The following is a 143673-nucleotide window of genomic DNA, read 5'->3' on the forward strand; positions in this document are numbered from 1 at the left end:
AGTGATGAATAAAAAATTTATTGCAAATGTTGTGGGACGAATTTTGGGCACAAATCTCATCAAAAACTCAATAGACAAAATGAAGAATGTCTGGTAAAATTTTCAGACAAAAATACCCATGGAGTAAGGCGTAGTAAGTCCCAGGCCGAGAGTGAACAAAACTGGTTTTCCGAAAAGAAAACGTCATGGCTTTTCTTCCCCGTATCTTCTTTTTGTGATTTGTTTATGGGCGTGCCTCCTTACCTGGGTGAAAACAACACATGAGGGTACTCGTCTGAATTTTTTCAGGGCAATTCGGAACCAGAATAAAATTGCAGAAAGTAGGGCGAAATTTCACAAGTTTTGGTAGAGGATAGCCTTGGTTTGCACAAAATTTCTGAAAAATTCTCCCGAAATAGTTTTTTCCTGAAATTCCACGTAAGGATCTCGACTGTATTTGGGACAAAACGCGACAAATTTCAGGTCAAACGGATGAGTATTGGCCTAGGAAAAAAACTCAAACAGTTTCGCACACAAACGAACCTTCCTTTCGGCGCTGGCAGTGATGAATAAAAAATTTATTGCAAATGTTGTGGGACGAATTTTGGGCTCAAATCTCATCCAAAACTCAATAGACAAAATGAAGAATGTCTGGTAAAAATTTCAGACCAAAATACCCATGGAGTAAGGCGTAGTAAGTCCCAGACCGAGAGTGAACAAAACTGGTTTTCCGAAAAGAAAACGTCATGGCTTTTCTTCCCCGTATCTTCTTTTTGTGATTTGTTTATGGGCGTGCCTCCATATCTTGGTGAAAACAACACATGAGGGTACTCGTGTGAATTTTTTCTGCGCAATACGGTCCCAGAATAAAATTGATGAAAGTAGGGCGAAATTTCACAAGTTTTGGTAGAGCCTTGGTTTGCACAAAATTTCTGAAAAATTCTCCCGAAATAGTTTTTTCCTGAAATTCCACGTAAGGATCTCGACTGTATTTGGGACAAAATGCGACAAATTCCAGGTCAAACGGATGAGTATTGGCCTAGGAAAAAAATCAAACAGTTTCGCACAAAAACGAACCTTCCTTTCGGCGCTGGCAGTGATGAATAAAAAATTTATTGCAAATGTTGTGGGACGAATTTTGGGCACAAATCTCATCCAAAACTCAATAGACACAATGAAGAATGTCTGGTAAAAATATCATACCAAAATACCCATGGAGTAAGGCGTAGTAAGTCCCAGGCCGAGAGTGAACAAAACTGGTTTTCCGAAAAGAAAACGTCATGGCTTTTCTTCCCCGTATCTTCTTTTTGTGATTTGTTTATGGGGGTGCCTCCTTACCTGGGTGAAAACAACACATGAGGGTACTCGTGTGAATTTTTTCAGCGCAATACGGACCCAGAATTAAATTGCAGAAAGTAGGGCGAAATTTCACAAGTTTTGGTAGAGGATAGCCTTGGATTGCACAAAATTTCTGAAAAATTCTCCCGAAATAGTTTTTTCCTGAAATTCCACGTAAGGATCTCGACTGTATTTGGGACAAAACGCGATAAATTTCAGGTCAAACGGATGAGTATTGGCCTAGGAAAAAAATCAAACAGTTTCGCACACAAACGAACCTTCCTTTCGGCGCTGGCAGTGATGAATAAAAAATTTATTGCAAATGTTGTGGGACGAATTTTGGGAACAAATCTCATCCAAAACTCAATAGAGACAATGAAGAATGTCTGGTAAAAATATCAGACCAAATTACCCATGGAGTAAGGCGTAGTAAGTCCCAGGCCGAGAGTGAACAAAACTGGTTTGCCGAAAAGAAAACGTCATGGCTTTTCTTCCCCGTATCTTCTTTTTGTGATTTGTTTATGGGGGTGCCTCCTTACCTGGGTGAAGACAACACATGAGGGTACTCGTGCGAATTTTTTCAGCGCAATACGGACCCAGAATTAAATTGCAGAAAGTAGGGCGAAATTTCACAAGTTTTGGTAGAGGATAGCCTTGGATTGCACAAAATTTCTGAAAAATTCTCCCGAAATAGTTTTTTCCTGAAATTCCACGTAAGGATCTCGACTGTATTTGGGACAAAACGCGACAAATTTCAAGTCAAACGGATGAGTATTGGCCTAGGAAAAAAATCAAACAGTTTCGCACAAAAACGAACCTTCCTTTCGGCGCTGGCAGTGATGAATAAAAAATTTATTGCAAATGTTGTGGGTCGAATTTTGGGCTTAAATCTCATCCAAAACTCAATAGACACAATGAAGAATGTCTGGTAAAAATATCAGACTAAAATACCCATGGAGTAAGGCGTAGTAAGTCCCAGGCCGAGAGTGAACAAAACTGGTTTTCCGAAAAGAAAACGTCATGGCTTTTCTTCCCCGTATCTTCTTTTTGTGATTTGTTTATGGGGGTGCCTCCTTACCTGGGTGAAAACAACACATGAGGGTACTCGTGTGAATTTTTTCAGCGCAATACGGACCCAGAATTAAATTGCAGAAAGTAGGGCGAAATTTCACAAGTTTTGGTAGAGGATAGCCTTGGATTGCACAAAATTTCTGAAAAATTCTCCCGAAATAGTTTTTTCCTGAAATTCCACGTAAGGATCTCGACTGTATTTGGGACAAAACGCGACAAATTTCAGGTCAAACGGATGAGTATTGGCCTAGGAAAAAAATCAAACAGTTTCGCACACAAACGAACCTTCCTTTCGGCGCTGGCAGTGATGAATAAAAAATTTATTGCAAATGTTGTGGGACAAATTTTGGGCTCAAATCTCAGCCAAAACTCAATAGACACAATGAAGAATGTCTGGTAAAAATTTCAGACCAAAATACCCATGGAGTAAGGCGTAATAAGTCTCAGGCCGAGAGTGAACATAACTGGTTTTCCGAAAAAAAAACATCATGACTTTTCTTCCCCGTATCTCCTCTTTGTGATATGTTTATGGACGTGCCTTCTTAGTTGAGTGCAAACAACATATGAAAGAATTGTGTTAATTTTTTCAGAATTTTTCAATGCAATATAGACCCAGAATAAAATTGCATAAGGTAGGGCGAAATTTCATAAATTTTGGTAGAGGATAGCCTTGGTTTGCAAAAAAATTCTGAAAAATTCTCCCGAAATAATTTTTCGTTGAAATTCCACGTAAAAATATCGACTGAATCTGGGACAAAACGCGGTAAATTTTAGGTCAAACAGATGAGATTTCACCTAGGAAAAAAATCAATCAGTTTGACACACAAACAAACCTTTCTTTCATCCATGGCAGTAATGAATAAAAAATTTATTACAAATCTTGTAGGACGAATTAGGGGTTCAAATGTCAACCAAGACTCTATACACAAAATAATGAATGTCTGATAAAAGTTTCAAACCAAAAGACCGAAGAAATAAGACGTAGATTAATAATTATTTAAAAAATTATTATAAAAAAAAATTATAATAACAACTTAGAATTTCAACTTCTATGGCAAAGAAGTTTGAATGATATTTAGTTTGCTGAGTTAATTGCCTAATGCTGCATACTCAAAAACCAAATTCCTTAAACGAAGTGGTTAAAATGTTGGTAAGAACTGATACAATTTAAGCACATATATTTACATGCAAGGCAAAAAAACCTATCATGCCATCTTATACTTAAAGTGAGTTCAAATCAATATTCACACAAGCATCAAATATAGAGGAGCTAGGAGAGTTTGATAATCTGGAACAATGGTGGTACACAATTACCAAGTTGGATATGCTTATTTTAAGATGATTCATGATCTTCCAAATAGTATCACAGGTGATTACCATATCTTTACACTATTTAGAGGGTGTAATTGAAAGTGAAAAAGTTTTAAAAAAAAAAGTAACAATTTTGTTTTCAAATATAATAAAAAGAAAAGTGATAAGAAAATCGGTGAAATATGACTGTATAAGCAAACTGCATGAAATATAATTGTATGGACCAACAAAAAATAGAAGACAACCTTCATAATCATAAACTAAAATTCAATAATGCTTTTATAAATGGCTTCATTATACTGAATTACTTTTTATAAAAGTTAAAAAATTCTAGAACTTCCAAATCTTTTTTTCTAAAACTTTGTTCTTATCTTCTAATGTGTTCTTACATTCCAATTTTTTTTCTAAGATTGTAGAGACAAAAAAAGAGAAAAAAGAGATATATGCATTCAACTGTTCCAATGTGTTCTTATTAAGTTGCCAATTTCGTTAGAGTGAGTTGTCCAAGGAGAACACAATATATAGACATATATCGAAACTATAAAACAAGTTATACATATAAGTGTGCGATATGGCACATGATAAAACAATTTTCTTTGGACAAAAGTTGGTAATTAATGTCAAGATGCATATAGGATAAATCATTTGACACTGAGTCTCAATATTAAAATGAAACGATAATGCAAAATCCTCAATCATAACCAAGTTTAGAAGTTGCTTCCATGTGCAAACCAAACCAAACATAACTTGTGATAAAAACTACATCACATAGAGAAGTGTCTCCATACTAAAATAGAATAATGTCTGCATAAATTTTAAGGCAAGTTCATCAGCATAATCTCATTCTCAACTCAAGAACATCCTCATCCATCCCTGCAAAATTGAATGAAAATTAACTAGTGACTTTCAATGCTTTTGAAACAAATAAATTAAACATACATACTTAAAAGGTGGTTCAATCCTCATTTAAGTAAGATATACAAAAGCATTTTTCTCTATATTAACTAGATATACAAAAGCATTTTTCTCTATATTAACGATCCGTCTATTGTCTATCCCGACACTACCAATTGAATACAACAGTAAGATCAATGACCAATCCCGTCACCCTAATAATAACTTTAAATTGAATGCATACATATACCAAGTGTTCTAGACACCAGTCAAAGAAAGAGATAGTTAAAGAACGAGAGGATAATAGTATTAGATTATTTCAAACTTACCTTAATATTCACTAGCTCGGATGGAGAGTACAAAGGCTTCTGCCCATTTCAGCCTTTCAGCTTCTGAAACAGCCACACCATCAACGTAAGGGTTCCAGAAGCCCTCACGACTAGACAGAACCCAGCTAACTTTCTCTGGTGGTGGTCCAATCAAGTTATGTACCGGAGTCTCATTCTTCTCTGAGCTGCTTTTTCCTTTCTGATTATCCACCTTCATAGGTTTCTTCTGAACACATTCAACTAGTTACATTAGATTTAGATACATTATCAATTTTTCGTTGTTATAAAGTCTGCAGTTTTGGAAACTCACCCCAGCAGATTCAGCAGGTTTGTTAGCACGATTTCGACAACTAGAACAACTTCTTGGACCACGAACTTTTTTCTCTCCTGTGTCTGATTTCACTTCCCACCACTGAATAGGAAACATAAATTAGATTTAGATGGAGACAAACCATGCAGATATATGTTGAAACCAAAAATGACTTGTGCTTGGTTTTTGCACCTTGGGTATTGCTATACTTGCTTTTTCTTCCAATTGTTGTCCTTTCCCATACTCAGAAGGATTCTGCAGAAAACATAATTTTAAACCAAAACACTAAGAGATCTTTAAGCCACAAGTTATTAGTTTTGGCAAGTTTTACCCACTTACTATGTTTTTTGCTTGATTCAAGTTTTTTATAAAGATTAAGACACTCTAAAGTATTTTTTTTATTTAAACTTACACCTCACAACTTTCTTTGCAGTTGTTTTAGGTACATTGCAGGTTGTGACATAACTAATATTTTGTTTATGTTGCATCTTCAAATGAGCAATTAAAAGTTAAAATCTTCAAAAGAAAAAATGTGAAAGAAAAGTAGTCTAAAAAGCTAACTAGAGAGATTGAGTAGAAGGTAAAGTTTAGGCATACCTTATTGGTGTTACAGGAATTTCTCCATAACAATCAAAACATTGGTTAGTGTCTTTATAAGAGGTGCAATGTGTCTAAACATGAAAATGTTCAATCATTTCAACATTTCTCCTCTCCAAGTTTTTTATGGACATTCAGAAATATTTCATTGTCTTTTCTAAATGTTACACACACTGTGCATTATACACACATACTTAAAAAGTTACACAATATGAAATTAGAACTCACAGTGTTTGTGTTTGTAGCATTTGGTATCATTCTTCCAGTAACATCATGATCTCCTGCTTCTTGTGCTAGATGTTTCCGAACAGATGATAAAGAACGAAACTTCCTTCCGGTGAAAGGTTCATAGAAATACTGAACAGATAAAATAATAATAAAAAACATTAGCAATGAAATCCTTGTCAAAAAGGGAAGAATACCTTCAAACATTAAACATGCTATAAGTGAAGAAATGAAGCACAGAATAGAAAGAAAGAAAAAAGCAAAGACCTTCCCTATCTTTTGTGTGTTAAGTGAATCTATTTAACTTTGTGTACTCAAAACAATAACTTTCCTTTGTTAACTCTAAGTAACCCTTGTAAAATTCCTCATGCTAGAGTTTCTTATCTAAGGGATTGTATTCTCCCCAACAGATTTTTTAAAACCTAAACTTGAATCCAAGTCAAGTTATTTACACAAGATGGCAATATTGAAAAGTGCAAACTTCATATTAACCCAAAAACTAATTTTTCATTATACTAATATCCATTCAAGGATCTAAACTCTTCTAACAGAATAAAATAAATCTATCTTTATAAACATGCATAAACTGATGAAACACTAAGCAAGTCCAGAATAGAAACAGTTATATCACACCATGTCAGTGTCTTGGACATGGTAACATTATATGCAGCTATAATGAGAATGCAGGTTCTTCATAGTAAAGGAAAAAAATCCAGAAATGCCTCCTAAACTGTGTCATATATTTAGCTATGGTGTTTGTGTAGATGTAAAACTCAACAGTAACCTTGAAGATGAAGATGACAGTGATACATTATGCATGCATGAATGAATGAAGAAACAGCAGTTGATGGGTGAGAAAAAGAAGATGTACCCTATCAAAATGAGCAGGGTTAGAGGGACGAGGTTTTTCCTCCACAATCCAACCATGAGGAAGCTTGAAATGTGATGAACTACCAACATGCAGCTGAGTTGAAGGGAAGGGTTTGCTTTGAACAGTGTTGACAATGTCTTTTCTCTGAACTGGAACAACTGGAAGCACCTCTTCTACATCTGAGTCTTCTCTGCTGCAAGACATAGCTACGATGTTGTTGTTTTGGGACGCCGACATCTACTTGTGTCTGTAATAGTAAGATAGAAGATAGTCACTAGGTTAAGGGTATATGAAGAGTCTAAATGAAGAAAGAGAATGCTACGTATTGATTAATTAATGTTTTTTTTATAATATTCTTGTTGTTATTGACTTTTTTTATGTTTTAGTCTTTTGGTTTAAAATTTGAAAGTGATGATGTTCTTTGTCTTTTTATGTTTACAAATTAACAATGTCATTAATTAACAAATTCTTTTTATATTCTACATTCATCATGTTTTATATTTTTAAAGATTTACCTTTTCTTTTTATAATGAAAAAAAATAATATAAAGAAAAATTTGAAAAAAAATAATAATATTCTTTGTTGTTAAATAGAAGTGTAAAAGAATGAATGCATATATTTAATTTGCTCTTCTATTGTCTTGTAAGTATCATATTCTTAATACAATATATATTTAATTTTCTCTTTTTAGATGTCATAGGTAGCTCATAAAGAGCATAAGTTATTAGGTTTAGACAAAGAAAAAAATAATAATAAAGAAACAATAAGTTTGTTCCTTTTATTTATTTTGAATTATATATTATTTTACTTTTTTTATTTTTTATATATTATTTAATTTTATCTTGTTTATTTATTTATATAATTTAATTTAATTTATCTCCTATTATTTATGGGTCATGTTTATTTATTTAATATCTAAATATGGATAGGTTTTTTTAATTATTTATACTTTTGTCATTTAATTTATTTTTAGTTATTATCTTTATTAAATTTATATTATTTAATTTATATCTAGTATGCACACATTTGTTTAATTTATAATTATGTTATTTAATTTATCTCTGATATTTTTTATTTAATTCATTATTATGTTGTTTAATTTATCTCTTCTAATACATTAGTTCTTTTTATTAATTTTTATATAGTGACTCGTATCTAACTATTTAAAATTTTTGCTTTGATTTTTATTTCATTTCATTTCATTTTATTTTGTATTATTTGAATCATAATCTTTTTATAATTTAGATAAATATATATATATATATATATTAATTACTTAAGGAGCTTGGATAAAAGAAATTTATTTATATCTATATACTCTATTATTATTTTTATACTTTTGTATCTTTTTGAATGATATGTATAGATTATTGGTTAAGATAAATATGAAGTATCTTAATAGTCATCATGTTATGTGATAATTGAAGGTGTCAAAGTGTGTGTTAGTTGAAAAAGAGTCATAAAATTCATTGCATTGAGTTGAGATCATGCTAATGTACAAGTCTCTATATTTTGTGAAGTAATAGTTTGGTGTCGTGCAGGATGAAAGACAAGTACCATGGTGAGGTTTAAAGAAGTATTTGCCTAGATGAATATCTGGATAGTTTATAACATCTTAGACTAGGATATTCATAAATCAAACTTGAAATTATCCGATACCTGTTTAACATCGTCAATGTTAGGTAGTGAGTATATATTTCTTTCTTAGACTCGTAAATGGTTGATATTCTTGAGAAAAATAATTCTAATTGTAACAATATTTTATCGAGAAATACTCAACTACTTGATTACTTTTCAAATAACTTTTGATGTTCATAATGAATCATTAGAACTAGAATAACATCAAAAGTGAAATATGAATTCATATAGTCCTTACTCATTTTTGTGTTTTTCTTTCATATGTACCTGCCATTGTGGTCTTATTTTGTTTTTATGTCACTCGGTGTCTGTTGTGTTGTTATCCTCTGAATGTTGTCAAGGGTGGGCTTCTTTAATTGTGGTGTCTTTGGGTTTAGGGATTGTTGGTAGCTTTAAAATGAAACTCCGCTCGGTTTGGAGTTGGAATCTTTATGATATATGAGTTTTGAGAGATGGATGTTTGGTGATTATGGTTATGACTCGGCCACATTTGGAAGTTGTGGTGTACTTTGTGCAGGTTCAATTTGGTTTTTTGGTTCCCTCTCGTAGGGTCAGTTTGTTGGTTTAGGCACTTGGATGTTTGTGTACTTTTGGTTACTGGCAAAGTTCTTGTTTAGTTGTTGGTTTTTGTGTCCTGATTAGAGGGTGCGTTTTTTTTGGGCGTTGTTGTTCTATGTTTGTTGGGATTTTGTATCTTGTTCTGGTTTGTTATTATGGCTATTGTGTTGTAATATCTGTTGGTTCCCTAGGTGGTTGGGTGTTAGGAACTTTATTTGAAATTTTGTATAAAGGTTAGGACACCCCTGAAGTGCCTCATTTTATTTTATTTATTATTTGTTGATAAAAAAAAAAGTCTAATAGTCTCACGTTCACAAATTCAAAAAGAGAAAAAGTGTTTGGGCACGTAATGATTTCCACTAAAGTCAACTTGGTTAGACGTGTGGTTGTAGTTGAAAGTATCTTATGCTGCTTGTGTGGGATAAAGGGAAGTCAACTAATCATTTTTTTTTTTATGTAGAATTGTCTTGTTAGTTTAAAACCTTTGTTATGTGTAGTTAGGATTGTTGTCGGTTGTTCATCACAATTTTTATTCACATTTCCTACAATTTAATATGGGTAAAGCACGTGAATCTGTCAACTTAGTTTTGAGAAGTGTGTGGATTGCAGTGGTAAGAAAGATTTAATGTCATAAGAATAAGTTCATTTTCAAAACGGAGTGGTGAATCATTCAGAATTTTTTTCTATGGCCCAACCGAAAATTTGATCTTAACTAATTCTAAACTTTGATATTTATTTATTGTTTCTTGTTGATTAAAAAAATATACTTGCAAAACATTCTTAATAAATGTTATTCGAGAAAATTTTGAAAAATCTTCTCTAATTGTTAACTCATTGATCTAAATTGTTAACTCAGAAAACTTAATTTTAATATCTTCATATATTATTAAAATATACAGATAAACCAAAGCCACAAATTTACGTGCTCTGTGCTATAGTTTGCTATCATAGTTATATTATTATATTAAGTATAAAATATAAAATAATCTAAAGTAAGTCGATAAAAAAATCTAAAGTATATCTAGAACATTTATCACAATTTATAAACTAACTTTTTTAAATATTTGACATATAAGATTATATAATAATGATAAGAAAAATAAATTAAAAATTTAATGATAAAATAACATCAACTTAAGTCATATTATACACAAATAAATATTATATAGAGATATCATTCAAAAACTGACACTCCTTAGAGTTAACTTTCAAAAATATGTCAATCAATTAACGTCTATATTTTTTAAATTTGCTACTTGTACAATACAAATCTAATAATGTTAATTAAGTATCATCAACTTTTACTTATTATAACATTGACTTTTAACCAATCTTAATTTCTATATATAATTTTTAACATATAATTTATTTAGAGATTTTATATTACTATCTTTCTATTGTTCCAATGTTTTAATTATTACGTAAAAGATAAAGAATTAACTTAAGCTATATACAAACATAAAAATTCGTACTATTTTTTAAATCCAGTCAAGATCTTTAAACCTATGAATGAATCACTAGTAACCATGATGATCACACTACCTTAAAATCAAGAATTTTAGTTCACTTCACCTTTTTATCAATAAATAAATTAAAATATTTAAGAAATATTTTAACTCTGTAAGAGAAATTACACATGAAATACAATGGTCTCCTATATTTGGTGTTTGGGGAATTTATGAGACTTTAAAAGAAAGTTCACTTCACCTTGTTCAACAAACTTAAAAAAAAATATAAAAAATTATATACATTTTTTTGTTTTTTGGATAGAAAAAACATATACACTTTAAATGTTTGTGGACTACATCTTTCAATGTAAGAATTGAATTAAATTTATGAAGGTATGAAAAGGGGTAGAATACCCATACCCTATCCTTTTCTATCCCTAGTTTCAAGGAACCTCTTGGTTTGCCTAACACTTTAAGTTCCCAAGTGAAGATGGGTTTTCATGTCCACTAATCTTTCTCCAATCTAAAAACATTGAATTTAAGTTTTATTAATGGCCCCATAATCTGTGACATCATTAATAAAAAAATGTTATGGATGCCCATAAAAACCCTAAATCTTGACCCACAAAAAAAGTAAAGGACTGTGTGCTTTGAACACCCACCCCCATGTGCTACAACTAGGTCACCCCCACAAAGTCCTATCTCAAATTTATAGTTTATCATACAAAACAAGTGATGATTGTCCACTCTCATTTAAGATGAATCATCACAAAGTTTTAGGACCATCATGAGTTCATAGATCCCATCAAATCTTATCTTTGTATAAAATTGCTTCAATGAACTTTTCTTCTTCTAAAATTTGTAAGAGAGAATTTTAAAATTAACATTTTTTATAAATTAGTTTTTACAAATCTTTTTGTGTAGTTTCTAAATTTTATAATTTTGACATAAATATATATCTATCAATAAAATAAAATAAAGATTATGAATGTTTTATTTTATTAATAAAATAATAAGTGAATGTTGTGTGAATGTAGTATATAAGCATATACATTAAATCATTTAAATTTTTATAAAGCTTTTAATTTTTAATTTTTATAATGTTATTTATTTCAAAATGGGTAGTTTAACATGATTTTAGAATAAATAAATTTCTTCTATTATAAATTAATTAAGTTGAAATGTAGAGAAGGAAATAAAAATGATAAATAGAAAATAATGAATAAATAAAATTGATAGAAAATAGTGAATAATTATAACTATTTTTCTAAGGATCTTTTGCTAAAAATAGGTTGGTAGCTGGGAGAAAAGATGTTCATAAGTGCCTAGTGCCTACCCATTCCTTCACAAACTTTCTTAGAGCCACCATTGCCTTTCCTATCAACACACTCCAGCATAAAGATAAGAATACAGATAAATACATAATTATAGAACAATTTTTTTATATATATTACTAAAAAGGAAATATATATATATATATATATATATATATCATAAAATTAAAGTTGCTAAAATAGTCTTTTTTTTTAAAATTAGTTTAATTAGTATATTTATAATATTGTTATTATAATATATTTTAAAAAAATTATTGTATATTAATATGCATAATATGTTATGTAAAATGCAAATGCTTATAAATGAATATGTAGACTAAATATATTTTTAGTCTTTAAAAAATAATCATATATTTGTTCTTGCTCTCTAAAAAGTTTGGCTTTTGGTTTCTAGTAATTTTTTGTTGTTATTATTTTTTAATTCCTGTAAAATATATTTTTAGTTTTTATAATATTTTAATTTTGAAAAATATTCATCAGACTAATATACAAAGATAAAAGCAAAATAAAAGTGAAAGTTTAGGAAATTAAAATAAAATAACAAGGACCAAAACTAATTTTTTAAAGGAACAAAAAGTCAGTAAAATCTTTATAGGTATGAAAAAAATATAACTATATCTTATCGAATCTTTTTTATTAACAAAAATAATAAATAAATGTAGTGTATTTTAGGGATATTCATTAAGATTATGATGTCAACATAATCTCTAAAAAAAAAATCCAAAACATTACATATAACTTAAACGTATTAACATAAAGTAATCGATTCATTAATAATCTTAACAAACCATCAAATAAAAATCAAACTAACAACAAATTTAAAAGAACATCTAAGTGTTAGTCTTGATGATCAAATAAAAAAAATGTAAGTGTTGATAAAAAACAACTCAAGAATTCAATCATGAAAGTAGACACACACTTTTATTAAACCACAATTAGAGAGGGTTCAAACAAGACTATCATCTTTTTTGTTCTATTAGATTTCCAAAAAAGCATCTACAATTAAAGAAAAACCAAAGACAATCTGCACAAAAATATAACTCTAGGTTCACCAACCTAGATTAATGTATTTGGATTTTAAATATTAATATATTCTTCATCCTCATTTCTATTTTTTCCTCTTCTCTTTCCTCACAAAAAAAAAATCAATTTTAATTGGTATAAAGTGTGACATGAAATGGTGCAAGTTCTAACTGTGTGCCAGTTCTATCACCTTATCCGTTAGGGCTAGGTTATATCCAGTGCCATTCAAACATTTAAAACGATTTTTTTTCCATTAGTGACCACTCTTCTTTGCCCTAGTACCTTTCTTTCTATTCATGTTTTTTTTCTTGGTAATATATAGGTTGGTGGCTTCCACAACAATGGTGGCAATTAGTTTAAGGTTGTTGGGTGGCATGGGACAGCGATAGTGGTTGTAACTTAGAAATGGAAGGGTTAAGAGTTTGAAGGAAGAGAGACATTAGTGTCAAATTTTAAGGATGCACAAGAGTTGAACTCAATTAATTATATACTCTTATTAAAACATTATAACAAACAACAATATGTCACAGTCATTCTCATCACTAAAATAACCATTATTCTATACGCTTAGCTAAACATACATTATTAAACACACTTACATTGTACCAATAAAAAACACACTTTAATTGTCTGACTTAGAACAAAAGAAATAAAAATACAGAACCCAAGTTTATCTGAGATTTTGCTGCATCAAAGAAGCTGTCTTTTGGTTATGGTAGCTTTCAAACCATTGTTCATGAGAAGAACAATGGAATGGGAGGGAGTTGCAACATGACCTTCCACCACTTTGAAACGGTAGCTGCGCAAAATAGCAGCAGCAACCATCTTCATCTGCAGAAAGGCCAAGTCTTTTCCCAAACAGATTCTTGGTCCTGCATTAAAAGCAATGAATTTGTAAGGTGGTGCATAAACTATTTCTCCTCTCTCAGAAATCCATCTCTCTGGTTTGAACTCCATGCAATCTTTTCCCCATATCTCTTCACACCTTCCCATTGCATACAATGAAAACATTATCATTGTATTGCCATTCACTCTGTGCCCACTTGGAAGCGTATCAGCTTTAACTGCTTGCTTCCGTTCGATAGGTACCGGAGGGAAAAGTCTCAGAGCTTCACACAAAGCACCATGCAGATAAACCAGCTTCTTCACCTCCTCCATGCCTATCACTTCTTTCTCATTCCTAAACTTCTCTTTTATCTCTTCAACAATCTTCCCTTCCACCAAAGGGTCGTTACCAATAAGCCAAAACAACCATGTTAGAGCTGAAGTCATGGTTTCTCTTCCCGCTACAAAGAAGTTAAACGCAGCATCCCTCAGAAACTTATCGTCATGCACTCTTCCTCTCTCTTCTGTCATCATCAAAGCACTCACCAAGTCAAATGGAGCTTCCTCCATTTCTTCTCTGCTGCACTTACTCATCTCTTCTCTCTTTGATGCTATCCGTGAATATATGAACTCGTCAAATGTTCTGCATGCTTCTGTCATCTTCTTCTCTTGACCAATCTGCAGCCATTTCTGAAACCTCCAAACACTTCTTGGCACTATGTGTCTGTAGAATATCGACTCTTCAGACTCGTTAAAAGCCCTTTCGATGGCCACTTCGGGAAAGTCAAGGGAAAGACACTGAGGATCATGCCCTACAATTGTGGAACACATGTTATCGAAGGTGAATCGGTTGAAGATATCTTGAAGATCCACCACTCTTCCTTCTTGCTCTGCATGATCCAATATTGGAAGCAGGCTTGTGTGCACCTTCTTCTGAACTGTTTGATCGACAAACACTTCGAACCTTCTTTGCCTGATCAAAGAATGGAGAACGGTTCTGAAGTACTTCCATGTTTCTGAATCGGCAGTGACAACCCCATCTCCAAAGGGTTCGAAAATCTCACGAAACGCAGGTCCCTTGATGTAGTTGTCGAAGCGCTTGCTGAGCATGTGTTGCACATTGAGGGAGTCACAAGTGAGGAAATAGTTCATTTTGGTGAACCATGGCCCTTTGAACTCCCCAGTGCCACCATTTTTCTTCAGCACATCAGTGATAAAATCATGGATCCTCCACAAGTTGAAGAGCAATGGTGGTAGCATGCCAAGGATGAAGTAATCTCTCAAAAGAGGGTGTATGCAGCTTCTTCTGCGATGAAAGAAGTACAGAGAGCAGAGGAATGATGCTAATATGGGTGCATAGAGAAGAAACATGGCCATATCCAGAATTGGAAAGTGTTGGTGCATGCAGTGATGAGAGGGTTATAAATGTGGATGCTTATTGTCCTATTTATAGAGACTCAAAGTCAGATATGTTTGTCTTTTTCTTCATCAATGCATATATGTATTTGCTTTTCTCCAAGATATATCAAGTTGGCTAAAACAGTTAGTGATTTTTAATGAATTTCAGTTCGTCAAAATTAATATGGTGAGGGCGATGTCAGAGATAAAGCATGATAAAAGTCAAAAACATGATCATAAATATTATAGGTTTATATATATATATTTGGCCGACATATAGGTTGGATGTGGTACACTTGCATAAACTCCAATTTTGAAGTTATAAATACCTAATTTCTTAGACAAGTTTACCATAAAAAAGGGGAAAAAATATCTCTAAATTCTCCCAGATAGAGAAATTCTACTGTTCAAACATAAGGAGTTTTCTAACAGTGACATTTGAAGATCAATGGGGGTGATTTGGTTTATTATATTTATCTTTGCATATTACTAATGTTACAGTTACTATTATTAAATATAAACTATTTTTTAAAGATAAAAAATAATTAATTATTATATTAATTAAATTAAATATTATTTTATAAATTAAAAAATTAGTACTTAATTAAATATTAATTTAAAAAATAATTTTTAATTTTTATTAATAAAATAAATTATTTTAAATACTAATAATTTTTTAATTTATAAGATAACATCAAATTTAATTCATATAATAATTTATTTTTTATCTTTAAAATTAATTTGTATTTAATAATTTTTTAATAGTATAAATATCAAATAATTTTAAATTCTTCATCAAAATATTTAAGGTAAATACAAGGGATGATATCATGAGGTAGGTATGACGTATTGTTTAGACCATGTCATTTTGGTTTGAATTAAAATGGTACTAGCAAAGTTTGTTATAGATTTTTTTTTTATCGACAAAAAAAAGTCAATAAATAGAGGTATTTCAGGGATATCTCAATCCTAATACAAATCAACCTCAGTTTAAACCATACGAAAAAATTCCTTGTTCAAACCAAACATGATAACAAAGAAGACAGACATAAACATGAAGCATTCCAAATACAAAAAAAAAAAACATCTAAATTTTTCTAACAGATCTCATATATACCAAAGGCTCAAGACACCAAATCAGAGTACAAAAAACTTACCCTGCGGACTTTGAAGTTTACCCATAACCAAACTTTCACTTGCACTATGTGCAAAAGAGATGAGACGTGGTTTCCTCTTCCTCCCCGCACAGACCATAAAAACTACTAGCCATACTAATTCTTCTTCTCACCAGATTCGCTTTAGTCGCTATCTTATCCTTCAGTACCTTCCAAGCAGTGAGGAGTGTTGACGAGTTCGTTATAGAAATATGGATTGAAAATCTTGATCCATCTAGTAAAAGAAGAGATGATAATTGATATATATATATATATTAAAAGTGTATTTAATTATATAAATATTTTTTAATTGATAAATTAATGTTTTTAATCAAATAAATTAAAATAATTATTAAACTATTTCATATAATTAATAGATAGAACTTAACTTATAAATTATAATAATTTAAGTTATAATATTATTTTATATTGCATGTCGTGTCACTTGTTCTTTGTTTGCAGGTTTGCTTGGCGTATCTGGTGTTTGTGCTTTGAGTGACTTGGAGTGTCATTTGTTTTTCACAAGGACCCTAAGTCAAATTTTGCACAATTCAGGATGAGTCAGGCTTTTGTTTCGGTTAACGACGTTTGGGGTTCAATTTGGGTTGGCATTGTGAGCGAAATTTGGAATGTTAGGAACTCGATCATCTTTAATAGTGGAGTGGCAGATGTGTCTGAGGTGTTCGCTTCAGTGCAAGTTAAGGTATGGTCTTAGATTCATGCGAAATCTCGTTTTTCTTATTTCTCGTATTCTAGTTGGGTTTTAAATCCTTTGACAAACATGAGTTGGTTATGTAATGTTGGGTAGAGTTGGTTTGGTAGCCCATTTGACAAACTGGTAGACAGGCGTTCTAATAAGAGTTATTGTCAGGTATTTATGTATAAGGGTTGGACCACTCCTGAAGTGGTCCCTATTTATTTATTTTATTGCTGATCAAAAAAATTTTGTATATTGCATCTTTCAAATAATATAATATAAAAAAATCCTTACATTTTAATTTTTGTGATGTTTGAGGTTATGTAAACGTTTTAATTTGGGGAGGTGTTTGGGTTGCAATCATTGGAGAGATATGGAGGCATAAGAATAAACATATTTTTCAAGGTGTGGTGATTGATCATTGTGATCTAGATCTTTTCTTTGGCTCAATTAAAGGTTTGATCTTGGCATACTTGTAATTTTGTTTCTGGTTTTTTTTTTCTGACTGGTATCTTGATCCATTGTCTTGTTTACTTATGATAAAAAATATTTGATAGTTTTTTTAGTTTGTGTAGGTTGGTTTGTTGGTATTAATTTTTAGGTGCATTAGTTGGTTGTAAGTTAGTTGGTTTTAGTGAAGTTATTGGATCTTTCTTTTGGGTGGAGTAGTTGGTTGTAAGTTAGTTGGTTTTAGTGAAGTTATTGGATCTTTCTTTTGGGTGGAGTAGTTGACATGTATACAGGTTGGATCACATCTTAAGTGATTCTTATTTATTTATTTATACTTTTTACTGATAAAATATACTTTAAATTTATTTTAATTTTTAATTTAAAAACCATTTCATTATGTCCCACTTTTGATATGCTAATTTAATAAGTTAGACAGAGCAAGTCAAAGTAGATTGAGAATATATAAAACCTAATTTTGCCAAATTTTGAGGGATTAGTACAAATCTCACTTTAGCACATCTTTCATGAGGAGATTATATACAAGTCTCTTGTCACAAAAACTTGATGAATTTATGTACGTATATAACAGGTTATTGTATTTCTAGATTTTGTGTTTATGTTATGCAAATAAAAGTAGTGATAATGTTTTATTGTTGAGAGAATAAGAGAAAAAATAGCTGTCATATTACTGGGTCAGTCCACAAAGTATGCTCCAAGTTAAAAACCAGATACGTCACTTTCAAAAAAATAAAATCATATCAACTTAAATAAAATATAACATTTTCTCCATGTGGGATTTATGAAAGTGGTCCTCAAGTATAATAAGCCATAAAAAGTCCCTTAAATTCACACATTTTATTATTAAATTTACCCCAAAACAATGATAATTTTTAAGGCTTAAATATATTTATATCACTGTATATAATGTTATTGCTCTAAAAGTTATATAGATAATATGTTTTTAGTAAAAAATATGGTGAGTGAAGATGGAGGGATGATCATTCTCAAACAAAATCTCCATATAAAATGTTAAACATCCAAAGTAATATTCAAGAGGGATTTAGATATGGTGGTGATTTTCTAAAAACCAAAACATTACCATAAGCTCAATTTTTGTCGTGTCATATAATTATAGAAAAAGAGCCTTAAAAAAGTGTAGAGATGGGAAGTTTTTTTTTTATTAATAAAATAAATAAATAATAAAAGTATTTCAGGAATACCTCAACCCTTATATAAGAGATGTATATAAAAATAAGTGAACTTTTTTATCCATAAAAATAAAGGTGTAGAGCTGGGAAAAGTAGATGATGTTAACCACTTCGATCCATCGCAATCAAAATGTAGAAAGGGCAATGGTATATGTTATTGATCAATGCTAATTATTGGTTGCCTTGGGTACTACATGAACCACAAAAGGGCTTTTTGCACCAAATGCTATTTGTGAGGAGATGCTATTTAGATTGCACTACAACATTTAGATTGCACAACACTTGTTATTGTAAAAGACCACCGCGATATATGATCAACATATACTAGTGCAACACATAGTTAGAGATTCATATAGCAATTACTCACTACAAGAAAATCATGAAATAGAAACTAATTTTAAATACAAAAATAAGTAGTTGTTATATTAACTAAATTAGATACTATTTTAGAAACTTAAAAAATTATCTGTATCTAAATTAATTTTTATTATTGATAAATAGTTTCTAAATTGATATCTAATTAAGTTATCAAGATTTTAGCTACCAACTTTAAAATCTAAATAATTAGTACGTAAAATCTTGGTAGCTGATTAGATGTCAATTTAGAAATTATTTATCAATAATAGAAACTAATTTAGATACCAATAATTTTTTTAGTGTTTAAAATAATATCTAATTTAATCAATATAACAACTAATTATGCAATATTACTCTACTACCAAGAAGGGTGTTCTTGGTGCTGGAAAGAACCATGAAGCAGACCAACATACTTTTTGCCTCCTCCATCCTTCCTGATTTCCTGCTCACTGCTATGCCAAATTCTGCATCTTTTTCCATTGTCCTCGTAGTGCTTCTTCCTTTCATGCTGATCTCACTCCATCTTATATCACTTATCTATGTGACCACCACTTGAACACATGTAATTATTGCATCTGCATCACAACCAAACCTTAAGCAACATTTGTATATGGTCGAACTATTCTAAACAACAGAAGACACAACCAAAAATCTGTTATCAACTTAAGGAATGTAAATAATTTAAAGGATAAAACACCCAATCAAAAAAGGAGAAATTAAAATTCGTTATTTTCCTTCTCATCCAATACTTAATGAAAATCATGCCCACACGACTTCAACGTTAGTTCCTCTTTACATAAAGTCGTGTATCTCATGCATAATTTTAATTTCTTCATATAAAATAATGTTAGTGAAACACAACTTACCCAAATCAAATCAGTAATAATTTTTTTTGTCTAAATCCATAATAAATTATTCAAAATACATGTGGAAAAACCATCACTACAATAAAATCATGAAATAAAAACCAATTTTAGAGACAAAAAATAATTAGTTGTTATAGTGACTAAATTAGAGACCATTTTAGAGACTAAAAATATTTTTAATTTCTAAATTAGTTTCTATTATTGTTAAATGGTTTATAAATTAGTATCTAATTAGCAACCAAGGTTTTTACTACCAAATTTAGAATCTAAATAATTGGTAGTTAAACACTTGGTAGCTAATTAGATACAAATTTAAAAATTATTTAACAATAATAGAAACCAATTTTTTTAATTTTTAGAATGCTTTAATTTAGTCACTAGCAATTAATTATTTTTTATCTTTAAAATTGATTTTTATTTTATGATTTTCTTGTAGTAGTGCGTGGTTCCTATCTCATATCCATTTTACAATGTCATCATTAATATTCATAATCCAATCTATTGTACATGAGTGGTTTTTTTTTTTTTTTTTCGACATGAGTGGTATATTGGTGTTAGAGATTAGAACAGAAGCTGCAATTGGGCTAGGTGTTTGGGGTCCAATTGTTAGCACTGGTGACAACAGCACTACACAAGGCAAAATAACTCTATAGGTTAAAACTTAAATATAAGGCTTCAACTATCCCTTAAATATTATTTTATTTTATTTTATTAATTAAAAAAAATCCCTAATTATCCATTACTATGATGTCGGCAATGATAATTAGTGTCTAAAATTGCTTTGTACTTGCCTTTGTCTGTGTAGGTCTTAAAAGGATCACAACCTTCTACGTAATTTTTTTTTTCAATAATAATAAATATATTAAATAAAAAATATTAGAGTGGTCCAATCTATATACACACCTATTCCTACTTTAGAAGAAAAAACAAACTAAAACCTATACAATAATACTTACCTGTAGATATACTGTGTCTTCGAACAGTTAAAGCACATGTATGGAAATACTGTGTGCATGATAAATTTTTGTACCCTTCATAAAAAAATTTATTTATACGAACCAGTAGAATACTCCAACCCCGTCTAAAAAAATACATAAATTATAAATATTTATAAATATTAGAACTATCTAAAGTTTGAGGTAAAACATTATTCTCTTTTTTCCTGAATTCTACAACTATACCCAAATTACAAAACTTATAAAAAATTTATTTTCCAGCTTATATATTCATAATCAAGATCTAAATTACATAGTTTGCATACTTAAGTGGTGCAAGTAAAAAAATCAGATACATCAACTTCATGAGATGTAGCATTATTAAGAAAGTGGTCTTAATTGTTGGTACATTAGAAATAAAACCATTATAGCTTCCCTGAGTAATTTGACATGTTTTAACTATTAAACTAAACCCTAGATAAAGACTATTCATCTTAATTACATGTTATAGTAGTTTTAAATATTGGTTTTGGATAAATTTGTCATTATTTATATGATGTTCATTGATTTTTAGGACTCTACAAATTAGATCGAATTTTCTATTTAATTCTTTAAATGCATGTATTACTGCATACAAGTTATCTAAAATTAGTTTGCTTTTAAACAAAATTATCTACATTTTTTGGTAAATTAATTAGCCCTTCAATAACCCTTTTTTTATCGCATTAGTTTGTAAAAAATTAATTTGTATTCAGTTAGTCCTTAAAAAATCATTTTAATTATCACTTTTCGTCTTCCATTTTACATAATTAAGAGTGATTTGGTGAAAAACATAGATATGTGAAGGATTATTTTAAGTGGAGAGAAAATGTGAACTACAAAAAATTAAAATAAGAAATAAAATAGATTCATAACTCTTACAAAAAAATAGTAAATTTTTTATAATCTAAAATTGATCACAAATATATATATATATATATATATATATATATATATATATATATATATATATTGGTGCAAACATTTTTCCCGTAAACACATGATTCGGTTCTTTTTGTTAAAACAAATAAAAACCATGGATATTTCCTTAACTAGAAGTGTATCCTATAGTACATTATTAATTTCACTTTAAAAAAAATATTCCTTCTTCACATGTATTTTCTTTTATGTAAATAAATTCTCATTTAATTGTACATTATTGAATATGTCTCCTTAAACGCATTAAATAATTAGTATGAGTAAAAATGTATGGAATCATATCATAGACAAATCAATACTATTTATTGACATTTAATATAGATTGTCGAGAGTGTATATACAGGCAATGTTACACAAAAAAGAAAACTAACTTATGCATGTGACCATGCACGTGCGGGATTACATCTTATTTTATGGTTAACACTTTCTCTGTATTTTGTTAAAACATGTTCATTAATCAAGTGAATGTGTTGGTATTGGATAAGATTATGAACAAAAGTGAAGATCCAACTCAAAGTGTTTTGTTAAATGTTTTGTTTTGAATGCATTATTGGATTTGCATTGAGTAATACTTCTCCAAGATTATCCGAATAAATGTTAGACATTGTTGTAACAATGTGAAGTTTGGATAGTAATGAAGTTAGCCATATAATAATCTTTACACGGACTCCAACTATGCCACAATATTTATGTTTATGAGAAGACGACGACACAATGTTTGAGCCATAGTATACACAATATTGTAGATATGTGATGTCTATATCATTGTCACAATCAGAATCGTTGAAGCCTATAATGTTAGAGTTGTTACTTTGTTGAACTAGTAAACCATGATGCATAGTGATGGCAGAGCCTTCAACCACACACAACCACATAATAAGGGGTGACAATGTGGGGGCGGACAATGTGTGCCGGTCTGTAGTCCGGTATCAAAAAATGCGAGACAGACTCAGTTCGCTAACCCACTTTTGTCCGCTCAACATAACCTGCAGCTCACGCGGACGGGTTGGCCGCTGGCCCGCGTAAATAAAAAAATTATTTAATTTTTTATATAAAAAAATCATACTTCATTCACTCATTATTGTAGTGTAACCTTTATTTTTTTAAAAAAAAATTAATGTACTAAAAAAAATGTTTTATTTTAAACATCTAAAGGAGTTAGTATTAAGGGTGACAATGAATTTAGTTTTAAGTATAAAAAAGAGATTTCAATAGAATAGTTAAAAAAAATAGTCATGTAAAGGAATTAGTATTAAAAGTGACAGTGAATTTAATTTTAAGTAAAGTCTTATATTTAAAATTTTGTTAATAAAAAAATAATATAAAGAACAAATTTCAATAGAATAGTTAAAAAATTAGTCATCTTCATTAAAATATTTTGTAGCAAAACGTTAATAAGATACTCTTATACATTTACATACATATATAGGAAAAAATATATGCAAATCAAAACTTTAATTATTTTTAATCCATCTTTCTAACAACCCTCATATTTGAATTTATAATTTTATCTTAATAGAATAAATTGAAACACGAATAAAATTTATATTTTTCAATAATAACAATAAATTTTTTATAATTAGTAAAATCTAATTTTACCAATCACAGCCCACATTACCACTCTACTATCATTATCATGACAACTAATAAAATTAGACTAGTAATAAAAAATCCGACCAAATAGTAGGTATAAAGTAAGTTGTCCAATGTTTTTAAATTATTCCAATTTCCTTCCGGCATAAACCGTATATATAATAGAGGTCGTAGTAATGGAATGGTTTTCATTTTGTATTTAATAATTTTTTTTTATAGTTGATTGTTAAAACCTTAATATTTAATTAAATATTAATTTAAAAATTAATTTATAATTGTTTATTAATGAGATAAATTATTTTAAATATTAATAATTTTTTAATTCACTACAAGAAAATAAGGATATAAAGTGGACCAAAAACGAACGCAATAGGCCAAAAACGAACGTTTGTGCGTCGGATTTTCGTTGGCCACAGCTGGACAAAAAAACCTTGGAAGTAATAGTGTGGGCCAAGCCCACGCAAAATGGACGACGCATATACGTCGGATTTTGCATGGGCCAAGGCCGACGCATAAAGGATGAAAAAAGAAATTTCATATGTAATGCAAATTTAATGTTAGACACAAACTAGGGTGGGCGAGACTCGAACCTAGGTCGTCTTGGTGACAAAGAAGCTACGTGAAACATGCGTGGGCCACGGCCGACGCAAGCCGACGCATATGCGTGGGCCGCGGCCAACGCAAACTGAATTTTTTTTTAAAAAGAAAATTAAATTCTGCATGGTGCTTTGTGTGAAGCTCTGAGACTTTTCCCTCCGGTACCTATCGAACGGAAGCAAGCAGTTAAAGCTGATACGCTTCCAAGTGGGCACAGAGTGAATGGCAATACAATGATAATGTTTTCATTGTATGCAATGGGAAGGTGTGAAGAGATATGGGGAAAAGATTGCATGGAGTTCAAACCAGAGAGATGGATTTCTGAGAGAGGAGAAATAGTTTATGCACCACCTTACAAATTCATTGCTTTTAATGCAGGACCAAGAATCTGTTTGGGAAAAGACTTGGCCTTTCTGCAGATGAAGATGGTTGCTGCTGCTATTTTGCGCAGCTACCGTTTCAAAGTGGTGGAAGGTCATGTTGCAACTCCCTCCCATTCCATTGTTCTTCTCATGAACAATGGTTTGAAAGCTACCATAACCAAAAGACAGCTTCTTTGATGCAGCAAATTCTCAAATTGAGGGTTATCTTGTGTTACGAAATTCTGTTTAAGTCTATGTCCTAAGTTTTCCTTCTTGATGTTGTTATAAAGTTTCACCTTCTACTAATGTCATGAGTGAAAGTTGTGATAAACCAACAACCATGAAAGTTGTGTTAGTTCATGTTGTCTCCTGTAATTGCCCAATCCATCATACTGATGTCAAAAATGTGTTTCTGGACGATGATTTTCAAGAACATGTATACATGCAACAATCTCCAAGGTTCAAGTAATACTCTTGAAAACTTTGAGTTGCATTCAACAACTAGTGATACGTCTTTGTTTGTTCATTTCAATGACTCTTGTACTTTATTTGTTTTAATATATGTAGACCACATAATAATCATTGGATCATGATCTACTTTGTTTCAAGATCATCATTTACCCTCAAAGATCTTGGTGAAGTTCATTATTTTTTTGGCATTGAAGTGTCTACACCAAAAGATGACAATCTTCATTTATCTGAGACTAGATATGTTCAAAATCTTCTGCATCAGAAACACATAACAGACTCAAATCCTCAACCTACCCCAATGGTTTTATCCTTAAAAATTTCTACAAGATGCCTCCCCTGCGTTTTGAGATCCTTCTTTATATACATACAACACACACACAAATTAAAGTATGAACGTAGCAGTAAAGGTGAGGGAGTTACGTTTCTAATGGATTTCGAAGGTTGTTCAAGATTTTCGTGAAGGTGATTTTGGAGTTGAGCGTAACAGCTTTGCAATTTGCAGATGGCAGAGGCTTCTTTCTTTTTTACCAACTTCCCAAATGAGTTTCTAAGAGTTGGATTTATGGAAGGTTTTTCAGTGTTGTGGAAGAGTTTTAGAAGTTAAATGTCCCAGGTTTGGAAAGACAACTCCATTCTATTTAGATTGATACATAAGTTGCAGGCAAAGAAGTCCAAATACAGAAGGCAAAAGAAGCTAAAGTAAATCTTACAGAGAGAAGTTCATAGTCAGAAAGTTTAGAGAAAAAAAAATAATTAGGAGATTCTAAATTAGTTTTTATTATTATTAAATGGTTTATAAATTAGACACCAATGTTTTTGTTACCAAATTTAGAATTTAAATAATTGGTACCAAAAACTTTGGTTGTTAATTAGACACCAATTTAAAAACTATTTAGCAATAATATGAACTAATTTAGAAACCAAAATTTTTTTAGTCTAAAAAATGTCTCTAATTTAGTCACTATAGCAACTGATTATTTTTTGTCTCTAAAAATTGATTTCTATTTCATCATTTTCTTGTAGTGTATGCTCAAGCTGTCAGGGGTGGAATAGTGGGCAACAATCAGAAGGGAGAAAATGACAATTTGCTACATTTTAGGGTTAATGCGGAGACGTCTTTTTGGCTAGAGAGATGCTACATCGGGAAACTGTTGAAGACAGGATGTGCAAGCCGTCAAAGGAGAATTTTATTTTGGAAGGATTTTTTTAGTGAGGGTAAGATGTTTATGAGAGTTATATGCTTTTGTCCTACGAAGAAGAGGGTTTAATCGAGAGGATAATAGCAAATAACAAGGAATGGTTTGAAGGTATTTTCGATTTTATCGTTCCTTGTGATGACTCCTTTGTGGTATCCGAGAAAATAGCATGGTTTTGTTGCAGGGGTATTTCTTTGGCTCTCTGAACAATCAATGTTTAGAATGTATAGGGACTCTTGTAGGCACACTTGTAAAGGTTGATGAGGGAACTGTTTCAAAAGAGGTGGTAGAGTACGTCAGGTTACACATCAGAAACCCTTTGGAAAGTTTTGTTAGGTGTTTTTCGAGAAAAATTATGTATTTATTATTATATAAAAGGGAAAATTGTGTATAGTATGTAGGTGGAGGGTCAAGCTTTTAATTGTCCTTCTATGACAATTGGTTTAATTTGCATAGTTAAAAAAAACAGGAAATTGTTTATATATAGAATGATTTCATATTGATGTATAAGCTTTTGCGTGCACGTATACATGTTTATTAGAGAATTACTGATTTTGGGAAAATATATTTGAGGAAGTAATATCCTTTTACGTTGAATTTAATGGTATACAATATTGTGTTGTCGTTTTGAAAAAATCTTTTTCTAAACAAAGGAATTTTGAGTAATTTATGCTTTATGTGTTTGTATACCCTAATCATAGGATAATCATAGGGAGTACTTGAAATGTTAAACATATTTTAAACATTCTAAATTATTGATTAATGAACTTAAGTAAATATTATCTATATAAAAAGTGAATTTCGTTACCGATTGTGAAGCATGATGCACTTTATATTGTTTTTTCTGTTAATTATTTTAAAAGTCACGTGAAAAAATATTTATTTATTTATTTTAACAATAAAAATATTGTCAATATTTAAAATAATTAAAATTAAAAAATCAACATGCTCGTATGTGTAGAACAGAAAGAAAGAGTGTTTGCTTAATCCAGTTGAGTTAGCCATATCATGGTTTATAGATAAAAAAGGGTGAAAGAAAAAAAAAGTCAAAATAAAGAAGAAGAAAATCGACCTTGTTTAGAAAGACTGGAAAAATTAAAATAACTAAGTGGATCCAACAAATTATTAAACATATTTATATTTTATCGGTATTAATTATCAAACAAATAAAATGAATAATATAATATAAAATATTCTCGAACGAGGATGGAGACTCTCGAACAGGGATTGAGACTGATCCTCTCCTTCCTTATTTGGTATAACACTCCACTTTCTCTCGAGGCAAACTCCTTCTTCTTTTTTACTCGTTCTACCTCCTAGTTTTCTCGTAATTCAGACTCAGATGGTACTTGCAGAAAGCACTCCGACAGTCAAGTTAGTTTTAGTATACGATATTCGGTAATTAGAACCCTGTGTGATGACGTACCTGGTTCTTAGGATGTGTGTTATTTATATTATTTTAGTGAGCCTTTCTCATTGAACAAAATTAGAGGGTTTGAGTCATGGTTAAGAATACATTACCTAGCTCTTAACCTTCGATTAGCTTGATTATCTCTGCTTGAACATAATTGAGTTTAGAATGTCGAAAGAATAATATACTAGAAATCATTCTTCATAATTACCAATAACGTACTGTTTTTAATAATTTCCAGGTATGTTATTATCAAATATTTGTTTGTTTCTATGATGATTTTCAAAAAAAATAAAAATATTAGCATTAACTACCACCAAAATACACTTTAATTTATGTATTTTTTGTATAGTAAAATAATATTAGGATAAGATGCATTTCACTTTAAAAGGTAAATTAATATATATTTATGATTCTTTTTAAAGGCGAGAAATCCTTTTAATTATTGTAAATCCATAAAATAATTTCAAATCTTGTGATTTCACATATTTTGAAAATTCTATAAAATATAAATTATAAAAGTCTTTTAAAAAACCATTACATTGTAATAAAATATTTTAAAAACTAAATAACTTTTTTTCCGGAAACAATTCTTTTGGAATCCGAATGCAGTACATTCCATTAAATCTTCTTAAAAAATTATTTCTTATTTAATTTGATTGGAATCATTATTTTTCTTATAAATTATTTCTTATGTGATCTCATTTGATTATAAGAATTTATCTGATTGATCCAAATCATATACCATAATAATAATTTTATTATGAGAATTAGTCTGATAGATCCAAATCATATGCCATAATAATAATCATTTGATTATGATAATTAATCTGGATTGATAGAAAATAACAATTATTTGATTATGAGAATTAATCTGGATGGATCAAAACTATATATATATCATAATATGACAAGAAAAATTATACTTTTAAAGTAATTATATACAATTCTTAATATGATAATTTAAAAAAAATATATAATAAAAGTTACATTTATAATTAAATAATATAAAAAGTTATTAAAATAATAATATTGAAAATTGTAAAATAATATAGAAAAAAAATCACAATCCAGAATACTTTTTTCAATCAGAAATATTCATCTTAAAATAGAAATAAGAAAGTTGGTGCATGTAGTTAAGTCTAAGATTCAAAATTTGATTATAAAAGCCATTTTTGATGGGATTTTTTGTAATTTTTTCTTAATAAATAGTGGTATCTTTTCATTTAATTGTTGTGATTTGAAAATCACTAGATATTTTTAAATTTTTTTCGTTTTCTAGTTTTGTACTTTGGTGATGAAGTTATGATTCTTTCTTGAGGTATTGGTGGCTTAGTGGTCAAAAGGAGTTTGGTGGCATGATTGAAGGAAAGAATAAGAAAGAAGAAACAATGTTGTGAATGTGATTCACAAGAGTGATTGATTAACATAGTATATGTTCTTTCCAGAGTCCTAGTCCTACCTATAACCAAACCTATGCCATTAAAGCAGAAGCACAAAATCAGTATAAAATTGACCAAAAATATTGAACCTACCAAAAGCTCACTGAGTTTGCTTCCATATAAGGAAAGTTAAAGATTCATTCTTAGGAATCAATGTTGTTTTTTATTGGTACCCAACAAAACACACACCAAGAGAAAAGAAAAATGCAAAAGCTGACCAAAAGAATGCTATGTTGCTTCTAGCTGAAACAATGGATTGGAATACCCTCAAAAGCTTAACATTGCCTCTTCAAGCAACCAATCTCAATGCTACATTTACCACTTTCTGAGATACAACATTCAGACACAGCAAAGGAGGAAACTGAACCAGCTAGCTAGAGAGAGCTCCAATGGCAAAAGAGGTTGTTGAAAGCCTTTGGAATGGTGGTGAAGAATCTCAAATTCAAGCAGCTTTGGAGCTTTGTAGATTCAGCAGTAGGCAGAGGCAAAAGCTGGAGGAAAGTAGAGTCATGGTTCCTCTTGTTTCCATGCTTCATTCTGAAAACTATGAAGCAATAGAAGCTGCTCTCTGTGCTTTGCTCAGTCTTTCCTTTGGCTGTGAGAGGTTAGTTCATCATTTCATTGTAAACTTCTCTCATTTTGCTTGTTGAAGTCCACAATATCTGTAACTTTTTTTAAGTATTTTTTGAACTCTGAATTTTGTCTTAACCCTGATGAATTCTTAAAATGCAGTGCACCTAAATAATTAGGAGTTGAGAGTGTTTAAGAGAACAAATGATTACCATAAATAATTTGTGTGCATTGCAAGGATTAGAGGCAATAAAGCATAGAAAACACAACACTCTATTGGAGCAAAATTAAAAAGTGTGAACCTTTTAGTACCCTCATGATTGGGTTTTTGGTATAGTGGTGTGGTGGGGCTAAGGAATATGTTCTTGGTAACAAACAAGGCTTGCCATTGGTTAATGATAGATTTTACCATCATATTTCTTTACCTAAAAGTAATGTATAAAACACAAAGGATCAAAGAAATCCCTTCTACTGTACGAATTCCTTCAAAAGTTTCCTTAGCAGTTAATGTAATGGTACAGAAAACTTTTCTGAAATTTTTACAGAAACAAGATTCGGATCATCAAATCTGGAGCTTTGCCAGTTCTGCTGAGTCTCCTCCATGGTGATAGCCAGAGAGTGGCACAGTTGACTTTGGCAGCCATGCTAACTCTCTCCTCTTGCAAAGCAAATAAGGTAGCAATTGCTTCTTCTGGGGCTGTTCAACTCTTGGCTGAGTTTGTGAACAGCAATTGTAGCACTCAGTCTCAGCTTGATGCTATTGCTACTCTACACAATCTTGCAACCTGCCAAGAGATTGTTCCATTGATTGTCTCTTCTGGGGTTATGCTCTCTTTGCTTGAACTGATCCATACCTCAGTAAAATCAACTCCATTGGTTGAGAAAGCAATTGGGTTGCTAGAAAACCTCATGTCTTCATCAGAGAGTGCACTATGTGAGGCTGCTAGTACTATGGGAGCAATCAGGATACTGGTTGAGACTGTTGAAGATGGTTCTTCACTGAGCAAAGAGCATGCAGTGTGCATACTTCTCCTTGTATGCCAGAGCTGCAGAGAGAAGTATAGAGGGTTGATTTTGACAGAGGGAGTGATGCCAGGGTTGCTTCAGTTAAGTGTGGATGGAACTTGGAGAGCCAAATCCATGGCTAGAGAACTGTTGTTGCTTCTGAGGGACTGCTCCAATTATAGCTCAAGATGTAAACAGATTAATCATGAGCAGATAGAAAGGATAATGGATGAAATTGAAGCAGAAGGAGAGACATTTGCAGATACTACTTTGAGGCTAGTAGAGGAGATGATTGCAAAGCTCCATGCTTAGTCTTTGCTTGCATCACTTTTTTTTTCTTCTTTCTAACTTATTGGCATTAACGATGTTTTTGACAAGGACTTCATTGCTGAAAAAAAATATATTAGGAAACCAAAGTAGAAATCACAACATTGTTGTGTACATATATTGGTTCGGGTTTTCTCGTATGATCGTGTTTTAGTTTGGTGATATCAATTGCTGGCTATGCTTGGCCTTTAACTTCACTAGTTTCGAATTACAAAGCTTGAAAGTTTGAATTCGATTAGAGTTTAGGATCTCACATTTGTTAATATTCCAATTTAGAAGTCGAGAATAACGATATTTTTATATACTTTTTCCTTCCTAAAATCTATTAAAAGACAAAATCGTGATAGAAAAAATCGTGATAAAAATAAAATTATGATAAAACACCGACTTTCAAACTTTATAATATTTCAAATACGTAACACTATTTTTTAAATCAAAAATAAAATTGTAATATAACACCGACTTTCAAACTTTATAATATTTCAAATACGTAACACTATTTTTTCAATTAACTAAAGTTAACTAGTGATCAAAATTGGCAAACAATGACGCGGGATTTTGTTATTTTTTTGAATAAGATTGTGAGTTTGTAAAAAGTGAAACAAATCAACATTTAAACGTGATCTCTAGAATCATGTGGGGTCTTTTGGTCAAGACTTAAATCCCCCCAATGAATTTAAAGAGGTGAGGGAGTGGTTTAAAGGTTATAGTTTAAACTACTTTGATGTAACGAGTCCATTAATGATATTGAACAAATACTTTTCAACTTATAAATTACCTATAACAAATTTTGAGCATTATATAATCAACTTTTGAATTTGAATTCATTACAACGTTTTGAATATTCACATTATTTAGTTTTAAAGGTTGGATTAGAATTTCTCGAAGTTGGTAATAGAAATTCAAAAGAGTAATTCACATTACTGGTATTCTATTGGGAAATTAACAAATTAAATAACTAGAAAAACAAAAGCGGAACTTGTGCGAATATTTTCGTACTATTCAACTTTTCAATTTTGAAACCGCTTGACAATGTCCTAGTTGATTCTTGATGCACACAATCATTGAAATATTGGTGAACTATATCCATAAACCAAAATATTTACTTATCTGCCAAGAGACATAATTATAAAAAAAAAAACTTAAGCTAATTTACATTAAAATGAATGATGGAGAGAGTATATATAGGTTTTAAAACAAAACAAGCAAAAAAAGTAGTGAAATTACTGAACCAAAATTCTATCGAAAGTTCTGAACATAAAGTTTTATGAAGCAAGAGCAAGAGACATGGACGGGTGTTTTTCCTTTCTTGTAATGAAGATAACAAAAACAATGAAGCATAAACTTTAACTTAACTAGAAAAGAAAAAGAAAAGAGGTGAAGTTTTGATGACTACATCATCTAAGAAGAGTGAATAAAAAGGCAATTTCTTCAGCTTGACCTTCTGTAAAATCGGTAAGCTACAGCAACAGCTGCCAAAGCTCCAAGTACAGCAGAAGCTGTAAGAATGTCACGCTTCTGTAATGAAGGCCAACTACAACTTATGTTGCTCCCCTGCCTTTTAGATGCTTCTGCGCTTTTATTATCAATGTCTTGTTTGTTTTGCTCAAAGCTTGGACTTCTGCAGCAAGAAACCCCATTAACACCTTGACAGCATCCTCCTACATTTTCGTTGTTATAGTCTCCATTAGCAAGTTTGTGGTCATCTGCTACCTTGACTTCGGCAACAGGTGGTCCCATTTGGCCCCTGAAACAATTTCACATAAACAAAGCAAATCATCCTCCATTATAAGAAACTCAGGGGCTTAAGAAGAAATAAATCACATGAAAAATAATCTCGTTTTCCTTCGGTTATGAATCTAATCTAAGTAGTGAAAGATGCAATTCGATGAGACAGGAGCATAACAGGAAAGGAACACAAGCCGTATTGATGAATCAGAATTAGGCTCATAGCAAATAAACACTGCATTAACTATGGAATAAACCACCGATTTGATCCTCTATTGCCCTCTCTTCCTAGTAATCTTTAAAGTAATTAAACTATCTGAATAGTTTTCAAGTATTAAATATCATAAGATTGGTCTTTGGATAAATGTATTGTACAAGCTTTTTAATAATATAATCGTGATAATCTTTTTTAATCTTATTCTTAATTTTTTATTATTAGCCACAAACTAATTAAGTGGAAAAACAACCTTATTATTTGATGTTCATGTAGTGTTGTGTTGGGTGTAATTATAAAAAGATGTAATTGTTATCTGTTTAACAATCATTGCGAAAATGAAACAAAGAAGGGTATAAAAATATTTTAGTGAAAACTTTGATAAAATAAAATGGAGGGAGTATTTTATTATTATTTAGAGACTAAATTTAAAGGGTTTTTTTATTATCTAGAAGACTCTTTAACATGATTTTTAGTACTTGAAAGATTACTTCTATAAATTTTGAATTCAAGAACTTGGAGATTCGGTTTTATTAATAGGACACAGCTTCTAATCACTGGAAGCAGGACGACATCCATGTATATCCATGTAATCAAATTAACATTAATATCTTGATAATTCCACACTCCATACTCCAATAACCAATGGAAGTGTAGTTTAAGAATCTTAAGAAGGTATTTTTATTTTATTTTATATTTTTGTAATTACAAGTAATTTGATAGAAAATAGAGAATAAAAGTAAAAGTACCAACCTCCACAGTTTTTGTATGACCTCTCCTTTGGCAATTTGTCGGTCCAACAAGGCAGGTACGTCATCTGGAGTAACATAGCCATACCTGAAATTAATTATTAAGCACAACAATCAAATCAGCAACATTAAAAGGCATTTGTTTGTCTATATTTTTTCATAAACATGTTAATTTCAACCATTTTTTTTGTTTTTATTTTATCTATAGTAATTTAATAAAGAAGATTTACAATAACTCACCAATTATATTAACTACTTAAAAAGCTCGAGAACTAATAGGAGGATGAAGTAAAGAGGATTTAGAGTACATTATTGAACTAAAACACTGTCATTAATATCTCATTACTTATATAAATTACTATAATAGCAATCCTTAAAAGGAATATTGGTGAAAAAGAATGAATTATTGATAAATATGATGAAAGGGATAGTTATGGCCCAAACAAAGATATTTTAGAAGTGTGAAAACTGACCAATGACCCGTAATTTTTCCATCTGGTCCTGGAGAGAATATGATGACATTGCCAGCATACTTATGGCCCCCAACATGAGAACAAGCCACAACAGCTATCTGATCCTTCAATCCCCTCACATCAATTTCCTCATTGAGCTTATCCATTAGAACTGGTCCACAAACACCGCACCGAACATCACGACTTCCATGAGCACACACAAAAATATGCGAACCCCTCAACACACTCTTCTCTCCACCACCACTCCACTCTTTACCACTCACTATCACATCATCGAAAAAGCCTTCGATATTCGATTCCTCCAAACCCCTTTCAATCAAACAACAACAAAACTTTGTCAAATTAAAAAACTCATATTAAACATAAACACGTTTTGGTACGAGTCTAATACTTCACATGCAAACAATAACTTCAAGCACCAAAATATTTATAGGAGCTTTCACTTGATAATCCATTTTGATATTTATTGTAAAATCAATAGTGTTTAGTTTCATATTATTATTATTAACTAATGTGCTTTTAAATAAATTTTTAGCTGTTTAGTTTAGTTTTACATTAAATGATTATTCTGAATACAGAATTAAATTTGAATCGAAACTATTATAGAAAAAATTTACATTAAATAAAAAATATACCTAGTTCTATTACTGACTTGTTTTGAAAATAAAAAGAAATAGAAGTAATTACACTTACTTTCCCTCAGACTATGCTAAATATGACAGTATTATGTTAAGTTTAACTTATTATATTTAAATTTATGCTATAAAAATATACCCGAAAATATAAATAAGTATTATTTTATTTCGAGATAAATGTTTTAATATGAATTTCTTTCAAAATAATTTCAAGAAAAATGGATGCAATTTTGTCCATAAATAAATTATTTAATTTTTAACCAATATATTTTAAATAAAATAAAAAAATGCAGTATCACTTAATTAAAATCATAAAGGATATAGATATTATTTTATTAAAATATGAGAAATTATTATTTTTTAAACTGTAAAGAGTGTGATTGTTCTTTCATTAAAAATTGAAAATAAATACCTATTTTAAAATTAAACAGTTCTAAATTAATTTCACAAACACACTTATTAAATCAATCTTACTGTGATAATATATTTTAGTCTTTAACCTAAACATTTATAGTTGTATTATGAGAATAAAACTCCGACTCTAATGGAAAAATATTAAGAAATTACGTCAACGTTTCATTCCAACTTTAATCTCCTTCAATAGAAATATCGTATATACTTTAAAATTTTCATTTAAGAATCTCTTTGTAAAAAGCAATTTAATAATGTTTTTCACTTTAAGATAATATATGTTAAACAACCATTAACAATTTAAACATACAAAGTTAAGAAAAAACACAACGAATAACCAAATCTGAAGAAAAACAAAATCAAGCGGTGGTAGATTTAGCATACTTGTATTTGATCATGTCGGGGAAAATCAACACGTCACCGTCGGCGAAACCCACCTCCTCACGCGCCTCGCACACCGTTATTTTCGTCTGCCGCACACGCAACAAACAATTTCAAAATCAATCCAAATCGCAATCTCAAATAATCAACAATCGGATTCCGAATCGACGAAACCTAAAACCGATCGCAGCAAATCAAAACTCAGAAACCAAACCTTGACGGCGATGTCGTTTTTGCGAGCTTTCCAGACACCGGCGAGGCGTTTGGGAAGAGGATCGGCGTCGGAGGCCTCGATGCGAGGCGGCCAGACGGCGTGGTTCTTGTAGCAGAGGAACACGTGGCGGTCGTAGGCGTCGACGGTACCGGCGAGATTCTCCTTGTACATCTCCGGGCGAGAGAAGCCGTTTTTGGCGTCGTCGGCGACGGCAACGGGAGAAGCCATGGTAGAGAAGCGACGGTTACAGCGAGAGAGAATGGGAGCGTAACAGATTCTGGCAGTTATATAGGCGAACCGCATGGGTGCGCAATGCGCATGCCGAACATTCACTCTTAAAGACGTACGCAATGAAGAAAATGACACAAAGCGTGCCTTCTTCAATCTGCACCACCCACGCGCTTAACTTCAAAAAGTCAAAAATTTCTTTATAAATTAATTTGTAGAAATTCTCAAAATTATTTTTTTTAGTAAACCCTTTTAAAAGAAACTCACACGATTACACTTTCTGTTGAAGGCGCGCGTGGGGGTGATGCATTTTGGAAACTACAGTGGCGCGAGAATGGCAGTTCATAAACCCATCACGAGATGAAACAACTTACCAGTCAACGTTAAAACACCTGATTTCTTAATATGTAAAAGATCAAACTCTGAAATTTCTATCGAAAATTTTCTTTTTTTAATCATATAGAAAATTGAACAACGCTACAATAAATTAATGCAGTTGGTTAAGTTGATAACAATCGTGCGTTTACTTGACCCAGTCATTTGCAGGACTAATTAACAACTAAGAATAAAAAACTCAATGATGATGAACAGAAGCACCACCAAGGAGGAGGCTCGTGGCAAATTTTTAAGTGTTGTTTCTTCATTTTTTGATCAGAGTCTGAATTTTTAATGATTTATTGGTGAGTAGGCGCAATTGGGTATCTGTTATTGGATTCTGTTCACATAATAATGGTGTTGAAAGGAGAAAAGTAAACGAGAGAAGAGAAAGTTGTTGCTGAATATAAGGCATTTTGAAGAAATTTCTTACAACAGTTTTTGATGGAGAATTATAAGAGCTGATGAACAAGAATGCAGTTGAAAACATTGGAAAGGAGAGACAAAGATGAAACAGCAGATGAAAATGGAAAGTGGTCCAAAGAAGAAATGGTGACAAGAACATCAAAAGAAATCAATGTCTAAATAATTACCAGAAGGTTTCACACCAAGATCTTTCTCTGTTTGAGGAAGATTGATAACTTGCCTTGGAACCTCTGGAGGAGTGGCACAACGGATGAGTGCCCAGTTAACATTCTGAAAGAATGGATGTTGTTTGATCTCTGTGGCACCACGTCTGTAGGCGAGACGATGCTGAGGCTCTTTCACAAGCAACCCTCTGATCAAGTCCCTGGCAGCAAAGCTAACAGTTGGAGATTCTGGAAACCTTAGAGGCTGACCAATTACATTGAACAGAGTTGCACGATTGGCTGAACCTTTGAAGGGTGTTCTACCAAACAGAAGTTCATACAGGAATATCCCAAATGTCCACCAGTCCACAGCACTTCCATGCCCTTCACCCTTGATGATCTCTGGTGCCAAGTACTCGTGTGTTCCAACAAAGGACATTGACCTTGCATTTGTTGGCTCGGCAATCAGCTCAGGAAGAGGGGTCACCTGGTTATGCATGTCATTCTTTGGTTTGGACTTTTTGTCTTTCTTGGATTTTCCGGACAAAAAGCGCGGCGTGAAGCACGACGGTTTAATGCAGTCCGGCTGCATCACACATGTTGGCTCAATGCAGGAAGGCTGAACGCAGTATCCTGAGCTTTTGGTCTGCAAGTTGTTTGATGACTTCACTAGAGTTGGACTGACACTGCACCTTAGAGAGAGATCAAAGTCTGAAAGCATTATGTGACCATCTTCTCTCACCAACACATTCTCAGGTTTGAGGTCTCTGTAGATGATCCCAAGCATGTGCAAGTACTCCAAAGAAAGGAGAACTTCTGCCACATAAAACCTATAAATCCAGAAAGTCTGTTATACAAGTGACAGTACATTTACAAATTATTCAAACAAAAAAATTAAGATACATCTTTGTCAAACTTCAAGCCTCCTAGCCAGACAACTAGAAGATAATATACCAGCAATCTTAATCTATCTGTCATAAGTAGGGTTGGACTTGGTAACAAGGAGTGGTTTCCACCAAACAAGATATATATATAAAAAGGCCAAATTGATACTAGTTAGTTACTTATTTGCTGAAGAAAAGTAGTAAAAACTGATATTTTGAACAATATATGCCATAGGTCAAACACTTGTTAAAAAGTATTGAGGGTGGAAGAGAAGCTATTTCACCAGGCTCGGATTAAAAACAAGCATGGAAATGGCTCTTTGTAAGATCACTGAGCATAGCATTGATAATAGAAAGAATATAATTTCTATCTGCTGCTAATATAAACTTTTTCAAACCAGTCTAATCATGTATTGCCACTTTATTACAAGAGCTTCAAATGATCCTCTTTTAAGTTTTACTAATGTAGTAACACGTGATTTGAAAGATAATGTAGAGACTTTCACTGATTAAGAAAAAAACAGTGGATTAAAATCAAACTCAAAGAGAATCAGAATGATAGAAAATGAACAAGCAGAGAACTAAGGTAAATTGACTAAACATTAATGCAGGGAAAGAAAAGGTAGAGAATGTGCAAGTGTACAATTAGTCCGACATGGTCAAACAGGGTAGAAAAGCCATGAAATTTCACAGAATGCTGAAGGTTAGCCACAGAAATTTCAGGGGTCATATTGATGACAATGGACAGGAATTACAATCAGATAGTTTTTCTTGTCATTTATACAATGAAAACCTCAACAGGTGAAAAGTTTATTATTCCCAAGGAAAGAATGGAGTGTTCTTTCACTAACAACAGTTTCACTCCTGGCTCTTGATGACATGAAATACAAGAGTTCAAAAATCCAAGGAACATAGAACTAGCTGATATCAAGTTCAGTTGATCCTAACTTGTTGTAGATGTGTCTTCCTGTTACATATGATACAATTGAAGAGTCGAGTAGAAAAGGAATTGCTAACCTGACGGCATGCTCTGAAAAATACTTCCCTGGTTGTCTTTGCCTGAGGGCATGCAGGTCCCCACCAGGGCAGAACTCCATTACCAAGCAGGAAAAAATTTCTGTCTCAAAGTGTGTATACAATGTGGGTAGAAAAGGATGATCTAAGGACTGCAATATCTCTCTCTCTGTCTGAGCCCTTAGGAGCTTCTTGCGGTTTGCCAGCTCGGTCTTGTTCATGACCTTCATGGCAAAAGAAGTTCTTGTGCCACTCAGTTCAGCTAGATACACACTCCCTATGTCTCCACACCCCAATTTCTTCAACAACCTGAAATGCCTCATTTCCAACATCCCATCTCTGGTTCGAACCGCTTGAATCGCTTCCCATCTTATGTCATTTGCCTTGTGAGGTTTATACAAAACACTGCTCAAACTACTGGTGCTGCTCTCATCACTAGCATCACTGCCAGTACTTGCTCTACATATGCTTGTCTTCCTGCTCTCATTAAAATCACTGGAATTCGCCACTTCACTCTCACATGACTTGTCAACACTAGCACACTCGCTGACTTCGGTGTTGGTGAAACTCTCTTTGGCTTCTGAGTAAACAGTGGCTGAATAGAAACTATTCTGAGGACTTGCACAGAAAGTAGCCTCTGGCTGAGAGTAGTTCTTTCCATGATTATCAACTACACGTTTCTTCTCAGATTCTAACACACCATTTGGCTCACAACCCTTGGAATCATCAAGTGGTGGCTGCTTGCTGGACAATTTTGTTGGCAACCCTTCTTGCTTCAAGTTTTTGCCCTCTTGATGGGAATGCTTTTGATTAATTACATGGCTGTTGTGATGGTGGATGGCCTTAGTTTGATGACCACCATCATAGTTTCTAGATGCTCTCAAAGGAGGCCGCGAAGGTAGGGGAGTCCCAGAAGGAAGAGGGTCATGATGATGTACCCCAGAAACTGAATTCTGAACCTCTGACAAGGAATCAACTCCATTAACAGAAGACTCCATGAAGGGTATCTGAACAGGCTTAAAAATCCAACTCAGCACACTGAATTACCAACATGTACTCATTCAAAGAGCTCCTAATAACAGAATCTCCTACAAAAATGTCTATAAAATGGACATTTAAGCAAAGAATCAGCAAATAAATAAGATAAAAGGCATCAATCAACATACATGACACATGTAATGAAATTAAAAATAAAATTAGAGAATCTGCCAGAGACCCATTTCAGACGCAATGAATCAACAGAAAACCGTCTAAATGAGTTAAATGAGCAGAATCAATTCAGAAAGCCCCAAACAAAAAAACTTCAAAATTCAGACACCTTACTAGTAACCCAAAAGAAAGAATCACAAACTGCAAACTTCTAAAGGACTCCTCATTAAGCCTCAAGAAAATTCAGTTAGTTAAATGTTCTGTTTTACGAGTTTCCCAAAAACCCCATGTTCCTTTTGTTTACACATGGCAACAAACAAGACCAAAACATGATGTGGGAACCAACCTCATCAAAGCCACCAATAATGCATTAGACTAAAACACCCCAGGTTGAAAAGTTTGATTCTTTAGAAGCCCCCTTGAGCTTTCTTTGATTCTACTGCAGTACAGTGATGAAAAACTCCCCCATAAAGAAAAAAAAAACAAAGCGTGGGAAACAGTGGTTAAAGTGATCACCGTGAACAAGAAAAAGGCAGAGAGAGAAAGACAGGAAGAACCTGATCAGGCAATGTGAATGAAGAGCAAAAAACGTTGTTTTCATCAGTTCATGGATGGTGGAGGAACAGCGGAACAAACATGTTGTTGAAAAAGAAGAAGAAGAATAAGAAGAAAAAGAAGAAAAAGAAGAAGAAAATGATGATGAAAACACAGAGTGAAGTAACTTTGGAGAGTCTTTGAACACAGCAGTGACAATAGTGAAACACCCTCTGTCTCAGATCCGATCCAAAAGGAAGAAACTAAACAATTAACACTAACAATAACAAACAATTCTAATTTCTTCTATACACATTCTCACTCAAACAAAATTGTTTTAACACATTATTGTAAAACTTAATAAATTACACAATAAAAGAAGAATATAATATTTATTATTTTTGTGGATAACAATGTTTGGTTATTGGGAGGATAACTAGTATCTATTAAAAATTTAGATTAATCATTTTGAAAGAAAAATTAGATGCTAGTATAATTTAAGCTAACTTTATTATTGGTTGGGAATGAGTGAATTATAATAAAATAAAGACATTCTTATCTTAATGTAGTTTCTCTCTAATAAAAGTCAAATTCTCCTTGTTTTTTGCTATTGTTTTTGCAAGAAATATAATGGATTTTGAGAACACTTCATTTTCATCTCATGAACCATAATGCATGAAACACTTCTTCCTCCATTTTTTTAAACAATATATAAATTTAATCTTATTCTTGTTTGAACTATGATCAAATGGGTAAAAATATAATATCATAACTTCAAAAGAATAAAAACTAAAATGAAACATTTTTACATCCAAAACATACACAAAATTTCACATCAAATTATATCATATAAATACAACAATGTTCATGAACCATAACAAACCTAAATCTAAAATAAAAATAGAAGAAAATAATAAATTAATGTAATATAAATTTATAATATAATATATTTAAATTAATAAACTATAGTTTTTATTAAAAATAATTTATACTTATTTATAATATTCATTAAATATGCATTTCATTCATGTTTAAAATATTTGAAATTAAAACCTAATTTTTGGAAAAACAATTTTATTCTCACTCATTTTGAAATCATCTAGCTTTTATGAGTTAATCCACCATGACCACTTTATTTTTATTTTTTTTTATGGAGAAAGGATAAAGATATTTATATTAATTATTGAATAAGAAAATGAGTCTTAAAATATCTGAGTACAAGTGTTTCATTTCCTTTGGAATCAAGTGTTTGATTTTTTGTGGGTTAGCATTATCTATTACTCTAAATTTAATAATTATTGTCAATTATGAAAATAAAAATACTATTCTTTTAAAATTATGAATATTAATTATTTGGTACTAATAAATTTCTAAAATCTAATTATTTAACCTAAATTGGATTTAGAGAAAAGGAAAAGCTTGAGAACATGTGGTGGCACACACTACTTGGCTAGTTTCTAAGTAATGATTATGCCCACATTCATTAGTTTTCTCATATGATGATTACCCTCACTCACCCTTGAACCCTAAAATAATATCTTTCAACATCATTTATATGCAAACCAAACCCTAATTAAGAGATACTCTCTTTTGTATTCAATTTATTTATTATCATCAACTACTCCTTCAACTCTTTATGTAATTTTCATTGTTTTTGATAAAAAAAAACTTATCAATAATTTTTTTGAATCTAAAGATAACATTTTTTTAATTATACTCTTAACTTAGTTGACATGAAAAGAGAAAGATTAATTAGCAATAATTCATGTGGGGCCCACAATGGAGAATAGACAGTGTGAAATTTGTGGATTAGGAATTAGACAAACATGTTTGGAACAATAATTTTCAGAAAACAGTGTAAGCAATCATATTCTTTTTTATATCAATCACTTTGATTCATTCATACAATACAACACAAGAAAACTCACTATTCATTCATAGCATAGTCACAGTAGCATGCTCCAAGACTAGGATTCTGCATGATCACATGCAAGATGCTGTCACTCTTTTCACTTCAACATGTTCTTAGATATACATTTTATGATTAATCAAAATCATTAAAATTGTAAGGCCAAGTTAAGTGTTCTAAGAGTTAGATTTTAGACTCTAGTTAAATCACTATGCAATGAAAATTGAAGGATTTTCAGTATCTAGATTTGTATATATTAAACAAATCTATGAATAGCTCACTGTTTTAGTTTGGATGTGTAGAACATGTAGCTGAGTGATGCAATCTTATTTGTGCAAAGAAAGATTGAGTTTGGTGTTAATTATTGGCAACATAGAAGACAGTATTATGAATGAAACAGGACTAATAGGTTTCACAGGCTGTTTATGTTGTCACAGCACAGTACAGCACAGCACAACACAGCTTGCAACATATCTTATATAATATGTAGTTTTTGTTACCCTGCTTCATATGATATGATATGAATGTTTGGGATTATATGTGAAAAAGGGTTCTGTCATCTTGCACGTGATTAACACTGCACACTGCTGCTGCACACTGTGGAGTGTAAAGCTACAACCTGTGTTTCATCACACGTCCATCACAGAAGTCTCAGCTCAAAAATCACACCATCAACTGTGAATAAATAGACATAACAAGTTACCATGGACTACTAGGTTGCATGATGTTGTTGATGTGATTTTTCAGGTTTAACTTCAAATTAAAAATTACCCTTTTTCATGCTTTTTGACCATATGGTTAAGTTAAAAGTTACCCTTTTTCATGCTTTTTGAATTATCGTTAAAAGATTTCTCATCACTAAAAACTTTTGTAACCATATTCTTAAAGATTTCTCATCGATTATATGTTAAAATATATAAATGACTGCAAATGTTATTTATAAACTGATTTTACAACATTAGATTTAAAATTCATTTCTTAATATAGACTCTAAATTCAAACGAGAAAAGTGATTAAATTTCTCTTACCCTTTAAAATTTTGGAGAATTTTCATTGGCCCTTTTGAAGTATGATATACTGATAATAGAGTTTGAGATATACATGACTTTCTTAAGAATATCTTGGGCTGTTCACATTTATGGTAAATATCAGAGTTACATGTTAAGCTAAAACATTTTGTGATCATTGATGCAAAACTTGAAATACTGATTAAGTTAGAAAAGCTGCAAATGGCTTATGCATTCAATGATTATATCACACACAAGTTGAACAACTTGAAGCAAGAATGTTGCATAGAGTGATGGAAGAACACATCATAATTTCATCAGATGAACAATTGGGCTGAAGACAATCAAATCATGGCTGGTTAACCAAACACCTTCCTACAACTCCTCATCTCACATATGGCCCCATAGGCCATCCCTCCATGATTTTGCCAATGGAAATGAGAAACAATGGATCCAAAGGAAGCAATCACAACCATACTCATGAACTTATAAAACTAATATAAGTGTGCTAGAATTTGATCACTCATCAACTTTTGCTGTGTGTAGTTTGGACTCAAACACGTGCATTGTCTCCAATTATATGCCTATCTGCCTCTTTTGTGATTGCATCTTTGATCACCCTTTTATATGTTCTCATATAGCCAAATAGTTTGCAACTGTATTCATTTCTTGTCGTGTACTTGATGTCATGGTGCTCTCATCAACTTTCATTACATTATTTTCCTTCTATTGTACCTTGTCACTTTTCTGATATGCAAAAGCTGTTCTACTGAGGCAAAGGTTTTCTTTATGAGGAAAGCCAGAGCATCAAAGAACTTTCCAATTCTATTCATACTCCATAAAAAAAGGTGAAATTAAAGAAGAGAAGGTTACAATCAATACTCCGACCTCAAAAGTCCGAGAAATAAAATTAATCACCGTGTCTGAGGTATTGTCCATTTTTAAGATCGGTCATTACAATTTTATTCTTAAAAGGTGTTTAAATAATATCTTTGATGCCGTAATTGATCTTAACAATTCTATTTCTCGAACTTGAGAAAATCTCAAATCCCAACACTACCAAGATTATTACAAAGATAAACCAATAATTCATTAGTTTGTGTGACAATAAACTTATATCTCATTTAAAGATCAAAATAACTTGTTTAGAAGAAAAGTTTCATCAAAATTTCAACAACACTCAACTTGGATTAAATAAGTTTTCAAATCAATATATCATTTGTTTTTGGTTATCACAAATGCAAAGAAAAATGAGAGATGTTTGTATGGTGGGACTGGAACACCAAAATAGTCTCACTTTTCTGAAAAGCAATTCATTGACTCACTCTTGCCCAAATTAGAATAAGGTGTTTTCTCACACCTAAAAGCAAAATACAAAAGAATTATAACTTCATCTCAGAATTCACCAACCAAAGCATCAATTTTAAAACATAAAAATAATTCTCTAACTTTTTGTTCTTTAAATGCTAATAGTTTCAGGTAGAAGAAGATAAGTTGAACAACTTTTTTTTTATTTTTAATTGAAGGATGAAATTTGCTTAATTTAAAAAAAGAGAAAGGTTCGATTAAATTGAAAAACTTAAACGGCCAAAATCTTATATAGATTAAGTTATTGGACTAAAAATGATATTTTTAAAAAAACTATTTTCTTTATGTATTTTTGTACTTTTCAAATGTTATAATAATTTTTTAATAGTCTTATTTACATGAGAAAAATATTGTCATTCTTTTTTTATTATTTTCATTTGTGTTAAAATGTTAAAAACATCTTATTTTTAATGTTTAACTTGTGACCTCCTTACCTGGAAAAAATATAACTGCATAAAAATAAAAATAACGTTCATAATTAGTAATCAAAATTAAATTTTGATACACATTCACGTTACTTTAAGCATAATTAACAGTGAGTATAATGAGAAAAAAACTATGGAAGTTATAGAAAATAAACATGCATGAAAGAAAAGATATTTTAGTACATATTTAAGCTATTTGAAGTGTAGAGTCTATAAGCAATAGAGAATGAAATAAATAAATAAATAAATAAAGAGAGAATAGGTCTTTCATATAATAAGTGGTCTTAGTGTTTTAGATTGAAAAATAAAGACAATGGCTAAAAATAAGAAACAAGGACAAAATAGAAACACTTGTACTAAAAGGTAGACATATTAATTAAAGGGATAAAAAACACACCAAAAGAATAAAAAAGAAAATATGGTACCATAGAAGAAAAAAAGACAAAGGGCAAGAAACAAAAATTAATGTAAAAAGCAAATATAGTAATAATCTAGGCTCTCTTTTTTATCATGACACTAGTAACATCTATCAAATTTGCTAGTGTCGAAAATTTTACTTATAGTAAAATTTATTTATTTTTAACTATATTCTTTTTTTATAAGGTTTTATAAAAATATTGAATTCAATTCCATTTAAAACAATGACATGTTAAATCAATATGATTTGAGTAAAATAAACTGAAATTTAGCACTTAGAAAAAAATCACATTTTTTTTAATTTGCACCCGTTCAAATGGTAACCTATACCCCTAATGTCAATTTAAATAACAATATATCAAATCCAGGACTACTACTACATGTACTTTCATTCAATGTACATTTTTTTCGTTTTTGACACAACCCTTTTGACAAATTCATTGAATAAAATGACCTTTAATATAAAATTAATATAGAAAATAATGAGAAAGGGCATTTAGTTGAAACTATATCTTAATAAAATATGAAAACCAAATAAGATTTGTAATGTTAAACAAAATCAACTAATAGAATGCACAAAATAACAAACCAGCATGGTGTAATCAAATCGAAAACATAAAAAAGATGGTAGTAGTAATAGTAGTACAAAGCAACAATAAAGAACATTGAGAATACAACCATCTGCACAATTTGCAGCTTACATGAACAAAAACAGAACTTCAAAGGGGGGATCAAATGAAATTTTTTGTTTGTTTAGACTTTCAAGAAATGGGTGTGCTGAGAAATGAAAGTATACTTGCCAATTCTCTTTTGAAAATATAATCTAACTGATGAACCAAACACAAACTACAAACTTGCTTTGATGCTAGACATATTAGTCCTAGACTATAAATGCTTGGTGTCCAATCTTATCTTCCATAAGGATGGTATCGGCCAGCACCATAACCACCTCTACTGCTCCCATAGAAGGCACCTCCACTAGACCCTCCATATCCACCTGCTAGGTTGCCATCATAGCCACTTTGATAGGCACCGGCACCGGCACTAGCACCACCAGAAGAACCACCACCTCCACCATACGCCCCATAATTCTCACTAGCTCCACCGTACCCACCGAGATCATACCCTCTACTAAAGCTTCCACCATAACGACCAGCATACCCGAGGGAGGGATCTCCTCTATACGGCCCCATCGCACCAGCATATCCTCCATAACCACCAAATTCACTTCCATAGGCACCATAAGCACCACCCCTACCGCCACCATAAGCACCACCTGACCTATATCCACCCCCTACTCCAAAACTGCCACCAAATCCATCATAGGCATCTCCGTATCCAGCACTGCTGTATGAAGACCTTGAGTCGTTGTAACGCTTGGATGATGGAGGTGCAGAATTTGGCTTCTTTGGTTCAGCCTTCTTGATTTCCACCTACATAGGAAAAATGACAAGGTTACTTGATTGATGAAAAATACTCTAAAAGGATAAAATGCTCCAACAAGGTTCTTCATCTGTTAAATAGAAATAATAATGTCTAATGTAAAAAAAAACGCTTGTTATTGATAATGGTAGTGCAAACAGTTAGAACTAGTGTGTTTGGAAATATCAGATCCCTTGCCCTCTCCTCCACTCGTTCTCTGTCACTCCTTTTCTTCTTTTCCATATGCACTTTCTTCTTTCTAGAGTATTCCAAGGTCTCAGCAAATAATTGATTTGGCCAACCAGTTGACCCATATTAATTTCCTATGTGGATTCTTATTAGAAAATTTAATTTAATACTCGAAGCAATAACTATTACTAAAACACATTATGACGTTATGGAACTATGGATCTGATAATTTGTGTTCAAAACATTGCAACTGGTGCATTGAACTCAATAGAAATATGAGAAATAATTGCTACTTGATTATTGACATAAATTAACAGTTAAAGTGACTGATAGTCCATGAATTATATTCTTTGAACAAGATAATCAGAGTCATTCATGAGCCTCCATCTTAAAGCTTAAAACCTTTAGAAGATATATTTTTGCAAAAGAAAATTCTAAAATATACATTTCATGGTGCCAACAAAATCAAGTTGCCAATATTTAACTGTTTTCAAACAAATTCAAAATAAAATTTCAGCCAAGAAATTTAAAAATTTATACAATTAACCCTCCGGATCTGGATATCAGTTACACAAGTCAAGAGTAGAACAATCTCATGCATGTACTCGTTTTTAATAAGAGATTCCTCACCTGAGCTCCAGCAAATTCAATTTTGTTCCCCATGGATAGAAGATCATCAACTGCTTCTTCAGAGTCAAATGTGATAAACCCAAAGCCACGAGATCTGTTGGTGGAGTGGTCCCGCATTATTTGGTGATCTTTCACTTCACCATAGCGAGTAAAGAAGTCTCTAAATTCATCTGCAGAAGTGCATCTTTGATTAAAAACGATACCAACCAAAGGAATTGTCGTTCACTGAAGCTATTCTGTGATTCAACAGTTACTTTAGAAATCAAAAACTGTTTTAGTGTCTAACAGACTGTTAAAAGTTAACTGTAACAGGTATTTAAAGGGACAAAAGGGATTCATAATGAAAATAGTCAATTTACTTACACAAAGTCACACAAATAAAACACATCATTCACATCAGGACAGATGCAAATTACATGTGGCCAACTGATTCATAAGAAGAATTTCTAGGAGAAGAAAGCTTGAACATATTAGGTACAACACAATAAGGGAGTTCTGTCTGTCTACAATATCAGAGTAAACCTTTGCAGATCCTAAACAGCACTCTCAAATATAAAAACAGTTTTCAATTCTAGGATCTGAAACTTAGATAATTTGTTATGCCCATACTCTCCTCATAGTTCGGAGTTTGCTCTCTCAAGGTGTTGCAATGTGTCCCCCTTGTTGACACCTCAGTCAAGCAGCAAAGAATTTAACTAACTAAAGAGGCAACCTACCTTCAGTCACATTTGAAGGAATTCCACCTACAAAAATTTTCTTTGTCCTAAAATCCTTAGAGCCAACAGCTCCCCTTGGTATCGTCCGCTTAATCTCAACCTATATATAATGATCCCAAAACCATAAGAGCCAGCAAAGTATCCATTCACTAATCACTATAATCAAAACAAAAAACAGGTAACAAGACATCCTTAGCCAAGACATCATCAAATTCAAGCCATACTTGTTTTCCATTGATGACATGAGTGTCCTCAATGACTTTATCAACCACCGAGGGATCGGCATAGGTTATAAACCCAAATCCACGAGGTTGCCCAGTTTTCCTGTCCTTCATGATGACCGAATCCGTAATCTCACCATATTTCCCAAAGTGCTTGATAAATTGTGCTGCAACAAAATATACAAGTCAAAGGGGTAAGGTTATAATAAATCACAGCTCTGAGCTACAAATCCTCAGAAATCAGAGAAGGTTTTGCCACAACCAAATATAACAATTACGATAATACAAAGGCAAAAGCAAGCACTAACCAATGGTCGTTTCTCTCGCTAAACCACCTATAAATATCTTTCTGCAAATTATGGGTCGAGTGCAATTAGAACCAAATCTAAGAACATTATTATCGTCTAATCTAAATACCAACAAATTGAAAACCCTTTTCTAGGAAGTGCAGAAATATTGGTTCTTTTCATGAGCTACGTTTACCCAATTGCTCCAATTTAAAAAATTTCCGAAAAAAGATACGAAATTAACAGAAAGAAATGGAAAAGGGGATATTACCCGGGACTGGCACCGTCGCCGGTGAGGGGTTGGGAATTGTGGGGTTCTTCTCTGTGGGAGAAGGGTACAACGACGTCGTTGGGGTCAGCGGCACCCACCAATTGGTCGTTACCGGGTGATTCCATGGGTTGCGAATTCAGAAGAGATTTCGAAAGCGAAAGCGAATGAGAAAAGAGAAAGGAGAAAAGAGAAAGGAGAAAAGAGAAACCCTAGATGGATATTGCTTCTTTCTTGTGTTTAAATTTTGTAAAACCCTTTTTTAATTTTGTTTATTTATTGTGAGAGAGTGAGTGGCTGTGGTTGAGAAGGTAATTACTTCTTGTAGCCTCGTAATTTCAATCTGCACCCCCATCATGTGATGAAATGACCAATATACCTTTACTGATATATATTTTTCAACCTTTTGTTTTTCTCTTCTTCTCTCCTTCTTCTTCGTCGCAAAGTATAAGTCCATTGCCACTGCTCTTTCATTGGTTATTTCAGATCCATTTTTTACAGATTGCATAATCCAAATTTTATTTAATATGTATGCATTCTGAAGTGTATAGTTATGAAGATTTTTAAATTAATTTTGGATTGTGGAATTTAAAATTATTTTTAAAAAGATAATATATTTTGAATTGTGAAATTCAAGATGTAATTGGTAGATTTAGAAAAATATTTTAAATTATCTTCTTTAAAAAATACATTTCAAATTGTGAAATCGATAATATTTTTTTATCTAAAATTGTATTTCAGATTGCAGAATCATTTATTAAATTAATTATTGTTAATATATGGATTATTTTAATATGCAAAGTCTTAATCAATGATATGTATCAATTAGTATGATATAAATTCACATATTTGTTACTTTTGGTGTTTTATAAGTACGTTACTTTATCAATTCATGTCTTAATAATATTTTTCTTGTATGATATTATTCATATATCTTTGACATATTCAACACAGGTTAAGATGAACATAAAACTTCAAAGGTATCACAATATTTTCCTAAATATCAATCACTTGCTCTCACATCTCTTTTAGATGCACTAACAATTTATACTTTGTTGCATTCTTTAATGTTAAATCTTTATTAGTGGTAAAAAAATTTAAAAGAAATCAGTTCTAAAACAATATCTCTAATGTTTTCAAAAGCTAAGCAAAGTTGTTTTCTCATTCAAATCCCAATGACAAAGAATGTTATCACTAACAACACATATTTTTCTTCTTTATTAATAATTTACTCTATTTGTCCTAAGTATATCAATGACAACCTCTCTTGTCCATTCCATCAAGTGATCTACTTTAAAAAATACATTTACAAATATATTTTAACACAATTATATATAACTTCTTCAGAGTATGAAAATAATTATAGAAAAATATGTTACAAATACATTACTATAACCTTTCAATTTATTTCATTCTTAGTTGAACCATACTTGGCATAATGGTAAACTTTGTTTGATAAATTAGTCCAAAACTTCATCCAGTGTAATTGTGTAAAAAAAACTTTTGTATCTACCAAAACAATTATGAGTCTTTTGTAATAAACAATCTAGAACTTAGCTTGGTGTTCCAAAAAAGCTTCTTGAAACACAAAACATTAAGAAAAAACTATTTTGAAACATGTAATATGAGATTAATTTTAACTAATTTCAGAATATGTTATGGGATTGCTAATCATACCTTTCGAATTAAGTGTTTTAGATTAATGTTAGTGGTGTCATTTTCTAGATCCTCCAATATGGAACTCTCACTCATATAACAACAAATTATATTATCATAATACACTTTTTTCTTTAGAATCATACAATCCATAATAACGCTTAACATTCACAAATATCATTCATTATACTTCTCCATTGTCTTATCTATGTACTATACTCCTAAATAGAGTAATCCAAAACGATAATCAAACACTATTACAACAAACGAGTATTCATTAATAATGGAGGATGATTCCAAATTTATAAAATTATATATTTACTATTATTAAATAATATTATATATCATAAATCCAAACAAATAATGTTTAAATGTATGGACCTTAATTTGAACTGAATCACTTTATTTTCAAAAACATATAAACTATTAACGTGCAGTGATTTTATCTATATATCACTAAAAAGTTTAAAATTATACCAATAAAATAGGTACATACAATAAATTAAAGTGTTATAAAATAAAAATAATATAAAAATTTTAAAAAATTGGTCCACTTTTGTTTCAAACAACAGAATGAAATATTTATTCCATTTTATTATTAATTACTAATATCCAAATAAAAAAATGGCATTGAATCCATTATACTTTATTATATAGTTCAGTCCACTATTTCATTATCTACCACCGCTACAAATGTAATCTTATTTTACAAGTGATATTGCATTACCATCATTTAAAAAACAGGTTAGTTGGTGAAACAATAAGGTAGAGCAATTACAAACATCCCATAAACTGCAGCACTAACCTAAGAGAACGAGACAAATATTCAATGTGATCATCAAAGAATGATAACACATTCCTAAATTTGCACAACTAGATGTAGATAACAAAATTCTCAGTTTTGGAAAACATACAACATTAGTGAGGTCTTACCAAAAGTTAGAATGTGGTGGTAGAGTCTAAAACGTGTTCTGTGGATTAACCCTTCTTCTTCCTTCTCGCTTATAATATGGAGTTTCATCAATGGTTCTCCTCACATAGTCTACAAATGGTTGAGGTGTTCGGGGAGACGTGTCGTTTACAACAGAAGGGTTGCTTCTATCAGGAGTTGTGGGCGCTACAATGCTTGTAGTTGCAGTAACTGAGGAACTTGTTTGCTGAGATCTCTCTGGTTTTTCCAAGAAACGTGTGAAGATAACGATTGATAAAATCAGCAGCAGAAAACACCCCAGGATACTTCCCCAGAAGGCTTTGTTTATGGCTATGCTGGATGGTGCTGTTTCCTCAGGTTCATGGGTGACGTCTATTTCCACACTCTGGCCTGTAATAAAACAGGGAAAAGGAAGATTAAACTTTGGGATGAATATCCAACTTCATCATCAAGAGGCTGTTACTTTAATTTCTAAAAGTAATAAAATTCAAAATAAGCTCGTGAAAGTGCAATCTGTGTCATCCACTTTAGTCAAAAATTCAAGAAATAGTATGACTTGAGTGATAATTTATTAACATGATTTCAAGGACTAAGGTGACATTAAGTAGCCAACTTTAGGGTAAAATAATAGCTTGGAGACTTGTTTTAAATTTTCTTCCTTTTGAGACTTGTATGACCGCTCTTTATGCTTTCAGAGACTAGAATAGTGAACTCTAACAGACTTGAAATTTGTTTGAATAAACTTTCCTACTACAAGTACATATGTATATGAAAATAAATAGACTATATGAAACAAATTACTCCCATAGGTTAATTTGAATAATTACATCTAGTATCTCCAAAAGTTGATTTTAACTTATGGGAGAAGTTTGTTTCATTTTACTTATTTTCTTCTCTATAGATGTTTATAAAGAAGTTCACCCAAACAGTGTTGAGTTTATTTCCTTTTGAAAAGAAAAAAAAAATTATAAATGCTGAAGGAAATGAAGTAATATTAAGCTTCACGAATATGTACCATTAGCTGGGAGTGTGATGAGGATTTTGTCTTTGAATCTCTTGGCTTTCAGAAGTTGGACCTGGATACATGAACAAGAAAAATAAATTCGAATGTATTTTAAATCCAAAATCAGAACATTTTTTGCTTGTCTAACAATGGAAGTTTACTTGATAGCTCTGCAACTTTTCAGATAATATTTTAGCATCCGATTGCAGTACACAAAAATAAATGCAAGGCTCAAGGTGAACGCATTTGGCCAGTGATGAAACCCATTGAAAGTACTCACCTCATACCGTGCAAACCCACGAATGCCAATATCTTCTCTATGGATGAGACTGATCATAATCAAATCTCGGTGATGCCAGTGAATTTCAACATCTATAACAAAACGGCCAATGGGTTTAACCTTACATATTGTTGAAGACAGCAACAAATTTTTATACAACTATGATCTCAACAATTAGTGAAGATGACAACTAGGAATATCTCCATGGGACAAATCAGAATGATTTACATCACCCAGCAGACCACATTATTTTTATAAAGAGCAACTTCTGACAAAAAGTATTGGATGATCAAGCAACAAAATGAAGTAATCAGGCAAGAAAAAAAAAACGAAGATATGTCAACTTACCAGTATTTCCCAATATGGTAATGCCAGATTTGTTATAGCCTGGTGTCAGATTCAGCAGCAACGGATTCTGAGGGGGTGGGGGTTAACATATTAACATCATAAATTATTTTTTTATTTCACAATCAGATTGTGAGGAGGGGTCCAATGAATTCGCAATTTCGCACATCACAGGCATAAAGAAAATTACAGGCACTAAACTTCATAAATCAAGCACTCTTGCCTAATTCTGAAATGTAATTTCAAGCAATGAAACGAGGAAGAATCAAAGGATCCACACCTTGCTCATCTCCATTATAGAAAATCCTCCAATAAAAAGTGCTGAAGCAGATCCAGAAATGTGTTCGTTTTCAAGAGAAGCAGAAATGGAGAGTGATACATCCGGCCTCATGCCTTCTAACTTAGGTACTGAGTGCACCAGATGCTCTGGTGAGTAAGGGAAAAATAAGCAATATGAAATGCTTGAGTCCTGATCCAGCCATGGCTTCACGTACCTTCAGTGAAGGAAGGTAGAAGATATATCTAAGAATGAATTGTTCATTTTAAAAATCAAACGAGAGAAATGATTAAAGATCTATACCCCACATATGGCGGATCTACTCTACAATTGAATACAATTCTCTTGTTTTCTCCAGGTACATCAAGGGATTCACTGTAGGAATTACAATTACAATCTATTCAGTCAGAAAAGCATGTTGCTTTCATTGAAACCAAGTTAAAGTCTATAGAGTTATAATTCACAAACCTGAATTTCACGGAGAAGTTGTATCCTTTCGAGGGGTATGGGACATTAGTTAACATCTCCTTTGGACCAAGCACAGAAATATAATCTCCTTTCAACACTGTAATTGTTGTTTGCAGATTTGATCCTCCATAATGGAAAGATACTGCTCATAATAACATTCAATGAGGGAGTAATAATTGTTTATAAAGCAAAAACTCCAGAATGACAATTAAAAAGTTCATTTTTCAGTACTTAAATCTAGTACCTTGGGCTGAACCTTGCCCAATAGCTTTGGCCACCCCAGATAGTGTATCAACCGATACCACACTTCTATTTGTAGTAAACCACTGTCCAGAAACTGTATCACTCAAACCTGAAAGTTAAAAGTAGAATACATTATCACTCAGGAATAATTTGATAAAAGGAAAAGATTAAATGACCTGAACACAAAACTCAGTCAAGCAATTGAAATAAACTGTCTACTCCGGTGCTGGGTTAATAAAGTAACTCTCCCACAATCATGTTAGACAAAAGTAAAAATGGTGGTTTAATTACATCTCTGGCAAATACAACATTTTTAGAAAATAAAATTGTTTCAAGAAAGGCATCGTCAGAAAAATAAATTAATAGCAACCATCCAAAACGACCACACCTTTTATGCTTAGGTTAAGAGGACTTCCTATGTGAAGAACTGGATTTTGAGGATATATATGGGCACCCACTCTAATCTGCAAAAAGTGAAAAAATATACAGATTCAGATAGCGGAAGAGAAGATAGGAAGTGGGGAAGCAAGTTGAATGAATACAAGGAAGAATAGTGCGTGTGAGATGTATAACTTGCACAGGGACAATTCATTAGGTAACAATGAGATATACATGAAAAAAAGCATATATCATGTATATGACAGGTTGCATGTGTTACAAAAGACAAAACACTAATCCCTATTTATACTTGTATTTTTAGGCTTTTAATTCTAATTAAATAAGAAAACAAGTCTAGATGTAATAAGGAAATATAGCAACTATTTTTATTCTTTTTTTTTCGTTTTTCAGAATTATTTGTTAAAATAATTTGAAAAGCTGTTCACAAAAAGAAAAAGAAAAAGAAAAAGCAAGTTTGGTAAATATGACTTTGAAAATAGACAGAAAATGATGGGAAATTAAATGCTAGCAAATAAAATATCAATGGATCGTCATGATATTCAAAATTCATAGTATTCTAAAATTGTTGTGGGAAACGAGTTATTTACAAATATGAACTCTACATAGACACCAGAAATGACAGTAACCCAAAAACTGGGACACGGCTAATGTCCAAATTACAGGACACAAGCAACACATTGATATGTATAATCATGACAAAAATCTCAATCAATTGAAAATTAAAATTTATATGCACTACAAAAACAATTTTGTTACAGTTTCCTTATAATAACAGTCCTTCCAATAGAATTCTAAAAAAGAAACATATCTTAATAGCTTAAACACCTAGTTAAGTCTTATGGAAACAAATCTAAAAAAATGAGGTTTGCATTATTTATAATATAATTTGTTTTCCACTTTTTTTTATAATAAGAAATGTCACAAAGGTGTTTAACCAAGAATAGATGTTAGTTCACTTTCATTAAAAATGCTCAAGCCATGTCAAACATGTGTCAGACATTTGTCACAAACTTATGCAACATGTATTCTACATAGGGGTAGGTGCTTCCTAGTTTGTAAATGTCCCTATAAAAACAATAACTTGCCTTTCAAAAAGTCTCTTTCATTAAAAAAACTTTTTAAGGAATTTCAAATTAAAAAACCTTTATCACAGAAGATTTTCTTAATAAAACTGCTTAAAAAACAATAATCAAACAAGCCCATAGAATATCTTGACTTGTTCGGATAGAAAATACTAAATGGACAGAAAAAGTTAAAAAATTTATCAATCAAAATTCTCTCCAATACTTCTCTTTTCTGATTTCTGTTGTGAGAGAGAGAGAGAGAAACAAGAGAATATAAGATGAATTTCATTTATATAGACCATAGAAAAAATATTTAATTTTTAGTGGAGAATACATAATTACAAAATATTGAGAGCTCAATTACAGAATATTCAGTTACTCTATTTTAAGCTAATAACATAAATATAGAATCAGTATAATTCATATCCACCGTTTCTATATTTACAAAGATCTAACAATTTCAATTAACGTATCACATGCATGGCTACAGTACAAATGTTATTAACACGATCGTGTTAGATGGTTATCACATCTAGTGATCACTAAGTTGAATCTAGGATTTTGTTTCCTAGAAGGAATGTGAACTATGAGAGGAAGTGTTACACAAACTAAGTATCTTATTGAGAAGAAAGAGTGAGGGTAAACCTCAATTACAAAGAAGCAAGCAGATATGTGATGCTGCATACCTTCTAAAGACCACAATTCTCTCACAATGGGGGCAATATGGTCTCTTAGCCTCTTCTATTCATAGGCAACATGCCATGATTCTTCTGATTACCCCAGTCCCCCTAACTATCTCTAACTGATGATACTAACAAAGTCTAACAGATAGCTAATATTAACAAACATTGTAAAAAATGAGACAAAGACCTGCAAGATTAACTCGGTTCTGAAAAGGTAAACCACCTTGAAAAAATTACAAGCCAGTTGAGGTGTATCAGGCATCAGAATGAAATTATTTTAATATTGTTATAGGTTCTAAAATTTAGCATACAGCCTATGAAGTTAAGATATGTGGGTAGAACAGTATACAACTTCATGCAGATTTCTGAGGAAAACTATTACTTACCAGCACATAATCTGATTTTTGCAGATCCTCACTAATTGATATACGCACAAGAGCTTTACCATGCCGAATTGCCTTCAACCATCAGCAGTCAGGACAAAAATTCTATTAATTTACTTAGCTGAGCAAAAAAATTCACGGATAGTAAATTGAATAAAAATACCAGACACTAGAAATCTGCATAGACTCTAAACAAATATAGTTTCTTTTAAAGCAATGCACTCATTGATAATTTCTCTTCTCTGTTTTGTAGAGGTTAAATAGAAGAGAAAGAAATTAGAGGGGGAGAGAGATATAAATGAGACTTTAGACTTAAAATACGATAAAAAGAGCTTAAAAGATTGATTATCTCAAAGTTGATCTTTGTTATTTATAAAAGAAAAATACACCAGGAACACCAAAAGGTACAAGAAATTAATGCTAAAAAGTAAACAGCTCATATAGTAGTTTTCCAATACAACTACTTACACTACCTATATTTAATACATATTCTAGCACTCCCCTCAAGCCGGAGCATACAAATTGTATGTACCAAGTTTCAAAAATCTATGATTGTGCAAGCTGCATGTTCTTATGCAGCTTGTTGCTCCAAATATAAGAACAAGGGAACCAAGAAGAATGATTTCCGGTAAAGTCATTAACAAACCTTGATATGGACATTGCCATTTCCATCAGCTGTTTTGTTTACATAGAGAACATCAGGGTAGTTAGTTTCAGCATAAAAAGGCACTGCATTATAGGCTTCGTGGAAAGGATTTCCTGTTGAACCACAGTAAGAGACAATAAAAGATTACTACTTTTCAGTTCAAAAGTTCCTGTATGTGATTCATTATCAAGGAGGCATTGATACCTAGAGCATCATAAAAGTTCGTTGGAAGATCAAGTTCTGCACCAACAGCAAGGTTAATCACATTGGAGAGAACCTCCTCGTTGGCTATTCTAATTTGAGTCACCTGTTCATATAAAATTAATTTATGATGTGAAAAAAATTTCCAAACAAATAGCATACATCCATAATGCAAATACCATGGTTAACACAATAGGTACTTATTCTACTGATAAAAGACCCGCAACAAGAGGAAGGAGAGGCAAATGGATATTTGATTATTTATGGATTAAATGGACCAGAAAAATTTATACAAAGACCATTTATGGGCCACTAACAAAGTATTAAAAAAATCCAATCCATCAATGACTCGTTTAATAAATAGATATTCAACCTATCTATTTAAGATTACAGACTCTCTCCCATTTTGAATACTTAACTACCTCTTAAAATTCATTAAAATCAACCTGTTTTACTTTGGACTGTATTTATTATATGCACTCAGGTCCACACATATATATAAACTATAACATGTATATATAAATACGACAGATATAATTGTATATATGATTGGTTGGTCCATTAAGCATTTGCTGAATTAATTCATACCTCAGAAACCTTGACACAAGAAGCAATCTCTGTTCTTCCTGTTGTACGATCTTTAGCTTGAATACAAGCAAGATTATTACTTTTGGTAGTTTTAATTCTGTCCCCATCAATGAATATGGCATCTTTTTGCAGAGCTTCTTTCTCCGAACTTCTCAATAAAGAATAGCTGATGGTTCCCCTGCGATTCCGACTATCATATTGTGCATAGGATTCTGACGATGAAGGCAAAGGGCTTCTCATTGTATAATAGGGAGGAAGAATCCAGGTTATGGGCACTCCCAAAGCCAGTGGAAGATCAGGAATCACTGTTACTGACAAAGACGAACTGTAAAACTTTGACTGTGCCCTTGACCCAGAAGTTGAAAGTTCACACGAGAAAGACACAGCAACATTGGTCTTTCCTGCAGATCTGAAAAAACAAACATTCAGAACTGAATCACAGATTCCTCAACCCTATGTTTGAAATTGTTTGTAATCATTTCTTCATTGACATGTTGTCAAACCCTGTGTACACTTTTGCATTGCTCTTACAAGGAACTAATTTCAGTAACAAGAAAAAAAGAACTACAGAAAACCAACATGAACATTAAAAAGACTCTGTACCAATGATACATGCTAACTGGAAGCATAATAGACAATTATTTGGATTCAGACATCTAATAATTAGATAAAAGACAAGTGAAAAAGATTTAGACATACAAATAGGATACACTGGAAGGCAGGAGAAGTTATAGTATACCCAAAGACTGAAGACCTCTAAACATTCTTTATTCTTAAATATCAAATTACTTAATACCTTCCATACAAGACATTAATAAAGCCAAGGTTATTCTCATCAAAATAACTATTAACTTGACTTCCTTCTGAAGTGGTAAACTGGATTCTATCCCCGTGCAAGGTCTCTGCCACCTTGAAGCTCAATACCTATACAAACAAAGACAAAATTATTTAGCTTACCTTTGAGTATAAAAGTAAAGTTGAAGATATGGCCAAACCTTTTCATCTTCAATGGTCCATTGGTAATTTTTACATAGCTCATAAAAAGAAAACAGAGTACCCTGGTAAAACCAAAAAAGGTCGTCAATATTAGGATTCAAAATACAATAATGCATAAATGAATGGAAACTTGATTTTTACTGGCACCTCAGGAAATAACGGATAAATTGGCAATTTGCGGCCAATCCCAAGTTGATCACTCTGCACATGCAACGTGATAGTAGACGGAATTCCCACCCTTAAAATACTCCGTGCTTCACAAATCACATTACCATTTACAAAGACACTAGCAGTAATTGTCTGACAATAATAATATCTTGGATTAGACAAATATCTTCCACCAACCATATATGATTAAAAGTAAAAGGCATAACATAACACAAACTGTTAAAGGAATAAATATAAATGTTTCATATAAAATAAAAATTAAAATAATTAGCATGTGCATTCCAGCAAAAATTATTAAAAGTATAAAAAGGAAAGAGATGTAAGGAAGATATAACATACACTTCGAAATCAGAAAAAGAATACTGATGAAAATTCTTGGCCCTAACACGCACAGAACTCTAAATTGACAGTATAAAAAAAGTCAACCAAACAGACATGAATAGTAAACATTTACAATTCCAGGATGAGCCATGCACCCCAAAAACTACCCATTTTCAAAATTGGTAATGAGAAAGACTAAATAAATATACTTAAGTTTAAGCCATTTGGTGTAGACCAAAGAACAGCATAGAGATATCCAACATATTCCTTTCACACTCCCTTTTCAAATTGATATTGTGCAAGACTACATATTCTTAAGTTTAAGCCATTTGGTGAAGACCCGGAGAACGGCATAAAGATATCCAACATATTCCTTTCACACGAGTACTTTTGGCCTTATGGCTTGAACTTGAAATGTGGGAAACACACAAAGCCTAGTTTATCAATGCAAATTAATTTAACTATGAAGAACAGGGAAGCAATGATCAAAACTCTAACCACATATTGACAGCAGAAGTGTGTTAAACTACTTTTTAACCCTTTATACATTAAGGTCTAAATTGAACATAATTTTCAATAGAAATTAATATTTTTAGTAACTGAAGAAACCCAGATTGTTTAACATGAATTTGAAGATGGCCAAAAAACAGTGAGTATCATCTCAGCTGACGTATATGTATATATGTAAAAAGATGAGTACAAGCTAGTATGATCTCAAAGAGGATGGCTAACGGCTATGTTCCTTAACCTAAAATTTATTAAGTGTACCCAATTTAATATCTTAGTGGCTTCAAAAGCAGCAAGTTACTGCTCGTTCTAGTACTGAGGCTGAATATAGAAGTTTGGCTCAAGCTTCAACTGAATTAACATGCATTTCTACATTGCTCACTGAATTACAAGTTTCCTTTACTACTCATTGTGACAATGAAAGTGTTGTGTCTATTGTTCACAATCCGGTATTTCATAATCGCACTAAACACATGGAGATTAATGTTTTCTTTGTGCGATAGAAGGTTATGGCAAAGCAACTCTATTTATCATATTCCCACCCTTGATCAATGGGCAGATCTGTTGGCCAGGCCTCTATCTTCAGCTTGTTTTACTTTACTTAGAGGCAAATTCAACGTGAAGAGTTTTATTGTGAAAAAATCTTATCCTTGAGTTTGTGAGGGGGGATATAAGTATAAATAAATAGTTAGTTCGTACAGCTGTTAGTTTTTTACAGTTGTCAGCTATTACTAACAGTAGCTCTTAATGTAAGCAGTGTGTAGATATAAGTCTGTACTTCTCTTATTTCAAGTATGAAGAAATAATAAGTTTCAATTTGTTCCTCTCACTCGTCTTCTCTAAGAAATATTTAATAAATAAAAAAATTGTAACATCAACACGTTGTCAGTACTAGTAACATGGCAACAAACATAACAACAACAAAAGTACAAAATCTACCTTGTATAGATGTATTAAAGCATGTGGTTTGAGAAGCATATGCATGAATGTCTATATTAGATAATGTGGATTAATTAGGAATATTAGAATTTTATGTTTCAAAATAAATTATGGCGATATGGATAAATTAGGAATGTTATATATGTTCAAATTTGTAGGATCAAGTTAAAGGGAATAAATCTCAATCAGATCAGATTTACTTCTTAGAAATATCTCTGTTATTCTGTTTCCTTATTTGTGGGAGATTTGTTTCCAGTTAATGTGTGATTTATTTTCCTTATTTATACCATATTTGATCTGTATAAGCTGTATCCTCTGCTATTGGTATCAATCCAATAAGAGAATATTTTTCTACAGATAACAAATCAGAAAAAAAAAAACTAGCTAAACAAATTAAGGAACAATAATAAGTCTGAACAGGATTTCACATCTTACAGTGTTCCCAATAGAACTTGCTGAGACTCGTCCGGAATATCTATCAATACTTGCAATTTTATCATTTTCAATTTTGTACTCAACATGAACACCGAGAGTTGGGCCTCCTTCCATGGTAAGCTATGCAGAAAACATAATAACATCATGTCATCATATTCATAAAGCCAAGAAAATGGGAGAAAACAATGGTGTGAACTTCACGTCAGACCAATATTGAATGCACCAAAATGCAAGGATAAACAATCGTAAAAAGAAAATGCTAAAAGATGTGGACAACAGAAAGGTATGGAAAAGAGACACACAATAAAAGAACTGAATTACTTTACTTGGGAATTATAAGCTCCTTAAATCATTCTAGATCAGATTCAAGTAAGCAAATGCAAATCTTGAAAATAATAAACTATGGTGGTGACTGCTTGGAAAAACAAAGATGCAATCAACTTAGTAAATACATGAATCCTGAACCAAAACATAAACATATGAATCTTGATATATCAAGCATATTGTGAGCAATTATTTTCTAAAAAAATGCCCACTTTGCCGTTTCCAACTGAAATAAAAAAAAATTCCAAGAGAAGAATTTCTGTGTTTCTTTCAAACTTCACATTCTTTCAAATTTAGTAATGGAAAAACAACACCTGTACTTTGGAACATACCACATGCGATGCACCAGGTAGTAGGAAAATATTGTCAGGGTGTATTCTTGGGGCTGCGTAAACTTCCACCTTAATGGCTTGACTTTGTATTACGTGTCCCAAATGTTGTACAGCGCTGACCTGGTTTCAATAAATAACAAAAAAGGCTTGTAGAGTTTTCAAAAGTCTAAAGAATTTTGACTGAGATGAAGATCAAAATAATAGGTGTTGACCATAGACTTACATAAAGGGTTGTAATTCCAAGATGTCTCCCTTTTATTTTAAAACTTGGTGCATTAACATGTCCACCAACAAGACTTGAGAAATCATCAGTGTCCACGAATTCAATTATACTATCTTCAATGTGTACATGAAGATTCATGTAAACAAACTGCATAACAGTTTCCAAATTAAAACATTGCCCCTCAAAATAGAAAAAAAAAACTCACTATGATATGTTCCTACTTCCTGTAGGTGAATATCCAAGGCAGTATAGTGACAACTATGTCAGACAAGAGCATATTAAAGCAGACCAATCAAAGGAAACTGGAGTGTGGCTCCTAAAACTAAATAGGGAAAACAATTCAAACCTGAGAAGCATCGAAACTATTTCCACCATTACTACCAGCCAATAAGTCAATAGTTTGCAAACTTCCTTCCTGTAAAGACCAAAATAGCATATCATGAAGGAAAAATTCTTCTGTGGACATATATCCACTAACAAATTTAAAAATGACAAAGCAAGAGCAAAAGGCAACATGCCAGCTCATTATACACCTGTTCGAGCAACAACTAGCAAAAACACCTTGAAATTTAAAGTGTGACATATCTCACCAACTTGAGATAAAAAAAAGGACACAATATTATTTTAGAGAACTTAATGTTCCTCTCTTAGGTTCTCATATAGATATATTAATCATAGTTGTTCTCAGATACAATGAGAGAAGAGTAAAAAACAAGAAAAAGGCATATCTAGGGTCCTAGGTACAGAGATAGGTGCAACACAAAACAACTTCTAAATCAAGCCTATTTAAGGCCTATTATAACAAATTTAAATATCCTTCTGTTCTATCTCCTTCGCGGAGTTTAGATGAAGTTTGGCCATGACTTATCAAAATATCAATTAGACTTTTTCATCTGGAAACTCCTAAGAACTAGAGATATAGTCAAATTATAGTATACGAGTGCACCTTGCAAGCTAATTTTGTGAGATTGAGTTAGGCCTAACATTAGATAATGCAGACTTTGTGCACTCCAAGCTTAAATACCCTAATAACATTTTTTCTTGTGCAACCAATGTTCGAATCATTTCTATTTCTTCATTTCCCAACAAGAATAATGATTTGATATGGAAAATATGGATTAAATTCAAATATATATTTTATTATAAACTTTTTATAGAAATCAGATTTGAGTAGGCTTTAAAGGTGTTATTCAGCTTTACTTTGATATTTTCTGCCAATTTTTAAGTGAAACCCTTTTGTGTGGGATTGCATCGATACAAACAAATCTCATGTATTAGCCACTTATGAACCAAAAAAATGTTTAGAAAAGGCATACCATCAGGCTAATCTCTTTTCCTGATATGATCTTGATCCACTCTAGATCTGCAACTTGAACCTGGAATATTTAACTTTTATAAGCACTTAAACATTAAATGACACCAGCTCATTATCAGATGCCAAGACCAAGCTGTGATGCAGTACAAAATGCAAATTTGAAATCCTATTGACACTAGCAAATGAAAACTTTTGCCCTTAATAAATTTCCCTTCCAAGATCATCAGCTTTAATGAATGTTTAGTTAAAAGCTTATTTGGGAAAAATTAACATTTTTTCCAACTTTCATAAAGTGCTTTAAAAGCCATTATTTCCCCAAAAATAGCTTTCCCAAATATCCACTTAGTCACAAAATGGAGGTCAGAATTAGATATATGGCCATATAACATAAACTAATTTTTCTTTATTTTTGGTCCACCAAAGAGCTGATCCTTAGTCCTTACACTAAAGTAAATGCAGCACTACAAAATACATGAGCCAATATGCAATTATAATGTTTTCCTAAGCTAAATAATAAGTATGAAAGAGAAATGATATTTCATATTTCTAGTAAGAAGGAAATGTGTTACACTATAACCAAGTACGAGATTTGGTTTTGATTTTGTTCAATTGACAAAAAAGTTTGTGGCTTGCTACTAGTGAAACATAAGAGTCATAAGAATATGGAAAGAGAAGTGTGTTGTTGCACATTAATAATTAAAACAGACAAGGGTCAACAACACATTTTCAAAATCTTATAATCGATCATATAACTCATGCAGGGATACTAAACTGAGCATTCTCCTTAAGCAATCCTGAATTGAGGGAAGACATAGCTTACAAGTGCAGAAGCTCTTTGTGGAGGAGTTAGCCCAATATCATATATACTCAGATTAGCTGTTCCTAATCCTTTAGGGGACAAAATCAATTGTAGACATTCAAATCCAGATGGTGGTTGAATAACTTCTACAACTAGAGAATCATTTGTAACAGCTTCCAAGAAACAGCTCCCACCAATAATTGACAGATTTACCTGCAGTCATATAAGATACTAAAACAATTAAATTCTAAATAAAATGCATTAACAGTTAATTTCTTGAACAAAAAAACATTATGTAAGACATGTTTGTATCACAAATATGGGCAGCAAAAGCAAGTTCAACCATAACCCCTGCATTGGGAGTGAGAACTGAACCTTGAGATGAACATTGAACAGTAGAAGTAGTTCAGCTAACAAGCTAACACATCCCTGAATGTTGTTATAGATCCTACAAGACAGCCAAATAAAGTATAAAACTGGGCGATGACCCTGACTTCATGAGCTAGCTTTTGGGATTGAGTTCACCTCAAACCACATTCTAAAATAGCATCAGAGTTTTTCCTAATGGTTATGGTTATGATTTGAGCATATCAGTCCCCTAGTTACCAAACCACCCAAAGATGTCTAATAAATTTCACACTCAAGATCCCCTTCCTTCAGCATGAAGGGTGTTAAACCCTCACCTCATAAGCTAGCTTTTGGGGTTGAGTTAGACCCAAACTCACATTATAAGAAAGAAAAAACATATCTATAAAAATAAGCAATCATTTATATTTTCGACAGGACTGATAATATGTCGTTCAAAGGCCTAGGCTAAATTTTGAAAAGTTATATATTTGTTTATGATACTAAAAGTAAATTTCAGCCTACAAGAACATAATCAGGTAAAATGTTGTTCCAACAGGACTGGGTATAATGAAAGCCTTCAGCAGAATACGAATGAAAAAATATTCAGAAAATACTGCCTTGACCTAAGATAAATACATGATCTATCTATCTTCTCATAGCAAGTAAAAAGCAAACCAAGTGTACAGCCAAGGCAAATTCGGTGTGAAAACAGTGAAATAATTCTGGACCCCGAGCTGTGGTCACCAGATAAAATATATCGTCAAACAAATGGTGTTTGTTACCTTTGCATTAGGATTGAAATATATCAATTTGAACTCTGGATCAACTCTAAGGGTAGAAACAAGCTGCATTGTAGCACAAATATAAAGATAAGACAACTTAAGACAGAGTAAAAACAAAAATAAATATGCTACAAATCCCATCATACAGAACAGAATGCAGGGAGAAGATGCAGTATTGATTATGGAACTGAGAAACTAAGATTTTAATCATGGAAAGTAGAAAAAATCAGTTTCATATTGAAGAAAAATAATTTAAAAAAATTATTACCTGTAAATGAATTGCATCTGTCAGAACATTTTTGGTTTCCGTAAACCAGTGAAATGTATCATCTCCCAAGCTATTAGCAAAGTCGGTAACAGTGGCCCGAACAGTGCACTAAGAGACACAGCATTTAAGATCACATTAGTCGTCCATTCGAACAAGTATAAAAAGTTCATCACATGCATGAATGGTACATAGCTGATATACAACCGAAAGGACCCTTTAAAACTTGTTCTAACAGCATGACTTTAAGAATCATCCATGATGTAGGTGGAACTGCGAAGATTTCAGTTTGCTCAAACAAACTGATATTTCATGTTGTCTAGGGAAGTGACATAGACTCCCTTCTCTGTTTCCAATACTGTTTACTTTCTGCTTATGCTTATACTATGTTTCCTTTATTGATGCTTAATCCAAATACACGTGGATTTATCCTTTGAAGTCTAAACATGAAAATCTCTGTTTTTCAGCAATCTAAGGCTATGGTTGAACTTCAACACCAAATTAAATCTGTTCAATCTAACTGGGGAAAGGAATATAGACCATTCACTGCCTTACTAGCCACTCATTGCATCACTCATAGACTGATTTGTTTCCACACACATCAACATGGTGTGGTTGAAAGGAAGTATAGGCATGTTGAAATTGGTCTTACACTCCTTCATCGTGCATCCTTACCCCTTAATTTCTAGGATTTTCCTTTTACCACTACAGTTTATCTAATAAAGATTATCTCTACTGCAGCACTAAATTTTAACAATACCTTTACTGACTTGTTTTAGAAAGCACCAGATTACAAAAAATTTAAAACCTTTGGCTGCACCTGTTTTCCTTTTCTTGAGACCCTATACTACTCATAAACTTGATTTTCGACTTCAAGTGTTTAAGATCTCACATCGACCAGTGATAAAACCAATTCATAATATATAAATGAGTGTGTTGGGTCATTAGGAGATAATTATTCCATAATTAGTGCAGATTCCATTTTCTATTTATTATGACAGATTTGATATCTTTCAGTGATTTTATTTTATTTGTATAATTACCTATTATTTCTTGCTCTAATTACCTATAATTTCTTTTCTTAATTAGGTTGTAAATAGTATATAAATTTAGACTGTAATCACATTTGTAAATACATTCAATCATTTTCTTTCAACTGAGTGCAAACTTCACCTTTTAAGCCGATTCCGTAAGATTGAGTCAGACTTAAAATCAACTTCTTAAAATGGTATCAGAGTCATTTATAGTCTATCCTAGTGAGAATTTGTTGAACCTATTGTGTCACCTGCTATCGGACCACCCATTAATATCTAGTCCCACGTACAAGTTGGCAGCCTCGGCATGAGGGGTGTGTTGGAAAACTCACATTGACAAGTAATAAGGTCAATCCATAATATATACAAGTGGGTGTAAACCTCACCTTACAAAATATAAGGTTGAGTTACGCTTAAAGTTCACTTCTAAAGATACTCTAGTTATCACTAGGGATATAAATGTCTTTCTGCTACAGGAAATATTTACATTTCCAAGGATGAGATTTTCAATGAACAAAGGTTTCCTTCTTTACACTAATCTTTTTCAGCAAAAATCTCACCAAGAATACTTCTCCTATTCAATATCACTAAGAATTAATAAGTAATGCATTTATCTTCTACAAGTAGAGTATAATTTTATAAAATAAAGGATAAGAAAGAATAATTGAAGTATCTAGCAATAAGAAAAATGTATTCTACCACATAAAAGTATTAGAACACATAAATTATACATAGAAGAAATCCTTCTTGAGAAATAAGTAAACACTATTCAGATGACAAAAGTACTACAAAGTCCCAAAGGCTCTGTATACCCCAAAAAGGAAATCAAAATAAATCAATAATGATTTATAGCACAAGTTATAAAAATTAAAGCATTATTACAGTAACATTATTAGTACTACTACTACCTACTAAGTACAAGTAGGCAATATATTAACAAAAATAATATTTGAAGTCAGACCATTATAAACTAGTTTTTGCGACAGCAAGTTTGCAAGCAACTCTCACAGCTAAATTACCGGGTGTTGTCAAATGCAGCAGTAAAGCCAAACTGTAAATAAAATGACAAAATTAATAAGAATCTTCCAGTACCAATCCTGATTCATTTTGCAAGGCCAGAAATATCTCCCAACTGTTAGACTTCACTATATCCAAAGCATAATCCCAGTAGGCCAGTCCCTCACAACTACTAAGTTCCCACCTCAAATTGAGAGAAGATGAATTTGCATAAGCCTCTCCCAAATCAGTGATACCAGCTGCAGATACACGAATAGTGCGTCCATTTGCCACAATAACAGGGGTATCATGAAGTCTACCTGAACTATGTTCAGCTTGAGCTGCTGCTTTAATTATTCTGCGTTCATTAACTGAAAAGCACAACTCGCTTAAGGATAGAAATCTGAAGAATTGTGTTGCCAATAACTTTAACTGTGAAAAAATGTATACCTGGTTCATCAGCTATAAGTACAATAGAAGATGGAATGCTACACATCACAGACAACCAAACTTCAGCTACTGAAGGCAAAGGATGGTCATCCCCAACCAAATTTCCACGTTTGAAACGAAGTTTCTGAGTCATTTGAAACCAGAAAGGTTAATATTTTCTAACTTCTATGCCTTCTCAAGTCTAGGATACTTTCTACCAAGAAATAAATACTGAAACTTACATAGGTTCCCAGTTTTTGACATAAAACTCCATACAAATTTCTATAGCTACCAGATACCCGATGAACAAGAACTCCATCTTCAGCTAGAGCATTCCCTTCATCCAAAACTTCCACAGTTTCAATGAAATCCACACCTTTGTCCCATCGTTCAGGACCACCAACAAGTGCTATGTCTAAACTTGTGCCAGGTACAAGATATAACTCCTCTAAGCCATGTGACTGCTTGTCATTATCTGCTTGAGCCAAATCAAGCCAGTACCCACCAAATTGGTTTCCGTCACCTTCCTGACATACAATAAGGGGTAGATATGCCCCAATGCGTAAGGCAGCTTTTAGTACAGCAGGACTATGACTGTAGTGGTGATCTTCTTTGGAAAATATCGCATGGATCACAGATTGACCAGGATGAGAAGCAAAAACATATGTCCACGAACAGGGAGAACCATTGACTGATGACCGGAGCTGAGTATTTGGCTCTGTTTTCAAGTATAACAACTCTTGAGTTGCATTGACAATTACAAAAGACTCACTTCCAGATTTCCACTTTATCAATGAATTAAAGGCGTCACATACATAGAAAAAGGAACCTGCAGATGATACAACAACATGAGCAAAAATGCATAGCAGAAAATTGGAAAAGAAACTTTACAATATCCTCAAATATCGCATCACCATTTGCTGATTTCATTGTCACAGCAGCTTTCAGATATGATCCAACAACAGTTTCTACAGGAAAATTGTGAAGCACAACCATAGAAGAAGGGATGGAGACTTCAACAAGGACCTATAGAAAAAATAAAAACAATGTATAAATTGTATAGAATTCCAAAGGAAATTGAAAAAAAAATATGAATACATTATGCATTGATAGAAAACAAATAGTACAAAGAGAATCTAACAGAAAACACCTCTTAGAATATTTTATATGAAGAAAAACACCACACTGTCATTAGATTAGACATTAAAGTTTCTTCACATTCTCAATTAATTTTCTTATAAAGAAAACCCTCATAAGGAGATACGCTCTTCATGAAAGCACTAACATTTTAACATTATTCAATAAATGAAAAAGGACAAATCAGTTCACTAGGCTTCCACCAAGTGGTGTGATGGAAAAGTAGATTTATGCATCCTTACCCTCACAAGAAAAGAGGGTGTCCATAGAATTTGAACCCATGAAATATTTGGTCACAAAAAAAGATAGTGGTTTATTGTATTCATGTGTTTTGTATGATGAAGGTAACTACTAGTATGAGAATTCTAGAAGGTGAGATTAAGAACTTTTTCATATGGATAGGATTATACCAGGACACAACCTTAAGTCCTTGTTTAATCTAGTCTTGGATGTACTTATTCGAGACATACAAAAGATTATCCTTGTTGAAAAACCACCTTAATTGCAGCCACCTCTAGCCTAGTGTAGTGCAGCCTCTCTCTACCCATATGCTTCAATCCACCATATTACAAAAAACAAAGGAAAACATAGAACAACTTATAAGGACCACAAATAATAGCCAAGCTCATTGGTCTTGATTCTTGAATGCAAGACAAGAAAACCAACCACAGGCATCTGAAATCAGCCTCTGCCTCCCAAAACCACCATTCCTCAACTCAAAAGTTAGCAACCGTAAGCACACATGAACAGTAATCACACATCAACATTCAGAACCATGGTTGTCAAACTTGCAAATCAACTTGTTGACTCGTCCGAGTTCACGTTTCCACCCACCCCAACCGATCATACACAAGCTTTAGAGTTGAGGTAGCAAAACAAAACAGAGGTAGGCCCGTTGTCATGTAATTAAGTCATTGTGATCATGTCCTTTGTCAGCTAGACAACATGTACCATGTTACTATATGACAAAGGAATTAGCATCAAAGGTTACAATACAATTTAAAGAGTGAAGTAATTGGCTTAGATAGATTAAATTATATGGACAGTGTGCAATGTACAAGACCAAATTAAGATTTAAAAGAGGAGATAGAGAAACTTGAACAATTGCTTGAGATGCAACTTTGAATCCATTGGTTATTGTAACATGGTGGGGAATTTTTGGAGAAGAAATCAATGAAAATGAAGATCTACTATAAAAAATATGATCAAAGGCACCAGAGTCAAGTATCCATGGACCTTGACCTTCCACTGTACAACTTGTTGAAGCACTTGGTGCAGAAGAAGATTGACCTTGATTGTTGAATTTTTCACGTTTAAGTCTCAAATACTCTTCAAACTCCTCAGCAAAAGCTTTGACTCTCCTTTTTTCAAATTTAGACACGTGGGTTGTATTATCTGGAAAACCATGAAAGAAAGTTTTTTTTATCAGCAGTATGTGAATTGAGAGCGTCCACTCCGACCATCCCGTCTTCCTCAGTTGCTATGACATCCTCCTCTTCCACGTTGTGCTACCATTGATGACATTTGAATAACTTCATCTGAATTTTCATCTTTTAAGAAAGTAGGCACTTGAAAAAGTCTACTGACTATGTTGTCCATTGAAGGAATCTAATCACAAGTTAAAATTTAACCACGTTCATGATTAAAATCTGAGTGAGGACTTCTAAAAATTAGCACCATGTATAACTTATCAATTTTTAATTTTTTTTATATCTTCCAATGATCAACTACAAGAAATCTCTTTAGTTCTTCTAATGCAGCCTGAGCCTTTTTATACATGAGATCATATCATGATTAGTTTGTGTGAGAGAGACTACTCTTTAAGTCTCATCAAAGAGATGTTGGATGTCATAAGGAAAAATATCTTTGCCTTCTTCCAAAATTACTTGTTCAACTAACTGCCATAAAACACATAACTGGAAGCTACAATATGAATCATAACTAACAATTATCCTAATTGATATGATAAAAATAAAGAGATCCCTAATTGATTGGATATTATCTAAAAATTATCCTAATCTATAAAATAAGAATCTGAAATCAGGATTCTCATATCAAGATCTTATTAAGATCAAAAAAGATAAAGAAACAAGATAAACTCAAATAAATCAACATATAAACAAAAAGTATGATAATCTTAATTGATGGTGCAAATCAAAGTGTAATGGGATACACTCACTAATAAAGTAGGGGTAGTACAAGTCAAAATTTAAACTAATATGCTTATAGCACATACCACTTCACTATTCTTTAACTAAACAAAATTCTTACACTCCATACCATAGCATATAACATAAGAACATGATTGGGCTTAAGGAACTAGACATGATCAAATTTACCAGATATTTGGAATGAATAAAATAAAAGTATATATTTACCTTAATAACATTACCTCATCATAATTTAGTGAATCATATACAGATAACACTTTGATAGTAGCTTTACCAGGTTTTTTTGCCTGGACAATACCAAAAGCAGATACAGATACTGTAGACGAGTCTGAAGATAGCCATCTGAAATCACTCACTGTTTTTGCACAACCTACATCACAAGGATCAATGAGTATAGAAACAAATATCAAGAATAAGCTTGTTACTTCAGATTGGAGAAGATGGAAAAGGCTTCCAACCTCCTATAGCCTTTAACTCCACCTCCTGATAAACACCAGGTGACCATGGCAATAAGATTATTCCACTTTCATTATCCAAGGTGAACTTTACTTTATCACAAACAATGACTTCTTGCACAGCTTTGATCATCTGCAATATTTTAACTAATAAATGAGAACCTGGTCTTGAAAAGGTACTAGGGAATTCCTAAGCCAGGCAACAAATAGACTCTCTCTCCAACCCCAAAAAAAAAAAAAAAATGTGAAATAACCACACAGCAACATATGGTGCAACAATTAAAAGACACAAATAAATGAGAAATGAACTACAGAAAAAATATGCTGCTAAGGCTTCTATGAAACAACAATCACCTCCTTTTTGTCATCAGCCCCACCAGGGTAGCTCAAAGAAGCTGTCAACTTTCCAAGTCCTGGTGAATAAGCCTCCAAGATTTTAGAATTCCGCCAGCCATGTTTAACAGCAATATCATTTGAAACCCAAAATGTTTTCCAGTATTGATCAGAATCATTATCATAAATCTTAACATCATCATTCTGCAATGCAAAGATAAATGTTGAAAACTGTTGATAGAAAAACAAAACCAATTCATATAAGAGAAAACATATTGATTGCAAATGGGAAGTTCCAACAGAGAGGTATAACCCATAAATATAACAAAAGACACAAGACTAGCAATGTAAATGGAAAATATCAAAACCAGAATGTCACGGCCACATGTTTTAATCCTTACATCAATGGGCAAATAGAAGATGTGTCCTAACCATTTGTTATGGAGTAAGAACTAGAAAATAGAATACTTTAGGGCTGGAAAATCACATCAGTACATGCTCGGATCAATTAATAAAGCCACAAATAGAATAAAATAATCTTCTTTTAGCTATGAAGATATCCTAGGATATTGATACAAAGGTGTTGGAGATCTTCCATTAGTTAGAAATATAGTCAAATTATAATATATAAGTGGATGTAAATCTCATTTTACAAACCAATTTTATGAAGTTTAGTAGGCTTAAAGTCCATTTTCTAAGAAAGGGTGATTAGGTCTATTATTTGGCAAATGGTATGTAAAACACTTTTATTGATTTCTTGTTGCTCATTTTGTGTCCACAGTTTGCGTTCAATTATAACATTCTCTCCTTCTAGGATTTTATACAACATTAGAGAAGAAGTACTTTATTTGGCACCTGCCTGGTGTATAATCATTTACCACAACCCTGGGCAGATAGGAAAAGGTTTTCTATTTATATAATGCATAATGCACAATAGCTACTCTCATTTGTGTTTGCCCTCTGCCATACAGATCATTAGATGGTCTATTTAAGATCTCACGACTTTGGGATCATAAAACAGAGACGCAATACAATCAAGGAAAAGTAATGCTGATACTAAAACAATTTATAGTATCCCTTTTCTATACAAGAATTTGTTCTTTAACTTTTTTCATTTTATGAGAGAGAACACAATAGTAAAATTATTATATAGATAAGTCCCATCAGAAACATTAAAAAACTTGTACTAGAAAATCTAACGAGCCAACGTAAATATGTTTTAACATTGATCGGTTATGAAAGTAGAATCATGAAAACTACCTCTGTAATATAAATTTCTTGTGCATCATGATCCTGTGCAAAAACCTTTATCTGGATAACATATTGACGGCCAGCTACAACATACCAACGAGTCATTAGAGGGTTAGAATTGACTCCTTCTACTGGATCACCAGAACTAGATAAAGGTGATATATATAGACATAGAGAAGCTGGTAGGACCACATTCAGTGAAGACACTTGTACATGGCCAGCAATCCTAGTATCTTCAACAATAACAGCTGTCATGCCCAAGTTCCATGCGTATGCTAACCCAGTTTTTGAGTCAACCTGAGCAACTGAAGCATTTGAGACAGACCACTGGTGATGTGGTGAGGGTAAAGTCACCACTGTAAATGCCAAAGCAAAACATTGGTAAGAGTCTTGATAATATGCTGACCAACTTCACAGAAGAAACAAAAATACAAGTCATTGGATCACATAACAGTTATCCTAACTTTCAAACATGAGTAAACAATATCCAATTAAAAATCTTCTAAGTATAACTAGCATCAATCATTAGTTGAAATGAAACATTCCTTATTTGCTTGATAAGAACAAAACGAAAATGCAAAGATGAAAAATCAGGAATTCTACAAAAGAAAATGACAACATCAGCAAAGAATATTATATAGACAAACAAGCAAATTGGTCCCTCTTCATATCTGAAAAAGGTTTGTTGCTCATTGCTCCATTCAAATACACCAAGCAACAGCCAAAAGAGTAAAATTCTTTGGCCCCTTATCCCTTGTTTGTACACCACAAAAAATATATTAAACACACTCAAAAGCAGGTAAAAAATAGAACTCCAAATTAGAACTCTTAGAAGGTATATTTAGGCTAACTCAACCTTACAAAACTAGTTTGTAAGGTGATGTTTGTACTTACATATGTACTATAATTTAGTCATATCTCTAGTCAATACGGGATCCCCAACACACCTCCTCACACTAAGAATTAGATATCTCAAGTGTGTAACTATATATTTATGGGTGGTCCAATAGCAGCCAAGTAGTAAGAGACATAATAGGCCCGACAAACCTCGATAAGACAGGCTTTGATACCATCTCAAAGAGTAGACTTCAAAGTATAACTCAATCCTACAAAACTAGCTAATAACGCGAGGTTTGCATCAACTTATGTCCTATAATTTAGTCATATCTCTGGCCAATATAAGATTTCTAACAAGAACATACTATTTCCCACCAAAGAGACTATATTGTAATAGTATTTGATAAAAGGAACAAAAGCATAAAAGAAATCAGTATAGTGTAGACAACAGGAAATTCCTTCTAGTTCTTTTGTTTTGTCAGCATTTGCTGATGTTGTCAGGGGAGAATGGAAGGTTTGATTGCCTCATAATAATAAAAAGCGAAAACAATAAAAAGATCCCATAAAATAAATATAATCAAATATTTGCTTTCCAGGTAATCAGAAAATGAATGCTATTATAGTATTTTATTTAAGAAAGAAAAGAATTTGTAGAGTAAAACAAAAGAGTGCAGGACGACGAGGAAACCTCAAAGAATCACACAATGGGTTTATCGGTTACATCCTCCATGCAATTGGATAAAATGCAACACAAATGGGCAACCAAGTGTTGGGAAATCTCATATTGTTTGCCTCAATTCTTGGAATGCGACTTATATATATCTTGAGCAACTTTACTTGATGTCAATTGGTTTTAAGTTGAAATCTGATATGATATCAAATCCTATCATTTATCTTGGTAATTGCCTATTTAGGTAGGCTCGGCTCGCTTGTTCTAGCAAACATCCACGGAAGGGGGTGTTGAGAAGTCTCACATTGACTACCTTAATTCTTAACTCTTGAAGCGCGACTTGCATATTTGTTGAACAACTTTGTTTGATGTCAATTGGTTTTAAGATAAAATTTGATACAAAGGGTGCACCTAAGAGGGCTGGTTGTGGAGGTATTTTTGGGGACTCCAGGGCCTTTATGTTTGATTGTTTTTGCAAATTCTCTTGGAGTACGGTCATCTTTATATGCAGAAGTACTAGGTGTAATTTTAGCATTCGAAACTGCAATTGATAAAAGTTGGAATCTTCTTTGAATTGAATGTGATTCCCAACTTATTATCCAAGCGTTAAAGAACAATAATATTATTTCTTGGAAGCTTAGATATAGGTGATTGAATTGCTTTGATTCATCTACACATATGACTCTTTATTTTACTCACATTTTCAGTGATGGGAATCAATGCTTTGATAACCTTGCTAGCTATGGTTCTAGATCCTAGGGTTTCTCTTAGTGGGAATAATGTACCTGATTTCTTAAATCCTGTTTTTTTAGGGATAGATTTTCTCAACCACATTATAAGTTTTCTTAGTGGGTTTTGGCCAACTCCACCCATTACTTGTATGACTCTTTTAATTGTTTCTATGGTATTTTGGGTGCTGCAGATTATTGTTGTAATTTGGGGTGCCAACATAGTGATGTTTTAGCACTTCCATCTTTAGTAAAACAGCTAAAAGAATAAAAGAATTCACTCTTTGTGAATCCGAAAAGAAACTTTGTTTGGAAAACGAGAGTTAAATGAAAATTTACCTACCCAAAAGATGAGAAGGATGAAACCTCCAGCTGATTCAGAAATTACTGAACAGTCACCTAGACAAATATACACACACAGACAAAGACAATTTTGAAACATCATTCTCTCCTTTTTACTGCCCAAACCTTTAAACCTAATAGAAAAAACAACTTCCAACTTAGACATAGAGTACTCATCCAAAAAAATTAGAGAGATCCCCGATTTACAAATGAAGGAACAGATTATTCTTTGATTTAAAAATCTTGTGGCCCAGAACACACATGTCAAAGAAATGGACCTTGTGAGACCTATACACCTGTGCTGTACTGTAACCTTTCCATGGTACTAAATGGATTGTGAAATACAGTCCAAAACAAAACATTAGCATTAGAAATTTAGCTTTCGAAAAGATGTTGGACCATAATTTCAAGGAGAAGGACTGCAGATTAGGAGATTTTGTTAAAAGAATACAATCAAGGAGGGCAAAAATTTTCCTAAAATACAGAAAAATGAAGAGTCCCCATCTATAGATGGCGAATTGCATAAGTAATCCTAGCTGCTAATGCTGCAATTTGACAGCATAATCACACAGATATCAAATTTACAATTTTAAACAACTTGCACTTAGATTTGAGTTAAAAGTAAACAACTTAAGAAAACCTTCAGGAATATTTCCCCGGATGACTTTAAGGGTGTAGGGAATGACTGCACCAACAAGCACAAGAACTGGTGAAGGAGGATCAAGGGACATAGCTTCAGCAACAGTAAGAACAATCTCATCAGCTAAATTCTTTAACTGTGGCTCAAGCAAACGCACTGACACAGTCTCATGACCAATCTCAATTCCCTTTACTACAAACAGATCTGAAAATACACCCTGCAAAACAGGACCAGAAAAAAAACGGTATAATATTAAATATGCATTATCATAATAACACAATGACTTAACCTACTTAAACCAGCCAGTAGTGGACTTACGTTGTCTTCAAGATTTATTTGTATATCTAAGTTACCACATAGTCCTCCACAATCACTAAGGGGAGAATGCTTTAGTGGAACATTAACAAGGTGATGAGGTAATCCATTGGCTTCAGGCATAAGGCTCCACATAAACTGTAAGCCAACTAATGACGAAAATACATTTTCTGCAGCACAAGGGAAGTCCAATAAATATTTCCAATCTGATCAAGACTCAATTGAGGAGAAAAGATGACAGGAAATTAACAAAATTTTAAGCTGGAAATAATTATATATTCAAACATCAATATAGACAAATAAATAAATGCTGAATAGTTGAATGCCTGTACTAAAAAGGCAGAAAAGAGTAAATTGAGCTTCACAGCATCTATAATGCCAATCCTGTCATAGTATGCCTTCTTTGTTAATTAAAGCTCATTTCATTATCTTCATGAAAAGAAGATGGCAAAGAAAGCATATTTTCGAGAGAATAGTTTTGTAAAGGCAAGAGATAGAGCACAGCAAATTGTAAAATCAACCATGTCCAAGAAATCCACAATGAATTCAGACTTTCATGATGTGTGAAAATTCCATGATAAGTACAAAACTAGTAAGATATCACAAATACCTTCATTATCAAAGGCTCGAACACGTAGAGTTGCAAGCCCCTCTAAATCAAGTTTAATAGAATTATGAAATATCTGTATTCGTGATATATTGTCAATAAAGACTTTGCAGCGAATCACAATCCCAGTTTTCAAATCCGCAGCATAAACAGCAGTTTCCTTTCGCCCACTGTAAGGGGAAATGGATCTTAATCTTGCACTAGTCGAGCACTTGCTGGTTGAATTATACTCCGGCTCAACAGACAGAATATCATGATGATCCCATGACCTAAGTATGTACCACAAAAAGCATCCTAATCAACTCAATAATAAATTATAACAACCAAAACCAATCAACAAACAGAACTTGAGGAAACCAGGGAATCACTTTTTGAGAATAACAATTTTAAGGTCAATTTTTGTCAAGCTTCTGAAAAAGCCTTGTTTGATAAGAATAATTTTCAAAAATTGTTTTCAAAATTAATATCTCCTTTTTAATTTCTAGTTGTATTGTCAAAGTACAACTGAACTGAAATTACATGACCTAGTTGTTTCCTCTATAATGATTCAATTTTCAAATGAACTTTCGGACCAAGCATTTTTTATAGAGAATAGAAGTATGATATGAAAACTAAAACCCAAAACTCCCTCATGCCTTTCTTTTGTTAACAAATTTTTACAAGAAGAAAAAAGAGTTCGGACAAATCGTAAACGTAGTTTCTTATATGCTTCGGATATTGTTCTCCATTTAGAATTATAGTTTAATTCCAGTAGTCTGCACAACAAATGTTAACATTGAAGGCCAGCACAAGTTCCCGATGCAAGACTTCAATTCTCATTGAAAAACTACACCAGAAAGCACTCAAGAAAATATGTCTGAGTATTATCACAAAAAGCTTATCGTAGCTGCTGCAGTTTTACAAAGAGTTTCACCAATCACGTTTTATGGAATCTTTCGCAAATTAACGAGGTGAAATCCAACTGATCCTAAAACAGCACAAACAACAATCAACACTTGAGCTACTACTGCATGCATTTAAGTTTCGTCCTCATTTGTATCATATGTAGAACTGAACTTAAATGACATGACCTAGTTTTGTCTTATATTTTTATTATACTTCAACACTTGTCCTACCACTGCATGCATCTAAGTTTTGTCCTGATTTTTATCACATGTAGAACTGAACTGAAATGAAATGACATGACCTAGTTTATTCTTATTTGTTTACTATACTTCAAAATTGCGAATATAAAATCGGAGCGAGTAAGTGTGATAGAAAACGGAAGAGGACCATTGGAAGCAACCGTCGCTTCCTTGGAGCCTGTAATCAACTGGAAACGTCATTTTTGGCGGCAAGAGCAAGTTAACGTCAGCAATGTGAGGACCACTGGAAGCCGCGTGCGACGGCGCCACCACCACCGTCACCGCTACCAGCACACTCAGTAACAAGACCACGATCATCATTCCCGTGGATTAGAACGATCGTTCACAGCACACAGTTAGGAATTTTGCATTGCAGAGAGTTGAAGGAAGAGACGGATTTGATGTTGCGTTTGTTGAGAATTTCAAGGGTTTAGGGTTTTGATGAAGTGAAGAAGAAGAAGAAGAAGAATGAGAGAAACGTGAACAGAAACAGTGAAACGTGGAAAAGCAGTGTCGGTATTTTTTTTTTTTCTGCTAAAAAAGAAAGTAGAAAGTGAGTAACGTCTTTTAACACAAAGATATAAAAATTAGAAAGGAAAGCGAGTCTTTTAGCTCATTGAGAGATGCAAATTAAAATTATCCAACTATATACTTCTAAAAATATTAAAATTATCCTTCCAACAATAATTTAAATATCCATTTATATTCGACTTGTTAGTTTGCACATGGTGTTATCCTTCTCTTATGGTCGTTGATGGTTCGTGGGTGGGATGTTTGGTGCTTTCTTAGTTAGTTTTGTATTGACTTTTTTTAATTTTGGAATATAAAATTTAAAAACTTATTGTATTATAAAATTTGAAAGTTTGTATTTGTGATTTTTTACATTTTAGATTGTACATTTAAAATATAATTTAGTATTGTAGATTATATAATTTTGATATTTTGGATTGTGCAATATGAAGTACAAACTTTATATTTTGGAATAGATTTGTATTCCAAAATACAAAATTCCTATTCTCTTTAGAATACAAAAATAATAATATATTTTGAGTATTTAATTTTTTGGTATAATTGGAGTACATTGATTGTTGAATGTGGAGATGGAATTCCAATTTTGAAGCAAAATATTTGATGAAGTATATAAGATGTTAGAAGTGAAAGAGTTTGATTTAATGAAGTTTGTGATCAGTGAAAATGAATTGGGCGAATGAGGTTGTGTTAGAGATTTTACAAAAAATGAGATAAATAGATTTTTATTCTTTGTTGTAAAAAGTTTGACAACTCATGTAATTATGTTGTAATATATTTTTGTAGGTATTTAATATGTGTAGGGTGGCTTTTCGACTTGGTTTTGTGATTATCATAATTAGATCTCACAAAACAAATTGACAACTTGGAAGAAATATGTATATGTTGGTATGTTGTGAATGAGGTGACAAGTATAGAAAATACAAACATGATTTGGAGGTGACAGTAACTCATACAAGAAAATGTGATCGTCCTTTCAAATTGCAGGGTAAACTTATTCGCAATGGAAAATATTGGGTATCAAAGGTAATATATGGGATTCATGATCATGAAATGGTTGAGATGTTACTTCGTCACCCGTGTGCTAACAAATTAAAACCAAATGAATATTTCATGGTCGTTGACATAATTAAAAGTATAGTGAAGTTGTTAAGCATATTAGTTACTTTGAAAGAGAACAATGAGGAGAATGTCACAATATTAAAGCAAGTATACTATGTCAGATATGCAAACAAAAAATCATTGAAATAATCCATAACTAAAATGCAACAACTAATGATGTTGCTAGAGTGTGACAAATACACGATTTTTTTTTTGACACACATCAATTCAGTTAAATTATTGAATGCATTTTAGCATTGTGTTGTTGATGGATATCACTTATAAAACTAACAAATATATGTTGTCTTTACTTGAGATAGCATGTGTGACATCCACATGATTGAGTTTATTTGTTGTTTTTGTGTTGTTAGCAAGTGAATGAGAAAACAATTTCATTTGGGTTTTAAAAAGACTTATGGAGTTGTTTTTTAGGTTTGATGTGTTCCCTTAAGTCATTATCAGTTACAAAGACATTATTTTGATAAATGTAATTAGTATTGTCTTTCCTGAAACTTCCAACCTTCTCTGTGTTGATTTCACACTAACAAAAATATTAAAGTAAATTGTAAAATGTTCGTTGATTCTATGCAGACTTTTAAAGTTATCATGGATGCATAGGAAAGTGTGACTAATTGTACATATTGTGAAGCATTTGTGAAACATTTTAAATGTATTTGTTTGTCGTGATTATTTATTGAATATATGAATAACCTATAGGTCATTTTATAAAAAAATAAAATTTTGTAAAGGCGTGGAGAATTACAATGAAGCATTTGGGAAATACAACATCAAATATGTATGTTTGTAAGTGTTCACTTTTTTTCATAATATACATACATGCAAAAGTTATAGGTTTAAGGTTCTTGCTTATTCTATAATATGCTTATACTCACTGAAATTTAAAATGAGTACTACAAAATAATATGGAAGACTTTTGTATGTATCGACTACATGAGTTATTACAACTAAAGATGTTGTCATATATCCTCAATTGTTTTTACATACATTTATACATTGAAAATAAACATCATTTGAAAACAAAAACAAATTTGAATAAAAAAAAGGGAATTGTTGTTAAATTAAATTAAAAGTTCTCATAAAAAGACATATAATTGTCCATAAAATCAAAGCAAGAATATTAACAATACATAATATAAAAATAGAAGTATTTTGCCTTTCATGAGTGTCCCGTACATGATGAGAATGTCTAATACAAACAATCATCTCATTCATCATGTCATGTGCTAATTGGAGTGCAATATTTGTTCTTTCCCATGTCGGGGTGTCTTTAGCAACGTGACCATAGTCAGTCATCCTCTGCAAGACATTGATGATCCGCTTGAATATACCTTGCATCCATTGAAATGATATTTGTTAATGACTAGGTTAAAACAAAATTTGCAATAAATAATAAATAATGCATACATTGAATAACGTAAGAACTTACTAGACATGCACGATCCTGCTGCAATGTAGGGTTTGTGTCTCCATCCTATGGATTTCGAGTGTGACAACATGGTAATACAACCAGTCGATCTTCCTTTGCACCATGAACTATATATGGGTGTGACACAATTTTGAACCACTACATGTATTCGACTGCACATGCAAATGCACGAGAAGCGAATGTCACACCTATGACGAGGTGGTCGACAAAGTATAATCATCTGTCATGTATAACGGTTAGAACTCCATCGTCATATGGTATGGAAGGCAAACAAATTGTTTGCTCATATACATTCCCGAGAAAATGTCAATGCGTACACATACCCATATGGATGTATAAAAAAAAACATTGACTCGAACGCCCTACTACGGTGATGGTCTTCATATGAACTCCAAATAACCCTAACATAAACTAGAACATCTAATTAGACCCGCACAATGCCAACAATCTAGTGACATATCGTGCTTCCTTGAGGTGAACCTCCTAATAGATAGATTTCTTTGTACTCTTATCTATAAATAAATTTCTCTTAAACACGTGCTACATGTCTTGGATGACTAGAAAAGACCAGACTACCTCTACCTGATGATGTTTAGCCTGCACCTTATTAATTTTTTAATTTTCAAAATTTTTCTTCATTTAGAAATTGAGAATCTGAAATTAAAAAATACATTTTTGAAAAAAAAATCTGAAATAGATTCTTGTGTTCCAAAAATGAAATTAATCGAAATCTTATCATATGAAAAAACAATCACACAGTACAAAAATTACACTTAAACAAAAATTATGGAAAACAAAGTGCAGAAATTCCAGAAAAAGAATTTTGAGAATTCTAGAAAAGGGATTTTGAAATTTTGATAAGTGTTATAGAATACCAAATTCGAAAATGTATCATGGAAACCAAATTTGAAATACCAAATTTGAAAATGTATTGTGGAAACCAAATTTGAAATACCAAATTTGAAAATGTGTTACGAAATATCAATTTCGGATCCTAATTGCTCTAACTTCCATGCTAATTTACCAAAAAGTGCTGCTTATAACTCCTGAACCTCTTCACTCATTTGCTATTTTTCTCATCAAAACCCCTTATATTAGTATATACAAATCTCATGAACAAAGTTGTTAAACTTAAAAAACTTATATTAGAACATTTATAAATAATATAATAATTCAAAAATTATATTAAAATATCCGTGATAAATTATTCTATAAATATTTGTTTATACTTTTTACTATATTATTATTATTTTTAGTTGATTATATTATATGTCCTTTTTCAATAATTTTTTTTTTATATTTTTCTAATATTATTATACTTTTATAATTATTATGTTTTACAAAAAAAAAAAGTTGTTGGAAAATAGCAAAAGAGGAGAAAAAAAAAACACTAAAACATTAATTTGTAGCTCTGTCTAAGAAATGGCGAGAAAGAGAAGAGAAAGCAGAGAGCAGTGAGATCGCAGAGGAGAATGTGGAAACGCAAAACGACCTGAGAAGGGCACCAACACGGATCTGAACGTGACGATAGGAGAACGCAGCATCAACAACCTAGACGGACAAAAAATTGGAAGAGAGAAGAAGAACCAGTGAGCACTTCCGCAGGTGCGTTCTGCATAAATCGTGACCTAGAAGCAAATATTCAGGTGTTAATTTTTGCGTTTTGTAGTGTCCAACCGAGTTCGTTGAATCGACTTTAAACTCGCGATTTCACTCGAGTTTGCTCGAGTTCATTCGAGCTACTGAAAAAGATTCTAAGTTAACAAGGTTCGAGGGTGTGAGAACGTGAACTCGTCCGAGTTTACGAGCTTACTTGCGATCTTGATATTGCATACATCATGATGTTATTTATAAAAATCAAATGAAATTTGGAAAGAAACACACACGCAAACTGATTTTATTATGGCCATGCTGTGAGTAACAACATGAGGGTGATTTTTGTAACTGTTAAATTTTGCTTGTAATTCATCAGTTTGATGCTTCATACATCAATTTTGCTTGTTATTTATAAGAATAAAATGATATTTGGAAAGAAACACACACGCAAACTGGTTTTATTATGGCCATGCTGTAAGTAACTATATGAAGGTGATTTTTGTAAAACAGTGTTCAATTTTGCTTGTAATTCATCAGTTTGATGCTTCATACATAGAGGAAATACATACCGGGCATTAGTCAATAATGAAGAGCATCCTAGAGTCAACGATTTTATGTTCTATGTATGAAGGTTACCTTTTAGATTTGTTTCCAGTTTATCTCTACCTGCTTGGTGGTGTTGTTATTGAAGGAACTAGGGGAGGCTATTAAAATTAGGAAAGTAAGAGTGCTTGAAGAAATTAGAACTGATTTATTACAAGCATTTTAGTTGTCCCTATAGAAATCATCTTTCTACATGCGCAGTTATATTCAATCTCAATCTTTTTAGAGGATATCCAAGTGATCTACTGCTTCCTTGTGAAGGTGAAGACAGTGCAAAGTGGAGCTTTATTAACTCACTGAAAGAGTTCAGTTGGATCAAATCTGCTTTAAAAAAGGAAAATAAATGACACATTAACTGGTAACAAATCTCCCACAAATAAGGAAGCAGAATAACAGATATATTTCTAGGAAGTAAATCTGATCTGATTGAGATTTATAACTTGATCCTACAAATCTGGACAGATATAACACTCCTAATTTATCCATATCTCCATAATTTATTTTCAATCGTAAAATTGTAATATTCCTAATGAATCCACATTATCTAATATAGACATTCAGCACATGCTTCTTAAACCACATCCTTTAATACATCTACACAAGGTAGATTTTATACTTTGGCTGAATATTGTTTTGTTGTTATGAAATTAATTCAGGAAGAAATTGAAACCCATATATATGTTGAATTATCAAGGTTTCTTTTGTTGTACAATGACCCATAACTGTCTCTAAAGTACATCCTGCGAAATATGGCATATGTAGTTGTCTCTATAAGAACCAGCTATAGTCTGTAGAAAACTCCTAATTGTTTTCATTCCTTTCAATTTCAAAACCCTTACAGTTGCAGAGGTAGCTGGTTAAATTACTGGTCCAAAGCCTTCCTTTTTTCTTCACCCTCTCCTATTCTCGAAACTCCATGAATGGAAATCTGAAAATTGAACGCTACATATGAAGTCCTCACGATGACCCTGGAAAATGATATACCATAGAAAAAGGAACTCTATAAATGTACTCCCTGTACTATGTATGCATAGAGCACGTGGTGATTGCAGTATGTATAGGATATAATGGTTACAGCAGAAGTCTACTCTCTCTATATAGTATCTACTTTAGTAAATGTCATTTGCATATGATTTGGAAAATGTTACTGTCACAGAGTGGTATAAACTTGAAGTCAGGCTAGGAATAAGACTTTGATAATTAAAGAGCTTAAAAAACAAAGGCCTAGCAGATCAGTGGACGTGGGCTGTCAAGTCCATTAGTTAATCACCCCACCTAAAGAAGTGAGAAGGCATAGAAGAAAGAATTATGAAAGGGAAGAAAATGTTCTATATTGTCATTATTATGTCTGACATTCATTTTCCTGCAATCTAAGTTTTTTTTTTTCAGTTTTATTATATTTTTGGTAAACTTAGGTATTTCTCAGCCAAAAATCATAAGAATATCAATTGTTTTTTCATTTTTGTACGAATCTAAGATGTTTTTGACCAAAAATCAAAGATTAATATATACTAATACCAAACATATTTGAGAATACAACAGTGGCCTCGTACCTTGATTTTTTGTCATCCATACTAGTGTTCCATATATAATTTAGATATTTTGATTATATGAGATTCATTTTTTAATTCTATTATTGTAACTATTACAAACAGGGTTTTAATTGACCCACCTGTTGTTAGGCCCCACTTCAGTATTAAAGATCCATCTGTTTCCAAAGACAGATTTTAGTGGCAGAAGAGAAACAAACTACCATGTATTTATAATTTTGACGTCTCATCAATCATCACTTCTCGCCATCATGGATGAAATAGAGCCTCCTATGTGGTCTAAGGCATAGTGATACATGAAATATAGTAGGGCAAAAACATAGTATGTAGGAGACACACAATGACAGGAGAAATTGTAAATAGGATAGGGATTGTGGGTATAACAGTGATAATCTGGTCCGTGGGTTGGCCCAGGTCACATGGGCTTTTTTGTAGATAGAACTTTATATCTCGTAGACTTTTTAGCCCTGAACCATATGTGCTTGGAGTTAGGCATGTTATGTTATATTGACTGTCTAATTGTGTTTTGTGGATCAGAAGAGGGAAGACATGGGTGCCAACGAGAACAGTAGTGCAAAACCAAGAGTGCGCCCAATTGTACGCTTAGGGATCTTTCTCATCTCCCACAGCAACATTGTCAGGTATTACTGCTGATGCTGTTGCTAATACTGCTACTATTATTTTCGTGAGGGTAACACTATTAAGAAATCAAGAATTGTTTTTTTTTTACTGAAAATCACATTGGGAGGCATTGGAAATGATGCAGGAGGTGCATTAATAACACTTTTAATTGTGCTTTTGGTTTTTTAATCAGTGCTCTAAAGACACTAGTTAACATTATTATTATTGTTGTTGTTATTATTATGTTGAGTGATTTGAGTTTAATAAAACTTTGTTCTTTCCAGCTTGGTTTGTTTCCTAGCAGGGGTGGTGGCTCTTCTCCTTCTCCCTGTCCTTGCCAAGAACACCTACATTTCCGAGAATGCTCTCATGCCAGGTCATTTCAATTCTCAATTGACTTCATGCTTCTTTATATTTCCATTTGTGCAGCCTCAAATGGAAATTTGGCCAGAAGCACTAACTGACATAATACTTCTCTGTCTGAACCTAAATGCTTGCAAATAGAGAAACAAACACATGGCATACCTTTTCCTCTACAATTCGCTAATTCTAATTTTTACCTGGTTCTGCAGGTTCTGCAAACAACATGCTCTCTACTCACCATGTCTCAGACGCAAATAAATTCATCAAGGACTTAACTGATCTGGAGCTCAGATCCATGGCCTCCCCAATGTAACTCTTTTCTTCCTGTTATCATAAGAGACTTTATACAACTTCACAAGGAAAAAAAGAAATAATTTATTGTTATGTTTTAATACAGTGAAAGTCAAAAACTTATTGCTCAGTATATGTCAGCTTTGGATGCTGAAGTTACTTTCCACAAGTTTTACCCTCAATTCAGTCAATTTCATCCGCTACACTTCTTTACCAGTCCTGATTCAGGTATAATCTCCAAAAATGGAACTTGTTCTTCGTTTGGAGTCAACACTGTTGGAATTATTAGGGCACCACGTGGGGATGGAAAGGAAGCTATTGTCTTGGTGACGCCTTACAATCCAAACAAAGTTGGTTTGGGTGAGGCTGTGTCCTTGGGTATTGCTTACTCAGTGTTCTCGCTGCTTTCGCATGCTACTTGGCTGGCAAAGGATATTATTTGGTTTGTGGCTGATTCACAATATGGGGAATATTCTGCAGTGGCTTCTTGGCTAAGAGAATATCAGGCCCCTGTTTTCCACAAAGTTGATATAGTTACTAGTGAAACATGTAATGAGAGCAGCACTTTTGATGAACTTGGACAGGGTCTTTATTTGGATGGAAAGTTAAATGGTGATTTTAGACGTGCAGGAACTATGGCAGCAGCTCTTGTAATTAAGGTTGCAGAGCAAGGTAACCAGTATGAAGACAGTCTTAATATTTATGCAGAAGCATCCAACGGCCAGATGCCAAACCTTGATCTTATCAATATCGTAAATTATCTGGCAGTTCACAAACAAGGATTGCGGATTAAAGTGAAGAAGATGTGGTCTCTTCTTGACTCATGGTGGCTCAATACTGTGGGTATTATATTTGAATCCTTGGGAAAAATTGCTAGAAGCTTAAATCCTCAGTGGAAGTTTGGTATTCCTGCTTCTGAGTATGTAGAAGGTGCTGCTACACTGGCAAGTTCATTGTATTACCAGGTGTTTTATTTTTTCCCCTGTCTAAAAGGTGTATGTTATGATATTCCCTGTGACCACTTCATAATATTCTTTATCTGTATATTATTCCTCTCAGGGTTTGGGTGTTCCCACTGGCCCTCATGGTGCCTTCCGTGATTATCAAGTTGATGCAATCACTCTGGAAATTTCACCTAAAGTTTCTCTTACTAAAGTGATCAGGCGTAACGAATTCATACTTCGTGGGGGAAGGTATGTGCCATTCTTACGAGTTGCTTTGTATAACTATTTTGAAAATCAAACATCAAATAAATGACTGGCTATCAATGGAATTATTGTAAAAGTCTCACAATTTTTTAATTTTAAATTATATGCAATGACATGTTTATGTTTGCCGTTTACAATAATGAAACTGTACAATAATGTTTATGTTTTTGAAACCTAAGAAAAAAAAGTTCTGGATAGTTATTTGAAGGTTCGGTTCAGTTTTTGTCATTAGATATAACATGATGTATTTTCACAAATTGTTATATAAAGGCTGGGAAAGTTGAAGAAACTCCAAAAATGTATTTTCACAAATTGTTAAACGAAGGAAAATCTTGAATTCTCATTACATGCTAAGCTTTAATTCTGTGGAATAATATTCGCTAACATTTTATGAACTTGTGTATCACTGCTCATGTATGTTATAAAGTACAATATCAGAAGATCTTTCTCTTTGTTTCATCCCCGTAACAAAATGTTTCGCACTCATTGCAGGTTAATTGAAGGAGTCATACGCTCAATAAACAACCTTCTTGAGAAGTTTCACCAGTCATTTTTTTTGTATCTCTTGACATCTCCTGGTAAGTTTGTGTCGGTTGGAGTTTACATGATTCCATTTGCATTACTTGTGGCACCACTTCCAATAGTTGCAGCATATCTCCATTCCAATGCTAGTAGTTCCACTCCCCAAAACCCATCCACCTTAGGAGTTGATGCCAACCACAAATCTTGGAAATGGTTGAATTCGGCTAGAAAGGTTTTGATCTTTCATTTATGGGGTGTTGTTGTCTCCTTACTCCCATTTTTCTTATGTCAACTACCCAATACCACCCCAACGATGAACTTTATATTGTGGGGTTTTGCATCAGCTTTTAGCTTGCTGATTTTATTCTTCATATCGGGTTGTCCAATTTTCGAAGCAGCTGCATCTCAACCTGAGAAAAACAGGTGGACCAGCTTAAAGTCTGTAACTATATCAACGACATTCATCGGTTTGTCTCTCATGTCCGTCATCAACTTCGCTACTGCAGAAATTGGGGCTTTACTTATTGTCCCAATTTGTCTATTGGCAAGACCATTGAAGCTTGATATTCAAGCTAAGAGCTGGAGAACCTTACTAAGAGCCTCTTGTAATATTGCTTTAGGTTTTGTTCTGTTTCCTCCGGTTGCATTTGTTTTACTTAAAGGTGCATTTGAAGATTTTTATGGTATTAATGTTGGTGATTACTGGAACTGGGTGGAATCCCTTTGGGCTTGGAACAGTGCTACTTACCTCTACGTAGGTGTTGTTCACCTACCAAGCTGGGCACTGTGTATTCACATTTTATTTCATCCATGTTGACATATCTACTGTTACTTAGCCAGACAAGCAATTCACGTGAGAATTTTATTATCTTGCTTTTTATGTTTTCATCTTCAATGATGAACACCATTCTTCTCTGCAAGTAATTATTTATAATTAGGCCAATAAGGCATTTTTGGATGTCAGGGAAGGAGAAACAGTTAAGTGATGACTCCAGTATTTTGGATCCTGGTCTTGAAATTGATGGCTAATGCGTGAAAATGATTCATGATCCATTCTTATTTGAAGTGATTTCACCAAACAAAAGCAGCTACAAGAGCTCAAGTAAAGCATTTATTTGCTTGTCACATCACATATACACGTGCTAAGAAATGAGGCAATATTGTACAGTGATTCATCTGCATTCAAATGAGTCAGAATGATTCAGAATAAAATAGCAAATAATAGACTTTTTTTCTAATAACAAAAAATTGTTATTGTGTAATTTTTGGTGATAATTGTGTAATTTTTATTAATTAAAAAAATTGATTAGAGCTTTTAAAATTTGTAATGTAAAGCAAAAATACAAGTTATAATAGTTCTGAATAATTTGAAAAGCTATATTATTTTAAAAAACTTTAGGATATTGGTAAAAATTGAAAATATTCAATGACTTATATTTTAAAAGCTATATTATTGTATTATATATAATAAAAAATATTATAATTTGAAATATTTTAATAAATAATTAATTTATAAGTTATTAAAAATTGAAATGATAATTTAATTTTATATAATTGATGATAAAAAGTTGATAATATTTAAATTTTAATATTGAAAGACACTAATTAAACATGAAATTATATTTTTTTTCTAATGATAAGATCAAATAAAATAAATAAATAAACAAATAATAAAACAAAAAAATTTCTTTAATTTTTTTTTACTTATTTAAATAGGGGATAAACACATTTAACCTTATGAAAAAAGACTTCGTTACACCCTTGAAATGTAAAAAATAAAAATAAAATAATTGTTAGTTTGTTATCACATGCACATGGAATATGTTAAATAGTACTCATGACTATATATCTTATCAATGACACTGCATCAAATTTGGCATCATTATTTGGGTACAAACAACCCATTTGGTGTGCTGTAATTATCCATCTAACACCTAATTTCAATGTTTTTTGACATTGTGAACACATCATAAATTATTATTATGAGTAAAATAATTTTCATTAAATTATTATTTGTTGTTTTTGTTATAACTATTGTTAATATAAAACTCAAAAAAAGTTTATTTAAAAAAATTATCATTTTTAAAAGAATGATTATAATAAAATTAAAGTTGAGGATTAATTAAAACACACGAGTTTAAAATATTTTTGTGTATATAAAAACAAGTATTTATTTACATTAGGGTAGTCCGAAGTCTTAAATAAAAAGTTTGTCATGCATAATTAATATATCAAGTATTATTATTTTTCATAAATAATAATGTGTTATACTTAAAAGTATATGAAATGTAAATTAATATTAAAACATAAGAAATAATATATGTACATGCAATTTTTATATTCGTAGAGTTATAAATTATATACTTTTCTATTTTTATGATAATTATCTTAAAAAGCATATTGAATTTTTTTTATTACATCCAATCAAGCACTTAAAAAAATATTAAAATAAATTTCTTCACACTAATAATCAATTAGAAATCATGTTACTATAATTACAATACTTATTATCAATTAGAAATCTTACTATAAAAGTATATAAAGTGACTATGCATGTCACTCTCTAATTGAACAGTTTAAATATTTTTAATTCATTTAACACATTTAATGATTTAAAAAAAAATATAATATTAATTTCTTAACCAATGTGTTTACCATAGTAGCAAAATCGTTCTTCTTGCATTCCTTGAAAACCAAAAAAAGAAACAGAAACTGAAAGGCTTCAACATTACAGAAAAAGAGTTTTGGTTTTGTGTGTTCTTTATTTACAGAACTCTCAAATCCCAATCATAGTATTCTGTTCTCCAGATTCACACGCAACTTCAAAAAGAAGTAGCAACTTTACAACACAAGCACAAGAGACACTCTTCACTTTTTCATACCCAAATTATTGATAACCATTAACCAACAAACTTTTCACTCTTAAGTCTTAACACACACTTCATTACTCTCTCTCTAAGTCTTCTTCATTTCTCAGTTTCATTTCCAAGTAACAATTCTCAGGAGAGAAAATCTATAAGCTTTTTGCTCATAACCTCACAAGCACCTTGCTTTCTTTTTTACCACTGTTAGTTGCTTTGGATTGATTTCTGGGTCAGTGTAGGTTTTTCCTTTTTCCACGAGCTTGGTAAAGTTTTTCCTTTCTGGGTTTTGTGATTATTGGGTTGCCATGGATCTGGTGGGATCTTCTTGTTTTGAGTCCTGCAAGGTCCAAGTGAAGGCCAAAGTTTCGTTTTTTAGGATGTGATTCAGCTGCTGAACGAGTTTGAAATGGTGGGTCAGTTTTAGCTGATAAAAGGGGTGAGCATATTCAGAATATGAAGCGTAAGGTTGTTCAGCACAGGTGGAAGAAGAAGCTTTTTGCTTTGATCTTTGTGGTGTTTTGCTTGGGGAGTTTCTTGTTTATGCAGACACGTTACAATCATGTTGTGGGGTTGGTTTCATTGCAACGCCATTTTGTTTCTAAGCCTGAGGTTCAGAGCCCCAAGATTGCGTTTCTCTTCATTGCACGGAACAGGCTACCTTTGGAAATAGTTTGGGATGCATTCTTTAGGGTACTTTCTTTTCTCTTTTATTGATCTCTGTATCATGAAAATAAATAGGGCAACTACTTTTATTGGTCATTATTTTACAGCTGACAAGTTTGATATTTTTCAGTTAGATCAGCACGAATGAGTTTAGTTATTTGATATCATTATTAACACAGCTTTGCATCACAAAGTTTAGTTATTTCTATATTTCTCTATATTTTTTGTAATAATAACGATGTGAAATGTTTTTACATGGTTGTGTCTTGGATTGAAATTGCTATAAGTAAGTATTTGTCATTCCATAACAAGATAATCCCAAATTTTGGGAAAACAACAAGTTTTGCTTACATTTAGAACTTATAATTGTGGCCTTCTCCTTAAAATAAAAATATATAATTTTGAGGTTTAAAAATCCTAATTAAATTGAATGACTTATATCCTTTTTTCTTTCCACATAGCATGCCCATAAAGAGTATGTTGATTTTTATAATAACTAGTTAAAAATAATACACATGATGATTTCTTATTTGTTGATAATGTATAGTGTAAAGAATTTAAATTCCAATCTTTGTAGGAAGGGGGTAGAGCTTTTAAGTGATAGGAGGCTTAGAGGCTAAAGTGAGGTACATCAATTGTAGTTAGTTTAATGTCTTAATGATTCAATAGAATCTATTTTTATTTTTGTCCAATTTAGAGCTTGAGACACTTTGAATTGCTAGCTGATTTTTATTGGAAGATGCTTTGTTCATGGTATTCTGTTGGTGTTTCTTGAATGCACTGCTAGTAGAAGTAGTGCTGGTTATTCTCCTTTCTGGTCATACCAACATTTCAACATTAGTGCTAGTTTGCATTGAAGATGCTAATAGACCCTCCTGATTTATAAGTGTTCATAGTAGATGTGAATTTGTCAATCTTCCTTTACATGTTTTGAAAAGCAATGGGTGATCAACATTGCTTTTATTCCATAGAGTGCTTTTTGTTTACTACAGAAACATTTGTGCATTTCTTCAGGGAGGCGATGGAAAATTCTCAATTTTTGTTCACTGCAGACCAGGGTTTCTTCTCAACAAGGCAACAACTAGATCACCTTATTTTTTGAATCGACAAGTTAATAATAGTGTACAGGTTAGTCTTCTTTTTTGTTTCAACAGAATCAATTTTTGTTTATAAATCCACTTTCCTTGTGATCTGTTATGTGGTGTTCATATTGATAAGGGATTACAGTTGACTTGGGGTAACTTACCCACTGCTTATGCTGTAAACAGTTCTTTTTGTGAATTCAAGTTTGTTCCAACTATTTTCTATGCTAGGCTAATTGTTCTATGGATAGAAACTACACTTTATTGCAGAGAGAATATTAGTTATTCTGAGTGATTTTATATGTAAAAAGAATACCAAAATAATAAGGGTATCGTTGGAAAGAAATTAAGAAATTTATTGAAAATTATGGAAGTTAAAGGTCCTCTCTTTGATAAAAAGAAGTAATTCCCTGATAGAATTAAATTTCCTTGATCTGTAGTTATAGGTATTCTTAGTAATGTTCTTTGTTTAGAAGTGTATACTAATTATTTTCTTTTAGGGAGATGATTGATGATTAAGATGCCTAATAAGAATGATTGTTGTGAGTTTTTTAAGTAGTTAAACTTATTGCTCCCAACTACAAAGATTGAACACGACCATTCTATAGTTGCAATTAAGTGCATTTTTTTAACTTAACAAATTTGGGAAACGTATATTCCTTGCTGGCTAACAGTTGAATCCTAAAAGACTGACTTCCTTTACTCTTTGTAGGAGTTTCTGCACCTGTGCCATCTAGAATTATATTGAATATTTTGATTTGAATGTTGCATTTTCTGTGCTACACTACACCCAGATCATGGTTATGTATTTGTTTATATATAAACCTGATTGAATATAGCTCTTATCACAAACTTCCAAGTATCAATGAATATTCAGTCTAACTCATGTTTTAACTTGTTTGTCTAAAAGTGAAATTTGAATTATTTTATTCAATTTTACCAAATTGTATGCAAGTAATTTGTCAGAAAGTAGTTGTTGCAAAGTTGCAATCCCATTTTGTCTGAAAAAACTGAGGTATCTCCTGTTTTAAGTTGTTTCTCTAAAAGTAAACATTGAATTATTGTATTCAATTCTACTATACTGTCTAAAATTTGTCACAAAATAGTGCCAAAATGGGGCAATTCCATTTAGCTTCATGGTATTTATTTAGTACATGTGGATCTATTTCCAGGTGGAGTGGGGAGAAGCAAGCATGATAGAGGCCGAGCGCGTTTTACTTAGACACGCGCTAAGTGATCCTTTAAATGACCGCTTTGTTTTCCTCTCTGATAGGTGAGGGTATAAATTTGTTAACAGCTACACAGTTTTAATCCTTATACTTTTGCCTATCACTTTCTGGACTTACACTCTAACTACTCAGCACTTGGTTTTGAAAGTGTGGTTTTCTTCAGTTTGCTTAATTATTTGATAGAATAAATGCCATTGATGTTTCTCTATGCTTGAGCCTAGCACCTTACTATATTTCAGTTGATTGATTTCTTTTCAGCTGTATACCTTTATACAACTTCACCTATACGTATGACTACATCATGTCAGCATCAACTAGTTTTGTCGACAGGTGAGGATACACACTTGCCTTATACTTCTGCAGATTGGTCTGTAATGTTACCCCTTTAAATTTTTCTCATTCCATGACATAAAACTGAAATCTCAATTTTCATTTTAAATTACACCACTAAGTGAAGTTAGTGACACTATTGTTGTGAAACTACAATTCTTCATACAACACATTTTGAGAGTTTAAATTTGCTAAAAGGGGTACTTTTTGTTAAGCTTGGTAATTTATTTGCCCCCAACTAATTTGTTTTTTTGCATTAAAATATGAACAGCTTTGCTGACACGAAAGAAGGCCGCTATAATCCAAAAATGGATCCTGTTATTCCTGTCTATAACTGGAGGAAAGGATCTCAGGTAAAGGTCTAATGTTAGCTCTTAGTTTGCTGTAAGTTCATTCCGAAACTTAAAATACATGATATGCATTACCTAATGATACCTTCTTTTTCCTGTGTTATTTATATATTCTTCTGCAGTGGGCTGTTCTTACCAGAAAGCATGCCAAGGTTGTAGTGGAAGATGAAACTGTATTTCCAATGTTTCAAAAATATTGCAAGGTAATCGGCGACACGGTCCATTATATTCTGTCTTTTATGATTGGTATCGCATAATTTCTTTGAAATGTTGGACTCTTATACAAAGAAACTTACACATCAATAAGGACCTAAGAAAATGTGCCAATTTTGACAGTGAGAGTTGTAGGGAGTATGTCTGTTCTACCCTTTTGTTTTTTTTTTCACCTGTCAGGTTTCCTCACATTCTTGATCCATTAAACATTATAAACTCATTGCCGGCTTTGCATGCATGTTGTGGTGATGATGGATCTTCTTTTTAGTTTTTAAGCCACTCATCTTTCTTGTCTCTTTAATGCTCACAGCATTATCTGTTTCTTCTTCATTTCTCTTACCTATGTATTTAATAATGCAGAAAAAACCACTACCAGAATTTTGGAGGGATCATTACATTGTAAGTTCTCTACATGAAATTATTTAAAGATGTTCATTTTTTTACTATATTAGCTTCAATCAGTCCTCTGTTTTCTTTATTGAAATCATTTTCTGCTCATGAAGTAATTCAACATTTGATTGTGAACTGATATGTGATGCCAATTAGTTTCTAGTAAATTATATGAACTAAAAACATCTAATTATAATTTCTTCCTTCATGTAGCCTGCTGACACATCTAAGGTCCATAACTGTATACCAGATGAACACTATGTTCAGACATTACTGGCTGTAAGGATCCTTTTCTTTTCCCACCTGCACTCTTTTTTGTGTCTGTCTAGGAGAAACTAATTTTGGGTCTGTATTTGTATGATTTGAGTGACAGCAAAACTGTATATTTACATTGCTGCATTTCTAGATGTTTCAAAAAGTGAATTGATTACAAATTGACATTGCTGCATTTATTGAAGTTGAATAAAATGAATCACACTAAGATACAAATGATTAAAGAAGTTGATGTTTTTGAGTTCTATGTTAAACTATGACAAGGCTTTTCTTTCATTACAAGTATTTTAATGTGATCACTGTGTTGGTTCCAATCTACTTATTTGAGTGTTTGCTTTCCCAAATCCAGCAAAAGGACCTTGAAGCAGAAATCACACGAAGATCATTGACACATACTTCTTGGGATATTTCCAACTCCAAGGATCATGAGCGCCGGGGATGGCATCCAGTGACTTACAAGTACTCAGATGCTACGCCTATGCTTCTAAAATTTATTAAGGTTTCATCTTTACTGCCATTGCAAAATCTCCCTTTTGAATCTACTTCCATTCATGATCACTTTCATGCATCTTAAACAGTGATTGCTTGAGCAGCCAAAAACACTCAATGTTTTTATCTCTAACTATGAGGCTTGGACATTCCTCTTAAATAGCGTGTCTGTGTCGGACACACACATCGGACATCGACACTCGTAGGACATGTATAGGTAGAGTGTCTGATTCAAAAAATATTTATTGGATTTAAACTAATTTTAAAGACCAAAATAATTAGTTACTATATTGACTAAATTAGAGACCATTTTATAAACTAAAAAATTATTGGCATCTAAAGTAGTTTCTAGATTAGTATCTACCTATTAGTTACTAAGGTTTTAACTACTAGTTATGTTTTAAATTAATCTCTATTAGTCTTTTCGAAACTAATTTAGAATATAAAATATTAGTAGTTAAAACTTTGGTAGTTAATTTAGATACCAATTTAGAAACAATTTTATAATATTTTATTAATAATAAAAATCACATTAGATATTAATAATTTTTTAATCTCTAAATTAGTATCTAATTTAGCCAATATAGTAACTAATTATTTGTTGTCTCTAAATTTAGTTACTATTTAATGATTATCAGGTTGTTGATATGGTAAAGAGCTGAATATGCAATAAATCTCAGAAAAGTTGATCATTGAACTGTACATTACTACGGTCTCAGTCTGAGACAAACATATAAAGTGCATTAACTCTACTTCCATGAAAGAAAATGTGTTCAAGTTTGATGATTTGTTTTCAGGAAGTAGATAACATTTATTACGAAACCGAATACAGAAGAGAATGGTGCAGTAGCAAGGGTAAAGCTTCAACTTGCTTCCTTTTTGCAAGAAAATTTACTCGGACTGCTGCTTTAAGGCTTCTTGATTTGGTAAGTTTATGTACATTTCATGGTTTTCTTCAAGTGTTATAGTTAACTTTCAAACATTTTTTGAAGGGTCTTTTTGAGTTTCTTTTATTCAAGTTTTGCAAGTCATTTTTCTGGTTTTGTTAATTTCACAGTCTGTTGAGAGAGTTCCATGAAGAGAAGAAAGTGCTCAATGCCAGAAACTGATACAAGCCAAAAATACACTTAGCAAAACAAATAAGAGGGAGAAAAAGAATAATTTTTTTTATTTGTGTTTTATAATTTTCATACTTTTAATTTTTAAATAAATGCATTAGTCATGTATCTGCTTTTTTTTTAATTTCTTTTTGACCAAATATTTTTACTTTCTATTTCTTAAGTGATGGTCACGGTCCTATTGTATTGTATTATATTATATCTTACACGTATATCTACTTCTTTATCTTCTATTTATTTATTTGTAATTTCTATTTTTTTTCTCATTTATTCTCAATATAACACATTTGTATGTTTTCCATTAAATAAACATATTATTTTCTGAATGAACAATCCAAAAAGTTCATTCAACACCCAATATTAAAACCTAATCCAAAATATAATAATACTATAATATTTTATTTTTTTCAAATTATGGAGTGACACATTACAAGAAGAAATAGTCTAATCTTGAAAGTAGTTGTTGACCAGGTAAGTGAAGAATTAACAACTCTCTCTAGTTTCTGACAAATTCTTTCTGCACCCCTCAATATGAACATGCACCCATAATTTTTAAAATGACTAATTTACCTTTCTTTGAAGTGATTTTTGGATTCCAAAATAAACTTATGAAACGTATTTTGGAACACATTTATGAAATAATATAAGATTTTTAAAATAGAATTTTAACACATCAAATATATTCTAAAATAAGCTTATGTAACAAAAAATTCAATATAACAAACTTTTCAGTAGAATGAAATTTTCAGAACACATAAAATATGTTTTGGAGCAAATCATGTTTTGCTTTTCTTTTTCTATCCTCCATCTCTTCTTCTTTTATAGTGGTGGTGAGAGTAGTGGTGGGGTGCAATAAGGAAAAAGCAAATGAGACAATGCATTCATTTCGCTAATAGTGGAGGTGCAAGTTCAAAAAAGGGAGGTGTTAGAAGCATTTTTCTTTGTTTTTTGAGTTGGTCACCGTTTCCATCAATACAAGCCAACCCTTAAGAATATATGCAAGGTGTCATTTAGTAAGATACCTTCAACAAAAAATAAAAATATAATTAAAAAAGTTAAAAAAATATACCTTCAAATAAAATTAAAAAGATTAAAAAATATGCCTTCAACTACTCCATGCCACGTTTCACACTCAGTAGAATAATAAAAAAGGAACACGCTATTTAAGGCTTTATCTGCCAAATATTATTGTAGCCTCTTTCAAGGACAAGTATCAAATTCTTTTCTTTTTTAATATTTATTTTTATATTTAATTTTTTAATATATTTTCAATTTCTAATAAAATATTATTTCAATGGTAAGCATCATTGTCTTTAGTCTTCAATTTAGGTACCCTTTTTCCACCGACATTCAAAATCCACAACTGTCTTATCTTATCCAAATACCCAAATGACACGTGTCCCAACTGTTCTTAACTTATTCCAACGGTCACAAACTAACCTCTCATTCCCATTGCCACGTGTCCTTTTGATTTTTCTTGGTCAAAATCTTCACAAATAAAGATATTATCATAAATTATGCATAAATTAATTCCACAACTTTATTTTAGATGCATATTTAAGTGATTCGCCTCATAATTTATGATTTATTGGATTAACATGATTTTAGTTGAATACATAAATGCATTTTAAATTCATATTATGATGAGTTATAAAAAAATTTATATGCATTTTAAATTTGAGCAAAACTTATATATAATTGTTTCCTCAATAATATTTAATTTAATCCTTTATTTTGCTCATTATCAAAATATAAATTTAATTCTTAATATCAATAATACTTATTATACTCCTTTCAACAGTATATATTAATTAGTAGAAAGAAAAATATTATAGTATGAATTAATCCAAATTTAAAAAATTGTGAACTCTCCACACACACACGTCACTGTATTTTGCTATTTTATTTATTTTATTAATGTCGGTTTACCATGCTGTGTACACGTGGCAATTGTCGGTGCAAGTCTTCCCACAAATTTTGCCTACAATTTAGAGTCTCGTATAAAATATTAGAAAAAGAAAGTTCCAAAGACTTACATAAATAAAATAAATTGAAAAAAATGAAGACCCTACTTGGACCATATAATTTAATTTTTTAAAATAATATAAAATATTTTTTTCTAATTCATAAATTTGAATAATTTTTTTCAAAATATTTCCTCTGTTGAATTCCACAAAATATAAATTAGAAAAAAAATCATGAAAAAAAGAAAAATTGTCTATTTTTGGGTTTTTTTTTTTATTTTTGTTTGTTTGTGGTATTTGCAGAAAGTATTTCGTTAAGAACAATCAGGCACAAATTCTCAGGAAATCTTATTGATTTGAATGTTCTTGATCTTCAATAATAATGACCAATATTTTCCAATAATTATTAGATAATTGAGTTTTAAAATGTTTTAAAATTTCTATTATTATATATATATATATATATATAATATCAATTAATAAAGAGATATTTGTTTTTTACCTACACAATTGTCTTTAAAATACTGTGATTATAATTCTCTTTATTAAAATAAATAATGATGCATTATCTATGTATATTTGTTAAAAAAAAAAAAATAAGACATAAAAAAAATATACAATCCTGTAGTTTAACATTTTTTTAAGACTAATTAATAAAGAAAAAGACAATTAATAATTAATACATATTTTGGACCACACCTTCATGTTCATGGCATCTCTATAAATACATGTTCTTTCTAACTTCATCAAATCAAACTCTAACACACTGTGTTTCTTCTTCCATTCTAAATTTCTCATCTTTCACTATGGCTCCAAGCTTGAACAAAGCTTCATCTTCTTCCATCACAAAGCATGTTAATGGCTTCAACCCTTCACCTTTCACCATTTCCAACTCAACCCTACAAGTTAAGGGCCATGTTCTTCTTTCTCAAGTGCCCCAAAACATAACCTTAACTCCATGCACCTACGACACTCACACCACAGGTTGTTTTCTAGGTTTTAGAGCTTCTTCTGCAGATTCTCGCCATGTGGCACCCTTAGGGCAACTGAAAAATATCAACTTTTCCTCCATCTTCCGGTTCAAGGTTTGGTGGACCACTCTCTGGACCGGTTGCAACGGTGGTGATCTTGAAACGGAAACTCAGTTTCTGATGCTTGAACCCGGTTCAGACCGGCCTTATGTTCTTTTTCTTCCCATTGTTGAAGGCCCTTTTCGTGCCTCCCTCCAACCCGGTTCAGATGACAATATTTCGGTAACTTTTAAATTTGCATGAACACTATGAGATAATTGCTTTCTGCACCCCTAATGATTTTTTTTTAATTTTTAAAATTATCTTTTATTTGGGAAAAAGAATTTGAAATTAAAAATACATTGAATTTTCAAAATTGTCTTTTATTTTTTAAATAAAAATTTGGAATTAAAAAAAGAAGATCTGAGATAGATTTTTGTATTTTGAAAATAAAATTTTAAAATATACTTGAAAAACAAGAATTTTATTTTAGAAAAGAAATTCTAAAATACAAAATTAAAAAATATAGTATGAGATAGATTTTTGTATTTTATTCTAAAATATACTTGGAAAACAAACAATTCTGTAAAACAACATCCAAAAATATATTATGTGAAAAAAGATTTAAAAATTCATAAAAGTGTTTTGAAAATTTAAATTCACAAATATATTGCAAAATATCAAATTAAAAATACATTTTGAGTTGTCTCTAAAAATTAGAAAAATAAATTTTTATCATTTTAAATAAGTCATGGGGGAGGCTTATGGTTTAAGATTTAGAATTTATAAATTTAAAAACATTGAATTTTAATATTGAATTCTTCAAAAATATTATAATTTTTGTAATTAATATGATTAATTGGATTTTGGAAAGGTGTGCGTGGAGAGTGGGTCGAGGCGCGTGAAAGGGTCGTCGTACGAGAGTGTGGTGTACGTGCATGCAGGGGATAACCCCTTCACGGTGGTGAAGGAAGCTACGCGCGTGGTGAGGGCGCACCTGGGAAGCTTCAACCTTCTAGAAGAGAAAACCGTTCCAGGAATCGTGGAGAAGTTCGGTTGGTGCACGTGGGACGCGTTTTACCTGACGGTGCACCCTGACGGCGTGAAGAAGGGCGTGAAGGGGCTGGTCGACGGCGGTTGTCCACCGGGGTTCGTGCTGATCGACGACGGGTGGCAGTGCATCAGCCATGACGCGGAACCGGAGAAGGAGGGGATGAACCAGACGGTGGCCGGAGAACAGATGCCGTGCCGGTTGATGAGTTACGAGGAGAATTACAAGTTCAGGGATTACAAGAAAGGTGAAGGGTTGGGTGGGTTTGTGAGGGAGTTGAAGGAGGCGTTTGAGACGGTGGAGTATGTTTACGTGTGGCACGCGCTCTGCGGCTACTGGGGAGGAGTCAGGCCCGGGGCGGCGGGGATGGCGGAGGCGGTGGTGGAGAGGCCGGAGCTGTCGGAGGGGTTGAAGATGACGATGGAGGATCTCGCCGTGGATAAGATACTGGAGAACGGAGTCGGGGTGGTGCCGCCGGAGACGGTGGCGGAGATGTACGAGGGGCTTCACGCGCATCTGGAGCGTGCTGGGATTGATGGGGTCAAAGTAGATGTCATCCACGTAAGTCCCTTTCTTCACAAACATAGAGATTGACACGACAAACATAGACACTGACTTGACAATAAAGATTTTATGTCTATAAATATATTTCAGAGCATTTCTTTTTATAGCAAAAAAATATTTTCTACTGGTTTAAAATAATTTTTTTATTTTTATAATCAAAATAAAAAAAATTATACAATAAATTTAACTTTTTAAAACGTATTTTTTTTTAAATTATATTAGAATTCTCTAGAAATCCAATAAATATATTATTTTTAAATTACATATTTCACTACACTTTTATTTTTATGATCAAAATAAAAATTTATTCAATAAATTTAACTTATTAAAAAATTAATGTATTTATAAATTTAATTTATTAAAAAATTAATGTATTTTTTCTTTTTAAAATTATATTAAAATCTTTCTATAATTGTCAGAAATTCAATAAATATATTATTTTTAAATTGGAAATTTTATCGATACTTGTTTTACGGTGTATAATCTACTAAGAGTGTCTGAGTCTCATGGTTCGTTGTCCAATTTCCAACCTTTTTTTTTATTTTCTATTTTTAAAAATTACTCTTTTCTAATAAAAAACTTAATTTTGGTCACTTTTTACCCATTTAACATATTTAAAATGCAATTTTGTTTCTTGTGAAATGCAAATTACCAAGATGAACTTTTGGTTAAGCTTTGATTTCTTTCTTTGTTTCTGTATGGATTCCGAGTTGTGATGTACTGTTTGTGAAACAGTTGCTTGAAATGGTGTGTGAGAAATATGGAGGACGAGTGGATATGGCAAAAGCATACTACAAAGCTCTCACAGCTTCAGTGAGAAAGCATTTCAAGGGAAACGGTGTGATTGCCAGCATGGAGCATTGCAACGATTTCATGTTGCTGGGAACTGAAGCAATATCCCTTGGTCGTGTTGGTAAGTGAAATGTACACAACATAACATAAAATTAACTATATTATTAGGACAAAACTTAGGAATCACTTCTCTACGTTCTTAGAAATATTTGCTGTTGAAACTTCAATTCTAAGTGAAAAAACAACACTCTCAAGGAATTGCATCTAAGCTTTGTCCTTTTCACTATTTGGAATTAGATGGTGAGTTCTTATGAAATGATAGATTGGTCATGTGTTCAAATAAAATGTAAGGATAAGGATGTGTTGTGTACAATGATGCTCCTTATACCTTTGCATAGAGAGGAACCTTCTGGCAGTAGTTTTACTATTTGGAGTTATGTTCCATTGATCTGATGTGTGTTTATGACTTGGATTGAATCAGGGGATGATTTCTGGTGCACTGACCCTTATGGTGATCCAAATGGTACATATTGGCTGCAAGGATGTCACATGGTGCATTGTGCCTACAACAGCTTGTGGATGGGCAACTTCATCCAGCCAGATTGGGATATGTTCCAGTCTACTCACCCTTGTGCTGCTTTCCATGCAGCTTCAAGAGCCATATCTGGTGGCCCCATTTACATCAGTGACACAGTTGGGAACCACAACTTTGAGCTGCTAAAGACCCTGGTCTTGCCTGATGGGTCCATCCTCAGGTGTGAGCACTATGCACTCCCAACCCGGGACTGTCTCTTTGCTGACCCTCTCCATGATGGCAAAACAATGCTCAAAATATGGAACCTCAACAAGGTCAACTACCCTCCTCAGATCTCATTGTTCAGTTCATTCTTTCCTTTGCAAATCCCAATCTTATGCATTGTTATGGCATTGGCAAGCCTTATTTATGCAGAAACTATCTTATCCTATAGTGAGAGAAAGCTAATTGTATGCAATTAATTATTTGATGTTCAAATGATGCTAAATACAAATACTGAAACAAATACTTTTGATACAGTACACTGGAGTTCTTGGGGTGTTTAACTGCCAAGGAGGAGGCTGGTTCCGGGAGACTAGGTCCAATAAATGTGCTGCTGAGTTTTCTCACAAGGTATCAACCAAGACCAATCCAAAAGACATTGAGTGGGATAGTGGAAACAACCCAATTTCCATTGAAGGGGTGGAGCTTTTTGCCTTGTATTTCAGCCAATCCAAGAAACTCGTGCTCTCAGCACCTTCTGATAGTGAAGAGATTTCCTTAGAGCCATTCAATTTCGAGCTAATAACAGTTTCCCCTATGACTGTCTTGTCTGGCAAGTCTGTGAAGTTTGCTCCAATTGGTTTGGTGAATATGCTGAACACTGGAGCAGCAGTCCAGTCCTTGACCTTTGATGAGGCTCAAAATCTGGTGGATGTTGGAGTAAGAGGCACTGGGGAGATGAGGGTCTATGCTTCAGAGAGACCTAACACTTGTAGAATTGATGGGAAAGAAGTTGATTTTGAATATGAAGGGTCCATGGTCAAAATTCAAGTGCCATGGCCGTCTTCAAAATTGTCCACTGTTCAGTTTGCATTCTGAACTAGGGAGTGATCTTTTATTTTTTGAATTATTGTCCACAGTGAATAATGTCAAGGGGCCTTTTATCCCTCTTATTAGAATTTTCTCCTCCATGCTGAGGGAAACAATAGATTGGTCTGATAATTTAGTCAATATCAAGTTTCTTGTGTATCCAATTAATGTCAATTTCTCTTGATTATAATACCATTGTTTCTCTTTCAAGTACTTTTTTTGCTCCTTATCTCTCAATTGTGCTCCTTATCTTTCAATGATCAGTGATTTGCCATTATTGAATAAGTTTTAACTATCATCCAATCTTGTGTTTTGAGATCTTTAAAGAGTTTGACCATAACAGCCAAACACGTTTAATGATGTGGTAGCTAGAAACACATGATTTAGTAATTGTGTAAAAAAAATTCACACACTATAATATGTTTAACTCATTGGATGGATTTTATAAAAATCCAGAATATATCAATTAGGTTTGCCTCTGCATGTTTAGAAGTTTTTCAGGAAACATTTGAAAATTATATAGTTATGCTATAGCACTATATAATTGAGAAGAGTTGTTAAAGTCCATATGTATATAGGATAAATCATTTGACAGTAAGTCTCAAGATTAAAATGAAATGATAATGCAAAAACCTCAATCATAACCCAGTTTAGAAGTGTCTGCATATACTAAAATGAAATAAGGTCTGCATAAATTTTAAGGTAAGTTCAGCAGCATAAGCCATTCTCAATACAGAAAATCCTCATCCAACCCTGAAAAATTGAATGAAAAATAACTAGTGACTCTCAATGCTTTTGAAAAACTTGAATCACATGATAGCAGTATTGGATTATTTCAAACTTACCTTAGTCTTCGTCATCACGGATGGATAGTACAAATGCTTCGGACCATTTCAGCCTTTCAGCTTCTGTCACAGCCAAACCATCAACGAAAGGGTTCCAGAAGCCTTCTGGACCAGACAGAACCCAGCTTACTTTGTCTGGTGGTGGTCCAATCAAGTTATGTACCGGATTTCTGTTGTTCTTCTCTGAGTTGGTTTTCTTCTGAACACATTCAACTAGTTACATTAGATACATTATCAGTTTTTTCAATGTCATAAAGTCTGTAGTTTTGAAACTCACTGCAGCAGATTCAACAGAGTGCTTGCTGGACTTAGGAGTGATTATTTCATCTTGTTCCACCGAATAAGGTTTATAAGCACGATTTCGGCAACTTCTTGTACCTCGAACTTTTTTCTCGGAGGTGTCTGATTTCACTGTCCACTGAATAGAAAACATAAATTAGATTTATAAAGAGGCAAACCATGCAGATATATGTTGAAATCACCACTATTAATTATCAAATTGAAAATGACTTGTGCTTGGTTTTTGCACCTTGGTTATTGCAGTACTTGCATTTTCTTCTAATTGTTGTCCTTCCCCAGACTCAGTAGAATTCTGCAGAAAATATAACTTAAAACCAAAACACTGAGAAATCTTTAATCCACAAGTTTTTAAGGCCTTACACCTCACAAGTTCTTAAGACCTTACACCTCCACAACTTCTTTGCAGTTGTTTTAGATACATTGTAGGAGTAAATTTTTTTAATGTTGCATCTTCAAATGAGCAATTAAAAGTTAAAATCTCCAAAAGAAAAATGAGAAAGAAAAGTAGTCTAAAAAAACTAACAAAAGAGATTGGGTGGAAGGTAAAGTTTAGGCATACCTTATTGGTGTTACAGGAATTTCTCCATAACAATCAAAACATTGATTAGTGTCATTATAAGAGGTACAAAGTGTCTAAACATGAAAATGTTCAATCATTTCTACATTTCTCCTCTACAAATTTTGTGTGGACATTCAGAAATATTTCATTGTCTTTTCTAAATGTTACTCACACTGTGCATTATAAATACATACTTAAAAAAGTTACAAAATATGAAATTAGAACTCACAGTGTCTGTTTTTATATCTTTTGATATCATTTTTTCACTAATATCATCATCTCCAGCTTCTTTTGCTAGATGTCTCTGAACAGATAACAAAGAACGAAACTTCCTTCTGGTGTGCGGTTCATAGTAATACTGAACAAATAAAACAATAATAACCATCAAATCTTTGCCAAAAAGGGAAGAAATGAAGCACAAAATAGAAAAAAAAAACAAAGACCTTGCTATCTACATATGGTAGAGCTGTTTATCTAAGGGATTGAATTCTCCCCAACAGATTTTTTTAGACCTAAACTTGAAAATCCAAGTCTTGGCAACATGCTTAATTCTCGTGGTTATCTACCAACTATACTACACCATGTTAATTAATCCCTACAAATTATTTGCACAAAATGACAATATTGAAAAATGCAAATTTCAGATTAACCCACAGTCTAAGGTCAAAAACTAATTTCTCATCATACTAATATCCATTGAAGGATCTAAACTCTTCTAACATGATGAAATAAATTGATCTTCATACGCATACATAAATTGATGAAACAGAGAGAGTGTCAAAACGGCGTGTTTTGTAACAATCATATCACACCATGTCAGTGCCTTAGAGATGATATTATTTGCAGCTATAATGAGAATGTAGAGAGTTATTCACAGTAAAGGAAAAAGATCCAAAAATGCCTCCTAAACTGTTATCTACCAATTATACTGCACCATGTTAATTAATCCCTACAAATTATTTGCAGAAAATGACAATATTGAAAAGTGCAAATTTCAGATTAACCCACAGTCTAGGGTCAAAAAATCCAGAAATGCCTCCTAAACTGTAAAACATAACAGTAACCCTTGAAGATGAAGATGAAGATGACAGTGATACATTATGCATGCATGAATGAATGAAGAAACAATAGTTGATGGGTAAGAAAGAGAAGATGTACCCTATCAAGATGAGTAGGGTTAGAGCGACGTGGTTTTTCCTCCACAATCCAACCATGAGGAAGCTTGAATTGTGATGAACTACCAACATGCAGCTGAGTTGAAAGGGGTTGGCTTTGAACAGTGTTGATAATGTCTTCTCTCTGAACATGATGGAGAGGAGTTACCTCTTCTTCTACCTCTGATTCTTCCTTGCAGGACATCATAGTATGGTAGTGTTGTTCTGCAATGCTAACAACAATGTCTGTGTCTACTCATTAGGTTAAGGATATCTGAAGAGTCTGATTCAACAAAACACAATAACTTTTTTATTTTTTATTTCCTTATATAATAATATTATTACTATTGACTTGTTTATATTCTATCTTTTTATCTCTACAAATTAACAATATCATCAATTAACAACTTTTTTTATTCTATATTTTATTTCTCATATTTCATATTTTTAAAGATTTACCCTGTCTTTTTATAATGAAAAATTATATATTGACATATAATCTTATGATGGTTATATATATATATATATATAATAAAGATTAAATTTGTAATTAAATTATATATAAAATTATTAAAATAATAATGTTAAGGATGTAGAAAAAATAAATTGAATCTGAAAGTATTAGAGTTTTTTTATAAATAAAATACATATTTAATTTTCTCTTTTTACTACCATAGAACATAAGTTGTTTGTAAAGAAGAAAAAAATATTAAAAAGGAAAAATAAATGGTTTATTAATATGTAATATATGGTACATAAATGCACATATAATTGTAATATAGAGAAATTAAAAGGAGAAAACAATGATTATTTTTTTTCCTTTTACACACCACTTTTATATTCATATTACCTTTGGGATTAACCATGAGTTTATATGTTTAATTCTTAAGTCCAGAACATCAATATTTTTGTGGATCCCACAATATAAATAAAATATTATTATTTTTGACACTTGTGGTGTTAATAAATTGATGAAGAACACAACATTGTAAACAAGCATAGTAACTTTCTTTGTCTCACATTCACTTCATCATTTGATAGCTGTCACAAGCAGCTAAAACCCCAACAGAATAATGCCATGGCGTTTCCTATGGGAACACAGCAACAAAGAAGAAGAAGAAGCCAAACAAAACTTAGCCAAAATTAAGCATATCCTTCTGAGATGATCATGGTAAGGAGAATATCCACATAAAAAAGTACCAATTAATCTCAATTTTCTCTCGTTCACATCCCCAAAAGCTTAGGTGTAAACGTCCATGGCTGCATTAAACAGTTTCAAACTTGTATAAACATTTGTCTTGTATGTATATATAAGAAGAAGTGTTGATGGTGAGAGAAGATAATAAACCAGTTGTGAGGAAAGTGAAGAGGAAGCTTTGTTAACAATGGCACTGGAAGTGCTTGAAGCGCTTGATTCAGCGCGAACCCAATGGTACCACGTGACGGCCATAGTCATTGCAGGCATGGGCTTTTTCACCGACGCCTACGACCTTTTCTGCATCTCCACTGTTTCCAAACTTCTTGGACGCTTGTACTACTTCGATCCTAGCTCCGACAAGCCGGGAAAGCTCCCAACTTCTGTCAACAACTTCGTTGTCGGCGTCGCCCTTGTCGGAACCCTTTCCGGCCAGCTAGTCTTCGGCTGGCTCGGCGACAAACTCGGCCGCAAAAAGGTCTACGGAGTCACTCTCATCCTCATGGTTCTCTGCGCCATCGCCTCTGGTCTCTCCTTGGGCTCCTCCGCAAAGTCCGTAATGGGAACGCTATGTTTCTTTCGCTTCTGGCTCGGCTTTGGCATCGGCGGCGACTACCCCCTCTCCGCCACTATCATGTCGGAGTACGCCAACAAGAGGACACGCGGCGCGTTTATAGCCGCCGTGTTCGCCATGCAGGGAGTGGGAATCATCTTCGCGGGGCTCGTCTCCATGACACTAGCTGGGCTTTTCAGATCCTATTACCCTGCTCCGTCGTACATCCAAAACCGCGTCTTGTCCACGCAACCGGAGAGTGATCTTCTGTGGCGGTTGGTTCTCATGATCGGCGCCGTTCCGGCGTTGCTGACTTACTACTGGCGAATGAAGATGCCAGAAACTGGACGCTACACTGCCATCATAGAAGGCAACGCGAAACAAGCTGCTGCAGATATGGCGAGAGTTTTGGACATTGAAATCCAAGCGGAGCAGGATAAGGTGGCGGAGTTCAACGCTGCGAATAACTACCCTTTGTGGTCGAACGAGTTCTTCCAGCGTCACGGTCGCCATTTGATCGGAACCATGACCTGCTGGTTTCTTCTTGACATAGCTTTCTACAGCCAGAATCTAACGCAGAAGGATATTTTCCCCGCCATTGGACTCATAGACAAAGAGTTTAACATGAGTGCCATCAGCGAAGTGTTCCAGACGTCACGTGCGATGTTCGTGATCGCTCTGCTCGGCACCTTCCCCGGTTACTGGTTCACGGTTTTCTTCATCGAGAAGCTGGGCCGCTACAAAATCCAACTAGTGGGGTTCTTCATGATGTCGTTCTTCATGTTTGTGATCGGTGTGAAGTACGATTACCTCAAGAACGAGAGCAAGGGCCTCTTCGCTCTTCTCTACGGGTTGACGTTCTTCTTCGCGAACTTTGGACCCAACAGCACCACGTTCGTGCTTCCGGCGGAGCTGTTTCCGACCCGTGTGAGAAGCACGTGCCATGCGCTGAGTGCGGCGGCGGGGAAGGCTGGGGCGCTGGTGGGGGCGTTCGGGATACAGAGCTTGACGGTGGGCGGTGAAACGAAGAAGATCAAGAAGGCCATGATTATTCTGGCGGTGACTAACATGTTAGGGTTCTTCTGCTCCTTCTTGGTTACTGAGACTAAGGGAAGATCGTTGGAGGAGATTTCTGGAGAAGATGGGAGAGAGAGTGAACTCACACCAACTCCCAACAATACTAGGGCACAGGGAGCAAGGAGCGAGACCATGTGAACTGAACAAAAATGGATTCAATTGCAGGTTTATTACAGTATGATAATAAGAACAATGGTTACAAGTACTAATATCATAGCAATAATGGAGCCAAAATTGATGGTTTTTGGTGTCTCATGGTATAGGTTTATACATTCTAAGAATAAGAGATTGGATTTGTGTTTGTGATCGTGGATTAATGTATGTTGTTAATATATTTTGTGTTAATCTATTGAAAGGAGAACCATTGTTACGAAAAAGGAATTCATTTTTATGTCTACAAATTAACAATATCATTAGTTAACCACCTTTTATATTCTACATTTTATTTCTCATATTTCATATTTTTAAATATTATAAAGCAACAATATAGGAGAAATGTTGAATAACGCCCATAGAATGATATAGGGATTGAGAGATGTAAGAGTTTTACATGAGTACCCACACATGAATCAATGATTCCAACTACCTTAAAGAAAAAGATTATTAGAAATAGCAGAAAAAACTGTGTTTTCACTATGAGAAGTGATGGTTGTCATTGTAGTTTTTTCTCTCCCTATCTGATAGTTAAAAATCATGATTTAAAATGAAAGATTTCCATACAATTTATGAATGTTTGATGGCAAACATTAAGATAGATGGAATACACAAATGAGTGTGGTCTTTAAATTTAAGTGTTGTATAGAATGACTATCAAGAATTGGAAAACAACCTAATGGAAGCATAGGAAATCACAAGGATGTTGTGATTCACTAAAGTGTAAATGTGAGCATCTTTGAGAGGATATCCAAAAGCATCTGTAACAAAGGAAAATTAAGATTTTTTACAAAGGTGTGTTTTTAGTGGTGAGAAGATCAAGAAAGTGAGACTCCAAACACTAATGAGGAAGTATTTCAAATGAGCTTAAGGTAGCCAATTATCTTTGTCATGTATTGAGACACACAAAAATGATGAAGGGAGTGTGGAGAGAAAACCACATCACAAATCAGATGACTCTGGAAAAGATCATGTCATTCGTACTCTCACAAATCTTTGATCGCATAGGTGACTTTTTTTATCAGCAAAAAACGAATGAATAAATAAGAGATATTTCAGGAATACCTCAATCCTTATATAACAGACTTACCTTAAAGCTCATTTCCTCTATCTCTTTACACAACTACAATACCTTAATCCTTACTATGATACTGACACCTTTTACTCATGATATAGATCTCCTAGAAAAATTAATTGACATCATACAAACCATTGACTCAAGACTTCAATCTAAATACGAGGTGATTGAGGAATCCAAAGAAGGAGAAATTGTGAAGATTAAGAAGTTGCAAGGATCTTGATCTTTGAGCCATAAGTATTGAAATTGCTTCAAAAAAGCAAGATCAAAGTAGTATATCAAGTATTGCAAATACATGTGAAGAATGATTATAGGAAAACAAGAGAAACATTCAAGAAAAGTTGAAATCTTTATCAGAGAAAACTTTAAGCATGAAGACAAAGTTGAGGCTCATGAGGAACACCTTAGTCCTTCTTTTTAATCCAAACAAAGAAAGAAAGATAAGAACGAGATGTAGTGGTTTGTGTGTAAAATTTGAGGACATTTCTCTATTGAGTACTATCTTATGTTATTCTCAATGGCTAATAAAATGGTCTAGAGAGGGGTATAATTTGGTTAGATAGTTGGCTAGTTTGGGATTATTTTGTGTTTTGTAAAGATTTAGCTAGATTTGGTTTTCTGGTTTTGCAGTGGAGATGCATCTTGATATTATTTTTGAGATAAAAGATTTACTGATTTTTTTTAAAGGGTTGAAACATTTCTGAAATGTTCTGTTATACTTTATCCTGAGATGTTCTGTTATACTTAACCTGAAATGCTCAGTTTTACTCTGTTATACTTAACCCTGAAATGCTCAGTTTTACTCTGTTATACTTAATCCTGAAATGCTCAGTTTTACTCTGTTATACTTAACTCTGAAATGCTTTGTTTTACTTAATTGATTTTTCTTGTATAAAGGTTGAAACATTCCTAAAATGTTCCGTTTTACTTAATCATTGTATAAAGGTTGGAACATTTCTAAAATGTTCTGTTTTAGTTAATCCTGGAATACTCTGTTTTACTTAACTGGTTGTTTTTTATAAAGATTGAAACATTTATAAAATGTTCTATTTTACTTAATTCTATATTTTCCTTAATTTATTAGTTTTCAATCAAAAAATAGTTGCCACAAATCAAATATTCTCTTCTAAGATAATAAATATATCACAAACAACTCTTCACTCTTATTCATGTTAAAATCAAACACCAAATAGTTTGTCCACAAAAATCCTTCTTACTATTTCTTCAAACCTTTAAATGGCAAGTTAGAAATTGTAAACATCAATTCTCCAAATATTACAATGAAATATAATTAGATATTATATATAATTGATTATTTTTTCCTTCATTTTGTTCAATTTTGTTCAGTTTCTTTGTGGATAAATTGCTATTGTATATAATCATTTCTTTTCTATAAACCATATACTTAATTAATTATATATTTCTCATTGTTCTATATTACTTTTTAGAAATGTTCTAAATCATATCATTTTCAAAAATAAAGTTTCTAAAACCTTTGCTTCTCCATAAAAGAGAAAAAAAGAATGCCTTCAAATTTGTGTTCTTATAGAAAGTATCGAATTCCATATATTGGAGTGAAAACTAGAGTGAATTGCCAAAGGAAAAAAACAAATTGAAACCATGAAAACATTTTTTGTATGTGTCATGTGTGTGGTACTGATCAAACAATTCTTTTTGAACAAAAGTTATTATCGTAAACATGCACATAAGATATTGATATTGCAAAAAAAAACTCAAGATTGAAATGAAATGATAAAGCAAAAATATCGATCATTACCCAGCATTCTAGAATCCACGTGCAATCCAAACAGTGATACAAATTACACTTCTTAAGGAAAAATAATGTCTGCATATTCTAAAAATAGAATAATGTCTGCATAAAATTTATTCAAGATAAGTTCAAAGGGAATAATCTCATTCTCAGCTACTCTCAGCTCAGGAACATCCTCATCCAACCCTGCAAAATGAATATTATCAATCAGTGATTTCGATGGTGTTTAAACTTAGCTTAATCTCATAAAATACTGAGATATAAAACTGAATTATGAGATAAGATATGCATCTTCATATGAGATAAGATATGGTGTTTAAACTTAACTTAATCTCATAAAACACTGAGATATGAAATTGACTTATGAGATAAAATTTGCATCTTCTTATGAAATAAGATTTGTATTCACTTATAAAAAACAACAATATTGAAAAAAAAAACTTAAATCACATGATATATAGCAGAATTAGTTTATTTCAAGCTTACCCTAGTTGTTTCCATTATCACCATTATCACGGGTGGATAGCACAAATGCTTCAGCCCATCTGAGCTTCTCAGCTTCTGAAACAGCACAACCATTAACATAAGCATCCCACTGGTTGGGAGCACCAGCCAGAACCCAAGTTACTTTTTGTGGTGGTGGTCCAGGTAAGTCATGCACCGGACCTCTGATGTTCTTCTCTGAGTTGGTGTTTTTCTGATGATCCAACTTCATTCGTTTCTTCACAATACATTCACAAATAGTTACATTAACTACATGATTCACCTTTTGTTCTTTTTTAAAAAGAAAAACTTTGCATCTCTATACAAACTTGACATATCAGCTAAGTCTCAGATTTCAAGTAATAACAAAGACATTACTGTTTAACTTATACATCTCAGCAGTTAGGATCAGACATCAAATAACAACAATCAACTGTTAAATTCTGTAGTTTTGAAACTCACCTTGGATCCATAGCGTCTGTAGAACACCGGAGTGTTCATCTCTTCTTCTTCATCTTCTGAAAAAGATATTTGCTGTCCTACTGCAGACTGATCAGTAGAATTCTGCAGAAAATATAGTTTTAGATCAAAGCACCGAGAGAAATTCAAACAACTTCTTTGCAGTTCTTTTTAGCTACATTGAAAAAAGAAACAACATCAAGAGGTAGGTGAATAGGTGGTAAACCTAAGATTTTTATCTTTCAGCTTCAAAATCAAGATAAATGTGAAAAAACTTCATAACAATATCCATGCAAGGAATTAAACAAAAGGGTCAAAAACTAATTTTTCAAGATAATAATATCCATGCAAGGAATCAAACACCTCTTGTAACACGATAAACATGTTTTTACAATTAAAAAATAAATAAAATAGGATTTTTCAGCAACATATCTTCTTACAAAGCTAAAAAACCGTTTAAGCTCCGAGCAAGTGTCAAAAACAGCATGTTTTGTACCAATCACATCACACCATGTCAGTTTCTTGAAGATAACATTATTTTGTGGCTAAAAAGACAATGCAGAGAACTTTTTCATGGTAAAGAACAAGATCTATATGTTTCCGAAGCTGTGTCATCTTTCACTATGGTGTTTTGGGTAGATCCATAGATCCTTAAGTGAACCTTATGCATGCATGCATGAATGAATAAACAACACTTGATGGATGAAGAAGAGAAGGTTTACCTTGTCGGAGTAAGTAGGGCTAGATCCATGGAGTTTTCCCTCATCAGAAAGCTTGAGATGTGATGAACTACCAGCATGCAGCTCCCTTGAAAACATGATTTCGTTTTCAGCACTGTAGAAAATGTCTTCTCTCTTAACTTGGAATGGTGTTACTTCCTTCACCTTTGAGTCTTTGCTCGACATTGTTTGGTGTTGTTGATGTTTTCTGAAGACAACTGCAGCAGTGTGTTTTCGTGTGTGTTTTCATCTGTGTCTGTTCACTCTTATCTCATAACCAAACATATTATTGTTACCCAAAATACCCCCACTTTTTTCCCTAGGTAACATAAATGTTTTGGAAGTAGTGTCTAGAATAGTAATTTACCCCAGCAAGGATTAGGGTAACTGAGAAGTCTACTTAAACAAAGAACAGGTTCACTTAAAGCTTATTAATTAGTTAATTTTTTTTTTATTTCTCAAGACTTTGCACTATTATCTTTTACTTGTTTTATGCTTTAGTTTTTTTTAAGATATGAAAGTTAATAATGATGTTCTATCTTGTCATGTTTAGAAATTAACTTTATCATTAATTAACAATTTTTTTTTTATATTCTACAATTCATTTTTTAATATTTTTGACCACTTTTAATGCATTTGTTTATTCTAATTATTTGCTTTTAAATATTTATCCACTCTTTTTATATTACTACAGATATTTAAAATATTGTTTTTTAATTTAAATATTAAAACAAAATCTATCTATCTATATAATTAATTAAGTTAGATTGTGGGGCTAAATGTTTGATGAGAAATAAGTTTTTATATCATTAAATTCTCAAGATAAATTTATTATTAAATCGACATATTTGTTAACAATTTGTTTGGAAACAAAAAAAAATTGTTAACAATTGCTATATTTTTAATCACATTTTTACATGTGTAATACATTTCATAGAATAAGAATCTTGATAAAAAAATTATATTAATGATACAAAAAATTGAAAAAATTAAGAGTGAAACTAAGAAGGATAGTGTTAAAGGGGGTTTTCAAGTTTTTTGTTTACATGCTAAGTACTCACACCTCATAGTCTCACAACTAACCAAGCACAAAACATTGTCATTGTCATAAGCTTTAACCAAAGATGGAAAATGAAATAATATGAAAAGATAGGGAAAGAAGAACAAATGTTCTATTAATCTGTAATACATCTTACATACTCACTCAAGATAGTATAGAAGAAAGTAAAAGAGGAGATAACTAACAACCTAATAAACCTTTCTTTCTTTTTTTCCTTTACACCTCTCAAATTGATGTTACTTCTCGGGTTAGTTTGCTGTGAAAATGCTTCAAATGGAGAATAGATTTGATTAGAATATCAACCACTTAAAATTGTGCAGGTAAATGAATGATATAAATGGCATCTTCAATGATCCTCACAAAATAGAGGTCAAAATGTTTGGTGGTGGACTTCATCACAGGATTTGTTGCAAACAAAATTGCACCAAAATTAATAAGATTTTGGAATCATACCCATAATTTACTTAGGAGAGCTTGTAACCAAAGTAAGTCAGCACTAAAAGCAGCAAGACCACAAAACTTAGTTGATTCACACAACTTTTTCCTTCAGAAGAAGTAAGCTTGCCTTCTATATAAATAGATTAGTCTATTGTAGATTTTTTGTCATCAAATCCACAATCAAAATATGAATAAACTAGAAAAATGAGTGGATAAAGCTTGTTAAGAAATAAATTTTAAATTTAAGTCAACCTTATAAAATCGGTTTAAAGTTCACTCCTTAATCTGGTATAGAGTTATAACTTCAGCTGCTTGTGAGCTTATTTGGCTTAAACTCTGATAATCAAATTGCTTTTCGTATTAGCTCAAATACTGTCTTTTCACAAGTAGCTGAAGTCATAGTTATATATTTTGCTTTAACACTAAATCTTGCCACAACATTTTGTTTCTTGATCTTCCAAGAAATTAAATTATCACTAATAGAAACACAATATCCAAGTGATCTTCTATCCGACAAAGATCATATCCAATCAACATCGGAATAACATACAACTCTAGTATGATTATTTTGACCATATAACAAGCTTTTTTAAGAAGATCCTTTAATGTATTTCAATATACAAATGATTGTATTTCAATTATCAACCCATGTTGAATTAAGGAATTGACTCACCACACTACTAGCAACAAATGAATATATGGACGAGTGAGTCCCCCTGATTAGTAGTCCTCTTATTAGGTAGGGGTTTATTATTAGGATCCATAAGTCTCTCAACAGATCGTTAATCAATTTTTCTCCCTAATATCCAATACATGGGAAACTACTTGAGTCCATATAAAGATTTGTGAAGATGAAATACCAATCTAAGAGACTTCCTTGACCAACAAGCCGGGAGGTTGCTTAATATAAATTTCTTAAGAAAGACATTTTTTACATCTAGTGGATACAAAAGTCATTGTTGAAGAGCAATCATGACTATGAATAAGCAAACTGGAGTCATCTTTGCTACTAGAGAAAAAGTATCACCGTATTGGACAAAATATTGTGGCAATCATCTCCAACAAAGCTCATGAACAATCATACCTTGTAAATATCTCAAAATTCTTTTCACAATTTTTCGGTGATGTTGGTGGGATTATGCATATGTTAACAAACTTTGTCAATGAAATAAAATACTCTGGCCTCATGATAATGATATATTAAACATCCTACAATAGACTTTTAAAAAGAAGGGCCAGAAACAAAATAACAGACAAGCTTGAGATATGAGTTGTAGACATGAGAACATGGAGTTGAGAAAGGTTTGGAATCATACATGCTTGCTCTACGAAGAAGATCACAAATGTATTTAGCTTGAGACTTGTCATCTATGCTGGTATAGACATCAATGTCTAAGAAATAGTGAAGAGATCCAATATCCTAAGAGCTATGACTGCAAACTTGGAACATGTAACTATGATAGTGATTTGAATCAATTTGACCACTTAGGAGTCTAGAACCATGATTTACAAAAACCATCTCTTGAAAAGCCTCATTCAAGAAGACATTATTAATATCAATACCATGATAGAACATTTTCCAGCCAAAGCCAAAGTAAGAACAACTCGTTGTACAGTAATCAGAAGATGACAGTGAAACACTGTGCATAAATGAATAAACTTGATGGGCGAAAAAGAGAAGATGTACCTTCCACTTATCTCTGAAAAATAGCAGAAACCTTAATGTTGTTGATGTTTTGCTCCAAACATGTTAAAAGGGACATTCACTATGCGAGAAAGAAAGTTGGTGGTCGACAAGTTTGTGTTCTTCATGTTCTGTCTGGTTATCAGATTCTCCACATTTTCTTTGAAGAACTTTCCACACATTCTTTTCATGATTTTTGTCGAAATAATCTAAATGTGAGACTCTTCAACTAAGTGTGTTAGCATTTAAAGAGAATATCTGCATAATCTTTTTTTATTAAAATACAAATAAATAATAGCCTAACTTTAGCCTAATTTCAATGATGTTTTCATGAGATTTAATTGGAACCTAAATTCAGTTGTATTTTTCATGAATAAGAAAGAGGGAGGTAGATTTTCTACTATTTAAAAAAAAAATCTTTCTTTTTTATTCTATGAAATTTTCAAACCAAAAATTTAAAAATAAATTATGTACAAATTTATAAATGTTAATTTTGTTAATATTTTTTTTATTTACATATTTTTAAATAATTATTTTTCGAAATATATGTTTTTGTAAATAATTATTGCACCAAATAATAATAATAAATTATTATATTCTACATAATTCTTTTTCTAAATTTTTAAGAAATTATTTTCTAAATTAATCTTAATGAATAATTATTTTTAAAAGTTTTAAATTATTAATTCTCGTTTCTTCATTTTTAAATAAAAATAAAAAATCAAGTTTAGAGTCAAACTAAATTTTAGACTGTTACACTAAATCATGTTATTTAAATAATTATTTAGCATGTTATTTGAGAAAAAATTAATATAAATATTATTAGAAGAAATAAATTATTCAAGTCCGTTAATTTTGTTAAAAGTTTGTGTATTTTCTCTCATCTCATAACCAAAACATAATATTTTTATTTTGAAAAAAAATTCACACCTTTTTACCTAGGTCACATAATTTTATTTTTTTTATATATAAGGAGTCCAACTAAGAAAGAAAAAGGCTAAATTAATTATTACTTAATTGATTTTTTTTATTTCGTATTTCCCAAGCCTCTATAAATATTATTATTGACTGGTTTTATTTTTAAGATTTGAAAGTTAATAATATGTTTAGAAATAAACAGTATAATTAATTAATATTTTTTATATTTTACATTTTACATCTATTTTTCACATTTCATATATTTTTCTCCACTTTTTTATTCTAATTTTTAACCTTTAAAGATTTATCCACTCTTTTTATAATAGAAGACATATTAATTTTTTAATTCAAATTTTAAAACAAAATCTATATATAATTAAGTTAGATTGTGGTGCTAAATGTTTGACAGTAGATTGATAAGATAAATTTATATTGATATTTAATAACATTTTTAATGTTTTATATGCTTCTTAGAATTAGAATATTGATAAAACTAATATTTTTGTTACATAATAGAAAAAAATAAAATAGATATAGTAATGATATTTCTAAATTCACACATGGTATATATCTGTATCTGAAAAATAAAATAAAAAGATAAAGATAAAGAAAAAACATAAATTAAGAGAGAAAAGTAAAAAAAAAAAAAATGTTTATTTAAGAGTGAAAGTGCAGAAGAAAGAGGAAGAAGAAGAAAAGTGTTGAAGAGGTTTTGAAGTTTTGGTATATGCAAAGGATTGCGTTGTGTTTTGCGTGAGTTTCTGGTGATTCATCCATGAATACGACGCCGTTTATGGACAAGCAGATTATGGATCTCACTCACGGATCTTCCACTGCGCACCAACACACCAAGGACTTCATCGACCTCATGAAGCACGAACCACCGCAACAACAACACCACCATCAGCATCGCGAAGAAGACGATGATGAAGAAGAAGAAGAAGAGAAAGCGCGTGGCAATGGGATCAGCAAGGACGACATCGTTCCCAGCTACGATTTCCAGCCGATTCGCCCTCTCGCCGCTTCCAGTTACGATTCCGCCCCCAGTTTCGCTGCTGCATTCTCTCGCCCTTGGAACTCCGAATCCAACTCCAAAGTAACGTTTCTCACTTACCCTTTTGCTTTCAAACCCCAAATTTTTTTGTCTTTATCCGTTTTGCTCATCTGGGTATTCTGTGTTTTCGATCATGTTTGTTTGTTGGCTTGTGGGGTGTTTGTTAATTAGGGTTTTGAATTAGTTGTTAATGTCTTGTTTAGTGATCATCTTCGAGGTTGTACTTGTCGTGCTGTGGTTTTTTATTGCTGTTTGTTACCCCTTTGAGTTTTATTAACTCTTTCCTGTAAATTGAATAATTCGGTTGTGTTATGTGATGATGAACTGAGATCATGGACACGTACTTTCAAACAGGAATTTGCTATCTTTCAATGTCGGGGGAGGATATCTGTACTGTTTCATTCTAGTTTTTTTTATCATGGGGTTCTTTGTTGTGTGCCTATGATATATTATGTTGAATATTTGGAATTGCTCTGTAGATTCAAGCATGAGTGACTTTTGTGTTTTCGATATAATAAATAAATACACTCTTTGGTAATGATTTTTTGTTTCTACTTTAGACTTCTTATTGGCGCACAATAGAGAACCCTTTCATTATTGTTTGCTGTTTTTTAAAATTTTGCATGTTTTGAATATTTTCCTGAAGTCCATCTTGGTTAGTGCTTAGAGAAAATGGAAGGTGTGTTTGAATAATTGGGTGATGATTCATTTGTAGTGTTGTGTAGGAGGAGGAATAATTCATTTTACTGTCTTTCTGGTGTATTTTCTACATAAATTTTATGTATCCATCCTTATTTTGTGCAGAATTACAGTTCTCTGGATTCGATTGAACCTGCAAAGGTGATTGTAGAAAAGGACCGAAGTGCTTCTGATGCTTCAATGTTGGCTGAGATTGATCGGACCATGCAGAAACATATGGAAAATATGCTTAATGTACTGGAAGGTGTTAGTGCCCGGTTAACACAACTGGAAACCAGAACCCACCATCTTGAAAATTCTGTGGATGATTTGAAGGTATCTGTTGGGAATAATCATGGTATCACTGATGGAAAATTGAGGCAACTGGAGAATATTCTTCGAGAGGTACTTTATCTGTAATAATCAGTAATATTTTATTTGTGTTGAATGAGTTCAAATGTTGACGTAAATATCTGTTATATATATTCAGCACCATAATATTTGTCTCCTAATCCTATAAGCATTGTTTATATGCAACAATTAAATTTGATTTTGACATTTTTTATATTCACACCAGGTATCAATGACAGTCTCTCACTATAGTTGTAGGTCCTTATTTCGTGTTCTTTCTTTTCTGTCCCTAAATTTTCATATATAACTTGTTTACCAAAATTATTAACAAAAGAATTGTGGCACATACACAAGAATCCCTTGTCTGCAGTTTGTAAATGTTAAATGTTCGCAGACTTTTCCCTCTAACTGATAGAACATCATTTTACCAGTTCATATGGCATAACATAGGAGTTATTAGGATTGTAATATTGTGTGTATAGTTCTATAGGTGTGGTATCTTTTCACCCAATGATGATGCCATTCTTTTAGTAGGGTTGCTTTTCCCACACTTTATAGACTCACATATTTTGATAATGTAACTTGACTTGATTTGTGTGTTTCTGATGCGAGTTTGTAATGTGAAACTCTTGCTGTAAATCCTTATTTGTGCAGACCACTTTTAAGTTTAACATAAAAGTGAATGATATTGAAATGTTTGTGAATTTTGGTTAGTTCTCCAATTCCTACATTGTTTGCTAATTAAGATTAATATTAAGCTTCTGTAAGAGGTCTTTTACACGCATCATTTTAGTACTGTTTTAAACTTCTGCAATAGTGAACAATATCATTAAAAAGTATTAAACTGAATTTGTTAGTTCATATTCAAAAAAGGAAAAGTAGAACAAATTATTTGTATGAATGGTTCAAGGCGAAAATTATGATGAGGCCGAGTAGCACTAAAGCTAATTTTTCCCTGAACTTTCATGATATATACGAGTTTATTTTCATACTACTACTGTTTTTACTTCTTTTATAAATGAAACATACAGGTGCAATCAGGGGTGCTAACTATCAAGGACAAGCAAGATATAATGCAAGCTCAGCTGCAATTTGCAAAGTTACAAATGTCCAATACGAATCAGAAACCAGAAGCTCAATCTAGCACCATTAACGTTCCTGTGCAGCAAGCTGTTCCTGCTCCTGTGCAATCTCAACCACAGCTTCCTACCCCTGCTAATCTTCCTCAATCAGTTCCAGTTGTTCCTCCCCCTAATGCTCCTCCTCAACCTCCTCCACAACAGGGTTTGCCACCTCCACCTCAAGTTCAACTTCCAAACCAATTCTCTCCAAACCAAATCCAAGCTGCTTCTCAGAGAGATCCATATTTCCCACCACCTGTTCAGTCTCAGCAGGAAACACCCAATCAGCAATACCAACTGGCGTTATCCCAGCCGCCACATTCTCAGCCTGGAGCACCGCCGCACCAGCAATATCAACAGACCCCACATCCCCAATACCCTCAACCAGCACCTCATCTACCTCAACAGCAGCCGCCGTCACATCCATCCATGAATCCACCTCAACTACAACCTCCACTGGGGCACCATGTTGAAGAACCACCTTATCCTCCTCAGACTTATCCTCCCAATGTCCGCCAGCCGCCATCTCAGTCACCCAGCGGTCCTCCTCCTCCTCAACAGTTCTACGGGACACCATCCCACTCGTATGAACCGCCATCGAGCAGACCCGGTTCCGGCTATTCTTCTGGGTATGGTACACTATCTGGCCCTGGCCCTGCTGAGCAGTATCGCTATGGTGGCCCACCACCTCAGTATGGTGGCAATCCTGCACTGAAACCACCACAACTGCCAACCGCTTCAGTCTCTCCGAGTGGTGGAAGCGGTTACCCTCAGCTGCCAACTGCCAGAATACTCCCACAAGCACTCCCTACTGCATCTGCAGTGAGTGGTAGCTCAGGTTCTGCTGGAACTGGAGGAAGGGTTTCTGTTGATGATGTGGTTGATAAAGTTGCTAGCATGGGATTCCCTAGAGACCATGTGAGGGCCACTGTTCGGAAGCTAACTGAGAATGGTCAATCTGTGGATCTAAACACAGTGCTGGACAAGCTTATGAATGATGGTGAAGTCCAACCCCCACGAAGTTGGTTTGGTCGGTAGCATTACACGGTTAATTCATATGTATAGAAGAACCAATTGCCATGAAAAGATGGTTCATGAAGAGACTTTGTTTTGTTGTTGGGTTGGATTGTGCCAAAGTTCATATTTTGACTCTCTTTTTTTCTTTTCTATTCTTGTTTCATGGAAAGTTTAATCTTGTTTGTTTTCTTTTCTTGTTCTGATTTATGACTATCATCTTCATCTTGCTTTGTATATTCGCAATAAATAGAAGTGGATTTCGATAACTATTTAGCCCACTTCAAGTTCTGCCACTTTACTCATTGCTCATTTAATACTTAATGTGTCATAAATTAATGATATCATAATTATAGTTAAATTGTTGTTACAATTTTAGTTTTTAAATAAGATTACAGTGTTAAAAAATATATTTTGTATTTATTTTTTAAAACATAATTAAAGTTGAACCAAAATAATATTTTAATCATCGTAAAATAGGGCACCTCGAAATTTTTTCTTAATTATTATATTTCTCGTGTATTAATATTTAGTTTTGTTTTTGTTATGAATGTATTTATTTAGTGAGGAAATTAGTTTGTTTATTTATTAAAATCATACATTATATTTTAAAAAATATCATAAACAAAAAATAAATAATTTTCTAAACCAATTGAAGTTAAGAAAATGATATTTTTATACTAAAAGTGTTTGAATATGTGTATTCGTTTATTGATTTTATTATTACTTTACTTATAATAACAAAATTTAAAAATAAAATAATATTTTTTCTTTTTTAATAAAAAAATATAAACAAAACATTGTTTGAATATTTTCCAATAGGTCAATGAAAAGTTTTAAAGTATTGTTAATGGAGTATTTTTCTTAATTTAAGATTTATTGTGGAATGGGTTAATGAAACACTAAAAAATTAGTAAATAAAAATTAATTTAAGATATAATTAATTATTTATTATATTAATTAAATTGGACTGATATCTAAATTACTTTATATTATTAATAAATATTTTTAAATTAATATTTAATTATTAATATTTTAACTATTAATTAATTAAATTCTGAAATCGATAGCTAAAATCTTATAATTAATTTAATAGCAATTTAAAAATTATTTATTAATAATAAAAATTAATTTAAATATCAATAATTTTTTAAATTTATAAGATAATATATAATCGTTAATTATTTTTTATCTTTAATATTGATTTTTATTGAAGTAATAGTTTTAATAGTGAAAATTTAATTTTGTATTTAATGATGTGTTTTCATTATTAAATTGTTTAACGCATATGAATTTATTGACATATTGAGAAGTTATATGAAATATGTAATTGATCTTGAAAAATGTGTGATATTAACATTTGTTACATTTAAAATGCTTCAAATCTTATAATACTGATAAAAGTATTTATATTTTAGTTTAAAATATGTGATTTTATATGATATTTATAATGTGTAGCAATTTAAATATTTCAGTACTAATAAAATTATTTACACGTTTATTTTAAATATATTGTTCTAATGTAATTTTGTGTCTTATTTAGGATTTTTTTATCCATGATTATTCCTTTTTGTGCACAAATAATTTTTGACAAATAAATTTATAAATAAAATATTGATCAATTTATATAAACTATTGGCAACCATTTATATTAATCATTTTTAATTAATTATTTTACACATTTATTAATTTGTTGTTAACCATAACTTTATTATTACACTCACTTTGCCATAAAAGTTACCGAAAGTGTAAACCTAGGCCAAGATGAACTTGAACAATAACAAAAATCTACTCAACCAATTCAACGCAAAAGAAAAAAATTTAAAAATAATATATACATATATATATATATAATTATTGTATCAATGGTTAATAATGCTATTGGAATTTGTATAATTTCAAAGTCAATGTAGGGGTTAAGTGAAATAAGAAAGTTAAGATAAAAAGATTTATAAGAATATTACTTTAAATTTTTGAGTTAAATGTGATATCAAGATCTGTGTATTGAATTTTGTTCATGATTAAAACGGATAATTTTATAGATGGTTCATAAATTAATTCCAATCCACTCCTAAAATAAGTCATTTTTATTAGTCCATTAAATAGATAGATTAAAAAACTTTAACATAAAGTGAGTTAGGTTATAAAACTTTAATTAACTCCTAAATAGTTTTTAAAATTGTATGAGTTTAATAAATATTATAAATTATAAATTAATCTTCAAATATTTTACATTAATTATAAGTTAGTTCTTAATTATTTTTTATTATTTGCAATTTAATTGGAAGGTTAGAGTCCAACTTAACTTGTTCAACTGAGCCAACCTAATTCAACTTGGGTTTGGCCCAATGACAATGTCCAATGTAGGCATGACCTTGGTTGGACTGTTTATTTCTGCAGCTTCATATGTTCTTCTGCCACGCCCATATAAAATGTGAAAATACATTTATCTTTCTTGTGCCACCTCCATAGAGTAGTTTCTGGATTATGTAATTCATACACGCATTTGAAAAAAGACTTATGAACTACATAATCTGGAAGCTAAAAAAGACTTCTGGATTATGTAATTTGAAAACTAATCATGCATCTGAAAAAAAAGGCTTATGGATTATATAATTCGGAAGCTAATTACGAATTTGGAAAAAAGACTTCCGGATTATATAATCCAAAAGATTACAGAGGGATATTTTTGGAAATACAAAAAATTATGGAGGTGAGAGAAGAACATATGGAGGTGCAAGAAGAAATAGTCCCTTGGTCGACCTTGTATCAACCTGACCTAACATGGCCTAGTCTGAACTTGGTCGACATTGGCCAAACTTGACTTGACTTAACGTGGTTCGGATTCTAATCGACTTGATGTGGGTCTGATACTACTTAAGTCGACGTGGTTTTGACTCGACTTGACTTAACTTGAGATGGCCCTATCGACTTAACATGAGTGTGCCTGACTAAACTTAACTTGAAGTGGGTCCAACTCGACTTATCCCAAAGTGTGCCCGAGATAAATTAGCTCAAGGTGGATCCAACTTAACTTTGCTCGATGTGGCCTATCTCAACTCAACTCGATCTAAATGAGTCTAACTTTACTCAACTTAACGTGTATCCATTTACTCGACTTAGCTCAACCTAGGCCATACTCAAATTGCCCGAATTGGGTCCAACTTGACTCTTTCTGAGGTGGGTTTGACTCCATTTAGCCCAAGATGGGTCCGACTTAACTTGAGGTGGGTCTGACTCAACTTAGTTTGAGGTGGGCCTAACTCAACTTAGCCTGAGGTGGGTCTGACTTGACTTATCCCAAAGTGTGCCCGACTTGACTCGACTCAGCTCGAGGTGGATCTAACTCAACTTTGCTTAATGTGGGCCTTATTCAACTCGACTCGAATTGACGTGTGTTCAACTTTACTCGACTTGATGTGTACTTGACTCGACTTAGCTCGACCTAGGTCAACCTCAAGTTGTTCGATTTGAGTCTAAATTGACTACATCCGAGGTTGGTCTAACTCAACTCAACACAAGATGGACCCAACTTGACTTAACTGAAGGTGGACTCAACTTGACTCAACCCAAGGTGAGTTCGACTTGACTACACCTCAAGTGGACATGACTCCAAATCAACTCAATTCGATGTGGGTCCACTCAATTTGGCTTGACATACGCCTTACTGAACCCAGTCTGAGGTGTGCTCGACTTCACTTGACTTGGCTCGAGGTGACTCCAACTCAACTTTATGTGGGTCCGAATCGATTTGGTTTGACATGGACCTGACTCGACCTCCATTCGATGTGAGATCAACTTAACTCAACACGACATGAACCCGATCAATCTTAACTTGATCTGGGCCCAATTTTGGGTTCAACCCAACTTTGCCCATGCTAACATGGGATCGACTTGGGCATACATGAGACTCTTCTTGATTTGACTTGATCTAAACGTTATCTAACTTGGATAACGTGGGTCTAACCCGATCCAGACCCAAGAGTTGAGTCTGTCTCAACCTGGCCTGATATGGATGAAGTTGGATTAGATCCGACCTAGACTTAGTCCAATCTAACTTATCCCAACTTAAGCTCTGCTTGACTTGACATAACTCGAATCAAAACTAACTTAACTTGACCTAAACTCGATTATAGTGTCAACTTGACCTAAGTTCGACCCGACTTTGTTCATTTTGAATTTTGAATTTGGATTGAGTAAATATTTTTTATGCATATAAATATATTTTTTTAAATTCTTTTATTTTATTTTCATTTTTGAATAAGAATTTTTTCTTTAAAATATGACCCATAGAATTTTTTCTTTAAAATATGACCCATGATACTTTTGTATTTTGTTACCATTTTAACCTTATGAACTTTTTTTTTTTTATTTTATCTTTTGAGTTCTTTTTGGCCTTATCCATGTGGAGTTAACCCAAATTGACAAGTGTATTCATGATTCATTATTAATAAGTTTTTCAAATATATTCTTTTAGTAATACGATAATATTAACAAACATATAAAATCCAACTCCCAATTTATAGGAATGAAAGGAGTCACAAATGTGAATAGAAGAAAAATATTAACTATTTTTTATTTATTCATCTTTGTATTTTTCTGATTTTTTATTAAATCAATTAAATTATACAACTTTCAATTTTTTTTCTCAAAACATTGTTGGAGACTTTTAACTGAAATTTTACTTAAGCTAACCAATATTCTTGCTTAATATAATCTCAAGAGTACTTGATAATGGCTCATAACTTTCAACCATGCATTAGAAACAATTATTATTCTATATACATAAACGATTTTAATTTTGTTCATATTGATTAAAAAAAATGTACATAATAAAATAATTAAAAATTATATAAAATATTATTTTAACAATAAATCCGTTGAGATAATATTATTAAAGTGAATACCTTCTGACTACTCGAGGTTGAAACATATATAAATTTTTAAATCATTATTTAAAATATTATATGAATGATTTTACATTGAAAGTACATTCTAATTGATAATAAATAAAAAAAATAAAATATGAAATTTGAATTTACATTGTTTTGATCTGAGAAGCGAAAAAGGCAAAGACGAAAGGGGAGAAATAATAAAAGAAAAATCGATAATAATAAAAAATAATGTGATTAAGGTGCTGTGTTTGTTTCCTCTCTCACAAAGTCTCCAAAGGTAGAAGAGAGGCGCACGCACCAGGCTCTCACTCTCAGCTCCTCCGTCGTCCAATCGCCGCCGCAGCCGCCGACGCTAACCGCCACCACCGCCAGCATCCGTCGCGCGTGGTTCAATTCCACCACTCCTTCTCTCTCTCTCTCTCTCAGGTTTTCTCTCTAATTTCGTGGATAAGACAATTGTTTATTCTTCCAATTGCTTTGCTCCTCTCTCTTATCCTAATTCAAGGAACGAACGAAATAGCTGCACGCGGGCGCGATTGCTTTCGCTTTAGGTTTAACTGATTTTTCGTGTTGTCAAAGGGATGCGTAATTTCGGTGATTTTCTCCGTCGCTGTGTGTGGCACAATACATAAGTGCATAACCCCTCATGTACACAGTGTAGTGGTTGTTTGTTATTATTCGATCATTTGAATTGGAGAGAATTGTTGCACCGTCGTGTGTTGCGAACGGGAATGGTTGTTAGGGCAAACAGCACTGAGTGGATCTTTCGAATTGGGCAATCGTTTGTGGTTAATTAGAGACAAACAAAGACACGTGGTATTTTATTTGATTTTTTTTTTGTAATTTTATGGGTTCCTCGGGCTTCACCAGCAGGTTTTAGCTGCTGATGACTTTGGTGTGGGATATATTTTAGTATTTAGTTTAATGTGGTGAAATTTTTGGTACTGCATTGTTTTATATGCCAATGTTGGGTAGCTGGCGATCTTTTGTCATCCCTTTTTTTTTTATGTTTGCTTCTAATATGGTTGTATCCTACGATACTGTGTGATTATTGCTGAATTGTCTTGCCCAGATGCTACATTTGTGTTTTTTTCGTAGTCTTTGGTGAATATTTAGACTTGGTTGTGTTTCCTCAAAAGTTGGAGGATATGATGCGCTAAAAAGAGTTTTTTAAGTGATTTCAAGTAATTATTATGGTTTTATTGTGTTACTTTGCGTCGATGCTGCATAGTTCACATATCAGGGACGTGCCAAATTCTAAACTTATTGCTTAAGGTGCTTAATAGGCATTTCTCACTCGCTACAGTAGGACAGACGATTGTAAATTTCATATAGATATATTCGCTCGTGCATTCTGAGTTCCTTGCTTGTTATCCTTTGATATTGTGGAAATATCATAATTTTCAGCAATTAGTTGTCAATTTGACCACTGGTATTTTCCTTGCATCTGGGTGTAATAATGATACATGACTAGGAAACGGTCAATAAAAGCTATCTTAACATGCATGTAATATGCTAGTGCCCAGTGCATTTGCTATGGGTAATATTGCTAGTCTTTTATTGTAGATTATACCAAATTATCTCACACTGGCTCTCCTATTTTTTCTATTGATGTAGGTCCCTTTGTATTTCTGGGGCTGTTTCAGTGAACATAAGCTGGCTTATTCTTTCTAGTTGGTGTTTGGAAGAAGACTCTGTAAATATTGTGTTATAAGTGAATTAATGGAGCTGAAAGTAGCGTCTCCAAAACCTGAATCTGTTGCACCGTCTGATTGTGTCAGTGATCCAGAGGAAAAGGAAGTGAGTGAAGAAGATGATGATGATCGGAATCATAAGCATCGAAGGAGGGACGCTCGCTCTCAATCTTTGGAGAGAGATGTTTCAGATCCTGTTATTAATAGGCCATTCAAAAAGCGTAACAAAAATTTTGGTAATAGGCATCCCTTCAGGGTAAACGAATCACAAGCCTTTGAAACACTGAAAACTTACAGTGATGCCACCACTGATAAAGATATATACTTCAAGTTTGATAGAAGGCGCCCTGGCTTGACTTCAGTTCCTCGAGGACCTTTGGATATGAGCCAAAGACTACGTGGAAACCAATCTTTTACTGGAGATCCTGGTGTTGGCAGGGGAAGAGGCAGGGAATCTGGTTTTTGGAATCAACGTGAATCTAGGTTTGGCTCAATGGATGTTGCTTCACAAATGGTTCCACAAGGGTCAATTCCTCCAAGCCTTTATGCTGGACGTGGGTTACCCAATGTTTCAAATGCACAAAATGCATCGTGGAACACATTTGGTTTAATTCCAGCCGTGCCCAATGGTGGTCTAGATATGCTTCATCCAATGAGTTTACAAGGAACACTTAGACCATCTATTAATTCATCTTTGAATGTGAATATTTCTCGCCAACGGTGTAGAGATTTTGAGGAGCGTGGATTTTGCCTAAGAGGGGACATGTGTCCTATGGAACATGGTGTTAATCGAATTGTCATTGAAGATGTTCAGGTACCTTGCTTTTTCTTATTATATTTCCTGTTGTGTAGCTAAGAAGGGTGAAGCTTAAATTTCAAATTGCATGAGGATTTTTACTACGAAGTAGAATAATGTTTTTGTTGTGTTTCACTTTAATGGAGAATCAATTGGCTGTAGGTCACACAAATTATGTTTCAGATGTTCATGTGGGTGATTTAATATTTGATCTGCTGGCATGGTTGGGACAAATTTTGTTACTGAGTTGCGGTTGCATTTTCTAGGTTTTGAGCTGTTTTAGGAATGTTTGACTATCTGATGTCCTCACTTGCATGTCTCAATTCTCTTGAATCTTAATGCTAAGAACCCAAGGACATGGGAAATAGACCCTGAAAAACAAACTATTAAGTTGGGAGAGCCAAACACTTAAATACTCCACAAAATATCTCATGCTACTCAATGTGGGAATTAGGCACCCCTTAATATTCCTATCACTGTAGTGCTCCCAATAGTCAACATCTCAATGGCTTTCACTTTACGACACCTTTTACATGGTGACACTTCACTCAATTTCCTTGTTGGTTAGAACCCTCCAGTGATTAAGACCCTTCATGGGCAGCCCTTTCTGAGACACTGGCAAATAACTCCGATACCAGTTAATAGGCACCTAAACACATGGGGACACACCCATAAACCTAATGGTGGAGCACCAAACATTTAAACAACCCTTTCTGAGACACCAGCTGTTAACTCTGATACCAGTTAATAGGCATCTAAACACTTGGGGAACTCACCCTTAAACCTAATGGTGGAGCACCAAACATTTAAATACTTAAGTGTCCCATATTACTCAATGTGGATCTTAGGTACCACGTTATACCCAAGTTCCTATCACTTAGTCAAACTGTTTTATCAAAGAGAAAAAAAGGATAGTTCCTCACATATAGAGCAAATGTAAGTGCAACATTGAAGCCTGACTTACATTATACTATATTAAATACATTTATCATAAAAAGCAACACCAAACACTGAAAACATAAATAGGTCTGAGTTGAAGTAATTAGTAAATTGAGAAACTTATTGTTGAGAATCAGAATAATATATTTTGTTTTTTATTATGTAATCCTTAATTTAGAAGAAACAATATATCCTCTATTCATGCATAATAAATATACAGAGTCAATTTATATAAGCTCATATCTGCCAAGTATTCATACATCAATGTCTATGTGATCTCTATTTTAACACTCACATTAAAAAAATGAGGCGTTAAGCAATAAGAAGTTACAGCATTTAAAAATTAGCTTTACAAATTTCGAAGTATGTTTTTCCTTGGTTCCTCTCAAGTTATATATCATCCTCGAGTTTATATAGATAAAGAATAAAATTGTGCATGATAGTAGCTATATATACAGGGGGAATTTTCTTAAAAAGATTTCATGAAAATGTTCTCTCATGCTTTCTGTTTTGTAAAATTGCTTTTCGAAAATGAGATATTATATGAACACTCTCGAACTTGACATTTTGTATTTATTTTTTAATAGAATGTTTACATAAAACTATTGGGTTTTTGTAACACAGATTTGCATTTTGTAGAATTTTCAAATTTCCAGTATCAGTATTTATCTCACACATTGTATTAATTACTGTGGGTTGGATTAGATGTAGTGATGAATTCTTTTCTTTATATGGTCCAATTCATCGTTCACTAATTAATTTGTTGTTCACAATTCAGAGTCTTTCACAGTTTAACCTTCCTGTTTCGCTTCCAAGTGCACACTTAATTGGAGGTCCTGCTGGATCTGAATCTTTACATTCAGTAAATGCTTCTGCCACTTTGATGAACAACAAATGTTTACCTGGAAAAGTTTCTAAGTCTGTAGTCAATGATGATGGTTTGGCATTGGATGGTGCTTTTACTGGTCCTGCTGGTTGCACAAGTGGAGCTGATCTTTATGATCCTGATCAACCACTTTGGAATGATAGTGGTCTGGAGCCTTCAAATGCACTCCTAACTCTTCAGTCATCTAAGAGTGATGAAACTGAGCCCATATTGAATGATGCTCCAGATGGTGATTGTCCAGTTGGAACTGCTAGAACATCTGTCAGTTCACAGGGTGCCAGTTCATCTGTCTGGGCCAGAATTGGTAGTTCAAAAAACAGATTTGACATGAAAGAGAAAACTAATGTTGGAATGAGTTCTTTTCATTATCCTGAGAATCAATTAAAGGAAGATAACGGTGAATTACTAGGTGCTCACAATTCTTCCTTTCAAGTAAAGCAAAATATAGCGGATGATGCAGACCCAAAAGCCTTGGACGCTTCTTTGAAAGCACAAACTGATAGTATGCGTACTATACGAAAGTCATCACAAAAGGCATTGCGTACTCTATTTGTAAATGGAATACCTCATAAAAATAACAAGAGAGAGGCTCTTCTAGCTCATTTTAAGAAGTTTGGGGAAGTTATTGACATTTATATTCCATTGAACACTGAACGAGCTTTTGTGCAATTCTCCAAGAGGGAAGAGGCTGAAGCTGCTTTGAAGGCACCAGATGCTGTAATGGGTAATCGTTTTATCAAGCTATGGTGGGCTAATCGTGATAGCATTCGCAGTGATAGTACCAACACTGGGAATGGCGTGATTGTAACTCCTCGTGGGCAAGCAGCTGCTTTTGTTCCATCTCATCCCATTGTCACTGATAGGGGAAAAGACATCCATCAAATTGATGCTTCAAAGACTACATATGAAGTATCATCGCCTACTGATCAACCTAAGCCTGCCATCACTGATGGACTCAAGGTTCCGCCTCCTTTGCAGAAGAAGCTTGTAAACTTGGAGAATCTAAAGGAAGAACTGCGCAAGAAGCAGGAAATGCTAGATCAAAAGCGCAATGAGTTCAAGCGCCAGTTGAACAAATTTGAGAAACAAGTAAAACCTAAAGACCCTTAATTTAATTTGTAGTTGATTATTCATTGTTTTAGAGGCTTATGATCTTTTGCCTGTAAGAAGCTAAAATACAATGCCTTTAATGGTGATTGGTTTAGACTTTAATGCCAAATAACAAGCATTATGTATCAATAAGGCCTATACTTCCCTTTCCAAGTCTAATTGAAGTATAACTGGTAGAACCTTAAATTTTTTTTTTTCGTAGTTTAATACTCTACATAAATATGTGAACAAAGAGACATAGAAGTTAGGCATACTCGGCATTCTCCTGTTACTTTCTGTTATCATCTTTCTTGTATTGGCATCATTCCCTCCGTCTCATCGTATGGATGCTAATTACTCACAGGCTTCTGGACTCAAGGGTGAATTGTCTAATGAGCAAGCCACCAAGAGGCTCAAATTAGGCACTGCATCTGATGTTGCCAAACTGGCTTCTCCTCCTCTATCATCAGATGCTGATGTTGGCATCACATCCCCAAATGCTGAGGCAGCAGCTGATAAGAATAAACAGCTGGTCAATACTGTATCCCAAAGTCCTAAAACAAGTACAGCAGCAAGACTGCAAGAACCTACAGGCTTGAAGCACCCAATTCAACCATTAATGCCTGTAAATAGATACAAATTGGACAATCGTCCTGCTGCATTTCGTATCATCCCACCTGTGCCTGCTGGTCTAACTAATGTAAGTATTCTCAATGTCTTTTCTGTAATTAAGAGATAGGAGAATTTTTCAATGGCTCGCCTTGTTTAAGCAATTGTTTTTACTATAAGGTCCCAAGACACAACCCATGTTGGAGATTCAGGCATGGATTCACATTTGAGAATAGTATATTGGTTTCACATGCATGTTCATATTTATTGGTTAAGGTTTTTACTTTTTGAATTGAAATCCCAACATGTGCCCTTTTTGGGGATTGACATTAGAGTTCTTGGATCATAATTATTGTAAGACAACAGAATTAAACTAATAAAGTTGACATTTTTAATTGTCCTTTCAAAGATATTTGCCATTTATTCCTTTCTTTTTCATATTTGTATGATATACACTCTTGTGCATTTTTTCATGCCATTCTACTCCTTAATGTAGAGAAGTTTCCTACCATCATAATGCGAAGGGGTAGAAAGAAAGAGAACAAGAAGTATGTTGTAATGGGATAAACTGTATAAAATGTCTCCTTTTGTCTACATACTACTAGATTAGGATTGCAGTACAAAATACATCTATGCAATAAATACCCATATAATCTCAATAGCCTGAAGTAAACTCTTAATTAACTCTTTACACTCTCCATCAAGCTGAAATATAGATTTTAATGATATTGAGCTTGTTTCAAATGAAATCACAGCATACCCTACTCAATGGTCACTTGTAAATTTTCTGTACATGCTATATACTCCCGACATATTGGATTTGATGAGATGAATATGGCAGCCTGGTTATCAAATCACAATCATGGAGGGGCAGACTGCCAAATCCATTCTCAGTCTTGATCTAACATCAAGCATACTCACATAAGTTTGCAATTAGTCTGAACCATAGCATGATATTCTAATTCCATTGATGTTGCTAACACATTTTTGCTTCTTATTCTTCTATGACATTGAATTATCTCACAAAAGGCACAGTATCTTCGGGTGGTTTTTTAATCTGTAAGAGCCCTTACCGATTAGTTTTTGGTCTTGCAAGTTGTCTTGTTTGCTAATACAAGATTAATCAGATAAGTTGAACCTTTGCGTTGCATGAATATGCTTTGTTGGTTGGTCTCATCTTAGCAAACCTAGAACCCCAAGTGAAATATATCTTCTAGAATTGTTTTTCAATAAGAAATATTACATGAGATAATTTGTTATGTATCAGATCAGATGGAAATAAAATGACTTTTGTGGTTGATTTAGAAGTCTATGCATGGTTCATTACAAGTCTGTGCATTTATATGGTCACGTCTTAGATTTGTTACTGTACAATTATTAAATGAGAGGTAGTATTTTCATCACATTCCATGTTTTCTCAAATAAATTGCTGTTGTTTAGGTTGCTGTTTTGAAGGAGCACTTCTCACCTTATGGCGAACTTTCCTCCGTAGAGCTAGAAGACGTGCAAGTAAATGATAGTAGCCAACAAGAGGCTCATATAACTTTCACTACTCGTTGGGCAGCCGAGAGGGCATTTATTAATGGTAAATGCTGGAATGACCTGAATCTGAAATTCATGTGGCTGACACCTACTGGTTCTAGTAATTCGACGGGTGGTAGAGAACGTTCTCTATCCGCTCCCAAGGAGCCCTTAGATTCAGATGACCATTCCAAAGAAAAATTAGGAAACTCTTTGAACCAGGAAGTAATTGAATCAGATGGCGAGAATAAAAATTCTGAAACTAGAAATGGTTTGGAGCTTATGGAAATGGAACCAAGTGAAGATCCCCAGTCTACCACAAGGCAAGTTTCTTCTCCCGAACACTCACCCGAGGGAAGTGTCTGTTGAGGATCTACTAATGGTCAGATTTGTACAGCAAGGTAAAATTTTTAATCTACGAAACTCTAATTTTCAGGGGCCTATTTTTTGTTTCTATTTTCAATTTCTGAAAATTTATTATTCCATGTTCCTTTTTAAATGCTCGAGACTTGTAAATTTCCTTCTTTTTGGCTGCCTCCTGTATTTGGTGGTATTAGATGAATGGTGCATCATGTAGTTCACTTTTAGGATACAAGTTTTGAAGTTCAAAATTGTGTTAAAAGCCATTGAACGCTTACATAACAAATATTCGGAAACCCTTTTTCCCTTTATGTCTGTAGTTACAGTCGAAAAATAATTGAAGCGATTAGTCACTTAGTTTGATTACATACCTTTAAATGTTATTTATTTCACTTCTATCTATTGATTATTGGTTAGAGACTCTTAAACTGAGACAACGGCATAGTGATCCCCCAAAAAATTATTATGCGAAGTGTTGGAACAAAACATTTCAGTTTTTTTTAAGAAAATTTTGTTATTATTTTATATCATATTATTGCCCATATGATATAAATTAATTATCGGTTATATTATCCCTATTATTTGCAGGAGAAAAATGTTGAGACATTTAATATTGAATGCTTTTACTTTTTAGTCATTATTATTTTGTAATTCTTTAATTCCATTTAGGCTTATGCTAACCCACTACTTTCATTCAATGTCACCTAGTAAATGATATATAAAAATTGAAGCGATTGTAGCGTTGCCTCAAGGTTTTTTAGTTTTTTTTTTCTTTTTTTTTGTGGGATGCACCAGTCTTTGCTGTAGTGCAAAGCAAAGACAATGCTTCAAGGCCTCAGTAGCAAGCTACTGCAGTTGGCTCCTTCCCCTAAAAATTAAATTTAATATCGTGTGAACCAATGGCCTCAAGGTTTTTTAGTTATCCCCACTTTTTTAGCTTTAAAGTAGATTAGATTAAAATCTTCTATAATGTTCAAATAGTTGTGTTTATAGCAGTGAAAGTGTTGATAACAACTAAGGTGGGAAAGATGAGGAGTAATAATAGTAATTATTATAGTAAATCTAGTAGCAGTGATGACAACAATGAAGACATTGTCTATGGTAGTACTTGATGTTGATAATAGAGGTAATAATAATAGGGATGTTGATAATAGAGGTAATAATAATAGGGATGTTGATAATAGAGGTAATAATAACAGTATCAATGAGGATGGTGGTGGAGACTGTGGTGATGTTGCTTGATGAAGTGGTGGTAGTAGTAGTGTCATGAATGGTGGTAGACATGCAGACAATAATAAGTGGTGGTGATAATTGTAGAAGTGATGGTATTGGGAATAATGATGGTTGTGGTTAGGAATCATAAACTCTACTCAAACCTTAGGGAATACATGCTTATTTTAGAATGAGTGCAAGTATGTGTATTACAATACTCAACTTGTTTTCTCTCATCATTTATATTTATATTATATACGAACACTATAATAAATAAATTATGTAAATATTTTTTTTTATAATTTAAATCTTAAAATGATTATATTAGATGAGTATGATTGAAATATGTTTACTTATGACTTAGAGTATTATGCTTGAATACTGAATGACATTTGAGTGATTTCACGGAAGAATTACAATTATTTATTATTTAATTTCTAAATTAAGAAAAAAAAATCACGTTCACATTTATCTTTATGTATAATATAATATTTTATTTACGAGTATTTGATAATTTTTTACATTTTTGTGAGTTTTTAAATATGTATCATTGGAGCTATATCTTCCTGCAACCTCCATAAGTTTTTTTATTCTAAAAATATTCTTTAATATTTTGGATTATGTAGTTCGGAAGTCTTTTGTTAGCTTTTGTTAGCTTTCGGATTATGTAATCCGAAAGCCTTTTGTGATTAGTTTCTGGATTACATAATTTTGGATAATATAATTCAAAAATTATTTTCTTTTCAGATGCTTGATTAGCTTTTGGATTCGTAATTTGGAAAAGTCTTTTTTGGATTGAGATTAGTTTTTGAATTATATAATCTGGAAGTCTTTTTTAAAATGTGTGATTAGCTTCTGGATTACACAATCCATAGGTTTATCTCAAATCTAAAAAAGATTTATGGATTATGTATGATAAAAAAGTATTTTCATATTTGGTATGAGGGTGGCACAAGAAGGTATGGAGGTGCAGGAAGAAGCAGTTTAAAAGGGGTTAAAGGGGTTGAGTATTGTCCTATCAAGTGTGTTTAAAAAAAGGCTATTACTTCTTGCATCATACGTGTGCACTCTTCTGGATTATATAATTTATAGGTTTATTTCAAATCCAAAAAAAACTTAAGGATTTTATAAATATAAAGAAAAAGAATAAAATGGTATTTTTATATTTAGTATGGAGGTAGAAGGTATTGAAGTTGAGGAAGAAGCAGTCTTGATCATCACACACAAGTGCTAATAACCAACCAAATATAGTGGTCCACAAAACTCAAGACGAAAGAAAAAATGAGAACCTAGAGCAGTGCACTCCAATGGAGGAGAAGGAAAACCAAAATCTATTTTTAATTTTAAAACCCTAGAGGGTAATTTCGTCTTACCCAACCTATTCCATTACAAATTAATGGGTTAACTTCATTTTTTAAAAATGGTAACGTTTTAGTTTAGTTTTTTTTCTTTCTCTTATTATTTTCTAATATGAAAACTAAAATCAATATGCATATATTGACTATAATATATATGTATATGTATATGTATAATAATAATAATAATAATAATAATAATAATGATAATAATAATATCAATAAATGGTAATTCTAAATATCATATAAAAAACACTAAATAATAATTAGAAATAACATTCAAATAAAATCTAAATAATTATCTCAAAAGTCAATCCAACATATTCCTTTCAAAACATAAAATCTAAATAGGAAAATACAATCCAAAATCATAAAAATATATTACTATCCAATATCAATAATTCACGTCTCTAGCCTTTACATAATATTGGGGTTAGAGTCTTGAATGCAATAATAAAGATTATATTATTTTTTTTTATCCCATATACAATAAGATTTTTTTAATTATAAAAGATTAAGTAATAAATAATTAAACTAATGGTACCTGTTCTATATTATGTAACTAATTTTGAGTTAAAATAAATGTCTCGATATTATTTTTTTAAGGATGAAACAACGATATTTGGTTAACACACGCTTACTATTATATGTGGTGGTTGGATAACAATCTGGCCATGTAGAAATTACCGAAAGGTAAATTATAAATATGAAAATAAAATTAAAAAAATAAATTATATTCTGAAAAAATATATTAACACAGGACACTAATTATATATATACATACATTAAAATATCAAATATAAATTATATTATATATTATATATATATATATTTATTGTAAAAGCTTTCATGTTAGACATTATTATGCAACTTGACATCTCAGGTAGGTTGACATTATAAAAACAGATTCACAAAACTGTACTTAAATAAAAGTAATCAATCAAAATTAGCAATAAAAGGACTACAAGGAATTGATGACATTGTAGGAAAAACATGACTAGACAAAACAAATATGGATTCTAAAATCAAAATGACTCAAACACAATGAATTTCACCAATTAAAAATAGCAAGAAAGACTCAAAATAAAGCAAAAACAGAATTACTAACACAAAAACATAATCAAAGTATCCAACAACTCAAAAAAAAATTTCAGCACAACCATAACTCTAGATACCACATGATATGAGCTGGATTGACACTAAACAAGATACACAACATATAAGGAGGCTTAAGGTCATCTCAATGGAGGCTAATGCCATCCAAAAGAGAAGCCAAACTCATTCAAACAATGAGTGCCACGTCATTATCACAAACACTTGGCGGAATTGAAAGGAAAGCAAGAACAAAATAAGAACACAAATAGAAAAACAATTGAAATGTGTAATTGCAAAAACTGGAAAGAATTGAAAGAAGAAATGAATCTATCTATTGAAATTGAAGAAACAAGATGAAGGAAGATGAAACTTATGTGGTTGAAGCTTGGTTTCGGAAATGGACACGCCACTTGGATGATGAATGTTCCAAGATAAGTGCAGATTTGCCGCCACTTGAATGCTCCCAATGCATCACGAGATAAGACAAGGAAGAGGAGAACTAGTCTCACAATCACTCACAAATTGAGCATAGTAACTTTATTCTATTTTCAAATCTGAATTTTACAAGAGCAAGCACCTCTATTTATAGCCTTAGAGGTGCTGAAATAAAAAGCTAATCAAATTCAAATTTCCCTCTAAATCTAATTCAAATTTGGAGCCAAACTTGAGTCACATGGAAGGTGTGACATTTTTTCTATTTTGGCACCTCTTAAACTACTCCTACACCATCCCCCTAAGTCACATGGACAATGTGACTTTATTTTGTACATTCCCACTCCTATTTTAATATCCACACCTCCTACAACTATACAAGAGTAATTACAAGAAGAGTCACCAAATGATGCTCATTTATTTAATGCTTGTGCCCTTGCTCCTAGTAGTTCTTTGAGTTATGACTTGAGCTTGGGCCTTCATGTTGGGCTTGGGCCTCATCTTTTTAAGAAGACTAATAGGAAGAACTTCAAATATTGTGGTCCTTGACCATTCCTCCTATTGATGGCCTCTGTAATTGCTTGTTGAGATGACCCTTCAAGTATAGCATCCTTGATCATCTTCATGTATTTTTGATTCTCATCACCTTTTGTGATTTGATAATGGACGTGCCTCCTTACCTGAGTGCAAAAAATATATGAAACTACTTGTGTGAATTTTTTCAGCATCATACGGACCCAGAATAAAGTTGCAGAAAGTTGGGCGAAATTTCACTGGTTTTGGTAGAGGATAGTCTTTTGTTTGCACAAAATTTTTGAAAAATTATGCCGAAATAGTTTTTACCTGAAATTCCACGTAAGAATCACCATTGAATTTGGAACAAAACGTGACAAATTTTGGGTCAAACAGATGACTATTCACCCACGAAAAAATTCAAAGAGTTTCACACACAAACGAACCTTCCTTTCAGCCCTGGCAGTGATGAATAAAAAGTTTATTACCAATCTTGTGGGACGAATCTCGAGCTCAAGTCTCAGCAAAAACACAACAGACACAGTGAAAAACGTCTGGTAAAAATTTCAGACCAAAATACCCAAGGAATAAGGTGTAGTAAGTCCCAGACTGAGAGTGAACAAAACTAGTTTTCCGAAAACAAAACGTCCTGGCTTTTCTTCCCCGTGTCTTCCTTTTGTCATTTGTTCATGGACGTGCCTCCTTACTTGGGTGCAAACAACATATGAAAGTACTTGTGTGAATTTTTTCAGCGCAATACGGACCCATAATAACATTGCACAAAGTTCAGCGAAATTTCACAAGTTCTGGTATAGGATAGCCTATGGTTTGCCCAAAATTTCTGAAAAATTCTCCCGAAATAGTTTTTTCCTGAAATTCCATGTAAGAATCTCCACTGAATTTGAAACAAAACGCGACAAATTTCGGGTCAAACGGATGAGTATTCGCCCATGAAAAAAATCAAACAGTTTCACAGACAAACTAACCTTCCTTTCAGCCTTGGTAGTGATGAATAAAAAGTTTATTGCCAATCTTGTGGGACGAATCTGGAGCTCAAGTCTCAGCCAAAACTCAATAGACACAGTGACGAACGTCTGGTAAAAATTTCAGACCACAATACCCAAGGAGTATGGCGTAGTAAGTCCCAGACCGAGAGTGAACAAAACTTGTTTTCTGAAAACAAAATGTCCTGACCTTTCTTCCCTGTATATTCATTTTGTGATTTGTTTATGGACGTGCCTCCATACCTGGGTGCAAATAACATAGGAAAGTACTTGTGTGAATTTTTTCAGCGCAATACGGACCCAGAATAAAATTGCACAAAGTTGGGCGAAATTTCACAAGTTTTGGTAGAGGATAGCCTTTGGTTTGCACAAAACTTCTGAAAAATTCTCCCGAAATAGTTTTTTTCCTGAAATTCCACATAAAAATCTCCACTGAAATTGGGACAAAACGCGACAAATTTCGGGTCAAACGGATGAGTATTCACTCACGAAAAAAATCAAACAGTTTCACACACAAACGAACCTTCCTTTCAGCCCTGGCAGTGATGAATAAAAAGTTTATTGCCAATCTTGTGGGACGAATCTGGAGCTCAAGTCTCAGCCAAAACTCAATAGACACAGTGACACAAGTCTGGTAAAATTTTCAGACCAAAATACTCAAGGAGTAAGGCGTAGTAAGTCCCCGACCGAGAGTGAACAAAACTGGTTTACCGAAAACAAAACGTCCTGACTTTTCTTCCCCGTATCTTCGTTTTGTGATTTGTTTATGGACGTCCCTCCTTACCTGGGTGCAAACAACATATGAAAGTACTTGTATGAATTTTTTCAGCGCAATACGGACCCAGAATAAAATTGCAGAAAGTTGGGCGAAATTTCACAAGTTTTGGTAGAGGATAGCCTTTGGTTTGTACAAAATTTATGAAAATTTCTCCCGAAATAGTTTTTCTGAAATTCCACGTAAGAATCTCCTTTGAATTTGGAACAAAACGCGACAAATTTTGGGTTCAACGGATGAGTATTCACCCACAAAAAAAATCAATGAGTTTCACACACAAATGAACCTTCCTTTCAGCTCTGGCAGTGATGAATAAAAAGTTTATTGCCAATCTTGTGGGACGAATCTCGAGCTCAAGTCTTAGCAAAAACACAACAGACACAGTGAAAAACGTCTGGTAAAAATTTTAGACCAAAATACCCAAGGAATAAGGCGTAGTAAGTCCCAGACTGAGAGTGAACAAAACTGGTTTTCCGAAAACAAAACGTCCTGGCTTTTCTTCCTCGTATCTTCCTTTTGTCCTTTGTTTATGGACGTGCCTCCTTACTTGGGTGTAAACAAAATATGAAAGTACTTGTGTGAATTTTTTCAGCACAATACAGACTCAGAATAAAATTGCATAAAGTTGGGCGAAATTTCACAAGTTTTGGTATAGGATAGCCTTTGGTTTGCACAAAATTTCTGAAAAATTCTCTCGAAATTGTTTGTTCTTGAAATTCCATGTAAGAATCTCCACTGACGACAAATTTCGGGTCAAACGGATGAGTATTCACCCATGAAAAAAATCAAGCAGTTTCACACACAAACGAACCTTCCATTCAGCCTTGACAGTGATGAATAA

The 143673-nt window shown here is 32.5% G+C and overlaps 14 protein-coding genes across 23 annotated transcripts; 7 read left to right on the forward strand and 7 right to left on the reverse strand.

Moving 5' to 3' along the window:
* Window positions 1-4293: 4293 nt before the first annotated feature.
* Window positions 4294-7204, reverse strand: LOC137836357 (methyl-CpG-binding domain-containing protein 6-like). Its single transcript, XM_068645088.1, has 6 exons — window positions 6926-7204; window positions 6058-6186; window positions 5425-5487; window positions 5233-5334; window positions 4923-5148; window positions 4294-4572 (listed from the first exon to the last, which is right to left on the reverse strand). Exons 1-5 carry the CDS (start codon window positions 7160-7162, stop codon window positions 4924-4926), a joined length of 756 nt encoding a protein of 251 aa, XP_068501189.1. The 5' UTR covers window positions 7163-7204; the 3' UTR covers window positions 4294-4572; window position 4923.
* A 6235-nt stretch (window positions 7205-13439) lies between these two features.
* On the reverse strand, window positions 13440-15182 carry LOC137836663 (alkane hydroxylase MAH1-like). Its single transcript, XM_068645343.1, has one exon. The coding sequence runs from the start codon at window positions 15153-15155 to the stop codon at window positions 13617-13619; it is 1539 nt and encodes a 512-aa protein (XP_068501444.1). The 5' UTR covers window positions 15156-15182; the 3' UTR covers window positions 13440-13616.
* A 13931-nt stretch (window positions 15183-29113) lies between these two features.
* On the forward strand, window positions 29114-30965 carry LOC137836668 (U-box domain-containing protein 3). The gene is made up of 2 exons (XM_068645357.1): window positions 29114-29470; window positions 29982-30965. Exons 1-2 carry the CDS (start codon window positions 29256-29258, stop codon window positions 30751-30753), a joined length of 987 nt encoding a protein of 328 aa, XP_068501458.1. The 5' UTR covers window positions 29114-29255; the 3' UTR covers window positions 30754-30965.
* Window positions 30966-31957: 992 nt separating this feature from the next.
* On the reverse strand, window positions 31958-36335 carry LOC137836667 (altered inheritance of mitochondria protein 32-like). Of its 2 annotated transcripts, XM_068645356.1 has the most exons (6): window positions 36069-36188; window positions 35574-35979; window positions 35363-35448; window positions 33933-34241; window positions 33464-33547; window positions 31958-32515 (listed from the first exon to the last, which is right to left on the reverse strand). In XM_068645356.1, exons 2-6 carry the CDS (start codon window positions 35874-35876, stop codon window positions 32200-32202), a joined length of 1098 nt encoding a protein of 365 aa, XP_068501457.1. In that variant the 5' UTR covers window positions 35877-35979; window positions 36069-36188; the 3' UTR covers window positions 31958-32199. The 2 variants fall into 2 exon arrangements, with proteins under 2 accessions (XP_068501457.1, XP_068501456.1); XM_068645355.1 differs by having other exon boundaries at window positions 35574-36335.
* Window positions 36336-36560: 225 nt separating this feature from the next.
* LOC137836665 (protein kinase PVPK-1) lies at window positions 36561-40670 on the reverse strand. 8 transcript variants are annotated; one of them, XM_068645350.1, is made up of 4 exons: window positions 40350-40631; window positions 40139-40231; window positions 38647-39650; window positions 36561-37575 (listed from the first exon to the last, which is right to left on the reverse strand). In XM_068645350.1, the coding sequence occupies exons 3-4, from the start codon at window positions 39639-39641 to the stop codon at window positions 36741-36743; spliced, it is 1830 nt and encodes a 609-aa protein (XP_068501451.1). In that variant the 5' UTR covers window positions 39642-39650; window positions 40139-40231; window positions 40350-40631; the 3' UTR covers window positions 36561-36740. The 8 variants fall into 8 exon arrangements, with proteins under 8 accessions (XP_068501451.1, XP_068501448.1, XP_068501455.1 ...); XM_068645347.1 differs by having other exon boundaries at window positions 38647-39743; XM_068645354.1 differs by having other exon boundaries at window positions 40139-40228; window positions 40350-40599.
* A 5363-nt stretch (window positions 40671-46033) lies between these two features.
* Window positions 46034-79793, reverse strand: LOC137836669 (nuclear pore complex protein GP210). Its single transcript, XM_068645358.1, has 41 exons — window positions 79324-79793; window positions 78055-78320; window positions 77448-77614; window positions 77130-77346; window positions 73922-74268; window positions 72683-72865; window positions 72332-72461; window positions 72095-72243; window positions 69480-69591; window positions 68808-69394; window positions 68587-68710; window positions 68233-68507; window positions 66110-66217; window positions 65842-65904; window positions 64733-64924; window positions 63914-63973; window positions 62944-63012; window positions 62598-62744; window positions 62375-62494; window positions 61719-61838; window positions 59496-59648; window positions 59348-59410; window positions 59149-59276; window positions 58353-58761; window positions 57768-57870; window positions 57564-57676; window positions 56921-56992; window positions 54777-54852; window positions 54390-54497; window positions 54146-54287; window positions 53981-54052; window positions 53681-53894; window positions 53404-53470; window positions 53056-53147; window positions 52788-52848; window positions 51808-52162; window positions 48939-48979; window positions 48634-48797; window positions 48410-48509; window positions 47694-47863; window positions 46034-46885 (listed from the first exon to the last, which is right to left on the reverse strand). Exons 1-41 carry the CDS (start codon window positions 79494-79496, stop codon window positions 46361-46363), a joined length of 6837 nt encoding a protein of 2278 aa, XP_068501459.1. The 5' UTR covers window positions 79497-79793; the 3' UTR covers window positions 46034-46360.
* Window positions 79794-83600: 3807 nt separating this feature from the next.
* Window positions 83601-89873, forward strand: LOC137836664 (uncharacterized). 2 transcript variants are annotated; one of them, XM_068645345.1, is made up of 7 exons: window positions 83601-83897; window positions 86538-86641; window positions 86906-86997; window positions 87194-87293; window positions 87382-88240; window positions 88335-88468; window positions 88976-89873. In XM_068645345.1, exons 2-7 carry the CDS (start codon window positions 86550-86552, stop codon window positions 89820-89822), a joined length of 2124 nt encoding a protein of 707 aa, XP_068501446.1. In that variant the 5' UTR covers window positions 83601-83897; window positions 86538-86549; the 3' UTR covers window positions 89823-89873. The 2 variants fall into 2 exon arrangements, with proteins under 2 accessions (XP_068501446.1, XP_068501445.1); XM_068645344.1 differs by having other exon boundaries at window positions 83604-83856.
* A 1790-nt stretch (window positions 89874-91663) lies between these two features.
* On the forward strand, window positions 91664-98260 carry LOC137836670 (glycosyltransferase BC10). Its single transcript, XM_068645359.1, has 11 exons — window positions 91664-92559; window positions 93547-93660; window positions 94787-94887; window positions 95102-95173; window positions 95445-95526; window positions 95646-95726; window positions 96097-96135; window positions 96340-96405; window positions 96749-96898; window positions 97686-97814; window positions 97946-98260. The coding sequence occupies exons 1-11, from the start codon at window positions 92323-92325 to the stop codon at window positions 97964-97966; spliced, it is 1092 nt and encodes a 363-aa protein (XP_068501460.1). The 5' UTR covers window positions 91664-92322; the 3' UTR covers window positions 97967-98260.
* A 2430-nt stretch (window positions 98261-100690) lies between these two features.
* On the forward strand, window positions 100691-105206 carry LOC137836671 (probable galactinol--sucrose galactosyltransferase 5). The gene is made up of 5 exons (XM_068645360.1): window positions 100691-101223; window positions 101855-102592; window positions 103331-103508; window positions 103869-104236; window positions 104442-105206. The coding sequence occupies exons 1-5, from the start codon at window positions 100699-100701 to the stop codon at window positions 105000-105002; spliced, it is 2370 nt and encodes a 789-aa protein (XP_068501461.1). The 5' UTR covers window positions 100691-100698; the 3' UTR covers window positions 105003-105206.
* A 355-nt stretch (window positions 105207-105561) lies between these two features.
* Window positions 105562-108099, reverse strand: LOC137836358 (methyl-CpG-binding domain-containing protein 7-like). Its single transcript, XM_068645089.1, has 6 exons — window positions 107856-108099; window positions 106927-107055; window positions 106368-106430; window positions 106116-106256; window positions 105839-106037; window positions 105562-105746 (listed from the first exon to the last, which is right to left on the reverse strand). Exons 1-5 carry the CDS (start codon window positions 108057-108059, stop codon window positions 105840-105842), a joined length of 735 nt encoding a protein of 244 aa, XP_068501190.1. The 5' UTR covers window positions 108060-108099; the 3' UTR covers window positions 105562-105746; window position 105839.
* Window positions 108100-109233: 1134 nt separating this feature from the next.
* On the forward strand, window positions 109234-110814 carry LOC137836360 (low affinity inorganic phosphate transporter 4). The gene has a single exon (XM_068645090.1). The coding sequence runs from the start codon at window positions 109237-109239 to the stop codon at window positions 110812-110814; it is 1578 nt and encodes a 525-aa protein (XP_068501191.1). The 5' UTR covers window positions 109234-109236.
* A 2832-nt stretch (window positions 110815-113646) lies between these two features.
* LOC137836361 (uncharacterized) lies at window positions 113647-115575 on the reverse strand. Its single transcript, XM_068645091.1, has 4 exons — window positions 115343-115575; window positions 114624-114725; window positions 114165-114399; window positions 113647-113864 (listed from the first exon to the last, which is right to left on the reverse strand). Exons 1-3 carry the CDS (start codon window positions 115523-115525, stop codon window positions 114166-114168), a joined length of 519 nt encoding a protein of 172 aa, XP_068501192.1. The 5' UTR covers window positions 115526-115575; the 3' UTR covers window positions 113647-113864; window position 114165.
* Window positions 115576-120038: 4463 nt separating this feature from the next.
* Window positions 120039-123926, forward strand: LOC137836673 (transcriptional regulator DEF1). Its single transcript, XM_068645361.1, has 3 exons — window positions 120039-120535; window positions 121298-121576; window positions 122554-123926. The coding sequence occupies exons 1-3, from the start codon at window positions 120215-120217 to the stop codon at window positions 123679-123681; spliced, it is 1728 nt and encodes a 575-aa protein (XP_068501462.1). The 5' UTR covers window positions 120039-120214; the 3' UTR covers window positions 123682-123926.
* Window positions 123927-128757: 4831 nt separating this feature from the next.
* LOC137836674 (zinc finger CCCH domain-containing protein 41) lies at window positions 128758-136816 on the forward strand. The gene is made up of 5 exons (XM_068645362.1): window positions 128758-128978; window positions 130170-131060; window positions 132760-133956; window positions 134321-134656; window positions 136006-136816. The coding sequence occupies exons 2-5, from the start codon at window positions 130275-130277 to the stop codon at window positions 136453-136455; spliced, it is 2769 nt and encodes a 922-aa protein (XP_068501463.1). The 5' UTR covers window positions 128758-128978; window positions 130170-130274; the 3' UTR covers window positions 136456-136816.
* The last annotated feature ends 6857 nt before the right edge of the window (window positions 136817-143673 follow it).

The sequence above is a fragment of the Phaseolus vulgaris genome, chromosome 4 (genome assembly GCF_000499845.2).
Source record: "Phaseolus vulgaris cultivar G19833 chromosome 4, P. vulgaris v2.0, whole genome shotgun sequence".
In the NCBI taxonomy this organism is placed as follows: Eukaryota; Viridiplantae; Streptophyta; class Magnoliopsida; order Fabales; family Fabaceae; genus Phaseolus; species Phaseolus vulgaris.

Coding starts and splice junctions, on each gene's coding strand:
- LOC137836357 (XM_068645088.1), bottom strand. CDS start 7,162: ATGTCGGCGTCCCAAAACAACAACATCGTAGCTATGTCTTGCAGCAGA. Junction 5,488..6,057: donor ATGCTACAAACACAAACACT/GTGAGTTCTAAT, acceptor TGTTTTCTGCAG/AATCCTTCTGAGTATGGGAA. Junction 5,335..5,424: donor CAAGTATAGCAATACCCAAG/GTGCAAAAACCA, acceptor TTTCCTATTCAG/TGGTGGGAAGTGAAATCAGA.
- LOC137836663 (XM_068645343.1), bottom strand. CDS start 15,155: ATGCACCAACACTTTCCAATTCTGGATATGGCCATGTTTCTTCTCTAT.
- LOC137836668 (XM_068645357.1), top strand. CDS start 29,256: ATGGCAAAAGAGGTTGTTGAAAGCCTTTGGAATGGTGGTGAAGAATCT. Junction 29,471..29,981: donor CTTTCCTTTGGCTGTGAGAG/GTTAGTTCATCA, acceptor AAATTTTTACAG/AAACAAGATTCGGATCATCA.
- LOC137836667 (XM_068645355.1), bottom strand. CDS start 35,876: ATGCGGTTCGCCTATATAACTGCCAGAATCTGTTACGCTCCCATTCTC. Junction 35,449..35,573: donor AAAACGACATCGCCGTCAAG/GTTTGGTTTCTG, acceptor CGTGTGCGGCAG/ACGAAAATAACGGTGTGCGA. Junction 33,548..33,932: donor GGAAAAATTACGGGTCATTG/GTCAGTTTTCAC, acceptor AATTAATTTCAG/GTATGGCTATGTTACTCCAG.
- LOC137836665 (XM_068645351.1), bottom strand. CDS start 39,641: ATGGAGTCTTCTGTTAATGGAGTTGATTCCTTGTCAGAGGTTCAGAAT. Junction 37,576..38,646: donor TTTTCAGAGCATGCCGTCAG/GTTAGCAATTCC, acceptor CTGGATTTATAG/GTTTTATGTGGCAGAAGTTC.
- LOC137836669 (XM_068645358.1), bottom strand. CDS start 79,496: ATGATGATCGTGGTCTTGTTACTGAGTGTGCTGGTAGCGGTGACGGTG. Junction 62,495..62,597: donor TTGGAATTACAACCCTTTAT/GTAAGTCTATGG, acceptor TATTGAAACCAG/GTCAGCGCTGTACAACATTT. Junction 53,148..53,403: donor TACCATATTGGGAAATACTG/GTAAGTTGACAT, acceptor GTTTTGTTATAG/ATGTTGAAATTCACTGGCAT.
- LOC137836664 (XM_068645345.1), top strand. CDS start 86,550: ATGGGTGCCAACGAGAACAGTAGTGCAAAACCAAGAGTGCGCCCAATT. Junction 87,294..87,381: donor AGATCCATGGCCTCCCCAAT/GTAACTCTTTTC, acceptor GTTTTAATACAG/TGAAAGTCAAAAACTTATTG. Junction 88,469..88,975: donor TTCATACTTCGTGGGGGAAG/GTATGTGCCATT, acceptor CACTCATTGCAG/GTTAATTGAAGGAGTCATAC.
- LOC137836670 (XM_068645359.1), top strand. CDS start 92,323: ATGAAGCGTAAGGTTGTTCAGCACAGGTGGAAGAAGAAGCTTTTTGCT. Junction 96,136..96,339: donor TTTGGAGGGATCATTACATT/GTAAGTTCTCTA, acceptor TCCTTCATGTAG/CCTGCTGACACATCTAAGGT. Junction 97,815..97,945: donor CTTTAAGGCTTCTTGATTTG/GTAAGTTTATGT, acceptor TTAATTTCACAG/TCTGTTGAGAGAGTTCCATG.
- LOC137836671 (XM_068645360.1), top strand. CDS start 100,699: ATGTTCTTTCTAACTTCATCAAATCAAACTCTAACACACTGTGTTTCT. Junction 101,224..101,854: donor GTTCAGATGACAATATTTCG/GTAACTTTTAAA, acceptor GATTTTGGAAAG/GTGTGCGTGGAGAGTGGGTC. Junction 103,509..103,868: donor AATATCCCTTGGTCGTGTTG/GTAAGTGAAATG, acceptor GGATTGAATCAG/GGGATGATTTCTGGTGCACT.
- LOC137836358 (XM_068645089.1), bottom strand. CDS start 108,059: ATGATGTCCTGCAAGGAAGAATCAGAGGTAGAAGAAGAGGTAACTCCT. Junction 106,431..106,926: donor AAGATATAAAAACAGACACT/GTGAGTTCTAAT, acceptor TATTTTCTGCAG/AATTCTACTGAGTCTGGGGA. Junction 106,038..106,115: donor ACTCTGTTGAATCTGCTGCA/GTGAGTTTCAAA, acceptor GAATGTGTTCAG/AAGAAAACCAACTCAGAGAA.
- LOC137836360 (XM_068645090.1), top strand. CDS start 109,237: ATGGCACTGGAAGTGCTTGAAGCGCTTGATTCAGCGCGAACCCAATGG.
- LOC137836361 (XM_068645091.1), bottom strand. CDS start 115,525: ATGTCGAGCAAAGACTCAAAGGTGAAGGAAGTAACACCATTCCAAGTT. Junction 114,726..115,342: donor GCCCTACTTACTCCGACAAG/GTAAACCTTCTC, acceptor TATTTTCTGCAG/AATTCTACTGATCAGTCTGC. Junction 114,400..114,623: donor ACAGACGCTATGGATCCAAG/GTGAGTTTCAAA, acceptor TGTATTGTGAAG/AAACGAATGAAGTTGGATCA.
- LOC137836673 (XM_068645361.1), top strand. CDS start 120,215: ATGAATACGACGCCGTTTATGGACAAGCAGATTATGGATCTCACTCAC. Junction 120,536..121,297: donor ACTCCGAATCCAACTCCAAA/GTAACGTTTCTC, acceptor TATTTTGTGCAG/AATTACAGTTCTCTGGATTC. Junction 121,577..122,553: donor TGGAGAATATTCTTCGAGAG/GTACTTTATCTG, acceptor TGAAACATACAG/GTGCAATCAGGGGTGCTAAC.
- LOC137836674 (XM_068645362.1), top strand. CDS start 130,275: ATGGAGCTGAAAGTAGCGTCTCCAAAACCTGAATCTGTTGCACCGTCT. Junction 133,957..134,320: donor TGAACAAATTTGAGAAACAA/GTAAAACCTAAA, acceptor AATTACTCACAG/GCTTCTGGACTCAAGGGTGA. Junction 134,657..136,005: donor TGCCTGCTGGTCTAACTAAT/GTAAGTATTCTC, acceptor GCTGTTGTTTAG/GTTGCTGTTTTGAAGGAGCA.